The sequence below is a fragment of the Juglans microcarpa x Juglans regia genome, chromosome 2D (genome assembly GCF_004785595.1).
Source record: "Juglans microcarpa x Juglans regia isolate MS1-56 chromosome 2D, Jm3101_v1.0, whole genome shotgun sequence".
NCBI lineage: Eukaryota > Viridiplantae > Streptophyta > Magnoliopsida > Fagales > Juglandaceae > Juglans > Juglans microcarpa x Juglans regia.
In genome coordinates this window covers 16786333-16908828 of record NC_054596.1, presented here as the reverse complement: position 1 = coordinate 16908828, position 122496 = coordinate 16786333, and the positions used below count along the sequence as shown (strand labels likewise).

Sequence of the window (122496 nt, the reverse complement as noted above, 5' to 3'; positions counted from 1 at the left end):
GTCTTTCAAGTGTGGGTCGTGTAATTCGAAATAATTAAAGTGAGTTTGTATTTAGTTTTGTAAATTTTACAGGCCATAATTCTAATAATGCGGTGGAAGTGTCGGGTTTATTATATGGTTTACTTAATATTCGTACTTTGGGTATTCTGAAGGTGGAAAATGAAATGGATTATATGTTAATAATTAATTGGATATAAATAAAAAGATGTGGGCTGTAGTATTTGGAAGATTATTAGAATGAAATATTGCAATTTCTTGACGGGATTAATTTTATTATGAATCATTCTTATAGAGAGACCAATGCGGTAGCGGATGAATTGTCTCGTAGTGGAGCAAATGATCGTAATGAATTATGGTTTTCATTTTCATATTTATCTTTGGCTATTAAAGGTATTATTATATTGAAGAAGATAGGTTGTCCTTATATGAGGATTGTTCGTTCAAACTATAGATTTTTTTTTTTTATCTTTTGATTGTCATTATTTTTGATTTTTAGGCTTGGGTTCGGATTTGTTTGTTTATTTGATTCATCATGTGTAAAGTTGTTATCACAGTATTCTTCCGTCATAAATGAGGGTCTTTCTTAATAAATTTGGGTTAGGGCCACTCGTGGACATATAGTCTTGTCTCTTGAAAAAAATGCGGTGTTAAGGGACTTATTAAAAATAATTAAAAATATAAACATAAAAATATAGAGAGAATTAAGAGTTTCCTCTTAATTTAGTGTTTTCTAAAACTATTTTGTTTTGAATATATATTTTTAAATTTTTTTAATAAAGTACATGGCATCATTATGGTATCACTTCAAGGGAGTATGAGCGATATAAATTAGGAGGTATAGTTATATTACTCTATTTTTCTTTCGACAAAAATAGTCTGGTCCCAACTGTTTTTTCTTTTCTGTTAATGAGACCACTTGCGACTAGTTTAACTCGCCCCAAAAAATTGGTTGCAGATGGCCAATATTTTTATAACAGCCAAAGAGGTTCATTGCTCACGTTGGGATCCTATCTTTGCGATCTTATTTTCTTCAATAAATATATTTATAAGTTAGTGTGAATGACACACATTTTATAATCACATTATATATATAATTTAATTTATAATAAAATTTAAAAAATTTGAATCTTGTAAGTTAGTTCTCGTTTGGATAGTGAAAGTGTTTGATCATCTTATCTCATCATTACAATTTTCTCAAATTTTTACATAAATTATAATAAAAAATTTAACTTTTTCAAATCTCAAAATTATAATAATATTAAAAAATAATATTATAACAATATTTTATTCAACTTTCATCTCATCTCATCTCATCTCACTATCCAAATCACACCTAAATGTTACCACGTAAAGAATTAGATGGTGTGTCTTTCGCACCAACTTGCAAGTAGAGTGACTATATTTTTCTGCATTGTCATCATATAATAAAAGTTAGTCACGTATATTTTTCTCTTTAATTAAAAGATGTGTGTTTAAGTTAAAAGACCTAAATGCTAGTTTTAAGTAAAAAATAGTAATCGAGCAATAATATGGTACTATTTGTTGAGAGATGGCTTAATTCTTATTGAAAAAGCATCTCTATAGGTTGTTTGCTCGAGCGGTGTATTTGTTACTCAAGTGAAGTTTCAAACAGTGAGTTCGCTCATCAGTTACTCGACATTCAGCTCGAGATAGACACAACTCGTGAGTTCGCTCAACACCCACTTGACAATCAGCTCGAGCGGGATACCAACCCGAGAGTTCGTTTTACACCCTCTCAACAGTCAGCTCGAACGGGATGCGAACCCGAGAGTTCGCTTGACACCTGCTCAACAGTCAGCTCGAGCGGGATGCCAACTCGAGAGTTCGTTTTACACTCGCTCGATAGTCAGCTCGAGTGAGCGTCAGTCCTAATGCTCGCTTGAGTGAATGTTCATATTTAAGGGCTTCATGCCGTTTTAGTATAAATACATATTGTTCTCTTTGTATTTTACAATATTTTCACTTGGAGCAGCCATACACTTACAAAAGAGAAAGAGTTGTCCTCTTGTGAGAATCTCAAAAGTCTATTGGGTGTATTTGGAGCTTTGAGATTGAGGATTTTGGAGATTGATCTTTTGTACTTCACCTTTGTTGATAGTGAATTCATTGAAACCAATCCTGCTAGTGGACGCAGGTTCACATTGAGCCAAGCACTTAAACCTTGGTGTTCTGTGTGTGATTGTCGTATTTTCTTTTGTTTTCTTCTGTTGTTTCAGTTTAACTTAGCATTTAATAACTAGTTAATCCCAACAAACTCGTATTAGAGCGCCAAGCTCTGTGCGAGATCTTGAAGGATTGTTATGACAAAGTTTGGAGTAAAGAAACTCGACGGTCAGAACAGTTTCAATTTATGGGCATCAAGATGAAGGCTTTGCTGCGACAACAAGATTTTTCAAAGTTATTGGATAGGAATGTGTCTGATGATTCTCCAGCACCGTCAAGAGAAAAAGAAGAGAAAGCACGAGTGCTATTCTGTTGTCATTATCAGATGGAGTTTTGAGGGAGGTTGCTAATGAGGAAACCTATGTTAGTCTTTGGACTAAACTCGAGCGCCTGTATATGAAGAAATTGCTCACAAATCATTTGTATATGAAGCAACGATTATACACGCTCAAAATGAAGGAAGGTATTCGTATCTCTGAATACTTAGATGAATTTAATAAAATTATTACGAATTTGAGGAATATTGGCGTTAAACTTGAAGAAAAGGATTAAGCCTTAATTGTTTTGTGTTTGTGGTCCATATCGTTTGATAACTTTGTGAATTCAATGTTATATGGTAGAGATACTATTTCTTTGGCAGATGTGAAATCTGTTTTGAATTCTAAGAAATTGAGAACTAAATTAAATTTGAAGGGAACGGATAATCAAGTCAGTGGTTTGTTTGTTAAGAGTTCCTCTAGCAGGGGTAGATCCAATGAGAGGGGTTCATAGAAGAACATGGGTAAATTCAGGGGCAGTTCATAGTCAAAGTTCAACAAGAAAAATGTTAAATGTCATTACTATCATAAGTTTGGTTATTAGAAAAATGAGTGTTCTAAACTGAAGAACAAAGAGGAAGGCACTAGTTCCTCTAATGCCATTAGTGTTGCTGATGAAAAGTCTAACGGTTTAAATATTGTCTTAGCACTTAGCGGCTCCAATAGTTGCTTTGGTGACAAGTGGGTCATGGACTTAGCTTGAACTTTTCATATGTGTCCCAAGAGAGACTGGTTCACTACCTATGAGCCAGTCAACGGTGGTTCCGTTTGGATGAGGAATAATAATATGGCTTGTAAAATTGATGGGGTTGGTTCAGTTAGGATTAAGATGTTTGATAGAATTGTCAGGACACTGTCTAACGTCTGACACATCCCAAATTTGAAGAAAAATTTTATTTCTTTGGGCATTCTTGATTCTTTGCGTTTTCGGTATACCAATAAAGGTGGAGCTATTAGAGTCGGTAATGGCTCCATGATTGTAATGAAAGGAGATAAGACAGATGATCTTTATTTTTTCCAGGGCAATATAGTGACAGGTGCAGCTGCAGTGTCTGTTTCAGATTATCCAAACTCAGACGTTACCCATTTGTGGTACATGCATTTAGGTCCTATGAGTGAGAAAGGGATGGCTCTTTTGAGTAAGTAGTTTGTTGTGTGATCCTAAGATAAGGAAACTTGAATTTTGTGAATATTGTGTGTTTGAGAAATAGTGTAGAGTTCAATTTACTACAAAGGTTCATAAAACTAAAAGTATTATGAACTGTATTCATTCTGATCTTTGGGGTCCATCTTCTATTCCATTGAAAAATGAAGCTCAATATTTGCTTACTTTTATTGATGATTACTCAAGAAAGGTTTGGGTTTATTTTTTTAAACAAAAAAGCAATGTATTTGCTAACTTTAAAAAGTGGAAGACTTTGATTGAAAATCAGACAGGTAAGAAGGTAAAGTGACTTTGAACTGATAATGGTATGGAATTTTGTGGACGTAAGTTTGATAAATTTTGTGAAGATAAAGGTATTGTCAGGCACTGCACAGTTACTCCATAGCAAAATGGAATGGCTGAATGGATGAATATGACTCTCTTGGAGAGAGCCCACAGTATGCCTTCGAATGCCGAGTCAACACAGTTTGCTATTCAGTTAACCGCTCTCTAGCCATAATTATTGGTTTGAAACTCCAAATGAGGTATGGCCTAGGCCTGCACACCGTCCAACCCGTATTGGGTTTGGCCCCGACTTGACCCGTCCGCATACTATGTTCACAACAACCCGACCCGTAATAGTCGAGTCGGGTCGAAAACGAATCCGCTCAGCATTCACACAACACCACTACACTCTTGACTAATTAGAGCTCAGACAAACAAAAAAGGATTGAAAATATACTAAATCACTTTATTTGTTGCTAGTCACTTGAGTTTTTGGGGGAAGATAGGAGATTTGGAACATGGGAAATGGCGAGCGGAGGAGGGAGGTGGTGAAGAACTCTGTTGCTGAATGTCTTATTTTACAAGTCAAAGTTCCTGAAATGGATCTATGTTCTTCCCAAGGGTGGGCCTGGCAAAGGCAAAGCTGCCCTACCTACAGACGCAACAGCCATGGAAGGTTGGCTTATGCTCACTATTTTCAGCCTCGGTCTCGATTCCCTGATCATCGACAGCGCATAAACCCAGCAACGTTGATCTTGTCGTCGAGGATTTGTTGCCGATGAAAGCAAATTGAGACCATCCATTCTCGACGGCATCATTAACCAGTGATGGATGATCAACCCAACTAAACAGAGGTTTCACCGAAACCCCTCGTGCGAAAACATACTAATTCCCTCTTCTTTTGACATCTGAGTATTGAGGTTGATGATGAAAACTTGCTATTTGTTGAACTCTTGCAGAACTCCCAACTGTTGCTCGAAAGCTTGGAGCTTTTGGTGCAAAATCTTTACATTCTATGAAACAAAAACACCGCCAAACTAGAAGAATCAAATGAAACGTAACAACTCCAACGGACGAGGCCGCCACTATAACCAGTGTCAAAAGCTTCTTTTCATTTTCAGAAATGGATCGCTGTGATAGGGATTTTCGTCTGAACACTCAAGAATGTTAAGAGTCGGTCTGCCCTGTCATTTATCGGGTTCAACCCGACACCGAAGCAAAACCGTATTTTGCCGGATGGATCTAATCGGGTCAGACAGGTTGCTCGGTCTAACGGGTTTTTTGCACAGCCCTAGTATGGCCTGGTACTTTTGCTGATTATTCAAATTTGAAATTTTTTTATTGTCCTGCATATTTTTATGTTAATGATGGAAAACTTAAGTTAAGGGCAAAGAATGACATATTCATTGGTAGGGGTGTAATCCGGTTGGTCCGGACAGGAGAAATCGACCGGACCGGACCGAAAAAATGCATGGTCCGGCCCGGTCCAATAAATAGGAAAATTTCGGTCTTCGGTCCGGTCCCGAAGACCGAAATTTAAATATGTTATTAATATTTGTTAATATTCTATAAATTTAACAATATTTTTTATATATTTTCATCTAATCTATCACTATTAACAATATTAAATTTTAAATATGTTACCAACACTTGTTACTATTCTATGATTTAACTAATATATAATATCAATTAGTTAATTATATAGTAATTATATAAATTAATAATGTAATTTTCATCTAATTTATTATCATTGATCATATAAAATATTTTTTTTATTGAGTTTGTTACATAATCCACATTAATAAATCACTTAATTTAATTTAGTATTTTCAATAAATTTTTTTAATTAATTGATTTAAAAAATAAAAAAAGAAAAAAAAATTAGGTCGAATCGATAACTATCGGTCCGGTACGGTCCCTATGGATATTCGGTCCGGTCCGGTCCGGCGATGAACCAAAAATATTCGGTCCATTGCCGGACCGGATCGATCTGATTACACCCCTATTCATTGGATATGCCAGTGGGGTGAAAACATTCAGGTTGTGGTGTACTGATCCTAAATCACCAAAGTTTGTAATTAGTAGAGATGTTGTATGTGATGAACAATTCATGCTTCCAAGAAAGGAGTTTAATGTGTCTACTGGTGAAGAGTAGGATATTGGCAAGAAGATGGAATTTTATGTTAAGGCTTCACAAGAGGTGCCAAGTGGCACCCAAGATCATGTTACTATTGACGAGCATGATTCTGATTCTGATAGTGGTGCACAAGGTGAGCAAGACTATAATATAACTACTAGTAGACAGAGAAGGCAGATTAGGCCACCTCAGATATATGCTTATGCGAACATGGTGATCTATGCACTTGCTACAACATAGAACATTGGTGATCATGAGCCTTCCAGTTAAGATGAAGATTGTTGGTTGAAATAGGTCTTCAAGAAAAATGAGGAATACAGGGTGTTGCAAATGTAAGGTACACGACATGCTTAATTGTAAAGGGTTACAATCAGAGAGAATGTGTGAACTTCAATAAAGTTTTCTCTCTGGTTGTGAAACACATCTCAATCATACTTGCTATGATGGCATTGTGTAACTTAGAGCTACAACAACTTGATGTTAAAGCAGAGTTCCTGCATGATGAGCTTGAAGAAACCATTTACATGCATCAACTAGAGGAGTTCATTGTTGAAGGTAGAGAAGATCGTGTATACAAATTGAAGAAATCATTGTATGGCTTGAAGCAGTCTTCAAGGCAATCGTATAGGCGTTTTGATTCTTTTATGATTGATTATGGTTATTTGAGGGATAACTATGATATTAGGTAGTTATCTGATAGGTCTTTCATTTTTTTGCTACTTTATGTTGATGATATGCTTATTGTTGCTAAATGCATGTATGGTGTTAGCTTGTTGAAAACCCAACTCAATAATGAGGTTGAAATGAAAGATTTAGGTGCTGCATAAAAGATTTTGGGGATGGAGATCCAATAAGATAGAAAAATTGAAAAGTTGTACTTGTCCCAAGAAAAGTATATTGAGAAAGTTATTGAGAGATTTGGAATGTCTAATTCTAAATCAATAAGTACACTACTTGCTACATATTTTAAACTTTTAGTATCACTATCTCCTCATACAGATGAGGTGGAACAGTTCATGGCTAGTGTTCCATGTTCCAATGCAGTAGACAATATTATGTATGCAATTGTTTGTACTTGTCCAGATATTTCACAGGCAGTGAGTATTGTTAGCAGGTACATGGCTAATCCGGTTAAGATTCATTAGTAGACTGTGAAATGAATACTCAGGTATTTGAAAGCGACTTCGAATTTTGGCTTGGTATTTGATAGAGAACTGATTTCAGTTCTAGGGTTGTTGATTATGTTGATTCTGATTATACTAGGAACTTAGCTAAGAGAAGATCATTGACAGGGTATGTTTTCACTTTGTGTGGTTCTGCTATTAGTTAGAAAGTAACACTACAATCTACTGTTGCTTTCTCAACTACAGAAGTAGAATATATGGCAGCAACAGAGGCTGTGAAGGAAGCCATTTGATTAAAGTGACTGATTAGTGATTTGAGACTACAACAAGATGGAATTTTAGTATTTTGTGACAGCCAGAGTGCAATACATTTGATTAAAAAATCAAATGTATTGTGAGAGAACCAAACACATTTATGTCAGGTATCATTTTCTTTGGGAGGTTGTTACAAAGGCTATGATAGAAATTCAGAAGATTGTTACTACTGAGAATCTAGAAGATATGATGACAAAGCCAGTTCCAGTGTACAAGTTCAAACTCTGTTTGGACTTAATTGGTGTTCGGGGTCAGTGATTCCCTTAGGGGATTTGGTGGAGGGGGTCAACTCTTTGGTTAATGGATTTTGTTTATGCTTTACGGAATTCAAGGCAAGGAAAAGATTTGTTGAGAGATGGTTTGCTTCTTGTTGAAAAAGCACCTCTACAGGTTGTTCGCTCTAGCGGTGTCTCTGCCGCTTAAGCAAAGTTTCAGACAGTGAGTTCGCTCATCTGTTGCTCGACATTCAGCTCGAGTTAAATACAACCCGTGAGTTCGCTGGACACCCGCTCAACAGTCATGTCGAGCGGGATGCCAACCCAAGAGTTCGCTTAACATCCACTCAACAGTCAGCTCGAGCGAGATGCCAACCCGAGAGTTCGCTCGACACTTACTTGATAGTCAGCTCGAGTGAGCATCAACCCTAATATTCGTTCGAGCACCGCTCGACACTTTCGCTTGAGCGAATGTTCGTATTTCAGGGCTCTGCGCCATTTCAATATAAATACATACTAATATCTTTGTATTTTATGATTTTTTTCACTTGGAGCAGCTGTATACTTATAGAAGAGAGAGAGTTGTCCTCTCGGGAGAATCTCAAAAGTCTATTGGATGTATTGGGGGTTTGGATTTGAGGATTTTGGTGATTGATCTCTTGTACTCAACCTATGTTGATAGTGAATTCATTAAGACCGATCCCGCTAGTGGACGTATGTTCATATTAAGCCGAACCACTTAAATCTTGATGTTTTGTGTGTGATTATCGTATTTACTTTTATTTGCTTCCGTTATTTCCCTTTAACTTAGCCTTTGATATCCAGTTAATCCCAACACTAATATCAATTTAAGAATTTAATTTTAAATAAAATTATTGCTTTAATTAGATTTATTATTGTTCATTTAATAAGCTTCGCTTAATTGCACACATTATTTAACTTTGTTTAATAATAACAATAATACAATCTGTGGGATGGTGTGGCTTTATAGAAATAATTTTCATTAATAATAATAAATGGGATAGCAGAAGATGTGGTGGCTTCATGAGAGTAAGGTTTATGCTTTTAAAAATTATGTTGTATAGAAATATATAGATTAGTCAAGTTAGTCCATCATTTATGACCTTAGCATATAGAAGTTAAAAGATGAAAAATGATAGTATGCTTCATAGTTTTGCCCTCTTATTTTGACCGTCTATGTATTTAATTTTTTAAATTTTTTTTCTTAACGGTTAATGAATTGATTATTAGTGTATTGATATATTTTTTTTAAATATTTAAAGATGTTTAAAAAATGTGATAAATCAAAAAATCAAAAATCAAAAAGTGCAATTTGCACAAAAGGGCACAACCAGCTGTCATCACTTGACGGCATAGTAGCAGTGTCCTTAAAAGATTAAGGCAGAGAAATTCTGAACTTTTATTATTTGTATCACTGTATGATCTTAAAAGTATTACAAAACAATGAAGGTAAACATGGGGATGATGCACCTACTTCATCCAAACATATATAATGATGAGAGAGAGAGAGAGAGAGAGAGCTTGGTGTACAAAATCAAATGCTATATATATATATATATATATATATATATATATTTTTTTTTTTTTTTTTCATTTGATATAATTCTTTTAATAAGAAGCAAGCAAAGGTGAGGTATGATTCTGGTCCTCAGATTCCAACAACTTAGCCAAAACTCCAACCAGCGGTGCTGTATTATATGTGCAGGCCTCAGTCTGCATATAATTGTTTCTTTGGTCCACAAAATTATCATGGGAATCTGGTCCTCCAACCAGGGCCCCAATCAGAACACTGGGGTTAGGCTCCTGCCGACTGAACCAGTGGTCATAACCTTGGGTGCACCCTATGAACCCCTTGTTCTCTCTGTATGACACGATCGAGGCCCCCCTGTGGTGCACTCTTGTGGGGTAGTTCGAGCCATACCCCACCAAATAGCTCATGTTCATTGGGTTAGAGCCCAGAATGTAGTCAATCTGTGACTTTGCAAAGCTCAGGATTTCTGCATGATCCACCGTTTTGCCATGGCATTTGAGCTTTTGGTTTGAGTTTTGGAGCAAGTCGGAGTATACTGTGAGAAGGAAAGCTGCTGTTGAAACGTATTGCATGTTGTTCCATTGCCTGATGAACAAGAGCCCCCCCGGGGTGCGCTCCACGTTGCTGTCATTGTTCTTGTTCAGGCATGCACATATGTAGAACTCGGCTTTTGATCGGTATTGTTCGAGTATGTGAGCATGCACTTTGTGCTTTTCTTCCTCCATAAGCAACTGCAAAGGGTTTTGACCCAAGACAAAATGTATAATTGTTGTTATTACAAAATGAATTAACCCACAATTATGTTCTTTAAATGATAGTTAAATTGGCTGAGAAAATGATCATATTGGCTTAGAATTCGGCCTTATAATACGAAGAGAAATGATGTTTTTTTCCCTTAATTTTACAATCCACACTACTCAAAATGTGCCGCCATATCAATCTATGTGATTAAAAATGATAAAATTAATTAAGGACAAAGAGTAACAATGCGGATACAAATGAATATCAAATTTGAACTTCCGCATGAAAACATCTTAAAAGAGGAAACAAGGGAAAGAAAGTATAGTATACTCATTGTACTAATTTAACACTTAGGTATGGTTTCATCTCATCTCACTCTGTACAGAGAAACCAATTCTTATCTAAACGGTTATCGTATGTTGATTTGAAAATGGTTTTTGATATCTTTGCAAGACGACAAATTTTCAAATAGTAACTTTTCATAAGACCAGTAGAGTTGAAAGAAAAACGTTCAAATTGTTTTTTCAAATCAACAAAACGACAAAAACATAATTCATGCCTTTAGCTTTTTCAATAAATAAATATATTTATAAATAAAATAAAATCATTACAAATACTATGCAATCATTTGTGGGATCCTCATCTATCTCATCTCCAACAACTTAAAACCATTTTATATCACTTCCAATGTAGACACAAAATTTTCAAAAACCATCTCAACTCATCTTAACTTACAAATCTCATTACAATCACAAATCATCTAAACTCATCCATTAATCTAAACGGAGTCTTAATAGAATTCGATCTGGATTCAAACTTAAGATTGTTTACTTTTATATAGTGTAAAGGTAACATATTATCAGCAATTAAGAATAATCACTTAATCCAAAATTTTAACAGTAGGTTTGGTTCATATCTTCATTAGAAGCCTAAGAAAAACCCATATTCAGATTGTTGGTCCATTGGTACGTGTGACTGGCTGGTCTGGTTCAAAACCAGGCATGTGCACCATTTGTGGCTCTACACTAAAACAAGGAACTTGTGAAACATCCATAAATGAAAGAACTGCATCCACTCACTAGGTTTAAGCAAGTGAGCCATACTGAAATATCAGGCCCCACTTGAAAGAAAGCCCAGACAAAAACCAATAAGATCGTCAGTTATACACGATGCATGACTGACAGGTCTCTTACTTCCGGATGGAAAACGATTATTTTTAAGTCTTGCTGAAACTTACACACCAGATTGGTACTCTGCTACCAATGCCAATACAAAAATGCTACTCTCACCCAAAGTTGGGTGTGCCTCGATAATTTTTTTTTTTTTAGTGATTAATAAATTATTTTTTAATAATATTATGAATTATTTTAAAAAAATATTTAAGAAAATTATAAAAAATTTGCTCTTATCAGACCCGTCCCATGCTACACTGCTCATGTCAATAATATCAAGGACTGGTTTGATGTTGGTTTTGATTCAACATAATTATTACATTGATAAATAATTTTTATAAAAATAAATTTATAAATTGATATATTTATTTAATACGATAGATCTACTATATAATAAAAATAATTTTAAAATCTAATATATTACATCAATTCATATAAGTTTTTATAAAATTTTGTGTGATTAAAGTATCTTGACGTAAAAGACATGAGAGTTGAGAGTTTTCTTACCTTGTGAAATGCATATCATCTAAATGCTTCACTTAATTAAGTGTGCTATAACATTGGAATGGGATAACCTTGTTTGGTGCACATTTTTACAACCATGTGTTTTGTGAGAAGTGGCACTGATTTTACTCGGGAGCCACGTGTAAAGCAGTTTCATGGCAAAGCATCAGCTCCACATGGTTTTGTGCTCCAGATTACCCTTTACTTTTCTTTTTCTTTTCTTTCAGTTTCTCTCTCGTTTTTTACCCTATTGATGATACCTTAATTAGGGCTTACTTCATCCACTACCTCCTCTATAAAGTAAAGAAAGTAACATTTAATGCTATTAAATTATTATTTCATATTTGAATCTAAGGAAAAGCAAAATCGCAAAAAAGATCAGAGAGTGTAGGATTACGAGATCCAAATCTAGTCCACTCAATTGAAAAAAAAAAAAAAATACTAAGAATATTATGTATCAACTACTATTTATTCATACATTTCATATTTATAATTTTTTTATAAAGTGTAAGGATATTTTTCATACGATGTAGAAGTATTTTTCATAAAATGTAATGTGTGTGACGATAAATAATAACTAATAAAAAATATTTTTCAAGAGGTATTTATTAACCCAACAGTAATTGATCAGTGTGAAGCACGAAAATCAGCATGCACCAAACAAATTAAGGTAAAATTTCAAGATTTGGACGTGAGAGATATTGACAGAGTGAGTGAGACAAGGAGGGGAGAGGGGGGATTTTACCTGGGAGGCAATAACTTGGAGACCAGCATATTTAACGTCCCAGCTGAACTCTGTAATGGCCCATCCAGTGCCACCAAAGCTATGACCATTGTCAACAACGTACTTCAAATACTCTTCATTGTCGGTGGCCTTGTACAACCACAAAGCTCCCCACAACAACTCATCCTTGTACCCACTCACCGACGCGTAGTAGCTCTTCACTACTCCCAAGCTCTCATCGTACTTTCCTCTATACTTGTCTCCAAACTCAAACAACTGCAACATCCTCCAAACACATATTCATAACACTATATAATATAACTTCACACATATAATTCCTCTATAATTGTACCCCTGTTGACCATTAAAAAGGTATATTATTTTTGGTATAGAACTAATCCTACCATAATTAGAGCACAACCCCCACAAGATCTCTGTATTCAAAAAGGAGATTTTGGTGTACCTGTTGGGCGTGGAGTAAGAGCAGGTGTGAGAAATGTGGGTTTGTTCTCTTGAATACTATCGATGCTGCTGCCATGGCTGCTGCTGTCTCGCCGGCGAGATCCGACCCAGGATTGTTCTCGTCGATCTTGTACGCTTGCCTTGATGTCGTCATGTCCTCTGAGCGTTGCCAGCAATAATGGTCAGTGTCACCATCACCCACCTGCATGTGGGATATATATGATGTCATGAATTTGGAACAGCTTCAATTTCATCATAATAATGGTCGACGTGTACTTATATGCGTACCTCTGCCCATAATACATTAGGATTAGTGTGTGCTTTGATGAAATAATCCGTTCCCCACTTAATGGCTTCCATGGCATGCTCCAACTCGCCGGCGACTGCAATCTGTTGCCGGTATTCGATGACACCCCAGGAGAGCATTGTCACGGTGAATGCCATTGGTAGCCCAAACTTTACGTGGTCACCTGCATCGTAATATCCTCCTACTAAGTCCACCTAAACAAAAGTAAAACAATAAAAATCAAATACCACATTTCAATCTCTGTAGCATAATACAAAACTAACTTAAAAGGCAGAAATTGAATGCAGCAATTTTGGAAAATTGGGGTTCGAGAACTTACTCCTTGTTCTAGGCCATCAGTGAGGCCAGAATGATCGCGCCAAGTGACCCTTTGGTTGTATGGTAGCCGCCCGGAACGTTGAGCTTCGAAGTAGAGCAGGCTCTTTCTGAGAGCATCTGCATAATCTAATGCTCGAGCACCGGCAGAAATGGCAAAGACGGATAGTAGAAGACACCAACTTTGTGCAAATCTGGGAGTTTTTGGAGCTCCACAATGGTATAGCTTTTTCTTATCCTCCTGCTCCATAGTCCCTTCCCTCCTAAAGAGCTTCTTAGGAGTGAAGGGAGTAGGAAAAGTGGCCTCTATCTCACCGCTATATATATGCGTGTGCGTGTGTGTATTTACTTTGAAAAACTTACTTGTCTAATAAGATCTCTTATGCCTGTGAATTTCACACACGAGAATGTGGAACTCTTTCCCTCAGTACTTTTTGTCCCACACCAGCGCCATTTTGGCACCGGACCACGGTTTCAACATGTTTGCTGTGCTGTATAAATGAAAAACAGTGTACTGGACTGTGGCGGATGGCTCTCTCCAACCATGATCCCTAAACCGACAAATGTAAACTAAAAAGTAACCCAAATGCCAATGATTTTTTCAAGGTTACTTTGATCAGAGAATTAGATATGGAAGGGTTTAAAAAAATGGGCATGATCCGTTGCTGTCAAAGATTAGGCGATGCCGGCCGGGACATACATAGCTTACAGCTAAGAAGTTTCTCTAACTAATTTTGGGTACGTCTTGGAAGATCAGGACCTGCGGCCAAGTTGTCTCCATTTATAATGCTTCATGGCAGCAGATAATGCTTCATGGCAGCAGACAATCTGCTGCAGATTGTCTAATTTCTTTCACGTAAACCATTCTGTGTCTTTATGCAGAGGTTAGATTGAGGTTTAAGGGGGACTCTTGGACCTTTGGTTAAGGTATCAAATCCAAGATGTCGGTCGTATTCAAGAAACTATGTTGACAGCCGCCAGCTCGTTCTAATTAGTACAACATTCGAGCAATGGAAGGGAAGAATTGAAAGGAAAAAAAAAAATGCACGACCAGATCGAGACTGATAGCAGAGTTCGTTTTTGCTGCCTTGGCCACCATTTGCTTATCTAATCTATTCTGGTTCCGATCTCGGAAATCCCGACTACGTACATGAGGGACCAAACGCCTTGGATTCGGAAATGAAATGAAGAAAAATCCGTGCAAAGTCTGATCAATCAAAATAAATATTCGAAGATCATAATTCCATTCGAGTGAAAACAACAATATACACGTTATTTGAGGACACTTGTTATTATTGTGGCGTTTCATTAGTATTATCGATAGCATGTAGATGAAATGACATTTTTTAACACATTTTTTAAACTTTAGGGAGTTTTTAAATGACAAAAAAAAAAAATTCCAAATATGGAATGGGTATTTACCCTCCCAAGTAGGGCTGGGCATCTAGAGTTAGAATATCCAATTCCAACTTTGACTGGAGCAGATTTCAATTCTAATTGAAGTTGTCGGAGTTGGAGTTGGAATCGAAACATCGAAACCTACTCGGAGTTAGATTTTTTTTTCTAATTTTCTTATCACTTTTTCGACATTCAACCAACATCTAAAGATTCCAAACAACAATCAACAACATCCAACAATTTCCATCAACATCCAAATCCTCGCAATTGAAAAAGTTCACATATGCACTCCTGCCCTTGCCTTTGTCAAGCTTTGCAAGTTGGTTGAAAAAACAACTAGGAGAAAATAGATAAAGGAACAAACGAAGGAAGAGAAAATGTCGTAGGGTTTGAAAGGAATAGATGAATATATAAGAAGCTAAACGACTTCGTTTTAAGTGTTTCTTTAAAAGAAATAAAAAAAAAAATTGCGAAACAATCTCGTATGCCATGGGAATGGGGGGTTCGAACACCAGTTGGCATCTTTGCAAAACTTTGCCTCGTTAAGTCACTCAACTCTCTTTTAGTTACATTACAATATTAAATGCTTTAAGTACATATATCAAAGTCGGAGTTTGGATGTCGGAGCCTATATTTCGACCAATATTTTTTGGAGTAACTCTGATTTTAAACTTCGATTTTTTTAACTCTGTCGGAATCGAAGCAAACATTGGCCAAAATCTGAGCTACTGGAAGTTTTACATATCCCTAAACCCAAGACCTATATATATATATATAAAAGAGGATATCATTAATCTAAATAAAAACAAAAACTTAAAAAAATTTATAAGAAGTATTAAGTACAAATAGATTTTATAAAAATAAACTCACAAACAAATATAACTTAATATAATATGTTGGATTTACTTTATAATAAAAATAACTTACTACGTCGATATCAGTTTATGAATTTATTTTTATAAAATTTATTTACTGTTAAAACATTTCTCAAATCTTATTCATCGCTGATCTTGGAAAAAAAAAACATAATTTAATACATTATGAATTGGCCTACCCTCACGATTAAAAGAAATAAAAAAACCTCATGATAATTCTCAATTTCTCCTTTAGCAATCAACCCAAGATTGGTATTGTTGCCATAATCATGGTCTCGGATTAGTAAAAAGCAATGCAATTATGGCACAGCGGTTACGTTGAAAATTTCAAAAGTTTTTACCATCCGTCTACCTAAAAGTAGATCGTATTCTTTTGAAGTGAGCTGTGTAGTTCAGCCTCCTCGAATTCATATTGCCTTAAGTGATTTGTCGTTGATATTTCAGACAATAATATAATCCACTAAACCAAAGTTCAATTTCTATTTCATATTAACTTAGAAATTCTACTTTTTTAAAAACTAAAATATCATAATCAACCTTAACCCTAAATACTTTATCTTATTTTCCAATATATAATACACTTGTTGAGTTGCAGTTGATTGATACCTTAACCCCACATACAATATATGAATTTTGAGATAGTAGTACATACATTGTCGGTGTAACCACCACGTGTGAGGAATTGAGTCCATGGATTCTCCACGAGTTGATGTTCCTCAAAGCTCTAACAGAGCTTTAAAGTTTAGAGAATATGGAAGAAGAATAAATGAATAAAATAGACTATATACTGATATGAATATTTATTAGTATTTAATATTATGTAAAAAAATTGTTACGAAATTTATATTTAATATATATTATAGTATCCATATTACTTATTTATAACTCTTTGACAAATAATTTGTAATGTCTTAAAATATGTAAGTTTTGTGCACTCTATTTATAAAAGTTGATAAATCTAAAATTCACATGAAAGTTTTGTACACGCTGGTGGCTGTAGAGCTTCCGTTGGTTATATTATCATTTTTTTTTTTTTTTTGCTTTTTCTTACATGTATTTTTTAACTCTTTTATATTATTAAAAAATACTTCCTTAATTATTAAATAAAAAAAATTAAAAAATAAAATAAAAAATCACAACGATAACTCCAAACAGTAAGAATAAGTTGTAAGAGTAACATTTTTCAAAAATAAAACATACTTTTTAATAGTGGGTTCCAATTTTTCAAATGAAGTCCACGTGACTTGCACGCTGCAATGACTATATCTAACATTACTTTAATTATTTTATTCAAGATTTTGAAATTCGAACATTAATATTCAAAAAAATCATTATACAAAGTGGAAGTCATTCACCCAGAAGACAAACATGAAATTCAAAAATCTATTCTTTTGATTGAAGTTTGTTATTGAATATTACATAACCTTTTTGAGTCTTTAATCTTGCTCTAAGCATAATCAGTGGCAAGAGTTGGACACTTGGACCAAGCTCTTTTTATGAATTAATTAATAATGAGACAGAAGACACGATATTGTCGGTAGGTAATTTCTGTAAATAATGATATTAAGTCAACTCTAAAGGACTCATGATTGTAAGACACTGGTCCTGCATGACCCTAAAACATTATTATAAATTGATGTTAACATTAGCTATCAAATCTCATAAATCGCATAAATCTGTTAATCTTACGCTACCTTCTGAATTAATATGAAGTTCGTATTAATATTATGGACTGTATCAAAGTATCTCCCAGTTTTATAATATTTGATGTATTCTCAGAAGATATTTGTTACGAAGGAAACATGTTTTATGGTTCTTAGAAAAATGAAAAACATATCAGAAGTGTAAAGTAATTTAAAAAACATTATACGGGCCCACACTCGATTGGGATCTTTTTTTTTTTTTTTTTGGTTCAGATTTATAACCGTTAATTCTATGTGTTGCATGTATGCGGATCTGAAATTTCAAATTTACACATCGAGCAGAAATAGAATTATCTCCGCCATATCTGAAAATAGAATTGCACACCGACTGAATGAGAGAAGAGTCTTATCGGAGAAACGAGATTGTTGGCCCCGTCGGTGCCCCCTTAAGCATGGTAAGACGATGAGGCGCCATCTTCACTCCAAGGTCCCGACCCATTGGGAAGCCAAAGGGCGAAGGCACTAGAAGCGCATGGGATGCACGTCGGGAGGGGTTCTTCTATGTCGAGACCGTGAGAGGCCCTTGCTCCCAACCGTGAGGAAAGACTACCACTCGTAGAGTCAGCTAACTGATAGACATCACTTGAGTGAATAGGAACTCTCGAGTAGTCAGGTCTGGATATTCCTCTCTAACGGATTCCAGGACCAAACTCCACGCCATGCAGCATAACGTCAAGATCTTCCAAGCGTTAGGGTACACCTGAGCTGGGGCCATGCCTAAAAAACCCAGTACATTGCGAACTAGGAGCAGAAGGGAAGCATAACTCCCTGCATGGACATCTCGAAGTATAAAGCCACCATCTCGGCGCAGTCCTTGGAGTCGACGACCCCATTGCCTAGAGTTGAAACCTTGAAGATCATTGACTCTGAGATATCGTACGTATAGTGAAGCGCATCAAGGGTTGCGCAATCAACAACCGTGGACCACCCGTGTCCATCGTAGGAAGAAGAATTGTAATGGGAGGTGCTCTTGGAAGCCATCACAGACGAATTTGGAAAGGGGCAAGAGCATAAACACGAAAACAATGGGAGAGTAAGAGTGCCAGGAGATGCTTAGGAAAAACAAGAAAAATGATTAGGAGAATGGAAGAGGGAGAAAGGGCGACGACAGGAGCGTTGCCAAGATCTAAAAATTGAATTTGTAGATGGAGTGAGTATAGACTATAGAGCTTAAGAATGTGTTTGGCAAGTGAAGTAGTCTTGTACTATTTTTTTTATTATTCATAAATAATTTATTACTATTTATAAATTATTTATTATTTTTTTATTACTATTATTTATAGGTTATATGAATCAACAACATCCAAACTTAGCCTAAAATAACAATTTAGAAAGATGGCATGGGGTGATCTCGGAAGGAGCCGTCATTGGAACAGCTGAATTCATACTATTTTTAAATGGTAAATATATATAGATTAATTATTAGTTTAAAATGATTAATACATATAACGTGAGCCAAACTATTTAAAAGATTAAAATATTTAAAAATAAAGAAAAAACACAAAAAAGTATAAGTTATTAAATCATCATAAATCTAAATAATATTACAAAAAACTATTTTTAATATTAAAAAGATAAAAGCTATTAAAAAAATAAGAAAAATAATTTTTACAAATCATAAATATAAAAATTTCATATAAATCATCGTAAAGAAAAAATTAATCTTTATTAGTGACACTTATTTTTAACAAAAACATTTATATAAAAATTATTTATTTTATTACTGGCGCGGCCACAGGAGACAGACTCATAACGCTGCCCAGTCAACATATTGGCCCGTGGAGTCTGTCTAATCCTTCCGGAAAGTCTCTAACGTGTAAGATTTTTGAAAATCTATCCCATTATATCCGATGTGGATCCTACTGCTGACCCACCACGTTCAGCCACGTGGATGGCCCACCATGTTCCTCCACGTGGCTTACTTTTTTCGTTTCTTCTCGATGATGGTGATCATCTCAACTCCTCGATTCTAGACAACTCCCCCCCCCCCCCCCCCCCCCCAACCACCTCGCCGTGACCCGATGTGGGTGGCTACTGTGAATCCGGTGGGTCCGGCTCCGGCAATAATAAACACTCGCCGAAACCCGAAACTTCTCGTTTCACTTCCCGCATCATTATCTTGTCGTTTCGACTGTCGTTTTCGGGTTGGGAAGTTAAACGTTCCGGCGGCAAAAAAGCAGCCCAAAGACTTGGAAACTTGGGAACCAGGTCATCCCACTTACCTCATACAATCTGTTCATTTATGATTAATTTAATATCATATTTACTAATTTTGCATTAATTATTTGGATATGTAGATATTCCAGAGAGTGAAAAGCTCTCAGTAAGTGAAAAGAACGGTGAAGGTTCTGATTTTGGATGGCTACCTGCTTTTCCTCACGTGTTGATCGCTTCCATGTCCAATTTCCTATTTGGGTATCACATAGGGTCAGTCTCTTTTGCTCTCTTCCCTCTTTTTTTTTTTTTTTTGGGGGGGGGGGGGGGGGGGGGGGGGGGGGGGGGGGGGGTGCGGGGGGCGAACTTGCTGTTTGTTTTTTTCGTTTTCAATTTTGTGATTGAATGAAACACTCAACTCCGTCAAGCAAAATGATTGTTTCCTTCAGCACCTCTTCTGCACATCACTTGTGCACGTTAATTTTGAGTTAAAAGTTAATAGATGAAACAAGTGGACGTGATATTGTCTATAAAAGAGAAGTGCGCAGAAATTGAGCGAATCACACCATCTTTGCTTTCCTATTGGTTAGTGTCCCCAACCTTGTTTACTTGGAAATATATACATAGCATGGAAGAAATTATGTTATTGTTCTTTCAATTTTATTTTATTGACAGCCATCTATTTAAAAAATATTTTTGTAATTTATGAACTTCCATTTAGTTAAGTTCAAACAAAAAATTATATCATTGTGTTCTCCACTTATGTTCAATTGGTGGGAGATAACATATTTTCGATTTGCTTAGGAATAATGATAACAATAGTAGTAAGAAAAATGATATTATCTTTTCTTTTCTTTTTTTAATCGATAATTCTCACAAGCATCGTACAACAATATCAAATGAATACAGTCTTTTCCCTTCCTGAAAAACAGTATCTAAGATAATGAAATACTAAACTATATTAATATTGACACTTGAGAGCATTTTTATTACGTTTCTGGGGAACACAATTGATCATAGCTGCTTACGGTTTAGATAAACAATTAAATTCAATCAACTTAGACTGCATGTTTCCCAATGTTTGAATTGTTATCAACAGAAACTTTGGAAAAGCAGTGGATAAACTATATGGAGATATAACGTGTGTTTTGCAGAGTAATGAATGGTCCTATTGTTTCTATCGCACGAGAGCTTGGTTTTGAGGGAAACTCAATCCTTGAGGGTCTTGTGGTTAGTATATTTATTGCCGGTGCCTTTATTGGAAGCATAAGCTCTGGTTCGTTGGTTGATAAACTTGGTTGTCGACGCACTTTTCAAATTGACACAATACCCTTGATTCTTGGTGCGATATTAAGGTAATATACACCACTACAGGACCCAATTTGGTCGTCTGATTTTTAGCCAGGGAATGCCAAGGTTTGGCTGTGAACCTCTAGATAAAGCATACAAGTCTATTTTTATTGTGAATTCTTTTTGAAGCTTCTATGATGGGTTTAATTGAAATAGGTTCTCCTGATTTATTGCCATATATATGCTGGATCACATGCTATGGCTTTCTAAAGCTCATTATATCCAATTATGAGTTTGGTTTTTAACTTTTCTTAGTGGTCTATGAACTCTGCAACACAACGTCAATTAGGAAGACAAATCAATTTGCTTGTAGAAACATGTACCTAGTGAGACAGATTAGACAAAGAATCCAAGTTTATTTCCTTCTTGCTTCTTTCACTCTCTTCTCTTTTCATCATTTACACATTGTCTTGTTAAGTTTTTAACATATTTGAGTTTGCGAGATTGTTCTCATTGCAAAAATGTAATTTGAAGCTTGTTTCTCTTAAGAATATGCTGACAAACCCTGGGTAAAAGGAAGGTGCCTCCTCTCTAAGGACAGTGCTGTTTCTAGTATGCCTCAATCAATATTTATTGGGATAATCTAAACCCACTTTGCTCTAATTGGTTTGTTATTATAATTGCTGTTGTTCTAATTTCATTGAATTTTCTAGAGAAATTTCCCATCAATGTCTTCATGCCTTCACTGAAATAACACTCTTTTCAACCTTCTGTTTACCTTCTTTTCAACAAGTATATGCTGGAACTTCACTGTATCACGGGTACTTGTTGACTATGTTATTAACTATTCACGTTTGTTTCCCCCTTTTCATTTTCTTATATGCATTTCATGATCTCTCCATAACAATCTGGCAATATTGAGTTTCAAACATGTAGTGCTGAGCATGACATAATTTACATACGTGCATATAACACCCAATATATCCTTGAATTTTCAAAGCTTCGTTTTGACTTTACCACTACAATCAACTTTTAATTTCCAACTCTTTTACCTATCAGAAAAAGATTGTGACTCTTTTACATTTGTTACAGTGCACAAGCCCACTCCGTGGATGAAATACTTTGGGGAAGATTTCTTGTTGGGCTTGGTATAGGCGTGAACACAGTTCTTGTTCCAATTTATATATCTGAGGTGCCACTGTATATTAATTATGCTGTATCTTCTAGGTTCATTTGTTCCAAACGCAGTTTCTAGTAATTTTGAACTTAATCATGATTATAATGGGTTTCCTTTTAAAATTAGGCAGCTGGACAAGGTCTGGCATAAGAGAACTTCAATATTTTTTCTCTAGATATGATGGGTTGCCTTATATTGAGCATTTATTATTCAGTATATATTAGAAAAAGTACGGGAAAGCAACTTATGATTGACATGGTTGGAAACAATGAGATGAAGTGACCAGCTCCAAAATGCTTTAAAAGTGAGTTCCTGGATTCTGTATAACGTGTTTTAACAGTGCCTTTGATACAAATAATATCTTAAATAATAGGTTGATAGAAGCTTTGAGGACTGCGAGATGACAATGGATGGATTGAAACCTTGTTCCTTTGGGCAGGGGCAGTAGATTTTAATGGGCTTAATGTCCATGAATATATTATTTTGGTTGTAAATTCTAGTTAGGTATATCTTATATATACGTCATGTGTACTTGGGTATGCCTATTCTTGATTACCCATAAAAAAAGTAATAGGCTCTGCACACCTTGAGAGTTTTCTGGAGGGTTGTGACTTTATCCTATATAATGTTCAATCACAAAGTTAATATTAGGATGGACTTTTTTTCTTTCTTGTCACAGTATCATACTTTTGTGTGCTCATTGCATCTTTTGCGGATGTGGACTTGCCTATTTTTAAATGGCAGCAATAGTTAATTCTTTTTGCTCATCCCTTTTTGTCTGTATTTGTCGTAGGTTGCTCCAACAAAATATAGAGGTTCACTAGGAGCCTTGTGTCAAATTGGCACCTGCCTTGGGATTATTTCGTCACTGTTCCTGGCAATTCCCTCTGACAATGATCCACATTGGTGAGGTTCTGATACATTTTGTTTTGGGGAAATTCTTAATTGTCTTGTTATAAACTTACTTGCATATGTTGACATTTTTCTCTTAGCTGAGAATATTTAAAGAACAAAATCGGGGGTTTTGAAAAGTTTCAGGAACTGCTAGGATTTTCCAGACCTTGTACTTGGGATTCTGAATCCATATACCAGTGTCATCTTTATCAGTTTATCATGTATGTGAATGCTTTTTCACCAGTTATTTCTTACCCTGCATATAAAGGCATGCCTTTTGTCAGATCATGGTTTGTATGTCATTTAAAAGAAAGCAGAAAGTAAGAATTTTTTAATGAAGATCTCCTAAACTAGGCATATTCTCTTGTATACTTTCTGCGTACTTGGGCTATGCCTATTTTATATTGATAAAATATCTTCTTACTTATCAAAAAATAATAATTTTTTATTGAAGAGTCCGTAGATGACTTTTTAAAGCATAGAATTTTTGTCTTTGGGGAACCTTGGGATAAACTTCAATAATATACCTTTCAGGTGGAGGATGATGCTCTACATTGCAAGTGTCCCTGGATTTATTCTTACACTTGGCATGCAGTTTGCTGTAGACAGCCCCCGCTGGCTTTGTAAAGTAGGACTCTGTCGTTCATTTATTCACAATCTTGTGTTTATTTCTCATTGGGCTTCTCTCAGTACTGCCTTGTGTTGTATATGAAGGCTGGGAAATTGGATGATGCTAAATCAGTTATACGTGACCTTTGGGGGGCATCTGAAGTTGAGAAAGCAGTTAAAGAATTTCTGTCAGTCAGCAAAAATGATGGAAGTGACTTGAACGGCAGATGGTTTGAACTCCTGGAAGAGCCACACTCTAGAGGTTGTAGCAAGGTGGTTTTTGGACATGAAAGGAATTTTAAAGTCGTGCATCAAAATTGGCCATTTAAATTATTTTAATTGAGGGTCAAGTTGTGAGAAATATAAGCACATTTAAATATTTGGTACACTGCCTAGCTTGTTATGAGAATTTTGTTTTTTTCCTTTTAATTTGAAAGTGGCATTGTATCCTAGCATTACGTTATATCCCAAATGAATCCTCATTTATGGAAGACTCATCTTGTCTGGCTGCAGTTGCATTTATTGGAGGTGCTCTATTTGTACTTCAGCAGTTTGCAGGCATAAATGGGGTTCTTTATTTTTCATCATTGACCTTTCAAGATGTTGGAGTTACAAATGGTGCTTTAGCAAGCTCGGTTGTTGGATTAACCAACCTTGCAGGTTGAGATCTAATCTGCATCTACTTGTCTCTGCATTTAGAATAAAAATCTAATTAGGACAGCTTCTCATTCTTTTTAATCTGCTGATCATCTCCAGGTGCACTCACTGCTTTATACTTGATCGATAAGCAAGGAAGACGGAAGCTCTTGATTGGAAGCTACTTAGGGATGGTTCGTTTGCATAAAACACTTATTCAAGAAATTAGTCTAATAACTTTGGGGGGGGTGGCGGTTACTTACATCTTTCAGAGATGAGAAAGATTTTATGTTTTCCTGAGATCTGAAAATTGTCACAGAAAATTATTCATGTTTGGAATTCTCCATAGTTGTATCAAAGTTATCAAATTTCTATGATAGTTACTTGGCTACAAGTGCGTTGTTTCCATGCAGGCAGTTTCCATGTTTCTTGTAGTCTACGCAATCAATTTTCCATTAGATGAATCACTCAGTCACAACTTATCAATACTGGGAACTGTACTGTAAGTATTTGCTTACTTTGCAACCTTTAAGACTAAGGCAAACCTTTTTACCGATGAAAAAAAAAAAAGGTTAAGGCAAATAAAATGCAGAGGATGGTACTCCAATTTTATTAAACTCTCACTTTTGACAGAGAAATATCATGATTACCAAACTTATGCTCATTCTCTGATTACTTTTGCTCTTCCACCAAACTTATGCACCTTCATGGGGCCAGCTTCAGTCACCAAACTCTTCTTGCTCTTCTTCTGTCTAATTGACACTGAATGTTTTTTCCGTTATCTAGAAAATACTCGGAGTAGACATTCATGGATTTTTTTTTTTTTTAATTTATTTTTTTTTTTTATTTTTATTTTTTTTTTTTGCGTCTGTTCCTTCTTTAGGTACATATTTACCTTTGCAATTGGAGCTGGCCCAGTGACTGGTCTCATTATACCGGAGCTAAGCAGCACTAGGATGCGTGGGAAGATAATGGGATTCAGTTTTACATCTCATTGGGTAGGCATTAGAAGTTAGAACAAGTGTTATCCACTTTTTTATTTCCTTGAGAACTGCATGGTCATCCAACAGTGTCAGTTGTGATCATTTTGATTCATGCTAATTGTGTTTTAAAATGTTTGTATGTTACTTATCAAAAAAAAAAAAAATGTTTGTATGTTAAAATTTGTTTCACTTATCTGCTTCATGATGGTTCTCACGAATTCTGGACAGGTTTTAACATGTTTCATGCGTATTTTTTTTTTTATCAGGTTTGCAATTTCTTGGTGGGTCTTTTCTTCCTTGACCTGGTGGAGAAATTTGGAGTTGCTCCAGTTTATGCTAGCTTTGGCGGATTTTCCTTGTTAGCAGCAATATTTGCCAAATATTTCATAGTCGAAACTAAAGGGCGTTCTCTCGAGGAAATTGAAATGTCATTGAACCCCAATTTCCAGGCTAGAGACAAATGAACAACTTTCGGACCCAAGAGAACTACAAGGCTAAACGTGTCATGCAGTTAACTGCAGTGATGGTTTTGCTTGGAAGATCCCTGGTATTCTGTGACGAGAATTTCCAGGTGGCAGTCAAGACTGCATGTAAGCAATTTTTTTTTTGTTTTTTTTTTGTTTTTTTAAATTTACCCATCATCATTCACATGCTTGAATATCAAGTAAACAGAAGACAAAATTTTGCATCCCTGTTTCCATTGTTGTTCTTGACAACCACTATTGTTATGATGCCCGTGGCCTGTTTACCTAATTGTTACAAGATAAGTAGTGAAAAGAGATTAACCTACACAATCCTTAGCGTCAGCATCCTTTTCACAAATATATGGTACCGAATTGCTTTCTGAACATGGGAAAATCTTAGTTGCTTCTTAGCATTAACCCTGGCTTTCATCTTTAACGCTTGCAAAATATCCCATTCACAAAGAATGATGGTCAAGATTTTGTGACCTATGGCCTGTTCTTTGGGTTTGGTAGTTGATGTGGTTGAATAGGATGGTTGAATGTATTAAATCTTTATAAAAAGCATCAAGGGAAACATTTCAATTTCCAGTGAAGATGCAGATTTTCACTCAATACAATGATGGAGCACTTAATATCGCCGTGGATATTCACAATCACATACGTTCAAGGCATTTGTGGTGGAAATGCAAAATTTTGGGATAAGAGAGTGCAAATAAACTGGAAAAGAAATGCTTGATTTCAGTAAGAAGCAAAGACACACGAAAAGTAGCCTCCACTTTTACAATTTCAATTCATATCAATCCAGTTGACACTACCCACATGAACATCTGTCAGTAGCCACTCTTCCATATCCTGACTCGAGTTTTTTAAATTCTCCTTTCAGAAGGCATAGAACTCGAACATATCCTCCTTTCAAAGTATGCTTGGAATCTCGAAGAAGTGGTCCACTTCTTCAAGTCCCATAGGCTCTTAGGTAGGAATGTTGAATTTCTTTATTCAAGATGACTCCACATCATACTCTCTCATTACCCATATCTTTAATTTCCCATAGCTGCAATAAACTGCAGCAGAAAGACAACCTCTTAGAGCCACCAGATGATAATCACAACCCTTTAATGGTGTTGGGACCTCCTGAAATTTGTCACCTACCAAGTCAAATGAGATGATGTTTTTCCCTGAGTGATCTCTGCATAGCCAAGTGACCCAGTGAAGTCTTTCATCAACCAATACCTGTGATGGCCACTGATAAAGTTGGTAATCTTCATAAAAAGCACAAGGAAACTCAGTTTCCGGTGATGTAGCACTGGTAGAATTTCACAAATACAATCTATATGAGTCTATGACTTCAGATCACATGTAGATGTTTACAACCACATACCTTCGGGGCTTTGGTGATGGAAATCCGAAACCATGGTGAAGAGGCGGAAATTATCTGAAAAATAAATGCTTGATTTCATCATGAGTTAAGCAGCCTCACCAGGAAAGAAGCATCTATTTTTTCCATTGTGGTGCTTCATGCATCAGTGAAGGTATCAATCCACTTAAGGCTACCCATATGCACAATTCTTTGATACCACGTTGGGATTCCCTGAAACATTAGGTCTTTAAACTCTCCTCCTTTTGGGTCATAAGATACCAGAGCTCTGCTTTCATATTCCAACAAGATCTCACCATTCTTCAGAAGGCATAAAACTCGAACAAATTCTCCTTTCTCAATTATCTTTGAATTCTTGTAGAATTGGTCTGCTGGCTCTTCTTCAAGTCCCACAGGCACGTAGGCTCTTATGTTGAACTTCTTGACCCAAGACCCCTCCACATCATACTCTGTCATTACCCATATCTCCAATTTGCAATAGTTAAAATAAACTGCAGTAGAAAGACATCCTCCTAGAACAACCAGATGATAATCATACACCTTTAAAGTTGTACTTGGGACCTCCCGAAATCGCTCGTCTTCCAAGTCAAACAAGATGATCTTGCTCCCTCGGTGGTGTCTGTGTGGCCAAGTCACCCAATGGAGTCTTCCATTAACGAAGACCTGTGATGGCCACTGATAAAGGTGGTAACCTGCCTTTCCTAAACTTCTCCAGGCGGAGCTACCCATAGTGAGAATTTGAACCTCTGAATCTCTTATAGCACTGAATCCAAAGGCTGCACATGCTTTCCTATAGTAAACTATCTTAAGCACCTTGTATTCTTTGGTTGTGGAATTGAACCCGAATCCGAAAACCACCCGTTGATTTTGATACTGTGCAGACTTGGGCAGATGTTGGTTGGTAGTTACCGGTAAAAGGATTGTATACGCAGAGTGTATCATTCTGTAACGAATCGGATAGGCATAGCAAGCCATTAGATGAGCCTAGCACATTAAACTCAGGCATTGCCTCCTCCGAAGGCACGTGAAACCTTTTCACCTTTTCGTCCTCGTGGTTGCAAGCAGGAAAGTCAACAAAGTAAAGCTGGTCTCTGGTGGTACAATCACTGTGGAATATGAGGCATGGACTGTTCTCATCCATGCATGTGCTATGCTTATTAACAACATCGAGATCTTGTGCTATCATGCGCCAACCTCTGCATACGACTTGAACTGAACCAAAGATGATATGGGAAGCCTTGAAAGTATATAAAAGATGAGGTCATGTGGGAGACTTTCCAGTTGGCTTGATAGTTGTTGATCTCCTTCTGGGTTGCTCCTCTTTCTTTCAACCTGATCTATGATCTCCGAGTTTGAGTCCATGACTAGGGTAAGGTTTACAGGGCAAAAAATACACATCAAAAGTTGTTAAAGGGAGAAGGCCGGCAGAAGAAGAACATGCAAGATTAAAATAGTAAACTTTGATAAGATCATCAAATTAATATCTAAATTGATAGAAACCTCAAGAAAGTTTGGCGTGAGAGACAAATTAAGTGGTCTCTTTTCGTCACAATTCAATGCATCGTATTGATTATAAATGTTTCCTTGTTAAAAAATTTGCAGAGCAAGTGTAAAGATTACCTCATGCATGTACAGTGACATATTCGCTAACTAATTTTATTTTGTGCCGTATTGAGTAGGTCCAACTACGGTTGCCTTTCGGTGAATTACATACGGTGATTTTAGCTTCCTCTCTCTCGTAAACTCTCTCTCTCTCTCTCTCTCTCTCTCAAAAAGTTGAGATCTGATTTTCGTAAGAGGAGGAACTCCCCTCCTTTCTCCATCTACCCACTTTGTCTATTAAGCTAGTTCTCTTTTCTCAGTTTATTTTGTTTCCTTCAAGGCGGAAAAAGACATATCTATAGTTTTTCGACAATTTTCGAGAGACACGCGTAGCACAAGAAAACTCACAGGCCGCAAATCGTTTAGAGGATAGTGGCGGTTTTGCAAAAATCACCACGTGTGCTCCTCACGTGCCACCACTTCTGGCAGCTTGTCTCACCACACGTGTCGCATCACCAGAATCGCCACCATCAGATCTTTCAGATCTGACTTTCATGGTTAAAAAAAGACTAGCGTGTTGCCTTCACCCGCCGTCATAGATTCTAAAGTCTACTGGAGTTGGTCCAAACTGTAATATATTTTTTTCGCATCTATCTTACTGTTTTCTTTATTATTTTCTTTATTGTTTAGTAAAAAAAAATGAGTTCGTTTCTTGGACGATTGTGTGTAAAGGTTGAGTCCTCTCTTTCTATGAAGGTGAGGTTGAGTCTCTGTTTAGACAGAGTGCTGTCTCTTGGACTTTTTCTGTTGAGAGTATCAACGGTAGTGAAGACTAGATTAGTCACAAAAGGAAATAATTTACTGATAGAGCTCCAAATTCATTAATTGGTTTATGAGGTAATAGTTGATATGGCGATATCTCTGCATGTATTCAGTTATGGATGTAAATTTCTCTGATAAATGAATGATGATAGTTTCCCTTCAAAAAAAAATAGTTGCCTTTTCAGTCTATTAGGAGAGGGAGAGAGAGGTGAAGAAACAGAGAAAGGAAGACAAAATGTAAGGGAGTTAAAATGGATTTTAAATATTTGCTTGTAAGGAAAAAAAAAAAAAGAATAGATTATGTTTATAAGCTAATTTCTTTAACTAATCTTTATTTCTTTTAAATAGGAATTTTGATAGAAATAAGTAAATAGAAAGTTCATATAATTAGGTTGTTAGTATAACTAACATCAAAGCACCACTGAGGGTGGTGGCTCAATGGTCCATGAGTTTGGCAGTGGGTACTAGGTCCTAGGGTTAGGCTATGGCTCAACTCCGACTTGTAGGGAGCGCCTGCAGTTCTCACCGTCTAGGCCCCTCCTGTCTGGTGCCCTAGTGGGTTGGATGCTACTATGGTCACGGTCTGGTAGGAAAACCATTTCTGGTCGACCCTCCAACCCTTTTATTGCCAAGGAAAAAAAAAAAAACTAACATCAAAGCAAAACTATTTGTCCAATAAACCAGAAAAGAGTTTATACAATAATTATGTCAAACAACTTTTTTCACAAATATAGGTACAATATTCTGAGGGGTATACCACTCGACAGAGAGCCATGGAATGTTTGAAAATGGTATTTAAGCTCGATAATGAACCAGAATAAGTCAAGGACTGTAATCAAAACGCGATATATAGTAGAATAAAAAAATCAGGTTCATCTTGTTTCCAGAGAATTTGGTGCTTCATGCATCAGAGAAGGTATCAATCAATCCAATTAAGGCAGCCCGCATGCACAATTGTCCGATACCACTTTGGTATTCCCTGAAACATTAGGTCTTTAAACTCTCCACTTTTTGGGTCATAAGATACTAGAACTCTACTTTCATATTCCATTAAGATCTCACCAGTCTTCAGAAGGCATAAAACTCGGGGCCAGCTCCATGCCGACATATGCCCCCAGATCCCTCCATGCCGACGTATTCTTGAATTATTGAAGATTTGACTTGTTAAGTCTTCCTCAAGTCCCTTAGGCATGTGGGCTCTTATGTTTAATTTCTTAATCCAAGACTCCTCCACATCATACTCTCTCATTACCCATATCTCCAATGTGCCAGAGTTCAAATAAACTGCAGCAGAAAGACATCCTCCCAGAACCACTAGCTCATAAGTACCCTTCAAAGGTGTACTTGGGACCTCCCGGAATTGCTCATCTGTCAAGTCAAACGAGATGATCTCCATCCTTCGGAGATCTGGCAGAGTGACCCAATGCAGTCTTCCATTAACCAACGCCTGTGATAACGACTGATTAGAAAAGTAGCGGCCCCTTGCCTTTCCCAAACTTCTCCAGGTGGAGCTACCCAAAGTGAAAATTTGAACATCTGAATCCGTTATATATGCTGATGCATCGGGCCGATATTGGTAGAATGTACCATCTCTCCTGTAGTACACTAACTTAATCATCTTGTATTACATCACCTCTTGATTTGGATACTGCGTAGGCTAGTTTGTTAAACGTACGTAGTTCCTGATAAAAGGATTGCATACGTAGAGTGCTGCATCATTCTGATGTAATGAAGCAGATAAGCATAATAAACCATTAGATGAGCCTAGCACATCAAACTTACGCAGTGCCTTCCGGGAAGGCACTCGGAACCTTTTAACCTTCTCCTCCCCATGGCTGCAAGCAGGAAAGTCTACAAAGTAAAGCCGTTCTCTAGTGGTACAATCACTGGGGAATATGAGGCATGGATTGTTCTCTGCATCCATGCATGTGCTATGCATATTAACAAGATCAGGATCTTGTGCTAACATGCGCCAACCTCTGCATACGGACTTGAGCCGAACCAAAGATGATACGGGAAGCCTTGAAAGTATGCAAAGGACGAGGTGGCGCGGGAGACTTTGAAGTTGGCTTAAGGGTTGTTGATCTCCTTCTGGGTTGCTCCTCTTTCTTTCAACCTCTATCAACTCCAAGTCTGAGTCCATGACTACGTGATCAAGGTTACAAGGCAAAACATACACAAATTAAGTTCTTAAAGGAAGAAGGCCGGCAGAAGAAGAACATGCAAGATTAAAATAGAAAACTTTGATAAGATCATCAAATTGATATATATAATAATTTAACGGAAACCACAAGAAAGTTTTTGCGTGATCATGAGAACCAAAGACAAAGTGGTATCTTTTTAATTATGTCGTATAGCAGTGTTTTTTTGTCACATGCATGTCAATGCATTAATTAATTGATAATACTGATGAATGTCTAAGATGCTTTGTAAAAAAAAATTAATTACCCGATGCATTGACATATTCGCTTATTAACAAAATTTATTCCGTTCTTTGGCTAAAGTGTTGGGCGCTAAACTTTGGCCAAACTTTGGTCCATTTACATATAGTCTCGAATTGGGGACTCTATCTAAGAGTGTACAAAATTCGGTCAAGACCTAAAAAACTGACCAGACGGACCAAACCGAATAATATTGGAGAGGTCGGTCTCGGTTCCGAAAATTGTGGACTGAAGAAGTTCGGTCCGTTCTCAAGGTCTATAAATTTTGAACCAGACCGGACCGAGCCCCTACATATATTTTTTAAAATTATTTTTAATAATTTAATATATTATTTTTATATAGTAATTATATAAATTAATGATGTAATTTTTATTTAATTTATTATCATTGATCATATAAAATATTAAATAATATATGCTATCAATTAATAATAAATCATAAATCATGTGATAATTTATGTCATTATATGTAAATAGTTAATACATCATACATTCATACATATTTTTTTTTTCCAAGAAAGAGTTAGGGTCACCTGTCCAAAAGTGACCCATTTCCAAATTTATTAATAACCCTCACTTGTGGCGAAGGAAAATCGTGGTTACAAATCAAGCATCTGGGATACAAATGAAAACCCAGCATGCAGAAAGAAACCAAGTCAGAATAAATAAAAAAAACCATGGAAAACAAAATAAAACCACAAACAAAAAAAACACGAAACTAACTAAAACAAAACAAAGGCAACCCGGAGTAGTCCATGCGGATAAGACCACGCAGTGCTCGGGGAGTCTCCGTCAAGTGAGAGACAACCAAATCACTACCAGAAGCCCCATGTTTGGCTAACCAATCTGCAACTTTATTTTCCTCACAAAAAACATGATGAATCGAGCAAGTCATAGAGTTCATAATGTCCATAATTTCCTCCCAGAAATCCTCCAAGTACCACACCTCACATCTTTTGCTCCTCCACCAGGAAATAACAATCATAGAATCAAGTTCAATATCTATATAATTGAAAGATAAGGATTTACAAACTTGGAGCCCATGAAGAAGAGCTAAAAGTTCTGCCTGATTATTAGAACACTAATCAAGCTTACTAAATTGGCTTTTAAATTGAAGAACACGAAGGTTGCCTTGCGTGAATGGAATAAACAGATTTTCAGTCATACTAATATGCATATTAATTCTCTTGAGCAGCAAAACTTCAGCAAAATTGGGATGAATCTACGGAGAGGGATCTTATGGCCTCTTCTGCGGAATTGGATAATTGGCTCCGTCGTGAAGATACTAGATTGGCTCAAATGTCTAAGTTAAAATGGCATATGGATGGTGATCGTAACACAAAGTTTTTAGATAATTTTTTTAAATACTTAAGTTGCAAGCTAACATGAATAATCTATGTATAATGAAATTATTTGATATTCATTAACCATATATAAAATGTATGATATTATTAACAATTATGCATACTAAAGAGTAAAATCTAAGTTAGTAAGTAGTAACTATCAAAATCATAAATATAATTATAGTTAAATATATTTTTTTAATGAGTTAGATATATAATTCACATTAATAATTCACTTCATTTTAATTTTAGTAATTTAAATAATTTTTTATTAATTTATTTGTAAAAAAAAAAAGAATAGACTGGACCCGATAGCTACCGGTCTGGTCTAGTCCCAATGGGTATTCAGTCTGGTCTGGTCCAAGAAAATGATGGATTGAAAATTTCAGTCCATCACCCTCCCGGACTGAGCTAGAGCGATTTACACCCCTAACTCTGCCCCACACTCCTAGACAATATTATCATTTGCCTTTTGTTTGAATGATAATAATGCCCTTGCCCCTAATTCAATATAGCCTGAGATTATCTGAAATTGCAATTCGCACATTTGAAATCTCGGTCAAAATTTCCCTCGCTCCTCTCTTAAATCTTTGGCCATCGTCGACTTGATCTTCTACTCCACCACCATCGACTACCGACCATGTAATAAGGATTCAAAAAAAAATTATTTTTTAAAGGAAATGTCTGAAAATAAAAGTCAGCTCTAGTGCTCCAAGAGGTTGTTGTGGCGCGTGCAGTACACGCGCCACTCAAGGAGGAAAATCGTCGGTCAATCTTGGAGGTTCCAGACTCACAGACCCCAGAGGCGCAGTGCGTGGCGTCGGCAAAGGGCCTCCCGGTGGCGCGTGGGACCCACTCGCTGAACGTCTCCGAGAACTTTAGGCCGCACGTGTGAGCTACTCGCCGCTCTGTTTGGCGCCGCATTCAGTGGTCTTGAAGATCAATGGTTGGTCAACGCCATGGAGGGGCGCGTGTTAGTCTATGGTCATGGGAAAGTACTAGATCTGCGATTCTCCTTTATTTAGCCTAAAAAACACAAAAATCGAAGCACTACAGAGGGGAAGAGAATGGGGAAAGAGGGAGGGAGGGGGAAATGAGCCGAAGCTCCCCCCGCTCGGGTCGGATCTGTAGTGAAGGTTTAGAGAGAGTTGGGGTTCGAGAGAGAGCCCGCCCATCATGCCTTTGGGCTTTGGTAGCGACCACTCAAGTAATTTGATATTGGTTTGCACTACAACCATCGATTTTGGGTCTCGACTTAGTTTTGATTAGTGTAATTCATTTTTTTATGCATTTTTCTATATTTTTTTAATAACCTTCAATGTTTTAAAAAAAAAAAAACCACAACATTATTAAAAAATATTTTCTTAATCACTTAGTAAAAAAATAAAAAATGCATCAGAAGATTTTCTCTAGGCACAGAGCATTTCTTTTTGATATTTTGTACTAATGATCTTTGACTATTATTAGAAATTGTCTTGAACAATTGTCGAATAATTAAGCCGGTTTTTTTAACGCTTAAACAGTAAAATATTATGTTCAAACTGTACCTTTTTTTTAAAAACTTTTTTCTTCTAAAGGAATTTTGCATTTTTTTTTTACGAGAATTGTAAAACACACTTAGAGCATTCTCAATGGATTTTTTTATCATATTTTTTAAAATACATTACTAAAACTCACTTTTTTTATTTTACATATTGACTTTTACAATATGTCATCCATCAGTTTATCTATTTTTTCTCTATATCATTTAAATATTTTTTTATTCTTTTTAAATATTTCATTTCTATCAATAAATTTACAATATCAATATATTTTTTTATGCTTGCAATTTATTTTTCTATACAATGTAAAATAACTCAATCCTATACATGTAAAACAAAAATATATATAAGCGAAATAAAATTAAAAATAAAATCAAAATATGAAAAATTTGGCTTAAAAATATTTCCAAGATACTTTTTAGAAGAAAATGAAATATATGTGTTTTAAATTATGAACAATAAAAATAATTTGCTTACATGATAAAATAAGTAAAAGAAAATGATGGAGTAAATGAAATATCAATAAAAAAATATATATAGGTTGAACAATACCCACTACATGTAGTGAGTTACTGTAACTAATTGTATTTTACAATTCATTTTACATAATCGGATGGAATTTTTAGAGCAATTTTTTAAATAATTTACATTTTTTGTTTAATACAAAAGCTATTGAGGGTGCTCTAGGCCAACTTTTTATAGTTCATTGTCTTTGGGAATCTCTCAGTGTGCCCCCGAAGCCAAAATCTCTCTCTCCAACTGAAAGTTCTTTCATCGCCTCACCCAAGAGCCTCCTTCGTTCTCTGAGAGGAGGGGGCTTGGAGCTTCGGCTCCACCCGCCTCCTCCCCTTACCAGCTCCAGTTTAGCTTTGTTTCTTCCTGTTTTGTTTTTTATTTTTAACCCATTAGCACCAAAACATGTTGATCTGTTACTTTCCGCCATCAGCCTCTCCAGACGCCAATCTACCAGAAGACGAAAGAAATATGTCCAATAGTACGGCGCGTACATCTCATATGCGGCATGTGCGTACGTCCAATGATCCTAAAGAACATTCAAATGCATTTTGCACAATAAGCCATTACCGACGAACGTTTGTACAGTTTTCTAAAATGTTCAAAATTTACTCCAACACGTTCGAATGTAGCGGTAAATGTTTGAAATTACTCAAAGAAAGTTAGAATAATGTGACTCGAGAGTAGCTGAACATTGCTCGGCTTTTGTGTCAATTTTTTAAAGAGAAGTGTTTCAATTATAAAAAGATTTTATAAAAATAATCTCCTAAAATGAGTACTTTTGTATATTCATTATATTTATTTTATAGTAAAAATAACTATACAATTTGGTGTACCATATCGAGCCATATCAATTTGTGAATTTACTTTTGTAAAAATCATTTATGTTTAAAGCATTTCTCTTTTTTAAAACCATTAATTATGATACAACCGGTGGATTTGTTTTTTGGGTGTTGTTACTCAACCTTATGATTTTGCCTCCTCAAAGTAACCACTAGAGCAATTGCACTTTTTTTTCAAACATTTTTTAAATATCTTTAAACATTTAAAAACAAAAAAACAAAAATTCACTAGTATTCACTTCCATAACCTTTAAAAAAAATAAAATAAAATAAGATACTGAGCGGGCAAAATCATGTGACTAAATAGTATTATCCTTATTTTGTAATGCCCTGATTTTTAAGCTTAATGTCTAACTCAGAAGAAGAGAGATCTAGATCAACTTATGATGCAATTCTTATATGGAACATCTTTCTCACAAAGATTAAATTAAGCTGGTACGTACCATGCATATTGTGAGGGATAGGGGTATTGTAAGCAACTGTTACTGCTTCTTAGCATTAACATTACTTTCATCTGTTAATCCCATGGAAAGATGCTCAAATCTTTGGAGGACTAGCTTCAATACGATTATCAAACCTTTTAATCTTCATAAAGAGCATAATTAAGGAGTTTTCAGTTTCCAGAGATGTAAATCAATATTTTAACAAAAATTCAATTGAATTCCAAATTGGAGGCTTTGGTTATGGAGATCCAAAACAATATGAAGAGGATGTGGAAATGAAGAGAGAAGAAACAAACTCACCAAGAAAGAAGTATGCACTTTTTCCATTGTCGCGCTTCATGCATCAGTACTGATCAAGGAAGTCTCAATCCAGGTAAGGCTACCCACATGCACAATTGTCTGATACCACTTCGGCATTCCCTGAAATATTACATCTTTAAACTCTCCGCTTTTGGGGTCATAAGATACCAGAGCTCTATTTTTATATTCCAATAAGATGTCACCGTTCTTCAGAAGGCATAAAACTCGAATATATCCTCCTTTCCAGATTATCTTTGAATTCTTGAAGAACTGGTTTGCTGGGTCTTCTTTAAGTCCCTTAGGCATGTGGGCTCTTATGTCGAACTTCTTGATCCAAGACTCCTCCACACCATACTCTGCCATTACCCATATCTCCAATTTGCAATAGTTAAAATAAACTGCAGCAGAAAGACATTCTCCTAGAACCACCAGATGATAATTAAACCCCATTAAAGGTGTACTTGGGACCTCCAGAAATTGCTCCTCTGCCAAGTCAAACGAGATGATCTTGATCCCACGGTGGTATCTACGTGGCCAAGTCACCCAATGGAGTCTTCCATTAACCAAGACCTGTGAATGCCACTGATAAAGGTGGTGGCGGTAACCTACCTTTCCCAAACTTCTCCAAGTGGAGCTTCCCAGAGTGAAGATTTGAACTTCTGAATCCAACTCAACATAGACTCTAAGGGGACGCAAGTAGTCTTTATCAGTTTTCATGTAGTAAACTATCTTAAGCACCTTATATTCCTTGGCTGTGGGATGAAACCCGAATCCATAAACCACCTGTTGATTCGGAAACTGCGTAGACTTTGGCAAATCTTGGTAGTTTCCAGTAAAAGGATTGTATACGCAGATTGCATCGTTCTGTAACGAATCGGATAGGCATAGCAAACCATTAGATGAGCCTAGCACATCAAACTCAGGCATTGCCTCCCAGAAAGGCACATGGAACCTTTTCACCTTCTCCTCGGACTCGTGGTTGCAAGCTGGGAATTCTACAAAGTGAAGTTGGTTTCTGACGGTACAATCGCTGTGGAATATGAGGCATGGATTGTTGATCCCATCCATGCATGATCTATACTTGTTAACAAGATCGGGATCTCGTGTTAACATGCGCCAACCTGTGCATACTGACTTGAGTTGAACGAAAGATGATACCGGAAGCCTCGAAAGTATGCAAAGGATGAGATCGCGAGGGAGACTTTCCAGTACTTGGCTTGATAGTTCTGCTCCTAGGTTGCTTCTCTTTCTTTCAACCTCTATGATCTCCGAGTCTGAGTCCATGACTAGGGAAGGTTTACAAGGCAAAACATACACTCAAGAGTTCTTAAAGGAAGAAGGCCTGCAACATTAAAATAGTAAACTTTGATTTAATCAAATGAATATCTAAATTGACGAAAACTACAAGAGACTTTTTGCGTGAGAGCCAAAGTGGAATAGTTTTATAGGAATAAAGTATTGAAAGGGAAAATGACAAAAAAAATGTAATGAGATAAATTATGTTTGATGACAATGAATTAATTGCCCTCTTGACAGTGACCTACCTAAAGACAAATGTAGTCTTCGTGTTTGATACAATGTCTCACTAACGGTGAGAACATGTAATGGGGGATAACAATTTCTGTACAGATTTTACTGTTACAAATGGGGAAAATCAAGGACTATGGACTGGAACGAAATAAAATGATTTCCTAGAAAATTAGTCATGGTTTCCATAGTTGTTTGCAAGAGTTGCCATATGTGATTTTGTAGCCATTGGAGGATTTGTGTGTGTCTCGGCTTCTTAATGTGTTGTAGCCATTGGGTCTGAAGTTTCCTTTTGTGCTATTACTCTCTAATAAATATTTAAATTATTTTTTTGTAGGTATAATAATATTTTTAAAATTATTATGTTTTTAAGAATAATATAATTTCTTGTCAAAATTCGCCTTTTCAAACGGTAATATTTTGTAACTGTTAATTTTTAAAAATTAGTAAGAAATTGAAATATATAGTTAAATTCGGAATAAAAATCTAAAAATATATAATTATTAGGAAATTGAAATCGTATATAGCAGTATATTTGTCAATAAAGAATAGTTAAATTTTTAATAAAAATGATTTTATTTAATATTATTGAAAGATATAGAATTTTTATGTACCTCACATTAACAAAAAAAGAATGATTTTTATGATATGATTTATAGTTTTGAAGAAAGACTAGGAATAAAAAATATAACTAAATAAATATAAATTCAAAATTAAAAAAAATGAAAAGAAAATTATAATCTTAAAATTAAAAGTTATTTTAGGGAATAGGATGTAGCTCACATTTGTTCACTTTCATGTTTTTTTCCTAAAATTTGTTTAAGGATAAGTTACAGGGAGGCGGATGGACCGATGGTGATGCTCTAAATTGCTGGATTACTTAATAACTATCCCTGGACAAGATCCACTGTAGAATTTGAAAAAAAAAAAAAAAAATCCACTGTACAAATATAGAGGCATTAATATCCGCAGGATCGTAATTCGAAACCGTTTAAATTCGTCCCCAAATGAGCTATAGATCGTTCGTTCGATCACCATCAAACCCCTTCTACCGGTGGATCCCACAGAAGCCGTCGCCATGTGGGACACACCGACTTGACCGTTTACGAGTCACTTTCCAACGACCACTGTTTCTCCTCCCCGTCTTTACTTCTTCTCGCAAACACCGTACGGAAGCTAAAGAGGGTTTTTGGATGCCCTGGACTTTGACTTAGAATGGCGTCCGCTGAGGCCGGAGACCGAGATCATGCCGTGGTTGAGCTCATCGTCCGCGACGAAACAGCGTCCGAAGCTGATGCTGCCGCGGCAGTTGTCTCCGAGGAGATAACCCCTCTCTTGAATCAGGTCGAGAAGCCCAAGATTAACATATTCAGTGTCTCTAATCCCCGTAGAAAACCTAGGGTAATACCCTAATTCAATTTCTATATATTTTCGTGCAATTTCATTTGAAAATTTGGTTGTCGGATTTATTTTTTTTTTTTTTGTAGTGGAACCTCGTTCGAATTTGATTGCTGAGTGGGCTTCGCTTTTGTTTTTAAAATTATTAAATAACAGGGAAATATGGTTAATTTTATGCGTTGAGGCTGTGTTTGGTTGCTGTCGAAATTGAGGGAAATATGGTTGAAGTGTTACACTTTAGGCTGTTTGGATTTGAATTTTTATGTTGTGTTGGATAATGTTAGCTTCAGTCAGCCTTGTGACTGAGTAAGGTTGAAGTGATTTTTCAACGAAAACATTGAAAACGGAATGTATCAGTGCTCAAAATCTTCGAATGCATGTCTGCTAAAAAAACCAATGAAGCATATAGTTCTGGGTTTGAAAAAACAAAGGGGTTAGCTTCTATCCGCTACGATTGCATGTATGTTTGAGGAATGTATTATTCTTCAATGAGGTTTGAATAAATATGTTTCTGAGGTATGAAAGTGTCATTTAGTCTACTAAAGTGAGCTATTATAAGTTTCGCACCAGTGCTTAATCACGTGCTTAGTCTTGCAAGTACAACTTTGAGGAGAAGATAAAATATAGGTGAGCATATAGGTGAGCATGAAGGTTTTTTGGTTTATTTTGATGTTTTTAATGGTGTAGCATAGTGCTCTCTTTTCTTAGAATTCGGTGCATAAAATTTGAATTAATGTACCTGCTATGTCAAAACTTTTCAGGAGCAAGTGACAAGATTTCCTGAAGCAGAGACAGCTCCGCTAACTCAATTTGTATTGTGGGTGTGGAGTGGATCCAGATACTCTGGTCTCTTGTGTATGGCCATATCGTCTATCGTCTATTTTTTCATGGAAGTTCTTGCTAATGTTTTCTCTGGTCAGTAAATTATTTCCTTGTTTGTGACTATGTGCAAGTCTCAAGGCATATGATGTACACTTCTCTTTACTTTGTATGTTACGATGTGCACGTACATTCACACTTTACATTTGCAGCATAAGTCCTACTATTGGCAAACTATGTTTGTTTAACTGCTGATTAATTTCATTCCTCTTTTATAATGGCAGTGCAACCAATTCCTTTATTTGAGACGGCTTTTACTAGATGTACAATTGTCATGGTTCTATCATATTTTTGGCTGAGAAAGAATGGGTATTCATTACTTGGATCGACGCATGTTAGGAAACTTTTGATTTTAAGAGCCCTTATGGGATATCTTTCACTGATGAGTTATGTTTATTGGTAAGTGGAACTGAAATGCTATTCTCTCTCTTATGATTTATTGCATGTTTCTACTACTGGTCCTTGTAACGCATCTGAATATTTCTTCTCCAGTGGGAACATTTATGTGAATCTTTCTGCAGTTGTAAGGCATTTAAGTGAGATCAAGATAACATAGGTTTCTCCAATAAGTTAACTTTCCTACAAGATGCATATTAGATTAACCACCTGGATTAAACACGATTGCATTATGTAGCTTCAGATAAGAGCATTTGCCAGTACCATATTCTGCATGCAGGCGCATAAGCTAATTGTTACAAATGGATAGTGAATTCATAACTTTGTATGATCTTTTTTTCTTTCCTTTTCTTTTCTTGTTTTTATTTATTTTTCTTTGGCAGCCCCAGGAGGCAAACCTGAGAAAGGTATACCCCACTGACCCTTAGAGGTCTACACACCACCCACAGGCCACAGTAGTATGAATATAGTGGGATTCAAACCCATGAATTTTTTGAGGATAATTTACCACTTATCTATCTACTGCAGTGGTACTGCTTTGTATGAACTTGTTGGAACATAACTATGTTCAGAAGATAAAGATAAAGTGTATGGCACCTTACAAAGAGTTGAGCAATGTTAATAAAGTGCCATCAGCATGAATTTCTTCGATATCTAACATTAATAAATCTATCAGCTTGAATTGATGTAAAAGAAAGTTGTGCAATGTTTGGTAATGTTGCACTATAATCTACTATCAGTACACACTATTACTTTGCTGCTGCATTCTAACTCTTTCAGCTTGCTTATGCTTTATATTCGCTTATCCCTTGACCTATACCTGATATACTAACTAGTAAAAGCTTTGTCAGTGAATTGTTATTTGTGGTAACCACAATGACCAGAAGTTGGTTTATTTCTTGTTTCAGCATTCAAAGGTTACCTTTGTCTCAGGCAATTGTATTAAGTTTTACCACACCAATTATAGCATCAATCGCAGCTAGAATAATTTTGCACGAGAAGTTGAAAATTGCTGACATCGGAGGTATTGTTAGTTTGTAATTTTATCAAGTTCCTGTCTCTTAATTCTCCCTCCATCAAAGTAATATGTTTAGACGTGCAATTATGCCCTCCACAATGTGTACTTCCTTCATGTTTATGTTATGGAACAATAAGCACCTTAAGCATCTGCTGACTTAAAGTTGGACATGGTTCATCTTGTTTAGGGCCCCAAATAGTTTGGGAAACAATTTGCTGAAGGGTTTGGCAAGAAGCCTAAGAAGTAGTAATGAGCCAATCTAGCTGCAAATGTTTTGTATTATACTTCTTTTATAGCAAACTAGATAGGTTTTATCTCTTGTATACTTCGTTGTGTACTTGGGCTTTGCTTATTCCTATTAATACTACCGTTTACTTATCAAAAAAAAAAAAAGTTTTGTATTATATAGGATGAAACTACTTTTGTCCTAAATTTATGTTGATTTCAGTTTCCAGTCTTAGTAAAGAACTTGAACTAGCTTGTGTCACAGGTGTTTGCTTTGTTAACTATCATGCCATTTTCCAGGTCTTTCCTGCAGTTTCTTTGGCGTGCTCTTCATTTTCCGTCAGCTACTTACAACAAAAGGTACAGAAGTGAGTTAAAGTGATCTTCTATATGTGATGCAAAATGTGGTTGTTTTATTGTTATGGTAAAGAACGTAATCAAGATTGCTTAACAAAAATGTAGAGAACATAGTCAAGATTGAATTGCTCTTCGGCTATTATTTTCATTTTTTCTGTTTTTATTCAATGTTATATGCCTTTTTTGGTTGCTGCTATGCTAAATCTCATCTTTTCCTTTCTGCAAGATGCTTGTTCTTGCATCTTCTGTGCCGTATTCCCATAGCTAAGAGAATATCTTGCTTTGATATTTATTCACTTTTGTAGTGGTAAAGTCAAAACCTATTCTTGTATGAGCAAATTACAGTATATATTGATAAGTTATAGACGTAATTTGCAAACCAATATACTATAGTAGAGTGATATATAAGTGTGAACCCCATTTTCCAGCATGTGGTATTGAAATCTTCTTTGATGTTTTGAATTTTCCCATCTCATGTTTGAAGAACTAAAGGTCAACTTGTTGTATTAATGTTCTTAGTATATATTTATATCTTTCATTATCATCCTTTTGGTTGCTTTGTTTAGATTTCCTTGAATAATATAAATCCTGTTTTTCTCTCTATTTTTTTTCAATAAAAGGGGGTGTTTTTCATTGTTTTTTCGGTTCTACTATTTTATTGATGTTTAATTTATATAAGAAGAGGGGACGGGTTATTGGACCACATCTTTAACAATGACTGCAAATAGTGTTGGTTGTGTGCCTTTTTCAGGTGGGTTAGTTAAAGCTGGGGAAGCAAGCAATACATATCTTAGTGGCAGTCACCATATATACGTGGTCTTAGTTGGTTTGTTTTCATCAATAACTGGTGGAATCAGCTATTCCCTCATAAGGGCTGGAGCAAAGGCATCTGATCAGCCAGTGTAAGATCGAGTCACTTGCATCATCTTTACCCACCAGTTTGAAATGTAATCTACTTCATTTATTTCCCATCAAACTACTGAAGCTCAAAGAAAGTCAATGCTATTCTGCTCCTCACACTTGATATAGCTTTCCATTTCACTCAGTAACCATGTGCAATGGAAGTTAAAATAGCTTTTACTTGATTCTGTAGTAAACTTGAGGACTACAAAAACTGAAAATAAGCTCATAACTAATTAAATTAATCAACCGGACCAAGATATACGAGTGCTGTCACACTATGATTTCAGAAAAGGAAGATTTTGTGTAATGTGATCGCCTTAGTAAGTTGCTTGCTCTTTTTCAGGGTTACAGTTTTTTCGTTTGTCACATTGGCTGCCCCTGCTGCTGGATTATGTACATTTGCATTTGAGGTAAGTCCATGACATCGTGAGAAATACTGTTAAAGAGATGATTCTAATGTGTGAAGGTTTCATGCATCTCCAAGATTTTCTGTAGATAGAATGTGTATACCTGAAATATGATCGATATCTCTAAATTATAGAATGTAAGATATTCGGCGGCCCTGAAACCCTGGTTCAACTTACATGTCATCCTTTTGTTGTATCAACATGCGATTGTAGCCATTCACTTCAGAGATAATTAAGTAAGAACTTTCAACTGATACTAACTGGAGATCTCGAATAGTAGGGTGAAGTATAACATTCATCGTCATATCGATGGCTTAAATTAGGGGTGTGGGTTGATGCTGGCCGCATTGGGGTGGCCAAAACGTACAGGGTCAGTAAGAATCCTGCAACCAATCTTGAACTGGCCTCCTAGAGCAGAACCGAGCTAAACCAATTGGGGTCAATTGGATTTGGTTCAGCACATGGGAGACGATTATAAAAAACTTTAATTTGAACAAAATGAGAGAGAGAGAGAGAGCTCTGACCTTGATGGGATGGCTGTGCCGGTCAAAAAAAGGAGGGCAGCAGTCCATGTCTTCCCACCAAGCAGCCAAATGCTCAGTAGTGTCAGTGACCAAACCGTATGGGTTTATAGGCACCGGGGAGTTGGTAAGTTCTGGCAGGTCAGCATTTGTTCTGCTCAGTGCTTGTTTCAATTTGTAGTTCTCATTTTGATTTTTTGATTAGCAAGTTACTCGTGCACTCATTACAAAAAAGTATGTTACCCGTGCACTTAGTGGGTCTTGAACTCACAACTTCACCAGTCGCTCTAGTGAATCAGAAGTGGTGCCACTGTGCTAGAGTTTATTTGCTTAGATTTGTGGCGTACTAGCCCTTGGTATTTATGCTGCATGGATTTATGGTCATTATCTGTTATTAATCTGAGTATCCTTCATTCTAAGAGGAGCTAAAAGCTTTTAGATATTGTGAATGTAAACCTGTGCCAGAGTCAATTACAGATAAAGGCACTATTAATTTAGCTTGATTGTGCTCAACTTCTTTTGTCAGAAAATGATCAGAGGTATCTTTTCTGTGTTTGGTGTTGTCTTTCTGGGTGTTCTGTTAACAGTTTTTTTTTCTTGCATGATGCAGGACTTTGTGCTGCCAGGTTTTTATTCCCTTTTACTCATGCTGGTACTCAGTCTTCTGGCCTTTTTAGCAGAGGTGCTGTTCTGAACTATTATGATGCAAGAGTTATATCACTGAAGCATAGGTATCTGTGGTCTGACCATGCTCCTGCAGCATACGGGCTCTGAAATTTTGTATTCAATTGCAGGTATTTTTAGCACGCGGACTTCAGCTTGAAAAAACCAGCAAAGCTGCAAATATACTGTACATAGAGGTACCATTCCTTTCTTGCCCCTTCCCCAGAGGGCACCCACTTCAACTTAAGTCAATGCAAATTTATGAGGAACAGCACTCCTTCTGGTGACAATTGCTTTATATATTTAACTTCTCCCCTTATCTTGGAACGGGGATGGTTATAATCTGTGAACACAGACCATGTGCAATCAAATAAAATTGTATGAACTTTTTTACATTGAGGAACTTTTAGGAAAGGATTGGGAAACATAGAAAGAATCATAGTACTTTTAAGAATAAAAGGAAATAAACAACCTCTCATCTTGTTAGTTACGTTGATGCTTTTATTGCTTTTTCAGGCTGCCCTGTCACAATTATGGGACATAGGTTACTCAAGAACAGCTCCATCTTTTGGGCGACTTGTTGGATGTTTACTCATTTTTATTTCAGTGTGTTGCACATTGTATGTTGGACCCGATAAAGAGATGGAGTGATAGATGCCATATTCTCAAATTGTTTGAAGGCACGCACCCCATTTGGTGCACCATTCTTTGTTGTTATCTTCCTAGTTTATAAGTGTACTTAGTTGCTTTTATTTTCACTGGCTTCAGCCTATATAGGATCTTTGTTGTTTGAAGGAATCGCCATGTATGCTTCTCAATCAGTAGATTACTCGAGGCGAAAGGGTAATCAACGGCACCGTTCAGGAGTCGTTCTTATTCCTTACCATTGCTTGCTCATCTCACTAATATAAACACCAAGTCTTTTTGTTACTATCCTGGTTCGATTATAATCTCCTGGAATATATGACTTGGTTTCAATCTTTATAAAGGGATTTAAGTTATATAATTGCAAGTCAGAGAAATCAGGAGATAAAAAACACCAAAAAGTTTAAAATTATAACCCTTTTTGGGGAACGCAATGAAGAATCTCCAAGGAGTTACATTACATAGCCTGGTGGTGGTGGAGGCAAAGGCCGAAAATGATATGTCCTTTTTAATTCTTCAATGGAGAGAGGGTGACAACTCGATGCCAAAAAGCAGTACATGTAGCCTAATGGTCTGTAAACCTCTGGCTCCTCCAACCTGACTTTATTCCATCAATAATCAATGCCCATTTCTATGTTATATTTGCAGGTTACTCTCCAAATCTGGCTAATAAATTAAGAAAATGCCTGAATTCACACGTGCAATTTAAAGAGAGGAGAGTATCTGTTTCCATGTACAGCTTGGGTGGTCCTAGTTTGTGCTATTAGTTCATTAATACACGGCATTTATTCCCAAAAGTAATTGCTTCGTACAAAGCCATTTTTATGAGGGGCCGCTGGGAGGTTCTGGATAAAACCATAATTGTCACCATCAGCGTTACAGGGTCTTTGAGTAATGAAAAAATATAAAAATTCTATATATTTTTTTACATATTTTATTAATATGATTGATTGCATCATTTTTATTTTAATATAAAATAATTATTTTAATCAATCACATTAATAAAGTACACAAAAAATACGTAAAAGTGATTAAGTCATAAAAAAATTTATTTTTAAGTTCATGTGTAAGGCACACTAAGTATTTATAAAATATAAATTAATTTGAAAGATAAATTTTAAAATTTGATTTTAAAATTTAAATCTTACAAATTATCATTCAAGTGATATGAATAATATACCATATAAGTAACTTGAAAATAGAATAATTCTTCCGTAATAGAAAATGGATTTTTAAAAAAGAGAAATTGACTTATCCGGATTGAGCAATGTTTGAATTTGCTCCGGCAAAAAATCATCGGAGGTATTCAAGATTCGTCACAGTATTCAAGATTCGTTACAGTGAATGAGAAGTGAGCAATGTATTTATAATTTTTTGTGCAAGATCTATTCTATCAATATTTTAAAATATTTTATAAGTTTTAAATTTTAAATTTTATAATTTTTAATATATCAATACACGTTTTATTATGTAAATAAAAATTATAAGTACAAACAGCATTTTATATATATATATATATAAAAGAAATAGATTATTAATATAATATATTACAAGGACGATATCACATTAATACAATATATATGAATAATTTAGTATATAAATACTGTTAAATCAAATTTTAATTGAACATATAAAAGTGTACAATTCTTGAAAAATCAGTTATTTGGGAACTACTAAATTTCCAAGTCCCAGAGATTTGTTTAGTAGAAACACTGGTTTATTCCCAATTCCTCTATTTTTATATTTTATTATTATTATTATTATTATTATTGTTTTATATCTCAGATGTGGGTCCAAGAGGGAATAGATGGATTCTGTAGAGAAAGAGAAAGTATAAGATTCTTCATACTGTGACAATGAGGTTTGAAAATGATGAGAGAAAAAAGAAAGAGATAAAAATGGTTGCTGAGGAGTCTGTTGACTCTGTTCTGTTTTCCATAGGGATCGGACTTGTGGGGATGAGGTTCAGCCGAAATGCTCTGTATGCAGACGCACGTGCACCAAATCTCTCTTTTCTCACTTTGGTCCCTATCTTTTCACTCCTTTTTTTTTACTCTATTGCCCTTTTCTCTCATGCAAGAAACTCAGAAGCTCTAATTTCTTTTTAAGATAAAGTGTTATATACGCAAATAATTATAAAACTAAACTGTGATTTCGTTAAATCTAGTTTACGATAAAAATAAAAATTAATATATTATATTAAATTATATTAAATTTATTTAAAGTATTTCTATTTTTTTTTATCCAACTTGGCCAATACATATTCTTTACCTTCCTATCAAATAATATTACATACAGTTATAGAATGTATAAACGCTGCATAATTATTTTAAAAAAGAATCAAATTTATTATTAAAAAAATTAATTTTTTTTCTTGTAAATTTCATATTTATTTTATTATTTTTTTAAAAAAAATTAATATTACTTCTCTATTCTTTGCCTCCCTATCTCACACAAGTGTTGATAGAAGCCAAAGGCTTCGTTTGTTTCGTAAACTCATCTCAACTTATCATTATAATTTTTTTAAATTTCAATACAAAATATAATAAATCATTTAACTTTTTCAAATTTTAAAATAATAATAATATTAAAAAATAATATTCTAATAATATTTTATTATCTCAACTCAATTTAACATTTAAATACAGTTAAAGTTAATGTGATATCATATGTGACCCTGACATTGCAATTCAATGCCGATCAAATAAATACCAATGCAGACTACCCATGCACACAGCACAGTACAGCACAAACAGTGACAAAAACTCCTTTCTTTGTCTGACTCTTTGTTATCACTTTGGACTCTTTAATGACATTAATATCTAAAGTAGTAAAATAGATATAACGAACCCATAATAAAATAAAATAATATAAATTTTTTAATTATAAAATAGATATAAGGTGTCCAAAATAATATAAAGTTGATAGGAGAGGAGGATGGTGGGATTGTAAAATCTATTTATGGATTTAAATGGGGGGAAAATCGTCGGTGGAGCCAGTCCTTTTGATTTGTACCACAAAAACACTGTTAATGTGACAACATTGTTCTATGTTTTGAGTACTAAAGTTGTCAGGTTGATACGCTTCGAAATTCCAATGTCTCTTATGATTTGGCAACAAATTAATTAACGAATTATTGTTATAATTATTATATCCCTACACTTTAAATTGTCCTTTGGAATAAATCATCTGCGGGACACCACACGTTTGAAGTAATGAGGTGATACAATAGTATTAAACAAGGAGAATAATAGTATTCCTTGTTTAATATATATATATATATATATAAATATTTTATATATATATATGGTAATGATACGGCACTATTTGACTTATTGACTCTTTTGACCCAAAAAAAAAAGAAAAAATTATATTTATCATTCTAACTCTCATTATTCTCTCATCATCTCATGATGTAGTATTAGATGATAAGTTTACATTAGATGATAAGTTTAATAAATAATTTTTAATCATTTAATATCACATCAGAGGATGATAGAAGTTGAGATGATTAGTAGTATTATTAAAAAAAAAAATATCACCACAATGGCTTACGTTGTAAATATAACAAGAAAAGAGGGTACTTAATTGAGGATTCGAAACACACTAAAAAAAACTGGCTCATGGAATCGACGAGAGTCTATTTGCTTTGCATATTTTCCTTTTGTGTTTTGCTGCTTTTATTGTTCGCTTTATATCTGTGTACTTCTGCTTTTCTGCTTGCTGCTGCTGCTGCTGCTTCTTCTTCTTCTTCTTCTTCGTTTATCTTTGCTTTCGCATGTGAGTTTGTTCAAGCTCTTTTCAGAACCTTCAACAATGGCAGCAAACATTATTCACCCTCCCATGGAACAACTCCAAGACCTTGAGTACTGTATAGACTCTAACCCTCCGTGGGGTATGCTCTCTCTCTCTCTCTCTCTCTCTCTCTCTGTATGTCAATATTTTTTTTATTGGTGTCTTTTTTTTTCCTTCTTTTTTTTTTTTTTTTTTTTTTTTTTTTTTTTTGTCAAGGCACTGTGAGAGTGAAATGGGCTTGTTGCTCTTCATTGATCAGCAAATAAGTTTCAATGTCTCTTTCCACTTTTCTTCTGTTTTCTAGCTTAAGGTTTTTGCTGAGATATTCTGTGGAAGAGAAATGGACATCTGGGTCTAGAAGTAGTGCGGTTTTGCTATACTAGTGGCTGACAGTACCGTGGGGATCACCTGTATCTCTGCAAATAGATATCGAGGGACTGTGGTATTCAAACTTTATCCCATTGAAGGAGAATATACAAAGAGTCATATACACACATTATACATACGCATATATATATATATATATATCTATCAAAATCCTAAAAGCAAAATTTTGTGTTGGTTTGAGCTTGATGGTAAATACCTAGCTGTTGATAGAGATTTTTTTTCTTTTTTCTCTGGATGAATGTTGACTTGGTGAGAGACATTGGGAAGACCATGCTTTAGCTTTTATCATCGAGGATTGATGAAAAAAATTTGAAATTTGAACGCTTATGATATTGACTAGTACGGCTCTTTTTTTTTTCTGTTTTTAAAGAAGTTCTGGGAAACGTTAAGGCAAGAAGAATAAATGAAAATCTTTGAAATGTAACAGTGAGTTGGGATTCAAGCAGATATTGTGACACTCAAGCGTTTTGTGTTCTATGTACCTTTCATAGGACTTCGCAAATATTAAACATGAGTCCTTCTACTCATCATCCCTACACTACACACCACACATGATTTTTTTATTTTTTTTACTTTTTTCCCTTACCAAATGTGTGGAGTATGGATGATGAATAGAATAATTCCTTTAGTTTAGCAAGAATCAAACAAAAATAAAAATCAAGTGTGGTGTGTGGTGTAGAGATGATGAGTAGAATTTTTCATTAAACATAGTGTCCATAGTCATTGCGGGTCCACAACTTTCCAAATAAAGGACCTAATGGCATGTTATGATATAAAATAAATAATAAAATTTACCTCTTCCTATTAGCTTAGAACAAGTGGTAATTTCACATGATATTAGAGCAAAGGTCTTTAGTTCGAACCCTGACTCTACACTCTATCCCATTTAATTAAATATTTCATGTTTTGGGTCATCTATTGAAGAGGAGTTTAGCCCACACGTGAGAGGGAGTGTTAAGATATAAAATAAATAATAAAATCTATCTCTTCTCATCAGCTTAAGCTTTTGGGACAAGTGGTGATTTCACAAACATAATTAGTAATGTATACTCTTTTACCATTCAGAGCAAAGGTTCTGCTCTTGATTGTGGGATTGCTGACAAGATTAACTCATAGGGGTGGCATTTGTGACGAGCAAAGGTTTTGCTCACTTGTGGGTTGCTGACAAGAAAACCTATAGGTTTGCAGTCGTAACGTCTCATAATTTGATCTCCAGTAACTGATTTCATATGCTTTGAATGATCTCAAAGATTTTTTGACATATACATTAAGCTGAAAATGTAGTTTAGCCATGCACATGTTTGTGATCATGCCATTGATATGGTTGCATTACATTTTCAGTCACAGAAGGATCGTTGTGCCATCGATATTATGTAATGTCCCGGATTGCATGATTGTAGAAAGGTGGAGAATGAGATCCATATTGCTCGGGAGGGAGAAGTTCAAGTCGTTTATAATGGTTCTTAGATGCTCCATTTGTAACATTGAGTAATCTTTTTGGAGTATGGGCCAAACAATATGGATAATATCCATATTAGTAAAAATAAGATAGATTTAAGAAATAGGAAGAACTTTCAAATTTAGGATTTTCTCTGACTAAGGCAGTCTCATTTTACTTTGAATGCTTTACCGACATTGCTCGATAGCTTAGGTATGTGGATTAGGAGATAGGCTTTCAGCTGGATATTGAGCACCGCAAATGTGTTTTTTTTTATTGGCACCGGGTGTCAAGAAATAGTCCCGGCTAATCCTAGGGGTGCACGAGCCCTCAACAATGAGTTTTCCGCAAGTGCACTGCAAAAAAATAGGTGATAAATACTCGTTTGCTCCCAAGTCCAACTGCTCTACAGTCTATAAAAAAGCTATACAGGCATTCAGTTTTTTTTTTTTTTTTTATCGGTAATCAAGAAGTTTTATTCATAAGAATAGGCAAAGCCCAAGTATACAGGCATTCAATTAACAGTCTCTACAGGCATTCAGTTATTAGTGCCTAATGATCTACTCCAGTTGGTGTTCAATATTGGTGTTATAATATAATAATCCTTCAAAAATTGTGCCTGCTGTAGGTTTTCCTTTTGAAACCGAGCTAGAAAACTTAGCTTCATGATTCACTATACTTGAGGATCTGCCTTAATTATAAGTTGACATTCTACGCAAATATGATCCCATGGGACTTAGAACAGCACTAATTTTTTACTTCAAAATCGAAATGTGAAATCTGTTATTCTCTCTTTAGGCAAGTTCAGATTGATTTTTATTCTTAAATCTTTTTTTCTTTTTTTTTTCTTTTTTGCAGCTGAAACCATCTTATTAGCATTTCAAAACTACATTCTAATGCTGGGCACAAGTGTTATGATCCCCACAATGCTCGTCCCTGCAATGGGTGGAAGTGATGTAAGTTGGTTTTCTTATAAACCACCTATACTACCTCAGTTAAGTTTCATGACCATGTTCATCTATGTTCAATTGATGTAGAAGGATTCTATACAGGCAGGTTATTATTTTTCCTGATTTACTTGAACTATGAAGGAAACTTAGGACCCACTAATTGTTGGGTCCCACTGGTAATTATATGTTAAAACGCTGCTTATAATGTTTTTTTAAGAGACCATTATTTTTCTTCCCTTTTCTCAAAGTTTACTATAGACTACACACTTGTAACAAGGTATGGTTGAATTTTGGCCTAAAGAAATTGGTAGCATTATTTAAGTATGGTAAATCAGGAGTTCTTTTATCTAATCCTTCGTTTTTTTTTTTTGTTTTTTTTTTTTTCCCTTTAACAATTTTCTTGCTCACAACCAGGGGAGAAAGCACGAGTTATACAGACTCTCCTCTTTGTGGCTGGCATTAACACACTTCTGCAAGCACTCTTTGGAACTCGGTTGCCAGCAGTTGTTGGAGGCTCCTTTGCTTATGTCATTCCCATAGCTTACATAGTAAGCGACTCCCAATTGCAACGGATTAGTGATCCTCATGAAGTAAGTCATCCAGTCTTCCCCTTCTCTGTATTAGCAGGTTGTTTGGAGATCACATTAAATGTTTCAGAGTTTATTCTATAGCATTCAGATAAACTAAATTGATTGAAGAAGAATTTCAATGTTGATAAAGCTGGAGGTTTATTATTGTCTTCCAACCTGGACCATCAGTAAGAAACCACTCTGGAATGGCCAGAGTTCTACTTTTTGTTGGACCTACTTCTTAAGGACATGCCTAGGCAGATTGTTTGTAAGAATGTAAGCTTCCTAGTACAAGTAGAAGAAAGGTTTTTCCATGATTTACCGAGACTGGCCTTTGAGAGGAAGAGGAAACATGGAGTTTCATTGCAAGCGTACTTTGCTCAATGGAGTCGCCACTTAAATGACATAAGTCATGTTAAAATGCATTATATGGGAGAGATTATTATAATTGCAAATGAGCAGGCATGATGCTATTCTTAAATCTTACTTTTAACACTATGAAAGGAATGAAATGATTTTATTTAACTGTGGTGTCCAAAATTCCCATAAATCCATAAGAGATCCCTCTCTGAAAGTCTGACTTTATTCCATTCTCAGAAATTTTACATATTAACTGTTTTATTTGGTAGGGTATTGAAAGAGATCTTCCCATGTGGTTTGCAGAGATTTATACAAACTATGCGAGCTATCCAAGGAGCTCTAATTGTAGCCTCGAGCATACAAATAGTCTTGGGTTACAGCCAACTTTGGGGCCTCTTTTCACGGTAAGAAGATAGCCCTCAAAATTGTGATGAACTCATTAAACTACTCGCTCATAAGTATTTTACTTACTATATTGTAAGAGTTTTCTTTACAGATTCTTCAGTCCTCTTGGTATGGCACCTGTGGTTGCATTGGTTGGCTTAGGATTGTTTCAACGAGGATTTCCTGCGGTACGTATTGCTATGAGAAGGCCTTTAGGGTATTCAGTGGGTTCAGCCTCAAAGAGGAGTTTGCATTCAATGTAATAAGCAATTCTTGGGGCCAAAGTTCACTTCAAGATGATTGCAAGTACTAACCTCCAAGGCTCTATATTATAGTTTATCACAGATCATGTCATCCTTTCAGGAACTTCGGAACTAGAATTTTAAATCTTAGGTCTACCTTTTCATGAAGTATTATGCGATGTGTCAACTGGGACATATATCAACGCCAAAATCACTGAATCATAATCTGCTGAAAATTGAACTTCATTCCCCTTCATTGCTTAATGAGCACCATGCTCCTCTTATATGATTGTGCTCACTGTACCGGATGGAAAGCTAAATCTTCTTCTTTTTCATTACTGTTTCACCCTTTCTTTTATATTTATGTAACTAATTGCTGGAAGATCCTTTTCAGTTGGGCAATTGTGTGGAAATTGGTATACCAATGCTGTTGTTGATCATTGGATTGTCACTAGTAAGCACTTTAGTGTAATTCTTGGTTAATTCATTGCTATCTTGATAATTTCTTTCCTTCATTTTAGAATGGGTTGTATGATTTGCAGTATCTAAAGCATGTGAGGCCATTCAGAGATGTCCCTATTTTTGAACGATTCCCAGTGTTGGTATGCGTCACGATCATTTGGATCTATTCCCTTGTCTTGACTGCCAGTGGGGCTTATCAAGACAAGTCCCTTAGAACTCAAAGTAGTTGCCGCACGGACAGAGCTAATCTTATATCTACTGCCCCTTGGTAGTGTCAAAAACCAACTCTGGTTTCTCTCAAGTCATGCTATGTTCTTTTTTTTCCTCTGGTTTTGAAATTTATTGTGATTGTAGGTTCAAGCTCCCATACCCTCTGCAGTGGGGTCCACCAACATTTTCAGCTGGTCATTCGTTTGCTATGATGTCTGCGGTCCTTGTTTCAATGGTTGAGGTATGTATTTACTCATGCATGCCTAAATTGCTATCAAACTAATGGTCCACTATATCCCTTCCTAGGAAGGGACTAATTATGTAATCAGTTCTTTTGGTTGTCTTCTTTGTTATGTGGCTCAACACGTCCAGTTTCATTAGTTACCTTTTTCTAACTTGTATATTCAATGGCAGTCAACTGGTGCATACAAGGCAACATCTAGGTTGGCAATTGCTACTCCTCCTCCTGCTTATGTATTGAGCCGTGGCATTGGTTGGCAAGTAAGCTGTTTTGACACATCTGTGACACCTTGTTGTGGATGCACTTCTCCCTGAGTTGGATTCTTATCATTCAAGATATTCAAGTAGATTTTCTTCATTGGGTCACCCATCTTCTTATACAACACATTTTAAATTGCACACATCAGGCACAGTTTTCATGGTCACATGTAGCTTTGGATGTTCAGTTTATTAAGTTGAATTTTATTCAGTTCCACCATTTCATTTCTTTGAGAGGGCTGAATAGTTTTGGTTTCTTATTTTTGGCAGGGAATAGGAATCTTGCTTGATGGTCTGTTTGGAACGGGCACTGGTTCTACTGTTTCTGTGTAAGACACTCCTAGATGAGCCTTAGTTGCTGGCTTGTGTTATGTTCCTTTGTGTACGCATATAATTTGACAGGAATCATGATCGCTTTTTCAGGGAAAATGCTGGGCTCCTTGGATTAACTCGGGTTGGAAGTCGCAGAGTAGTTGAAATTTCTGCTGGCTTCATGATATTCTTCTCTACCCTAGGTTGGTATTATCCTTTTGAACAAAGCAATTTGGGCATGGTTGAATGGAAAGCACTTCCTGATTGTTTGCTCTTTCAATTCATCGGCACATAAGGGCTTTTGTTTTGAGAACTCACATTATACATGCCAAGTGGTGAAAATTCATTTTCCACTTATCTGTTCAGACTAGAATTGAAAATTTTCAGTTTTTTTTTCATTTCTAAGATTAGTTGGGACTTTGTTCTGAGATAACCGGTGCCAAAAACAGAAGTCTTTCTCATTTCCTCCCTCTTATCAATAATAAATTCTTCTTTTTGAGCTCACATAATTCTCTAGTTGTCAGCTTTTAATGTTTCCCAATAGCCATCGAGAAAATTTTCTGAATGGTTCATTTGCTCCTTCGTGTTTGCAGGAAAATTTGGAGCTGTGTTTGCATCTATACCCTTCCCAATATTTGCTGCATTGTACTGTGTTCTCTTTGGGCTTGTGGGTATGTCATTGGTAAACTCAGTTTTCTACTTTTGGATCGTCAGTGTCTTCACAATAGTTTGTTTCTTTGTATTTCAGCTTCGGTTGGATTATCATTTCTTCAATTCACAAACATGAATTGCATGAGAAATCTCATCATTACTGGGCTTTCACTGTTCCTTGGGATATCTGTCCCTCAGTTTTTCAATGAATATTGGAATCCTTCACGACATGGTCTGGTTCATACAAACGCTGGATGGGTGAGTAAATTCTCAACATAAACTAATAGCCTAGTGATTATTATCTAAAAGGAAAATGATTTATACAGTCAGAGTCAAGAGTGTACAAATCTCGCATACTCCTTTTAAAAAGAAACCCACATGAAAAAATCAAACTTTTAATTGGCTACTAGAGATTATCGTTATGATTGTGAAACATGACCTCATTGCAGTTCAATGCATTTATCAATACGGTATTCTCGTCTCCTCCAACGGTGGGTTTGATAGTGGCAGTGTTTCTGGACAACACGTTAGAAGTAGACAAGTCAAAGACAGATAGAGGAATGACATGGTGGGGGAAGTTCAGAAGCTTTAGAGGTGATAACAGAAATGAAGAGTTCTACACTTTGCCATTCAATCTCAATAGGTTTTTCCCACCAACTTAGCCAATGTTCAGAGAGAGCCAGCAAGCAAATCGAGCTAATTAATTAATTGATGCCTGCTGCACTGCACTGCACTGCACTGCACCGCAATTAATTTAACATGATTTTTGTGCCTTTTGTAACTCCAAGATCATCATGACAAATGTCTTGGCAAATTCTAGCTATCACAGTATTTTTGTGGGCCAAATCTCGTAAAATGGTCCGGATTTGAATTTCTGTTCATCATTTGATCCATGCTTAGATGCAATAAGAAGGGAAATTGGTTCTCTCTCTCTTTTTGGGTTTGAGTTGATTGTCTAATTTCAGCATTTATCCACACCATCTATAACATTCAAATGATACAATTTGATTTGTAACATTCTAGTTTTAAAAATTCAAATCAAATTATGTTATATAAGTATTTTAATTGAAATGCTACCCAAAGTAAAGTTAGTAAAATCTCTAAGACTATTATTCCATTCAAAAATGTATATTTCATATTAAATTTGATAGCCTCGTCCGAGAATTCCCCAAACTGATTCGGAGGAAAGCCAAGCCCAATAGACAGACGAACTTAATGATTAGCCCACCAAATTTAACCATAACATTCGAAGAATTAATTATCAAAAATAAATTACCCAAAATCTTTTTTTTTTTTTTTAAAGGATTAAAAAAAAAGGATTAACATATTTTCCTGGGTTTTCTTCAAAAGAAAAAATTGTGGCTTTCAAAAATCTTAGCAATTACGAGTGTTTGAAAAAATACAAAAAATATTAAAAAAAAAAAAGGCAAATACAATATATATATATATATATATATGTATATACACACAATGCCAGGAGACTGAAAATGGTGCCCCCATTGTACCATGTGTGCAATTGTATTTTTTTTTCAAACATTTTAAAAGAGAAATAAATAAATTAACTAATAGTCATTTCCGTAACCATTAAAAAAAAATATAGAACTGATCAAATTAGAGGTGCTACCCACCCATGCGAGGGTGGGCTAACCCTTCCCCCCACCTCGCCCCCGCACCCCACCATAGGAAGGTAGGAGTGGACACCTCATCTGCCCCACCCCCCGCCCACTCCAATAGTACCCATGGCCCACTAGGCCTAAAAACTGTTTTGAGTCTAAAAGTGAAAAAAAAAATACATTTCTTAAACCGAATTGTCACATAATTTAAATTGTAAATTTAAATTTGTAAACCTAACCATAATTTAAAAACTAATAACATAGTTTTTAAATTATTGGTGCATATGATGTGTTATTGCAGCATAGTATGACATTTATATAGAATACCAGAGTAATAAAAGAATCTCACTTAAGCAATGTGGAAATCAGTATTCATACACACTAATCACATTAGTGAATCTCACATTACTTAAATAAGAATCTTGTATTACTTTAATCTCCTATATAAAGGAGGAGGCGGAGGCAATGATTCAAAAAACTAATACCATAAATTTATATAAATATGTAATTCCTAGCGAGAGATGGGAGTAGGGCAAGGCCCCACTGGGTCAGCCTGCTCCCACCCCAATTGGGATTTCTCCTTATGGGCAGGGTTGCACACTTTGTCCAGGCGAGGGCGAGGCCAAATGGCAGGGTACAAGCCCTCACTGCCCTCCCTTAGATCAAATTGGGAACACCGCGTTCAGTCCCCTACCATTTTACAATATATATATATATATAGGGGTCAACGACGGCCCACACCTCGCTACCCCGGTGGGGCAAGCAACCCCTCCCTCCCATGCAAGGGCGAGGGCCCCCTTCGCCTCCCACTCCGCCTACTTATATATATTTATGAGAATTTTAATTACAAAGAAATTATACAAAATAACTCACAAATTGATATGGTTTGATATAATACGTCAAATTGTAAAGTTACTTTTATTATAAAATAGATTTAACGAATCAAATGAGCCACATTAGTTTATAAATTTATTTGTCTCTTTGTATATGTAGCACTTGTCTATATTTATAAATATATGTTATTAGTTTTACCATATAAAATATAGTATTTTTGGTCGTCCAAGAATAATTTTTACGCAACATTATAAACTTACACAAAGTATTTGTGTAATTTATATTTTGTAGTGCATATTTTGTATAAATTAGTGTGGCCAAATGTGATATTTATATAAGATGTCACACAATACAAATATCTCACTTAGGTAATGTGAAACTATTGTATTGTATTAACCTACTATATAAAAGTCACATTACATCACACTATAGCTTCTACAAAACATGTACTAGAGAATTTAAAAATTATGTTATTATTTTTTAAATTATGATAATATTTACAAGTTTAAATTTATAATTTAGATTAAAAAACATTAGTCTTTTTTTTTTTTAATAAGTAAAAACATTAGTCACTTTTAGGTCCATGAATAATTTTGGTTCAGTGTGGAGGCAAGGCAGATGACGGATGGTAAAAACCAACACCCCACTCCTGCAGGATGGTGAAAACACGCAGCCCGCCCCTGCAGGATTGTGATAACCCGCACCCCGCCGGGCTGGATGTGGGAAAGGGGCTACCCCTGCATGGGCTGATAGCATCCTTTTATATATATATATATATATATATGAAAAATGATTTCCACAACATTTTACACACATAAATTCTAAATGAGAAATAGTTTTAAAAAATAACTTATAATAGTAGCATCACTTTACAAAAATATTCTAATATTAAAATATTATTATAAAATATATTATATAATTATCATTATTATATATATGTATATAGAAAAATACTTAATTTCTCCCTCATTTTGCCCTAATCTTGACCTATATACGAAAAATTATTTACACAATATTTTACGTGTTCTAAATGAGAAATATTTTTTGGAAAATAACTTATAATAGTAGCATCACTTTACAAAAATATTTTAATCTTAAAATATTATTATGAAATATATTGTATAATGTTATGTGAGCATTATTATTAGGAATGGCAATATATGACACGACCTATTAACCCAACACGAACACGATACGATAAAAGCGGGTTAAGATTTATCCTTAACGGGTTCGAATCAAAACGGATTGACCCGTTAAACCACGATAGCTTAACGGGTTAATAACAGGTCAACCCGTTTTGACTCGTTATAACCCGTTATGACCTGTTAAAAAAGTTTAAGTTACAATTATACTTTTATACCTAAGAAATAAAATTGTTGAGATATTAATTTCGATATTTTTATTGTTTGGATTGTAATTTTGGAGTTGTAATTAATTTTATATTTTTTTTATAAATATTGTAATTTTAACATTTATATAAAATTATACTAAACGTAATTAGATTAAACAGATTAATTTTGAGTTTATTCAACTCATTTACATAAACAGGTCAAAACAGGTTGACACGACACGACCCGTTATGTTAATGGATCGTGTTAGGATTTGAGATTTTGATACGATAAATTTAACTGGTCATATTAGAGTTTACCTGTATAGTATAATATACATATCTTGACACGACACGAACACGATCCGTTAATACGATTTGACACCCCTAATTATTATTCTATATATATAGAAAAAAATGTTTATTTTGCTTTATTTACTCCCTCATTTTGCTCCCAATTTTGCTACACAACCTCCATCACATTCCACACTATATATTTTTTAAAATTTTTTAATTTTTTTTAATTTTTTTTGAGTTTATTATTTTTAAATTATTTCAAATTTTCTATTCATTATTCATATAATAAATATTTGATAAAAGAAAAAAATAATAATAATTTAAAAAAAATATGAAGTGTGGTGAAGTATAGAGTGTCAAGAAGTTGTGAAGATTTATTCTTTTGCCCCTAACCTTGACCACTTATGCATTCTAATTTTTTTTCGTAATAATTAAGAAAGTAACTACTATTTTATGTATTTTTAAAAAATATTTAAAAATGTTTTAAAAATATTTAAAAGAAAAATAAATAAAAGTACAATTGCCCTAAATACACACAACGGTAAATACTGAACGACCAAAGAACATCATCCATATCTTATATATAATAAGTGTCAATAAGCAGGTGTCATCCATATCTTTTTTCCAATTTTATCCTCAATTTTCAATTCATTTTACTAGCATGTCCTTCACTTTTCTTACGTTCTGCTTTCCACTTTTTTTAATTTTTATTTTATCACCGCTTGGACCACCGCTTGCACCGAATGCTTTAAAGTATAAAATCGAATTTCTTTTGCCTCTTCCTATAAAAACGTCGATCCTTTTGGTTTCAAGTTCTTATTTTTTGCACCACCGCTTGCACCGAATGTTTAGAGTATAAGATCAATTTATTTTTTCCGCTTCATGTGAAAACAATGATTTTATCAAATTGTGATTTCCTTTTTGTTTCCCACCGCTTCCGCAACTCTTATAGGATTCTATTTTTTTTCCATCGTTTTCTGGTTTCCGCAGCTTCTGTAGATTTCTATTCCAGTTGTTATCTATAATTTTTTTTTTTTATCACCGTCTGCACCGAGTGAATTTAAGAATAAAATCTAAATAAATTTTTTTATCACTACCTGCACCGAGTGGATTTAAGAATAAAATCAAGTCTTTTTTACCGCTTCCTATAAAAGCCTCGATCTTCAAATTTTGATTTCCTTTTGTTTTCCACCGCTTCCGAAGCTCTCCACCACTTTCAAAGATATTATCGGATTCTATTTTTAATCTGTTTTTCACCGCTTTCACCGCTTGCGACTTAGTATAAAAGTGATTGTCATCCTTCAATTCCTCCAAATTTGGTTCTCTGCTTGTCAATCTCTGCAAAGCGTGGTATGCTTTCTTCTACTTCTTCTTGCCAGTTAAATATTTTTAGTCTGAATAATCTTCTCCCTCTGCTCTGTGAAACCGCTATGTTATTCTGCTGCTAGGCCGGAGACCTTGACATTGGCCATGCGGCCCCCAACGATGCCGTCACGCTCAAAGAATCTGATAGAGAGGGGATTGACCATAGAGAATAACGAATAAAAATGAAATCCAATACTTCACTTCGTATATGGAGGACGAGATGGGTGGAGAGGCAGACGATGAGTCTCCTAACTCCGCTAGAGAGTTTGAACCCATGTGATGGCCAACAATGCGGTTTGTGGAAGCTGGAGGTTGGGGAGAGCAGAAGAGGAGCAGGGAATGATCTGGACCCTCCACTCTCACAATGGAAACGTACTGGACACTTACATAGAGTTTTTACCTTCTGTGTGTTTCTGACGCTGCAAATGTGGGTGGTTGGTCTAGGTTTACTAATGGGTCTTCCAATTTGCTTTCATAAGAGGTTCTGAGTTCGGACGGTTCGATAAGGGTACGTTTTAGTTTCTTATGGCTATGGATTAAGGTTACTGTGTTGTGTGTCAAAGTCAATAATAGTAGACAAAGACGAGGGGCATTTTGTAAAGATGGATTTAGGTCATACATCACACTGTGAGGCTGTGACTCCACTACAGCGAGCGAAATTTTTTCTAGAAACAATAAAAAGTGATCCTATTTAGGAATTCGAGGATCTCAAGACATGTGAATGTACGCTTGTAGACCAGTTTGCCCCGTGGCTAAAAGAGGTCACGTTTTGCTGGAATAGAGTGTATTGATCATGCGTGGAGTATTTGTTTTTTGATGGTTTACTTTAATGATGACTTGAACTTGAATTGGATAGCAAGTCAAATCAAAGATTTTAAATTTTTTGAACTCGCATGTAAGATGCATGTAAATAAGAATTTTTAATGGATTTACTTTGTTGAATATAAATATGTAAGGAGAGAGTTTTGTTAATGCAGGATTGAGAGTTGAGATGAGAATTTTATATTTTATTTAAAAATTTATTTTGTTTGATTTATAAATTTATTTTAATTTATTATTATAATTTTTTTAAATTTTAATATAAAATATAATAAATAATTTAGTTTTTTTAAATCTTAAAATAATAATATTATTAAAAAATAATATTCTGATAATATTTTATCATCTCAATTCAACTCAATTTAGTTCAACATCTAAATACAACCTAAAATATTATGTCTTAATATTATTATTGTTTTGAAATTTAAAAAAGTTAAATTGAAATTTGAAAAAGTTGAATTGTTTATTATATTTTGTATGAGGATTTGAAAAATGTGTAACAATGAGATGAGATGAGTTCAACACCTCGTTTGTATTCAAAACTCACCTCAATTCATCTCATCTCATCATTATAATTTTCTCAAATTTTCACATAAAATACAATAAATAATTCAACTTTTATTCTACTATTCATAAACCATCTCAATCTATTTTGTATTTTGTCTTGTGCTCCAAACTAGCCTGAGATAAAATTTTATAAAAACTAATTGGAAGAGAAAAAGAGTTAAGAAAAAATTATAAAATTAAAATATTTTTAGAATATAATTTTAGAATACAATTTTTGTTTTGATATTCAAATAAGTGAATTGTTTTTTTACTTTTTATTTAAAATTTATTATTTTAAAAATTTTATATTTTAATTATGTTTGAAAACGAAATGAAATAAGATACAATGAGATAATATAAAAATTTTGAAATGAAATTTATTTTCAAGTAGACATTTATTTGAAAATAAGTAAGGGGATGAACAGTTTTCTCATCAATTACACCTCTTTTTTTTTTTTTTTTAAGATTCTCTCTTCCTTTTACTCTTTTGCCGATTAAGGTGAGGTTGAATATTGTGATTTTTTTTTTTTTTTTTTGAGATAGGTTGAATTTTAAATTGAGATAAAAGTTAAAAGTTAAATAAAATATTATTTTTTAATATTAATATTATTTTAAAATTTTAAAAATTTATTATATTTTTTATAAAAATTTAAAAAAATTATAATGATCTAATGAAATTAATTGCAACAAATTGTGTTTTGAGATTAGTTGCAACAAAACAACTGAATATGAAAAAATGAGAATGTTTTATGTTATAGTTGCAAAAAAATAGAGACTTAACAATTAAGGTGAACTGTATTTAGAAATGAATGATAATAGCACATCAACTCTAATAGTCACTTTTGGATCTGCAATCATTAATATTTTGTAAATAGTATATATGATATTTTTTATGAACAATAAGAAAATTTAAAATATAGTTAAAACTATTACATTTCATAATTATATATATTAATCTATTTTTTATTATTACATATTTTTACAGAAATTTCTTATTTTTAAAAATACTTTTTTATATTTATGCAATTAGGCACTGCCCTTTACTAGTGTATATATATATATATATAAAAGACGATACTACTATAGTGCTCAGTATGTACAGCTAGGCGTGCCCCTAGTCCATTTATACTTTTTTAATTTTTTTCTTTTTCTTTCAAATATTTTTTAAACATCTTTAAATTTTTTTAAAAAATACATCAATTTAGTAAGAATTAATCTACCTATCAACTATTATTCACTATCCCACATCTTATACTTTATAAAAAATAATTACAATTATATAAATATAAATAGTAACTAATATATAACAAAACTCATATATTAATAATCACTTTCTTAACTATTAAAAAAATAAAATACAAAAGCAGTGAAATTAAGATACAAACTCAAGCAGACGATATGTCATTTTTCTATATATAAGAACATTATTCGTAAGAAGCCTCAGACAGAGCCAGTCAAAATTTTGACATCAAAATAAATTCAGCCGGTAATTCCAACTAAAAATAGACAAATCATCATCGGCTTCATAAGAACATAACTATTACTAATAAAAACTGAAATTTTAATATATATATATATTTACATATATTAAAGAAATAATTTATACAAATTACAAATAGGCACACAAGTCTTTATAAAAAAAATAGAGTCTACTCTAAAGAAGTGTAAAAAAAATTATTTTTTATTAATAAAATCTATTTTTCTACAAATAAATTGAATGAAACTTGTCTATTTCTAACTTATATCTATCGTTTATATATATATAAATAAACATATTGAGAAAAATGTAATCGTATAAATCGGCTCCATAGACCAACGGTATCAGATCCACAGATTCCTATCAGCATACGAAACATGGAATCACTCTCGGTCCAATCATAGCATCGCCGGTCACCGCCATTTACAGCTACCGGCGACGTGGCATCGGACCCTAAATAAGTAAAAATAAAAATAAAGCATAAATTAAATGGACCCTTCAGAGACCCGTTTCAAATCAAACACACACACAGAGTGAGGGAGGACCGCACGATCCCGACCGATGAGCGACGCCATACAACGCCGTACCGAAGAGGAAACGGGTATGATGTACCGTCACCGGTGGATGGGAAGCATGGAGTTTTCCCCAAGCTGTGTGCTGATTAAAGTGTCATACGGCACTTCCTATCAATTTCGGGAATTCTTCCTCATCGGGAAAAAAAAATAAGTTTTTCGAACTAAGATTAAAACGTATCTGAAAACCCTAGAAGCCCCAATCACAACACGATTGCTAAATTTTGGCCACCGGATATGATGATACCTGATACCAGCCGCTTGAAGAAGAGGTGAGCGAGAGATGGAGTGAGGAAAGGCCAATAGAGGAGAGGGCATTATATAGCGAAGACAACCACAATAAAAAAAACCCTAGTTTCTTTTATTTTTAGACGAACCCTAGTTCCTCACTAGCGGCGCACGAGAGCTTATTTTTTTGGGCCGATTGCCTTGAGCTTTTAGACGTTACGGGGCCCAATTGAATGGGAACCAAAACAATTGTCACGCACCCAATTATGAGCGAGTACTATTATAACCTCAAATTATTAAAAATATATATATAGAAATTAACATAATTTTATATAATATGTTAGATTTAATTTATAATTTATAATTTATAATAAAATTAACTTTATAATATAACCTATCATATCAAGTCACTTACGTTTATAAATTTATTTTTATGAAATCTTTTTTATGGCTAAAACATTTTTATCCTTTAAATAGTGGTTGATGTCAACAAATTGCATATTTTTTAATCTATCATAGTTATAAAACAAAAAAAAAGTGTGGGGTTCACAAAAAAATACAAATTCTCTCAAACTAACGTAGCGTGATATGGTATGTTAAATATATTCTATAACAAATCATAACAATATTACGTATTACATCAAACTATATCAGCTTGTGAGAGAATTTTGCAATTGGACATTTCAATGTGATAGCATATCATTAAAATGTTATTCTTTTAATTCTGAGTTCTAGTATAATTTGAATTTCAAGTTTTGAATAAAAATAGGATTATCTTCTAGGTTAGAGGAAAATTTTCTAACTTGATGGATAAATGTAACAAATGTATATTAAGCATTCTAGATGCCTTTTATATTAAAAAAAAAAAATTCTTTAAAAAGTTCTAATATTTTCCTTAAAGATATAAGAAGTAAATGTTTATTGATGATATTAAAAAACATCATGTCATCCTCATTTAGATTTGTCAAACCTAATTTGGGCGAAATTTTGTTCTTGTCATAATCACCATTTATTCTTAGAAACAGTTGTAAGAAAAGTAGTAAATTTTATGACTCTTTCAATGTGGCCTCCTTGATAACCCATTTCAAAGATATTAAGCCAATATTTCGCTGGTTTCAGTATTTAATAATTTCACATTATATCCATGCAAAATGTTAAAATGTTAAGATATTTTATGTAACACCCTAAACGTAAGTCTCTGATTTAGGAAAGTTAGAGGATTGCATTAGAATTAGTTTCTATTTTTAAAAAGTAAAATTTAGATTAAACTCAACATATTAGTCCAAGCTCACTGAGCCCAAGCCCAAAAAGGCCAAGAGGGCAAACAAGCTCAAGCACTATGCCCATAGAAGCCATCAAGGTTAGGGCAAAAACTTACTTCAATCGCAACTCTTAAACAAATCACATCTTTTAACCTAGTAAAAAACGATAGGTCGACCAGGACTCCAAGTCCCATTCAAATGTCTAAATAGGTCACAACTCTAGAAGTTTCATTCCTCTTAGACTTGATATCCCGAAAATCCCATACATGAAACATAGCAGGTATGATGTTTAACCGTTAAGAAATTTTATATTGTTGCCTAAATTATTATAGGTTAAATTTAAGAATTTGAAGACACACGATTAACTCAAATTGCACAAAAATCGAGGTTAAGTGACTATGATCGTGTTCTTCTACACATCACTTTTATGAAAAATTGTAAAATTTCTTTTGCAAAAGTATATGTAGTAAATGTTTTAAAAAAAGAATATATACGTGTAAGTCTTTCATTGATAACCCATTTTTATGAACCCTTTTGTTGAGTGCCCTTGTCCTGCCCCCGCATGAGCAAGAGGATAGTTTGGGAACCCGTACCCCGATATTGCCCCTGTCCTGACACCAAGGGACAGATTGACCCCCACAATTGTCCACCCCACCTTGCCCACCACCCATACACAGCGAAAAAGTTCAAAAAAACTTACAAATGCCAAAAAATTCAAAACAATCGAATATCCACAACAAAATGCAAATCCATAACAAATTGGAAAACAAAAAAAAAAAAAAATCCAAAACATAACAGATCTAACTTCAAGCAAACTATACAAAGAAGCACCCTTCGTGGTCGTGGTTCCACAGCCATTCAACTTCGTGCTTCAAGAAGGAGAAGAAGAAAAAGTGGAGAAGGAGCCGAGGAGGAGTAGGAGAGGAGAGAGAGAGAGAGAGACGGGGGGAGGCAGAAGATTAGGTTTTAAGTAAACCTAATCCTAAACGACGTTGTTTTGGGAATAACTCTTCAAAACGACGTCGTTTTATTAAAGAAAATTATTTTTTTTAACATATATGTCTGTGTGTATATATATTTTATATATATATAATAATCTATATTTATATATTTGATCTCGGGCTAGAGGATGAGGTAAAACCCCAGGCGGGCTTGGGCCCAGCCCAAGCCTCGCCCTCGGCTCCTAGCTCCGTGCGGGCACACCCCCTGTTTGGGGACAAAGGCCTTTGCCCCAACAAGGCAAGTGCCGAACGTGGTGGGGGTGGGGTAGAGGTCGGAGATGCCTCACCGCCTATCCCTACTATTTATGATGAAGGATGTTATATAATTTTTTTAACTGCATGACTGATGTGTGACTGAATACTATATAGTGCGACTATTTATTTAAAAGAATGTAAGGTAATGCAAGGTTAATGTAAATAAAAGAAAATTAAATAATATGATTGATGTGTTTGATGAGATTAATGAACTGACCATATTAGGTTGAGGACGATACCATGAGGTTGGGACAGATGAAAACGTATGGATGCATCACTAGCGGTGCACTTTGTCATTCTTAAGATTTGGTTCTTATCTGCTAACTACGAAAAGAACCATTGATTGCAAGGGTCGCTAACCCTAACAATTGGAGTTAAAAGTACATAAACGACCACTAAGAATGAGGTTAAAGTAACAAAATAAATTTAATGGTTAAGGTTGAGAAAATAACTTTTTTATTTTCTATATATTCTGAGGTAAACTTTTATGCATGCATAAAGGTAATATTTCTCAAGAATGTTAATGTTAGCTGAAATCTTATGTTTATATTATGATTGCGTGATGTGATTCTTACTTAATATTCAACTCATTTTAATTATTTTTAATGACCCAAATGAAAAAGGTTTTGAGGATGTTGCGAGAAGGAAGCTATCCAAGAGGGCAACGTTGACAATGAGACTTGATGCTTGAGAAAGAATCTTGACCTTGTCTTTACATATATTCGATTTATGTTTTCGCAATGCGTGTCGCAAGATAAATTATTTTCTTTTAATTAAGTGTTATTAAATAAATATTTATTTAGAGAGATTTATAATAATGAAGCATTTTGTGAAAATTTATTATTTATGGAATCTTTTATACCTGTAGTAAAAATTGTATGTTTTAAAGTTAGTGACATCCAGTTCTTCTAACTTTACAAACTTGAGAGGGACGAGGAGTTACGTTTTAATTTAAATATTTGACTTATTAGTTGGCATATAAGTGGGGAACACATCCTCCAACCACTATTATAACTTGAGGTAATTTGCTAGACAAAATTTAAGTTTTAAGTTTTTGAATTTTTCTATCTAAAATTTGGCAGCTTATAAGTGAACTACGGACAAGAGAAAATGTGTTTCAATTGTTTTTAAATTGCAAAGCTTACAAAAAAAAAAATTCATGTTATATTTTTTGATAAGTTCAAGCGAGTTCTTTTTTAAGAGATAGTTGATGTGTTTTGATGTAATAGATCTTATATTTAATTTATATTAAAAAATACTTTAGGAATATTTTTACTTGTAAGTTGTTGGTACGGAAAATATATCTTCTATATTATTAATATGACATAATTTAATTTGTAAATGTTTTAAAATTTTCTTCGGTCATATAAAAAATAAGCCAGCAATCCAAGCAACTCGAGTTATGTTTGGGCCCGGCCTGACCCGGCCCACTTCCCAAGATAATACAAACCAACCCGACCCGACCCTACCTGAGTCGGGTCAACTCATTTCTTCTCAAAGTCTGAAGCAACCATTCGTGACTATCAAACTAATCATTTTCAACTCCAACCCACTCGGAAAGTATCACACTTGAACTCCAACCCACTCAAAAGCAAAACCTCCATAACCAATATCTAAGTCTAAAAAGGTAAAACCCATGATCCTCTTCCGTTTCTTCATTATGGCCATGGCTTTGGCTTTAGTCCTACCCTCCCCGACCCTTTCCCAACAAAACAATTCTGATTCGTGCCCTCTCAACTTCGACGTCCTCCAACGGCTCATCCAAAACTCCAACCGCCCTAAAGTGGACCCTGCCACCGAGTGCCAATACATCCGCCAGGGCCTCCAACTCATCCAGTTCCGTTACCTCCAAGGCTTCCAAACCAATTGGATCACCAGCTACAAGCCTGCAACCAGTCCCTTAAGAATAGCTCCCCTTGCGCCTCCTGCACCAGTAGCCTCTCCACCCTTTAGGCCTAGTACCTGATCAAACCCTCCAACGGCATCTCTGACTGCACCGCATACCCCTCGATTTGCACGGCTGCATTCGCCAATCTTTACGCTCGATTTTACATCCTCAAGCTTCAAAAGTAATCGGCGGAAGGTAATCTTAGACTCTTGGTTGTCTTGATTGCTTGCGGTGTTGGGACTTTGCTCCTAATTGGTGGGGGTTGGTTTTAGGGCTATGCAGAAAAGAAGAAGAATACGATGAATAAGATGAAGGAGAATTGTGTGAAATAAAATAAATAGTTGGATCGTTTTGACGAATAACCCGACCTGCAAACTAGATCAAACCGTGTTTTCGGGCGAGTCGGGTCGAGTTCTACACTTAAAAAAAAAAAAAAATGATGTATTCTCTTACGGATAGAATTTTTCAAACTTAATAACATATCTCATCAATGACACGAATGAATCAATTTTATATGATTACTTTCGGTTGAATGATTTCAAAGTAAATTGCTGTCCCAATTTTCAATTTTCTCTTCACTTCTTGCCGTTCTTGGTCAGGCCGCGTTCGGTTGTCCAGGAAAATGTCGATGGGGACTGACACCACCTGGGTTGGAAAGAAGCCTCTCAGGCGCATCGGAGGCATGTCCGATGCTCTCTCCATCGCTGCCGATCTCGGTTTCTCTGTCTCCCCTCCTCCTACACAGGTAGAAAACCCCCACCCACCTTATCTCTGTTTGTATATACCCGTGTAATGTACGTCCAATTTTGCATTTAGTCTCGCTTTTCGTAATTCTGATCTCGACCCATTTTGCTTCTATGTGCGATAATTCGATTTGCATTGTACCCTCAATTTTGTATTCTCTTTCATTTTGAATCTCAGCGTGAAAAACCAAGTTACAAATTGATCGCTAGTGTGGAAGCAAGTAGCGTGGTGTAAGTTGTGGCAGCAAGTTCTTTGAAATGCAAATTAGTAATGAAGCGATTTGGTTATTTATTTAGGGCTTAGATCGAAGACAGAAGATTGTTTATTTTGTATCCAATACATTATTCATTGCCCATATATGAAATTCAAATTATAAACTAATATGCTATATTATATTTTTTCTTCGGTGGTAAGGTCTACATGCTGTGGTTTTGGTGAGGTTTTGAGTGATCTGGAGTGACCGGTGGTGGTCTACAACCGCTAAGGCATTGAAGGCTTTTTATTTTGTTGCTCGTTCTTTTATTGTCTTCAAGTACAAAACAGCAACTTGGTACTCAAAATTCTTAAGTGGACAAGGCAAAGGATTCTCGTAGGTAGTTCCTAATATTAATGATTTTATCACTGTTACACTCCATGTGTTTAATGGGGATGAAGAGAAGATGGGGATATTATGTTCACGGATCTATATGAGTATGTATGCAGGGACGAATCTAGAATTGAAGCTTAGCAGGGGCAAATTGAATTAAATACTTTTGGGGGGCCAGTTTTAATAAAATAATTGTAGATGCTTAAAAAAGATGCCTCTTTTTCCAATATTTACATGTTACAAAGTAACACTCATCATTTGGTAAATAACAATGTTGAAGCGTTGGAATTGTGATTGAGCTTGCCATTTTTTTCTTTTGGGTAGGAAGAACTCCAGAACTTATCCACTACAACTGGTGAGAAGGGTGATGACTTGATAAGGGTCTTAAGAGATCTTACCACTGTACAGAGAAGAATAGCAGATCTGCAGGTGGAACTTCAAGGTCGAAAGGTGAGTTATCCTGGTCTCAATTATTACCCGTTTCAATTTATTTTGTGCGTGAAGGTTACTTCTGTAGCATAAGGAAATGAAGTTACAATATATAGTTTTGGGGGTAGGCTATACTTTACCTCCTCAAACTATCACCAAATTATCAAAGTTTTCACTTTGCCCCTAGATCAAAATATACATTGCAATTTACCCCCATTAAAATCTAGTTGTTATATGGACGAAAAATAGGTAAAGTGGTACAATCTTGACAGTTGGATCTTAAAGGAGGGGGCAATTTTCAAGATAATAGTAATTTTGGGGGCAAAATGATTACTTCAACAGTTTGGTGGTCATATTGCAAAATGAATAGCAGTTTGGGGGGCTAAAGTGTAACTTCCCCTCGTTTTGGGTTTCATTTTCAAATATCGCAACCACAATTTGCATGCAAAACTTGTGTAATTAGCTTGGTTTGCAAATTTTTAGGATGATAAAAATGTGGCACATTTGACGCATGTGAGCGAGATGGAAAAGAAGATTGAGACTTTGGCAAGGATTACCACTATACTGAAAGATGTCATACAGAATAAGGTAATTTTTTTGCTTTCAATTTTTTCATCATTATCTTCTTGATATGTATAAGCTGAAATGATGTATATTCTTCATGCCAAACCTCCTTGTGTTTCTCATTGAAAATCTTCAGCTCCTTCTGTTTCTCGTTGAAAATCTTCAGCTCCTTTTGTTTCTCGTTGAAAATCTTCATGTCCAATCTTCTATACATGTGAATGCATATGCAGACTATGAGCCAAGCATGCAAATGCTTGTGCATGTGCACACAAAAATGAAACTGTGCATCTATTTGCATTCTTTCTCTTAAATATGTTTTTGTAATAAGTTGGTTAATTTCAGGGCTGATTTATTTGGTTAACTAGCTTTTGGTTTCATTAAAAGTGGTGACTACTACAATTCTCTGCAATTATTCCTCTTTCCCTTTCCTTCTTTCCATGGGCGGGCATGGGATTGAGGACTAACTGTTGTGCATTCAATTGCTACAGACTAGATCAATGATTTCATCCCTATCTCGTGATGATATCAATGACTTAGAGTAAAATTGACCTGTCGTTGACCATTTAAACTACTACACGATGTGTTCAACTTCCATGAACAAACAGCAGCTGCTATGCTGACAATAACCCAGAAATATTTTTGGGTTGCTTCAAGAATAATTCTTATAAGGCCTATACGAGGCATCTATCCTACCTATTCAAAAAAATATGAGCATCTATCCTTGGGATTATTTGTACTAAATGACTATAGCCAAGATAATGAAATTGCAGTGAGGACCATAGTTTGAGAAATGATATTGCAAGTTAAATTTTTTCCTGAAAATCATTTCTCTTGCAACCTGAAATAGAATATCTCAGCATTGCTGCCAATGAAAGCGCTGGCTGAATTTTCAAGAAAATGCTTATGTTTTTCTGGTTGAATTATAGTGGGCACAAGAAATTATTTAAATTTCCTCAGCATACCATATATGTGCCACGTTAAACATATGGGTTCATTGAACCTGTCATTTCATGTTTCAATCTTAAATATTGGCAGGATCGCATCATAGCTCGTCTTCAACAGCCATACTCACTAGATTGCATCCCAGTGGAAGCAGAATATCAGGTTGGTCTAAGGAATTTCATCTCTCTCTCTCTGTAACACCCTGTCCCCACGGTTAATAATACAGTCACTTTTAAAAATTCTCGGGAACTGGAGTGCTACTATTGAACCTTGACTTAAAAATATTTTCTTTTATTATAAAGGAAGTGTCAGGTACAAATATTCTTTATAATAAATAGAGTCATTTTGAATTAAAATATTGAGATCATAAAAGAGAGTGCACGAAAGCATTTATTAAAATTTCTCAAAGCCCGTACCACAAAAATCATAACTTAAAATCTTTGTACATAATCTAGGTCACTGTCACGCCTCCCTGGACTAAGTCTCGTCATGCGATTCTATCGTCATAATTATTCTAACTTGGGGTGGTTAAAAAACATAAAAATAAACTAAAATGAGTCGATGACTCAGTAAGAAACTCATTATAACGTAAACATACTTAACATAAGATTTTTCATAAAATATTTCATGTTAAGAACTTACTGATTCTTATGCTATGCATAGCTGATTTATCTGAATTAACTGACTGATATGACTTATCTAGCTGGCCAACACACTTAACCATGTCTGCAAGGTTGTGCGCTAACTTCCCCTGCTGCAACAAAGGAAGCCGATTGTGTAGTACTCTAGCGTATTGCGGTGGACCACGCTTGAGTCCATGGCTTGCATGCCCATCTTGAAACTGCATTGGTACCATGCATCTGAATGACCATCTGATTAACTGTTCAGAGTTTATCTTACACTTGATCTTATGAAAGCTTACGTGTTTTATGCAACGTGAAATGCATAATACATACATAACTATAATATATGGAATGAAATATGATGAATGACGTGCTTGCAAATATCATGACATGAGTGACGCATAAACACTGGCTTCGAAGGAATTGGCTTTAATAATAATATATATAACTAACTAACGTATGTTAATTCTAATTTATGATCAAACTACTTACCTTGCAGTATTACTTCCTAAAATTTCCGACGCAAAATCTATCATGGTGCTGGACTAGGAGGTTTATTGTTTTTTTCCAAATAACACGTGGAAAAGAGATATTTATAGAGAGATTTGGGAGATGGTGACAACCAATTTGAGTTTGACTCGGTTAAAGAGTTTTAACGTGAAAATGACTTGTAGAGTTGTATCCCTATTGGAAAAGGATGCCAACGAGTTCAAGTTCGACTCAGTCATGATCGTTTAAGAAGAAAATTTGAATTTAAAAACATGATCTAGTAGTTCATTCAATATAAGATTGACAATGATGAAGACTACGTAGGGGACTTCAATCAGTGATATTTTAAATTAAAATAAATTTCTAAATGTCGATCTTTAAATTCTTAAAGGAATCTAACTCGTTCAATAAATAATAAATGAGATTTAACCTAGTTATTGAGTCTAATTAAAACTCTTAATTAACCTCAATAATTTATTACTCGTGGGCTTATCCAATATGGCCCATTAAATATAATTTAGGCCCAATAAAAATTATTAATATCTCGACCTTAGAATTATTGGGCCGGGTCATTACACTCTCTCTCTCTCAACCCATTTTTTGACCCATTCTATTCCTCATTCACTTACCATCTTGTGACTAGTCTGGTTTACATACTAACAGCTTTTGGTAAAAGAGAATTAGGCACAGGTGCAAGGCATGTAGTTGGACTGCCAATGTTAGAATACAAAATGGTGACTTTTATCACCTAATACCTTCCCTGAGGTGGGGACTTATCTAATGAGAATAATAGCATGTATTTCTAGAATGACAGCATAAATTTCTGGCTTGATTAGTGCCTTATGCATGATGGCGGCCCCGTTACCTGCAGTAAACTCTCTGCACTCTCAAAACACTCAATTATGAGGAAAAGAATTAGATAGGATAGATTCTACGAATCCTACGGCTCCCACAATTTGAAGAGAAGGGATGAGAGATTGAAGAGTTCTTTCTTCATCCTTGCTGTTCTATTAGTAGCATGAGTTGAATCTACTAATGCTGTACCAATTTCTACATAGGATTTCTATGCATAAAAAAGAGTGGCTCAAATTATAGTGTAGATTCAATACTGTAAGTCCAGTTTTAACTCCAGTGTGGTCAAAACTGGAGATTATCCAATACTTAGAAGGCTATTGAACAGTTTTAGTATTTTTTCTGTCATGTGAAATAGACTGTATTTCTAATGCTTAGGGCATCTTTCTCATGGGCTTCTGCAGAAACAATTCTCCGAATTACTGATGAAGGCTGCTAGCGATTACAGTGCCTTGACAACATCAGTTGCAGATTTTCAATGGAGTCAGAACTTTAAGGAGCCTCCTTCAGTATGGGGGGTAAGCTTATAACGGCATTTAATTTGTTTCTAAACAAGTTCAGAGTGCATAATATGGCAGATTTTTTGTTCTATTCTTAGCTCTGGACCGCATTCCATGGTTATTATGTTCACATTTTTCTTTTGAATTAAATGCCCATGATGTATAGACTGAAATTCACCTAACATGAGTTTTGTTTAGATGAAATATGAGATAGCACGGGATTATTTGGCTCTAGTAAAACCGCATGCATGTTAGCTTTTGAACGCATGATGTATATTTTACTCAATTACAATTTAGTTCGGTCAAAATATTAAAGGTTAGTGGAGGCAACAGATTGTTGAGAAATCAAGATTTTTCTTTCATTCCTTTTTCTCCAAAGTCAACTATGAACTTTTTGACAAGTTACATTTTTTTTTATATGTAATATCCACTATGAACTCGAGGCATAAGATGTTCTAATCAATAATAATATTGTATCTGTTTCCTGAAATCCTAAAGATCTCATAATACCAAACTTAAATTATGTTGTAGTTTATTGGGTCAGATCGATTTGTTCCCAAGCGTTCTGATAACTGCACCAATGACAAATATTCTTGAAGGGTAGATTTGGTGTAAAATGTGATAGTCATCTTCTTCTACTGATGCAGGAAATGCTTCGGCCAATTCCGGTTGCTTTAGCATCATGCACCCGATTTTTTGAGGCCATGTCTGCCATGAGAGAATCATTTGCAACACTAGAACATCTGAGAGTGGGTCCAGGCAATTCCTCTTTGCCTGCAACACCAGCCAGGGATGCCTCCCAAAGAGTGCCCGGGGACTCTGACTGTGTGACTCCACCACCTTGGAGAAATGAACCAAGCTTTGATGACTTAGCTACTAGAAGCCTAAGGAGACAAGAAATTGGGCGACAAGAAGCAGAAGATGAAAACAGTGAGGTATCTGATTTTAATCAGGTTGATGGCACTACTCAGAGGAGATTGTCGTGGCCACCTGCAATTAAAAAGAGTGGAATTTAGTCCCATAAGGTGGGTAACATTGTATGTAGCATGATAATATATGTTCCATCCAGCACATATTCTGTCTTTAATATATCCATTTGCAATGAAAAATGTAACAGCAATACCATTCACCATGGAAAAAAAAAAAGTCCATTCATTTGTGCAGTGTTACTTAATATTGTTTTCTCTGCTATTTTGAAATGACATGTACTTCTTTGCATTACTACTTGTAAAATTTTTATTTCACTTCAAATTTAAAATACAAGTGATAGTCATGTCATTTTTCTTCAACAAGTAGGGTCGTGAGTGGTTATATATATATATATATATATATATATATAGTATTTTTTAAAATTATAAATTGCTGACATGACAGGTGTGTTTAAGACGGCATCTCAGTTGGTAACATTTGAGGCCAGCCTTAAATATGAACATCGAACAAGCGTGCAAATTGCAATAATGGTTATGTATGCTTTATCTACGTGGGTTTCATGTTTTAGCCGCGTGTCGTTAATGAAATGTCTTAAGTTGAACCTTTTTGGACCACTCCATATTAGAAATAATTTAGCCACAAAGTGATTAAACAAAAATAATCTTACAAACTGACATAGTTTGATGCGATTCGTCAGATTGTAAAGTTACTTTTATTAAGAAGTAGATCTAACGGATCAGATGAAATCATATCAATTTGTAATATTATTTTTGTATAATTTTTTTTGTGGATGTGGTAGTCCTCCTCCATATTATTGTCCTCTAGAACATGCCTCATCAACATCAAATTCAATTCCCTATTCTTTTCTTCGCACATTTTTGGGCCTCAAAAGGAGCAATAAGCAGTAAAAGTAAGGTCCACCACTACCTTATATAGGAAAAAAAATGAAAATTGATTTGAACATCTTAAAGCTATGGTTGGGTTGAAATATAATAAATTTTATTATAAATAATATATAAAATAATTATAAGTGTACCATTACTCTTGAGTTAAATATACACGAACACTTATAAGTAAAAAATGTTCAAATTAAAAAATTGTAAATTTGTTAAAAAAAAAAAAGGTTACTACTGGTGTTACTCTTTGTTATAGTTCCCTTGTATTGCCATGTACCTATTATTCTTGTATTAAAATTTACGAATAATATTTTATGGTTGAGAGTAATCAAGTTGTGTAAGATATGAGTAAAAAATGCTCAAAAAATAAATAAATAAATTGTAGATTCTAAATTGCTCCCCTTGGCATTCCCACGTTTCTTTTTCTTTTATAATGAGCCCGCCCACGTTTCACCCATTTGAATGGTGCATTCTTTTCACATCCGAAAGAGTGGGATAATGCATTACAAAGAAGAAAAGACGCGACCATCTAGAAAAGCTCCTCCTTTCTAGAAAAAAAAACTCGGTTTACCACCCTCCTCTCTGTTCCTTTTATAATATCATTCTGTGTATATACTTTTATAGTAGTATTTTTTTTCCTCTCCTTTCCATGGGTTTGATTTTGGTTAGATTTACCACACTTCAGTGACTGCCTGTTGACACATGCCCCACCACGCAACTCTTTCAGTCGCTGATCTACCAGAATGAAGTGGAACAACAGTGAAATTCTCAGCACGTGACCCTCACGCACGGTTGGTTCCACGCGTGGCCTTAAGGCGCCGCTATGCCTTGATGAATCTGTCAGGTACACGTACTGCACCAGTAGATTCCCCACTTCATCTCACAATCACCGATGCGTGGTCTTCATGCGCCACCATAGACGCACGTGAAGAAAGTTGGTCTACTGCAGTCCAGTCCATCTGATGCTGGTTTTCCTACTATGTTTCCGTTTTTCCAAACTAATGATATTGAGGAAGGGAATATAAGTCTCTCAAAGAAATATCTCAAGACAATAAACCGCAGTGCACATTCAGCTTCCACTGCCTTCAGCGGTGGCTCCACAATTTGCGTAGCTATGTTAATTGTAAAAATCGTCTTTTAGGACGACGCCCTCTTTGTAAGACATGGATGGGAGGACCAAATATTTGGTCTTAAGACCCATTTTTTTTTTCTTTTTTCTTCACTTTTGCACTGTAATTGTTGTAATGGGATATTTGTTGGAAACCCCACCCCCTCCTCATATATCTTGTTTTCCTTTTATTGATTGATGATTTGCCTGCTTAGAAGAAAAAATGCATTAGAAAGAAACTTGTTTCAATTGGATTATCAACTCATCTCATCTCATCATTACAACCTTTTTTAAATTTTAACACAAAATATAATAAACAGTTCAATTTTTTCAAATCTCAAAATAATAATAATATTAAAAAATAATATTCTAATATATTTTATCATTTTAATTCAACTCAACTCAATTTAACATCTAAATACAACTTAATTATATCTTGTGGTTTCGTAATGGCCCTAATGCCAGTCGCCCCCTCAAAATAGTCAGATTCTGCTTTTCTATAAATAATATATATATATATATATATATATATTAATATATATTATGGAAGATATGAAAATCGGCTTTTTAGGTTATCATATCGTTACACAGCCTAAAAGTCTGAATTCAAAAAAGGCAAATAATATTTGCACTTTTAGGACGTATAAATTCTGTATATTTTCTTTAAAAAGAATGATAAATATGAAATTTATATAAAAAATTATTTTTTTAATAATAGGCAATACATTTTTTTCAAATAAAATGTACAAAATTTATACACTCTAAAACTATATATAACATTATTAAAAAAAGACCATAAATTGAAAATATTGGTGTTCCTCACTAGCACTATCAAGATAAGTAATAAAATTGGCCACCGTAATATAAAATGAAATGTGTTAAATATGAAGTGATTTTATAAAAATAAATTTAAAAATTGATGTGCTATGTCATATTGTAAAATTATTTTTATTATAAAATAAATTTAATATATCATATAAAATTATATTAATTTAAATTTATTTTTATAAAATCTCCTTATACCTTTAACATTGTCTAACATAAAACTATGTTAATTGTCCTTCACTTTTATCTTATTTTGTTTAAAATCCCCTCTGGTTGGCCAATGGATTGACATGTAGTGAAGGGTTGAAGAAATCTTAAACATTTAGAGCGGATCAGTGGTTAGCAATTTAATTTGAAAACTTGTACTTTATCTCATAATCAGGAGATCTCATTAAAGCATTAAATCGGCCTGGTCACATCAATTGTAGGTATACGATTCTAGAGCATGTAAGAAGTAAAATCAATGACTTTTGCAGTGCTTTTGAGGTTTAAGACTGTGGGTAACTATAATATTTGAAAAGTAATGCCTCGTTTGATTATTCACTTCAAATAAAATTAGATAAGATATTTTATTAAAAGTTAAATAAAATATTATTATAATATTATTTTTATTTTAAAATTTAAAAAAATTAAATTATTTATTATATTTCATATAAAAGTTTAAAAAAATTATAATAATTATATAAAATAAGATAAAATAAAATAATTTGATTTTATATAATCAAACCAGTTAAAATGAAAAGAAACAGGAAAAGTTTAATTATTATATCTAGGCCTATAGTCTAAATGATTATATTTAATTATGTTATTTATAAGTAATAAAAAAGAAGAAGATTTAGAGCATCCTAATCTATAATCTACATGAATCTCACATTCTTGCCTTCTGAGCTAAGGAATGAACCTTCAAGTTTCAAAACCTATCCCACATCACAATCAATATTCGACAGCCCAACCTCCCACGCTCATAAATACTTGGCGAGCCTTATAGACAAGATATTTATTAATAATCCAACATACAGCAGGTGGTGGTTGGAGACTCCTGCAATGGGCTTAAAGTATTCATATTTAAGAGCTAAATAGTTTAAAAAAAAGAACACAGACACATAGGAAGGAGAATATGGGATTAAAGAAAAAAAAAATAGGTACAAGCATAAAGGTGATAGCCTAATTGATACCAGCAGAACATAAGTTGAAACTACTTGTAATAATAAAGTTTAACTTTAGGACTATGGGATAGACTTTGAACCAATTGAATATTTTGGAGGTGTTGTTGTGATAGACTCGCCCTTAGAACAATAGTTATGACTTAAACTGGACATTTCACAAGGAGAAGAGATTCTTATGGGCACGTCCAAAGAAGATTGTTACGTTGGTCGTCCTACCTTTCCTTATTCTTAAGAAAAAAGAAAAAGATGGGATTGCACAAGTTATGGATGAGTTATCACGGTTGAAGAAGATATCCTACACCACAACTGATCGAAATGCAAAGATCCAAGTACATCGACTCTAGGCATTGTATTTTTAGATATTTTTAAATTTTCATTTTTAAATATTATTTAAATATAAAATTCTTTTCAACTTTAAATTTTTAAAATTTTCATCTAATTATTATATAATCATTATCCAAATACAAAACTCAATACCACTTTCCTAAACTTTTAAAAAAAACACAAAAAATAATATAATTTTCTAAAATTTCAAAACAAAAGTTATATTTAAAAATTATATTCAAATAATTTTTTAACTTTATAATTTTTTTATTCAACATTCCCTCTCTAATTTTTCAAAATCTAATAAAATATCATAATTTCAAACCAATTCACTGCTACTTAAGTACCGTTTGAATAATAAGTTTTTTTTTAATAGAATGTTTAACTAGTAAGTTGAGATAAAATGAGTTAGAATGAAAGAGTTGAATAAAATATTATTAAAATATTATTTTTTAATAATATTATTATTTTAAAATTTAAAAAATAATTATTATTTATTATATTTTATGTAAAAAATTAAAATAAATTAAAATAATAAAATGTGATAAACGGTTATTATATCCAAACAAGTCGGTTCATCTTAAAAAAGCGTCAAGATAGGTAAGGCATGTGTGGACATAGGCAGGTAGACACTAGAGGGATGCGGGTGGGTGGATTTGGCGATGGGTAGCACGTGAGTTACACGTATTCATATTTTTGAATGAATAATGTCAGAGAGAAGTTATTATAGTAATGTATATTTTATACTCACTGTATAACTACTTCTAATTGATTGTTCCCAATACTCATTTAAAGAGATGTGTGGTTTAGATGATGCCATATCATGTGTACAAAATAGATGTTTCTAATAGTAACTTTTATCTATATTTATTCTTTTTGAATCGCTATAAATAATTTTGAAAAATGATATTTAGGTGTTGGTTGACGATGGGTTGAGATGAAATGAGTTGAACTTAAAGTTATAAGTTAAATAAAATATTGTTAAAATATTACTTTGTAATATCATTATTATTTTGAGATTTGAAAAAATTAAATTATTTATTATATTTTGTGTAAAAATTTAAAAAATTTATAATAATAAGATGAAATACTTCTTGTATTCAAACAGGATCTCATAAATTTATTCTTTTAAATGGGTGTTTTATTTATTTTTTAATAGTTAAGAAAGTAATGAAATATATTTTCTTTATTTTTTAAAAATATTTAAAAAAAAAATGCAATTGTTCTATTCATAAGTTTGAGGGGAAAGATCTACTGGAGTAGCAGCACCCAATAATTTTATCATTTTACTTTTTTATGTTTTTTGAAACTTGGAAAAACTTTTTTTTAAAAACAACTTGTTCATTGATAAAATTGTGTTAAGACACGGCAGATTACACGTTGGTGTCTCCTCCAACTCGATTACACGCTCAGTCACTGTCAAAGCATTTCTCCCCAGCAAACGTGTAATTAAATTGCCTTCTCCGTTAAACCATTTAATTTATATACTACATATCATTTAATTTAAAAACAAAAGATTCCGAAATTATTTTTGCCTCTAACATTACTCTTTGGATCTAACAGAACTTTGATAGTCTGGATTAATATCGAACTGCCACATTCATATGTACTTTTAAGATGTGTTTATATGTTAAATTAAATTGAGTTGAGTTGAGATGATAAAATATTATTAAAATATTATTTTTTAATATTATTATAATTTTAAAATTAAAAAAAAATTAAATTATTTATTATATTTTATATTAAATTTAAAAAAATTATAATAATAAATTAAAATAGATTGAGGTGGATTATCCAAACATACCGTTAGAAAATACAGAAAATCATTGTCATCCTAGCTTTTTCTTTTTTTTTTTTTTTTTTTTTCATTACTACATGCATGCAGCCCATTTCCCTGACAGGCTGACACCATGACTGATGACACAGCCCACTTGCCTCCCATACAGCAATGATAAGTCATGATGGCAGCTTGAACCCTATGCATGTCCACGATTCATAAAAGTAAACGAAACCTTAGTTCATACATTTTCACTTGTTTGGTAAACGATTTTTCTAGATTTTTACTTTTCCTAAATTATTTCTTGTGTTTTTAAATTTTATAATTCTATGTTTAAATTCAACGATCCTTAAAATTTCGTTAGAGGTTCTCACATGATGTTTATGAGTTTCTGTCCCTTTGTGATAAAACGAACATGCATGTATTCTGAATGGTTTATAGTCAGTTCCACACTAATTTAAAAAGTGAAAATGTTTAAAAATTTCTTTTTAAAATCAACAGATCATTTAAAAAAGCTATATTTTTTAAAAAAGAAAATCCTGGAATAATTAAAAATTAAAAATTAAAAAATTAAAACAAAAAAAATATATTATAAAATAATAACAAAAGTATACTAGAAGATTGAGATCTTAAAGAAAAGACCTAAAAACGGAAAACCAAATTTTATAAAAAAAGTTACAGAAAAAATGGAAAAAAATAGTAATTAGAAACATTAAAAAAGAATAAAATTTTCAGGAAGAAAAAAAAGGAAAAAAAGAGTGCACTTCCACGCAGGGAGGAGCTCCCTTCACACTCGCTTTGTAGAGGAGGGGAAGCTCCCCAACCCATCTCATGCCGGGGTTGGTACTAGAAGGAGAGAGAGTAGCGGGTAACCTCTTCTGGTGGTTGCTATGGCTTTTTTTTTTTTTTTTTTTGATAAATAAATAAATAAATTTTAGTGAATGCATTATAAATAACTCACTAAAATTTTTTAAGGTTTCAATAAATTTAACAAATCAATCTTTAAAGGCTGGTTTGGTTACACAATCAAACTATCTTATTTCATCTCATTTCATATAATCATTACAATTTTTTTAAACTTTCAGATATAATATAATAAACAACTCAACTTTTTAAATTTTAAAATAAAAAAATATTAAAAAAATATTGTTATACAATATTTTTTTTAACTTTCAATAAAATATTTCATCTAAACTGCGTAACTAAATAAGGTCTAAATAAAAGGTGCAAATTAAAAAAAAAATAGTTTTAGATATATATATCGAGTGGTTAGTTTTGATAGTTTTGGGTGTGATCGGAAATTATTATGAGCATTTGAGGTGCAAAACGAGTATAAACGGAAAAACATAAAAATTAAAATAGTATTTAATTTTTCTAGGGACAGTCAGACCGTGCAAACGGTGGGCAGTCCGCTATGCCACGTCAGCCGTTACATTGGAAAAAAAAAAAAAAAAAAAGAAAGAAGAAAAGAGAGATGAAATGCGAGGAGGAGAAATCTGAAAAGAGATATTGCGTGGGCTTGTTCTTCAAGCAGACGAAATACGTGATACCCATCTTGCGTGCATGTGGTCTGTGGCTTGTTCTTCAAACAGAGATTCAAAGCTTGTTCACATTATGCTTTGGCTTTGTGTGTTTCTGTGTGGCGTCTTCTTCGTGTTTTCTTCACATTGTGCATTGAAACAAAGTGGAGAAAAACTGGATATGGAAGTCTTCTTTGTCTTCGAAGCCGTCTATTTTCAAATTTGGTAGATCTCTCCTTGCCGGAACAGTTGGTGGAAATTGGTAAGAGCTTAGTGTGGGTCTTCTTCTTCTTCGTATGGGTCTTATCCGTGGGCATCTTCATCCAAGGTTTATTGGTAAGATGTCTACATATCATTGTGTAAAAGAAATCTTTGTTAGCTGTTATTAGAAGGAAAAATCAATTTTTTTGTTATCTTCCATCACACTACTTAAAATTATATAAAATTTAATTAAAAATTTAAAATAAAGTGTAATATTTTTATAGCATTGAAGTGACGAATGAGACGAGTTAGAAGGTGAATCTATGATTAATGTTGTCTTCTTTACGATTATTCTATGTTAGCTTTTATGCTACTTTCGATCTTCTTAAGTTGCTTGTCTGCCACAAGCTAACGTACAGGTCAGTGGTATTAACTTGTGGGATGCACAAGGGTGATTTCTAGCAATACTGTGGGGGCTGATATTGATTTCAGTCTCTCCTAATTGGAATAACTCATAAATTCAATACTTCACAAAGATTTCATCATTTGAGCAAGGTTTTGCATGACTATATGCCCATGATCACACAAGGAAAAGATAGCCATTAGCATGATTTTCCAATCAAGAGGGTTTAATATGATTGTAATCATTGACATACACTTGTTTTATTTTGAATTGCTGCTTGTTTTGAAGAAGTAATTGTTAAATACATTAGACTTATATTTGGCTAATTTATGTTATTTATCACTAGACTGTTCTAGATAGCTCAGCTTTTGACATTAGTGGAACCCAACTCCGAAAAACAGAGTTTGAGAGTCAACAAAGTGCAATATTTCTAATATTTTTATACTTTAATACTAGTATCGACATCACGGTTAATATTTGCATATTATTTCTTGCAGATGCAATTTAGATTGGATAGATCACAACAAGTGCAACTTGGGTTGGATGGATCACAACCGATGTAATTCCTTGGGATGGACAAAATTTTTGCATACTGAATATAGTTCCTTGGGATTGTATGCATTTTTTTGTATTGAATATAATTCCTTGGGATTGAATGTATTTTTGTGTATTGAATGTATTTCAGGGAATTTTTATGTATTGAATGTTATTGTTGTGTATTGAATGTATTTCAAGAAATTCTCAAGGAATTTTTCTAAATTTTTATGAATCTTTATGAATTTTTATTGGTACATTTATGATAATATTTTTCTTTGGATGACTGGTTGTAATGTCATTCTAGATTTGCATATCCAGATTTGTCTTTGAATAAGTGCATATCAACTTTTGAGTTGGTGATGAACTCTCAGATGGAGACTTCTATTTTTTCTCGTATCTCTCTAGTGAAGTGTGAACAAATTATTAGGATGACATTTTCTCCCAACAGGAGGGGGTAGCACCATCATGAAACACTTGCCTTCCATTGAATGAGTGATTGGTTTTGCAAGTATCAAAATAAACAAAATTAAAAGTAATTTCTCCTTGTCACCTTTTTTTTTTTTTGTATGGATTCTGTTTGCAGTATTTCAAATCTCATACATCCTAAAAGAATCATAGAATCCTATGAAATAAGATTTGATGACTCAATTCTACTCAGTTAGAATTCAAGACATCATACACATATTGGATAAGTCAAAACTGATGAAGAGGGAAATAGAATTGGACCTAGATAGAATAAAGCACCAAAGATACTATATATTTGCAAAATTAATAGTATCTGAAATTCATAATCTGAACACCATTTTACAATCTGAAATACACAATCTGAACACTATTTTATAATCTGAAATACACAACAATCAAAAAGCACCAACTCCTTCAAAACCTCCTCATTAGCATTGGATAGCATCCTCTCTCTCTTCTCGATCTCATCTGCTCTCTTATGGAGCTTAATCTTCATTTTTTTCGATATCGCCAAGTATCTTTTCGAGCTCTTTTTTCTTCCTTAACAGTTCATTTTTTCTTTCTTGAAAATCCAACTCTATGTATTGATTACTATCCGCCCACTTGAAATACTTGCAATATGGTAAATCCTGATCAGTTTAGACATATATAAAAAATGTTAAATGTACATACTATTAATCATTTGTATTAAACTTTTTCATTTGTATGAGCTACAAGAAATACTTACTCTGCAACAAACAACCATGTAAATCACACAATTACTAATCATTCTAGTGTCACTAGATACAATCACACAATTAGTAGTTATTCTCCCTAACCCATCGAGTAAGATTGCAAAATTGAAAAAATATTTTTATTAAGAATAGCATAGTAAACAAAAGCATGCACCTAGCTTTGCACTATTCATATAGGCCTTTTCTGGTTCAGCCACCCCACTCGAGTACACCTAAATCAAACAAAACCAATACATTTTTTTGGAGAAAATTCATCCATATGTTCCTCAAGAGTCAAGCAATAAGTGAAATGCATCCACATTGGCTAATATTAATCACAAGAAAACAATAAATTCAGGAGCTACTGAGTGTTGTGCAGCTAATTTAGACAGATTCTTAATTGAATCACTACTGGCGTGCACATACCCAAGGGATTCTGTAACACTCCATTCCCGTAGGATAGAGATATGACCAACATTTAAAACATAATGTCCGGTAAAGAGATTCATATCCTGAATTACCTCATTTATTGAAATTCTTCAAAACGTTAAAACTGAATTGAACATGATTGTTTTGGAAACTGAACGAAATATAAAGAAACATAAACTAATCCTATGCATGACATAAAAGAAATCTAATTTTGGTGATAAAATCACTTATTCATTCCTAAGTCTTGGTACTAGATCTATTCCTGGCCATCCAGCTCTTCATCATCATAGACATCATCTGCGAGAATCAGACATGGAAGAAAACAAGAAACACACAAAAATAATGAGTTGAATACTCAGTAAGTAGTACATCGTATCGTAAAATATAGTCCTTGCCTAACATACAATTCACTTCTAGGATACCCTTCAGAACGTATATACAACTTCATGAATTTCAATCAAATACGCAACATGATCTTCTGGAAGACTTTACATACATATATCATCACAGATTTACATGGCACACATTTTCATTATTAACATAAGCGGAAGCATATATAATCAAAACATGCCATTGTGAATGCATAACGTCCTAGTTATCTTGTATTAACATGAAGTGAAACACGCTTGTGTTCGTGTTTCCACTTATCTGGCATAACATGGAGTGAAACACGCTTGAGTCCGTGTTTCACTTAACTTGCATAACATGAAGTGAAACACGCTTGAATCCGTGTTTCACTTAACTTGCATAACATGGAGTAAAACACGCTTGAATCCGTATTTCACTGAACTTGTATAACATGGAGTGAAACACGCTTGAATCCGTGTTTCACTTAACTTGCATAACATGGAGTGAAACACGCTTGAATCTGTGTTTCACTTAACTTGCATAACATGGAGTGAAACACGCTTGAGTCCGTGTTTCACTAAACTTGCATATCATGAAATGAAACATGCTTGAGTCCGCGTTTCATTTAACTTGAATATCATGGAGTGAAACACGCTTGAGTCCGTGTTCACTAAACTTGTGGTTAACCACGCTTGAGTCCGTGGTACTGTTACATTTCTTATCTTTCTTAATGCATGAGATTTGCTTCATGAACATCTCTAACATGGCATAATCTTGTATATGGTATAGCGTAACATGACATGGCATGGCATATTCTTGTACATGGCATATTCTTGTATGATTTAGCATGGCATATCTTTGTACATGGCATATTCTTGTATGATTTAGCATGGCATAGTATAACGTGATATTACATAACATGCTATGAATGTTTTATGACGTTCCAAGGCATACATGATCCAGGTACTACTTGAACATGGCATACATGGTTCAAGTATTACACAAACATGGCATATATATAACCTAAGCATTTCATGAACATGGCTTGCATAATCTGACTATTACATGGCATACTTGACTTTGAACTACTACTTCAACATTTCATGGCTTTCATGTGAATTTAGTAACATTAAATCAATCAACAATAAATTCATTCGCTCAAGTATAATCTCATATTTCATCAAGATCGAAAAGTAAACTAACCTTGACTTGCCTCTTAGTGTAGCGTAGTTAACAATCATAAGCACATCACATTTTTTTATACATAATAATAATATTCACATTACGCATTTATTAATATGATCATACTATTTACCTCTTAGCGCTGCTTCCTGATTTCCAACTTGTAGCGCGTTACCTAAACGAGATTCTAGACGTTAATAACTTCCTAGCAAAACGCGTCGTAATACTCTACGTAATTAAATACGTATAGAAATTTAACTACTAATAGACTCCAACAAATGCTTTGAAATCATTTAAAAATCTTTTATAAAAATTGTGTCTAAATGCTAATAATTGTTCAATTAGATAAAGCCCATGTAAAGGTAATGTATTTATGAAAATATACTAGCCTTCTTTAAAATTGTAAACCAGTTTCTGTCGACCCAGAGATTAACCACTTAAAGAAAATACTATCGGACTGACTTAAGGCCTTAAGAAGTAGAGGCTCAGGAAATTACACCCTCACAGGTCAAAAGGGCATGCATGGAATTACAGAATTAATGGGGGCTTTTTGGGAAACTGAAGCACACGGAATAAAACAAGAAGAAAGAAAGAAAAAGAAAGAAGAAAGAAAAGAAAAGAGAAAGAAAATAAAATAAAATAAAAGAAGAAGTAAAACAAAGGCTTACGGGAGAGAAAGCTGTGCGATGCTCACCGAGGGAGAGCAGAGTGCGTCGGTGGCTCTAGGTGGCTAGAAGTGACATAGGGAGGGAGAGAGAGAGAAACAGTGAGAGTTTAGAGAGAGATGGGTTTGAAACTCAAACAACCGAAAGGGAGGAAGGTGGAGCGCGACGGCAGGGGCTTACCTGAGGGGGTGGGTTCAACGGGGTTGAGTTGGCCGGGATTTTCTGGCGCCGTGGTTAGGGCTCCGACGTCCCGGGGTGGTCGACGATGGTTGGGCAGAGGTATGGTTTATGCGGGAATGTTGTTTCTCTTGATATATCAACGTGTGAATCACAGAGGCTTGAGAGTCTTTTATAGGCGATGGGAGGAAGCAACGTGAAGAGATTGGCTGAAATTTGAAATTGCCTAGACTTTAGGAACCTATTCTCACGTGGATACCGTTTCTGAGAGAGTTTGAAAAGTTTGACTTGGAGTTGCTCATACTCTGGAAACCGAAACTAGCACGGGGACTAAGTGGATAGAATATTCGAAGTTTTAAAAGGAAAGGAATCACTAAATCGATCTATCTGTTATCACAAAATCTAAAATAAATAAATAAATATAAAGAAAATAAAATACCAATAAATAAGTAAATAAAATACTAGTTTTAAACCCTAAATTTAGACCCGTATGTTACAGATTCTCCATTACAGGTCCCAATTACTAGTCATTCTAGTGTCACTAGATACAATCACTCAATTAGTAGTTATTCTCCCTAACCCATCAAGTAAGATTGCAAAACTGGAAAAAAGTTGTAATGTTCTTCAATAAAATACAAAAAGACTATGCTTGAAATAATATAGATTAAAATACAGAAATACTCTCAAGTGAAATTGAAATAATAATCTGAGAAATACAAAAATATTCTAAGATTGAAGCCTTCCACCAGGACAGGGGTGACTAATCAGAGAAATATAGAAATAGCTCTCATCAAGCTTGAAATCCAAATAAAGAACAACTAACTTCAAAACAAAAAAACAACCCATTAATTTCTGCTAGTTAACAAAAAAGAAAAAAGAATAATACATACTTGAAGCTTAACCTTCTTTTGGAATTGAATATTAACCAGATGAGGTTGTGCGCCATCTGATCTGAAATGCAAAAATATAAAAATAAGCGCAATGGTTAGGTTTTCAAAGATAGATAGAGGAAGAAATGGGAGAGATTGGTTTTGGGGGGTGTGGGTGTAATTTAATTACTGCAACAGGTCTCAAGGTTGTCGTCGCAGAGAGAAAAGACACCATTGCTGGGCTTGCAAGAGCTGACACTCCAGGCTGCCTTCTTCCCCATTTCTCTAAGGCCATCTTCCACTATTAGCACTGGATTCCCCACCTGTAACTTTCCTTTCATCTTCTCCTTCCAATGACTCCGTCGCCATAACCTAACTCTTATTTTTTTAAAATTTGTTTTGTCGAAAGAGGTGGAGGAGAGAACGTTCGGAGGGAGGGAAAAGGGAGGATAAGACTGAGGGAGGGAGCTGGTCTTTGAAGAGTGCTGGGGGAGGGAGCGATTCGGAGGGAATGATTCGGAGGGAGGGAGAATGGGAGATCTCCTTGACCTGAACCAAAACGATGTGTTTTATCCAAAACGATCCGTTTCTTTTTCCACCTAAGCACCGCTTGCGACGTGGTTACGCATGCGGCTTGTATCTATAATTTTTCTATTTTTTAGGCAAATTTTTCATTTTATTAGTCGGTATGGTTTTGTTTTTAAAATTCAAATAATCACAATCATTGAAAATGTCATAATAAATTTGAAAGTAACAACACGACACTTGTACAGTTAGCGAACACTCGATTTGAAAAACTTCCATCTTCATGAAAATATTTCATTTCATCTCATCTCATTATTATAATTTTTTAAAAATTTCACATAAAATATAATAAGCAATTCAACTTTTTCAAATCTAAAAACAATAATAATATTAAAAAATAATATTTTAACAATATTTTATTCAACTTTTAACTTTCATCTAAAATCATATCATCTCATCTCACTATTCAATCCTCACCTAAATATTGAAGAATTCACTTGTCCTATTTGGTCAGGGGAGCTCCCTTCTCTCTCATTTTATTTATTTATTTTTATCTCCCATCTTTCTCCCCTTTTTTATGTATTTCTTTACATATATTTGTTTCTAGTAGGTCCATAAATATCCTAGGTTTGGATAGTGAGAAGTGTTGAGAAGTATTGAGAAGAGTTATAAATAGTAGTGAAAAAGTAATAATAGAATATTGAATAGTAGTAAAAAGTATATGAAAAGTAATAATAAAATAATAAATAATAGTTGAGTATTATGAGAAGAATAATCCTATTCTTAGTCCGGTTTTGAAATCATACACTATACGCTTATGATGTGGCAAACCCGGTTTACTCCCCTTTGTGAGTCCCAAATTGCCCTATGAGAAATCTCTCATCCCTCTACCTTGTGATTCGTTCAGCTTCTACCCATCTAAGAAATCCCCTCTCCCCTTGAGTCCTAGTTGCCCATCCCCTTGACGAAGAGTTCATCAAGTTTAAGAGGAAAAATTATTTTTTTTCAAAAAAAATATTTCAACTTCACGGACACACGAGTTCTAAAAGTCCATGAAGGATGAAGAGATTGAAAATAATATCTCAATCAAATGGAAATTTATGGTATTTGTCATAAATGATCCATTATACTCTCAATGTTGTTTCTCCTCTTGTTTATATCTTATTTATTTATTTTTCTCTTGAGTGTTGCTCACCTATGAGAACAAAGATAATGATCAAGACAATGAAGAACTATGGAGCAATTTGGCGAGAGAAAACTTGTGTGAGTTGAGCGCGACCCCAGACGATCATTTTCATCGGTCGGTAATCCTCTTCGGTTGTTTGTTTAGAGAGAGAGATTGCCATAGAGAGAGAGAGTACTGAAAAGAGAGTACCTATGCTGTTTGTTTTTTGCTTTTCTCTTTGGTAACTGTGACAGACAAAGTGTAGAGTTTGTGAAGCTAGAAACCGAATAGAAGAAGAAAATATTTTGTGAAATATTTTGTTTTTTTCCTAATTTCTATTGTATTCAAGATTTATTTGGATACTTTAACATTTTTTTTTTTCTTTTTAGATGTTATGATTACATGGGTTCTTTGAATTTCTGGAGCTTTCTAGTTTCATGAAATTATTCTTTTGAGTTCGGCTGAGTTAGGGAGGTAAAGGGGATTCGGCTAGATTAGGGAGGGAGTAGTCAAACAAATCGTATTGAAATAAATATAAAAATATAAAAAGCCAGCTCAATTGGTATGTGGTATTGGAGACTTAGGCCTTGTTTGTTTTTAGAAAACATCTCATCATTACCTCATCATTACAACTTTTTCAAATTTTCATATAAAATAAAATAAACAATTCAACTTTTTTAAATTCTAAAATAAAAATAATATTAAAAAATATATTCTAATAATTTTTTATTTAATTTTTTAATTTTAATCTCATTTCATCTCATTTCATCTTAATTCTAAAAACAAACAAGCTCATAATGGCATAAGAGTATAACTACCCGGGAAGTATGTTCTTACTTTTCTTAAACGACAAAATTGAGACAATAAAAGTGGAGTTCTCATACACCAAAAGTTGACTTTCGTGATAAATGTTCAACCTTGGGGGTAGCAACCAATTCATCCATTTGTACAATTAATGCAAACCACGTTTGACTATTCCCTCAGCCAAGGTGATCAGTTTCAACTTACGGTGCATTGAATCATTGTTTTTTTTTTAACATCCTCTCTTTCCTAGCATTGCAATCACTATAATAAGTTTTTTGCATGGGACACTCTTCGGCCATTCAATTTTTTTAAATTTCACAATAAAATTAATATTAAAAAAAATTATTTTAATAATATTTTATTCAACTTTTAATTTTAATCTCATCTCATCTAATTTGTCTTTACATTTCTTGAATTTATAGCGAAAATAATTAGAAAAATGGATCCATGTTAGCAAAAGTTTTAAAGGAGGAATGCCTTCAAGAACCCGGAAACAAGTTATGACTTTATAGAATTTCAAACTCCTTCTTCTTTTCTTTACATAAAAAAAATACAAAAAGGACGATAGTCCCTAAAAGGACGATAGTACCTAAATAAGTAGCTTACAAATATCATCTCTTTCTACCTTAATTATATATGGGACCACAACACTTCTTATTAAAGGCAATCCTCCTTCGCCAACTTTTAGGATTTTAAACATTGATGCTTTGTTTGGAAGATTAATTTAATTTATCTTAATTTAAATTAATTAATTATGAAATCTATTCTTTTTTTAATTTCTTATAAGTTAAACTTATTTTACATAATATTATTATTTACAATTCAACTCAACTAATCTTAAGATTCAAACGCAATCTAAATTGTGATGGACATATATAAAAATATAAGTTCTATAATATTTATGAAATCTCTGTGATTGTAACAATGCACTAGTGATTTTTATGTGAATCTCTTAAATAATATTAATAACTCGTTTTTTTTTTATATTTATTTATTCTTTCTCGGACCAAAAATTCGTAGAGCTCAAAGAATATTCTCATGTCATTTCGGAAACGAGAAGAAATTCTCATCCAACTAATAAGAAAAAAATAAAATAAATTATTTTAAAAATTTAAAAAATTAAATTAAGATTTTAAAAAGTTAAATTGTTTATTATTTTATATAAAAATTTAAAAAAATTATGTAATGATGAGATCAACATTTTGTGAATTGGGATTATGGTTTTGTTTGGATCATCAATCCATTTCAATTTATCATTATAATTTTTTTAAATTTTAATATAAAATATAATAAATAATTTAATTTTTTTAAATTTTAAAATAATAATAATATTAAAAAATAATATTTTATTATTTTAACTTACTTTATCATAAGAGGCAGAGTACGTAGAATCCACGAGACGGATGTTAACTTTATATGGAACGACACGTCAAAATTGAATGGAATCATGGATAGCATCTGATCTCTAAAAGGGCGAATGTCGCGGTTATAGCCCAGTGTACGTTTCCTTTGCCTTTTCCAACCTCTCCTTCCCAGAAATCTCTCCATCTCTCTTATCTGTGTCCCTGTCGACGATCGTGGCGGGAAGGTACTTGATACCGATTATCTTGATTTTACACTTATACCCCCCCCCTGGTTCTCATTTGACGCGTCTAAACTCGAACTTATCCACCTCCTCGATGGCAAACGTCTTCCAACCCAACCAACTGGAAATTCATCACAGATCCGAAACAGAGAGAAAGAGAGAGAGAACAGACACAAAAGCATTTCTCTTCTATTATTAATTATATTATAATTTGAATCTGATTCGTGGCAGTCGCAGTAAAAAGAGAGAACAACTATTTATCGAGTTTTGCGGATGAATGAATTCGCCTTTATAAATACCGCACCGAACCCCCTCTCTCTCTCTCTCTCTCCTCTCAATATATATATATATAGAAGGTCTCTACCCGTCCGGTTGTTTTGCTGCGCCTGTCTGCTCCTTCTTGTCCGTTGGATTTCTCTGCCGCCGTCCATTTTTCCACCCTGGACTCCCTCTCTCTTATGAAGTTCCTTTGCGATCTCTCCCTCTCCCACTCCATCTTTGTCATTCTCGTTTCTCCTCCTTCCTTCTCATGGATTCGAGGTCCTCTCTCTATTTTTCTGTGTGGTGTGTATATATATGTGCGTGAGTTTTTTGTAAATATGTTTAACGTGGTGAATTCTGTATATAATGGTGTCAAGCAGTGAACTCTTCTGAATTGGTTGGGAAATTCGGCGTACAGAGTCTTGTTGATGGGGAATGGTGATGATGGGCAATGCTTTTTCCCCCTCACAAGTTTGCAAATTGGGTAAGCTTTCTCTCTTTTCTTCTTTTTCTCTTCCCTTAAATTCTTTTTCATATTTGCATGATTGGTTAAAATTTTCAAACTCGATGCATGTTTTCTGTGACCTTCTTTGATTTCACTCGATATAGTTTGGAATCACCTTTTTCTTGTTTCTTTTTGGAATTTGGGGTATATGAGTGAAGATTGGTTTAGAAGAACGAGTACATTTTCAAACTTTTTTTTATGTGATTTTTAATGTTTCTTTGCTCATTAGTTAGTCCTTCCTTTTCTCAGATTTGTAGTGTCTAATTTGATTCTGGCTTTAGTTAAGGAGTTGAATATGGTTGAACATTTGCTGAAGTTGGTTAACATTAAATTCATTTAGAGCTTTTCGATTGGGGTTGATGCAAAATCAAGTGAATCGTACGAGACAAATTACAAACATTTAACTTTCTGCTGGAGAGTATCCGTGTAATGGTCTTTTAGGGATCGGACAAAATTAGTAAAATATTGGCGATAATTTTGTTCATTGGCCAACTATCTGATATAGTGGTGGTGCTAACTTTGAAGGGTACCTTCTTGTTTGGTTGAATCGTTACTAATATGATGCATCTTGTGATTGCAGTGACTTGCAGTCTTATCTGTCAGATCTTAGCCTTTTCCTGGCTAGTGAAAGCAAGAAGTTGTATATCTTGGTGGACAATCGACCATGGTTGAGAGACCTAGGCTCAAGACGAGCCCAGTTATGGCAATTGATGGTTACCAAGGTTGTTAAGAGTATCTTTTTGTGTTTGAATTATCTTGCTTTACTCATTTTAAAGATTTTTTTCTTAATTCAGTCAAGGTTATCTCCTTTTGCAAACACGAAAGCACGGAGGGAGAGAAAGGTAGAAAAGGAGTCTTGTTGCGGATCGAACACTAGAAAATCAGACAAGCTCCAGAAATGGTTCTCATTGGTTGATGCGGCAACGTTGTCCCATAAGAGGGTTCTGCTACCTGTAAAAAAACTTCGTGATTCTTCTCTTTTTAGCACTGAGTTGCATAGTACCTTGTATGGCTTTATTGTATTTGAAGTTTCATGGAGCAATGTTCGAGGCATCAACTACTTGAATGAGCTTCAGGTACTATTCTTTCTACATGCTCCATATTCTTTATTCAATTATTTGAATGTCATTTGTGTTCCATGGTTCTGATGTCACGTGCAGACTGATACATGTCTGGCTATAGAGGCCAAAGTTATGCAAAGATGGGAATTTGATACTATAGCTCAAGCTGCAAGCTCTATATCTTCATGGTTCTTGGGGACGCCCTCTGAAAAGAAACTCTTGAAAGAGTATCTTGATTCTGCCATAGGTACTCTTTTGCCATCATACTTTCTGATCTGCATTAGAAGAAAATGGATGTTTTATGATTTAAGAGATGCACCTGAGTGTTGTTCTTCCTCAGTGATATGATGTTAGACTGAGACATTTGGATTTTAGGTATCAGACATGGCGTTGTGTGTTCTGCTTTAACTTTTTATCTGCACATGTGGGGGTTTGTTTGTTCTGCTCTTTGCTTTGTGTCTGTGCATGTTTGGAAACAAGCAGCAATTTCCATATTTAAAGTCAATTTTGGGACTTATAAATTTGTTTCAATATGCTCTTTCTTATTTTGTTCGGCAAGCATTTGATGCATAAGGTGGCCTTATGGATGCCTCTTGCCCTGTGAAGTATGTACATGGAAACAAGCGACAATTTCCATGTTGATAGGACAGTTTAATTTAATGTTATTGTTGTTAATTGATGGGGTAAAATAACCTAGCCAAAGATTTGCTTCTTGTACCACATGGAGCTGCAGATTTCCTTGTGCACTAAGATATGTGTGGTGTATCTTGAATTTTCGCGTTTCAAAACATTATGAGGCCATGGTTGTTCTATATTTTAGAAGCAAATCAGAATGAACACATCTGGACTGGTGTTCACTATATAACAATAGGTTATCTGCATCAGATGTTGTTATGCAATAGTGATAAACAGCTGCTGGCATATAACTTTAAGGACATGGCTCCTTTATATGTATTTCACTCTTTTTTTTTTTTTTTGTGGTTTTTGAGGGGTGAGGTGCCAAAGAAACATTTTGTAAACCTTGTCATTAAAATGCTTGTATAATTATTTGTCTTAATAGGCACTAAACGTCTTCATCTTGTTTGTTTTCTTTTCAGCATTCCATTGCTTGCCTTTCAACAATCTATATTGAAAGTTGTCTATATAAAGTATGTTTAAATATACATATATTTTACCCTTATCTGGTTTGACAAGTCTTAAATTGTTACAATATGCCACGTTGCTGGAACTATATTATGTCTATACTACTGACCCAAGTGAACTTTTAATAATGAGTTGAAGCTTTGCAGGAGAAGTATTTTATGACGCTGAAGAAAATTTCTCAAGAGGTATCCCTATTGATGATGATGAAATTGCCTGCACCGATGATCCATATGTTGAGGATAATTGTTTCCACCACCTTGGTGGCAATTTTAGTTTATATTCTGCTACTGATGAAAATACAAGTGCGTTTCACACGCCTCCTCCACCCACTGGGCCTTATAAGAGAAGAAAAGTAATGAAGTCCATTAGTACTGGAGTTGAAGATAATACATACTCTGAGAAAATACAAGGAGAAATTGACAACTCATTAGAAAACTCAGAAACTTGTTCCAGTGATTACGAAGATCCAGTTGAAGCTACCCATTACAGTGATGTCTTGATTTTGTTTCGGTTCAATGACCACGATCTCCCGTTTAAATTAGGGCAAATAATAATGTCTGATTTGCGGTTACTTACCTTGTTAGAGGCTGGGCTTCCATCCTGGGTTATTTTCCTTCAGTCATACCCAGGTTTTTGCCATCTTTATCGCCCATGGATGTGCCCTTTGGCAAGAGTCTTGTATGTTCTGATCTCAGTTGTCACTGTTCTCATAGGATTTTATGATTTATACAAAAATGTCCCAGTACTTAAGGCAACTGCTTTTCGTTTGTGTGGGCCTCTGTTGGATTGGATAGAGACTTGGGAGATGGTGTCAAGGATCAAGTACTTGGGAACAATGCTATTCCTACATAATTTTCAGAAGGCTGTTCAGTGGTTTCTTACAATTACACGTGCCGCCCGATCCTTCCTTTCAGTTTTTACCCAGCCACTGCTACAGCCACTTTTGGAAGTTTTTGGGTTTTTTATTCCAGTCTGGAATGAACTTATCAAAGTGGTGGAGAGCTTCTCTTCTGTCCTTTGGATAGTGATTGGGTCCTTTTTGGGTATAGTGGAGTATCTCTTTGAGATCTTACTATTGCCAATATGGTTTAGCCTCTCAGTTATCTGGAGCATTGGTAGGTCATCAGCTCTTTTGGATTACTCATCCTTGTAACTCTTAAGCGAGGTCATATGGTTAGCTTGATATGCTACTGATTGTGTATTTTCTTGTTTGCTCTATACTGCAGCAACATCCATTTTATATCCTATATTTTGGATCCTTTGGGAACTGGTCTATGCTCCAGTTCGCATGGTCCTTGCGTTAGCCAGTTTCGTGGTTTTTGTTTCTATTAGCATATATGAGATGCTTGGAGAAATATGGCAGTTTATTAGTAGCATCTTTCAGCTTGCTTCAGCTTCCGAGGCAACAGTGAGAACATATGAAGTTTCCATTTGGCGTTCGCTTTGGAATGATCTCTTTTCCCAGGTTGTAAGAAAGTATTGCATCTGATTATGTGCGAATAGGCAAGTAATTTCGCTAAGAAGACGTCTACTAACTATGATAATTTCCCTTTTGTTTTCAGGTCTTCCGAGCTCTAAGGAGTATATTAAATGGTTTTGTTGCCTTCTTCACAGCCTGCAACAGGCATCGTCTTAGGTATACTTAATTAGTTATTCTACTTTTGAATCACATAAGAATTACTTGTTTGATTTCAAACTCCTTCATATCCTATGATACACATATATGTATAGATTTTTGGCCAATTACAACATCTAGTTGGATGGTTACGTGGCTATGATCATGGCAGCTGAAATGTATGGTGTAAAACAATTGTTGTAATGAGTTTTATTTATTTATTTAAAGTTCAGAAACCAGATATTCTATATATGTTTATAGCATACTTGTTAGGAAATCTAAAGCTATAGGCAAAAATGTTGAAGTAATAAATAAACTAGGTGGTGGTTGTTCTGATATGATCAAATGGCTGAGGTACCTCAGGCCGTGGTTCCTGCCCAGGCTTCTCCAGCTACGTCTTTCCCCGTCCTGCCGGGTGACGGGAGGGTAGTCCAGACCCTTACGCGGGCCCAGGAGAGGTTTTTGCTGCACTTCTACAGAGCTCTCTTGAACTCTGCTCCCAGAGAGTCCACGGTTTGTGTATCACCGCCCACCTCCTTAGTCACTTTGGGTGAGGTTTGTGTTCATAATGTTATCAGTGAAAAGAACCTGTACATGGTCATGGAATTCTATGATAAGATCTGTACCAAGGCAGTCTACACTGCTTCTACAGAAAGATGAAGAGAAAAATTGTAGATTGACACAATTACGGGTAATGCTGATGGAATTGTTCAAAATTACTTTGCATGGATACAGTTTGACCAGTGAGACTACTTCCGACCGATGCTTCTGATTCAAATCTTTATAGTTTCCCTTCAAATTCTTGTACAAGTACTTTGGATTTTTGCACTTTCTTAAGGTCTTTACTGTGTTTGCCAGTTTTGGCTGAGGTTTCTAATGGACGCTCCTATAGCTCTTTTGTATTTGGGTTTGAGCTTTCAGAAACTTCATGGTGACCTGTTGCTGCTTAGAATAGTTGTATATAAGTTCTTTCATCAGGACAATCCCAAAGTTGTGCTGCTTTTTTGGAGATTGCAAATAACTGCTCTTGAAACTTTTAGTTTCTCTTGATCTTTAGATTGCAGCCACTTCTCTTGCTAATGACTGTTTTGACTTGTTGCTGTGCAGCATCTATAATCATATACAAGAGTTTATCCAGAGATTATTTGGTCAAAGCCATAGATCACGACGTACAGATTCAAGACATAGTAGACCTGCATCTAGGACTCAAAAGGCGGTAAGTAGTTGCATTGTGAAGATAATTGACTGCCACTTTCTTACAGAAGATTGTAGCAAACAAAGCAAGATGATTTGTTGCATGCTACTTTCTGTTTGTATGATATGCTCTATTGCTTTAATTAGAGGTCCACTTTCCCAATGAATCATTAGTTTCATGGTGTCAGATGTGCCAAATGAGGACAGTTGTTTTTTGTTTTGCACTAACATATTCTACACAAATCTATATACAATTGGTTGACTGCCAACTTATATACATATCCTTAAGCAGATTCGGTTGATTGTGGTTTTTGCAGTTAGAAGAAAGAAGGAAAGTTCACATTAAGTGAGGCCTCATCATATTTTTCTATTACACGGAAAAGTGGGTACCTCCGACAAGGGTGTCGATCTGTATTCGAAAAAAAAGAGAGCCACTGATAAAACTAATTACATTAAGCTAACTTAGAAGAAAATGGGGGAGGAACAAGCCATCCATTACGCTTGCTGACCGAGCTGACATGTTACTGAAGTATATGGTAGGAAGAGTTGATTCTTTTGTTCTTTGCAGTCTTGCTTTAACATTTTGGACTTTCCGATTCAAATATATTCTAGTTTTAGGTTTATACCCTTTGTATCTATATAGTCAGATTGGAGAATGTAAATAGTATGTATAGGTGGGCTTTGTATATTTCTATCGATTGTTGATGCAACTTTTCTCGCTCATAAAGTTTGTACGAGTTCTTTCTGTAAAATTTTCAATCTTTCACATTACATAGAAATTGAGAAATTATTTGAATTTAAAACAGAGCAATGCTCATATTTGAATGCCAAACAAGTTTTCAAACCTCAACCAAAGATGGAAGAGAAGCGAATCGGAAGATGAAACTACAACTTGCGCCCTTTCAGGACATAAAGGGCATTTAAACGGACCCGATCTAAGCAAAGATGAACCAAAACTAATATGCCATTGAAGTTTCAAATCCTGCCTGTGTTTCATTACTGCCAAAGCTTTTGGTGCGACAGCTACAGTTAGCAAGGTACACAGAGGTCTGCTACCGCTCACAAAACTTCTACAATTGAACTTCGCTAAAGAGCTTTGCTAACTAGCTTTCTTCACCATCTTCCATTTCCAGCCGAAGCAAGAAAAAAAAAATGTCAAATCCATTATACATGCATCACGTTAGGGGTGATCACCGACATAATTGGAGTCGGATTGGATTTGGATTTTTTTTTAACTTCATATTTAGTCTATTTTTGAAAAAGAATTTCTTGTGGGCTTTTAAATTTTAATTTTTTCAAAAATTAAAAACTAAAACTAAATCATTCATTTCTGATTTACTTCTATACTAATATCTAACTTATTTTTATACTAGATTTATATAATAGTATTTAATTATATGTTATCATACCATAATATTAGATGTTATTATATTATACTATAGTATTACATGTTATTATCTGAGTGAGGCTAGAGGCCGGTCGGGGTGAAAAAGTGGGATTTATACCTTCACAATGAAATTTTGGCACGTTTACATTCTAAGAAGGAAACAATGAAATCAACATCAGTTGAATAAATCTCACACAAACAAATCCCCCAATCGCTTTGGCTCTTTCTTCCCTGCCTTTTCATCATCATACAACTCTCATAAAGCTCAAATCTATTACCTTTCCGGATAATAAACAATCTGAGAAGCAAGATTTTGTATGATACCGACCCACCTTAATTCATGACTCTGTAAAGATGGAAAGCTACAGCAAGCTTTGGAGATTCTTGACAGGAGAGAGAACTTGAGAGATTGAGAGGAGAGAGAGAGAGAGCTTGAGGATCGAGAGAGAGAGAGAGAGAGAGAGATAGCGTGAGTAGAGAGAGAGCTTGAGATCGACTGAGGGGGAGAGAGTTTGAGGAGAGAGAGCTTGAGAGTAACTACCTCGGCAATAACAAAACAAAGTGCAACAAGCGCAAAAGCCTTCAATTAATACCCACCCAGCTCCTCGGCAAAATATTCAAATAAGGAATTAAGCCCCTAGTGCCTACATAGGATTCTTCACACACCTAAACAATAAAATCACTACACTGCCATGGCATGCACTCTGTAATCAACAGAACAAATAATACAGAGCAATCGATGGCGAACCAATAATATTCGTTGCGGGGAGAGCGCCTGAGGGGTGAGAAAAAGTGAGAGGAGAGAAGAGCACGAACAAGTAGAGACGTGATTCCCATCCTCTCATATTTATTTATGCAATTACACAACTTAGTCCAATGCCCATATGCTCATAGTGTTTTTGATCATGGTAGACACTTCGTCAATGCCAACTTCAAATCTATAAGAGCTATATTATATATATATATATATATATATATATATATATATATAACATTAGTAGTGGCCTAACTATTCTTTAGCAAAAATTTGATTATGAAATTCATTTTTTCTAATTTAGCTAGCCACTTTTCATCAATACCAAATAACAAACTCTCTAACTCTATCACTATTACATTAAAATATCTATTTCTGTTTTTTCATTTATTTAAATTCTAATGGTAATTAAAATATTTATTTCTTATTAAAAAAGAGAACATTAATTTTTTAACATTCATATTATCCTAATGGATATAATTTTCTAACAGTCATAAGTCATATTTTTCCCATGAATGAATTTGGCTTAAAACAAAAAATGGCACTGTCTCATAATTCTAGAATTTCCTGCCCATGATTTAATATGAATAAGAAGTGAGAGATTTATGAATTCAACTTCAATATGAAACATAAGGATCCTTTAAATTAGTTTGAAACCCAACTTTGACGAGCTCGAATGCAATAGGGGCATCTAAATATGCACAATAAGCAAAATCAACAACCGAAAAACCAACAAGCAAAAAACCGAAAATTATAGAAAACCAACAACCATAAAAAATCAGCAAAAACAGCAAAAAACTCCAAACAGCACGAAGCAGACAGAAAGAAAAATCATCGATGACGTGGGCTTATCGGAAGGTGTTCGGTGGCTGTTTCTATGGTTGTTCAATACTTCCAACTGGCTATGGCGGTCGACAATGGCCAAGTGTAGAAATGAAGATGTGTATTTTGCTAGAGCTCGTGTGAAATGGAGATGTGTATTTTGCCAAAGGCTTGCACCAAAATTCGTCTGAGCGGGAAGAATATTTAATGTAAAAATAATATATGACCAGCAATTTTGGCTACTAAAAAATTCTAATGTTAAATTGATTGAAGATTTAGAAAGTTTAATATGGGTGTATTTTGAATTAGCTAGCCTATTTTTGACTAAATTTTAACTATGCCTAATTCACTACATATGCCCTAAACAATGGAGTCCGAGACTGTAATTAGATGGTAGGTATTCACTGGGAAGTCGCAATGGGGCCTCAAAAGAGGGTAGTAACCAGTAATTATGACATCGTCATATGATAGCCCACTCAGGGAAGACAATAATACATATGATGACTGATCCACGTTAACAAATTTAAAGGAAATGTGCGTAATGGGCGGAGAGCCCAGCACTAGAAACCAAATTTAAAGGGCTAAGGCCATGTTTGGTCAATAGAACTTTTAAAAACCTTTCTGAAGTTTTAGGGAAAAATTAAAAAAAAAAATCGAGTTTTCATGGGTTTTGTGAAAATAAGCAATTTATTTAGTAGGTAAAAGTTAGGGTTGTACATAAACCGACCAAACTGGCCATAAAAAACGCGAACCGTTCAGTCGACTGGTAGTAAGAAATTGTTAAAACTGACGTCCGTCCGTTTGGTCCTGATTTGAACCTAGTACAAAATGTCGAATCGGTCAATATAATATATATATATATATATATATATATAACATTTATATTATTTGTATGTAAAATGATGTTGTTTCACTTAAGTGAGTGAAATGACGTCATTTTACATTCAAAGTTTAGAAAAAAATATATGAAACGTCATTATTTGGTTTAATACACTAAACGACATTGTTTAGATATAAGGTTTAATAACACCACCCCCTCCCCTCCTTTTCCTTCTTCCCGATTCATTTCAGAATTGTTTAGATATAGTGATAATAGTTTAGTATATATATATATATAAACATTATAGTATTACTACTATACATAATCAAGTACAAAAATAAATTAGAAACTAATATTGAAATAAGCTTAGTATAATAAGTTAATAATACATAATACTACTTTTCTAAAGTATAATAACATATAATTAGACACTAGAAAGTCTAGTATATAATTAAGTTTGAAATAAGTTAGATATTAGTATAATAACATGTAATTAGACACTACAGTATAAGTCTTGTATACAAATAAATTACACACTAGTATAGAAATAACTAATAAGTCTAGTATAGAAATAAGTTAGACACTAGAATAGAAAAAAGTCAAATATAATAAGTTAATAACACGTAATACTATAGTATAATAATATGTAGTTAGACAATAGAAAGAATATGTAATACTATAGTATGATAACATATAATTAGGCACTATAGTATAAGTATAATATAAAAATAAGCTAGATATTAATATATAAGTAACTCAATAGTGAATGATTAGTTTTATTTTTTAATTTTTGAAAAAACTAAAATGTGAAAGTCTATAAGAAATTCTGTTTTTAAAACTAGGCTAAATATGAAGCTAAAAAAAGCCAAAATCCAAATAGGCTTCGACAAGTCGGAGTCGGATCGAAGCCTACAGAAATCAGAATCAAAGTTTAGATTTGAACTCCGACTATGTCAGTGCTCATCCCTAGAATCTGGTAATGTTTTGATCATTCAATATTTCTTTGCTTTTATAAATTAATTTTTGTATTTTTTGTCATCCAAATTCACTAATATTTAATGTTTTAATCTTATTAATATTTCTTGATTTTCAGCCTTCAATTTTTAATAGTTGTGACGCATGATTGTGCTCCCAACTCTAACTAAAATTACAAATGACATTAAAATTAAAATGAAACTTGAATATTTAAAATAAGCTTTAAAAACTCAGCAAATTAGAAATTGAAAAAAAAGGCCCAAAAAAATATTGAATTAGGCAAAGAAAAAGGCCCAAAAGAGGGAGCCCAAACCAACCAAAATGGCGGATTTTCCCCATCTCCATCGGTCGGTTTCAACCTGTTTTCCTATATAAACTTCACTGGTCAATTAGTTTCGATTTTGGCTCAAGACTAAATCAACCAGCTTGTTGCTACTCGCACCCTTGAGACAAGGTTGTCCACTTCTCGCACCTCGCCCCTCCATGGGTGGAAGGGGGTTTTTGCCCTCTCGAATCCACCACTAACTCCTGGGGGTGGGGCTACCCGTCCGTGTCCCAGATTGTAGGGTTTGGACCATTGGTCCTTTCGCCCACCCAAGATGGTCACAATTGGGAAAAAAATTTAAAAAAAAAAGGGAGCAAATCCACAACAAAATACAACAAAAATCCACAACAAATCACAAACATAAAAAAAATTAAACTAGTAAAAAGGATGAGCAAACCCACGGCTGCAAGAGTGAGAGTCTAACAAGAAGAGGAGGAAGAGACGAGGACACGGGCCGCTCCACCGTGGGGATTGTGAGAGAGCGGAAAAGAGATTGTTGGGGAGGGGCAATTAGGTTTAGTTTAAACTTAAAATGACGTTGTTTTGGTAATGAATTTATATATGTGCGTGTGTGTGTATTATATACAAGTTTGGGTAGGGCTTAAGCCCAGTCGGTATTCTTCCTCCTTATCGGTAGGATCGGTATGTTTTCAATCATGAAATTCAGTTGGTTGGTTGGTTTGATTTTTGCCAAAAATCGAACCATCTAGATCGATTTTCACCACTGTTTTCAATTTCGTACCGTACTGGCAGGTACGGTCAAAATTTTTCGTACCGGCCGCTAGGCCAGTACAGGTACCCTATGTACCGGCCTCAATTTTGGCCTTCAAATTTTTTTTTTCATTTTTTCAAACTACAAGCTTATTTTTTGACCCCCAATTCAGACTAGGCTATTTATAATTTATATACATGTATTTATATATAATTTATTCATATGTAGACTATTATTTTAGAATATAATTTATATATATATATAATTTATTTATATATCGACTATCCTGAAACGGTACACGAAACGGTACCGGTATCGAAATATTTTGTTCCAGTGCCTTGACTGGTACGGCTTCCGGTACGGTATTTAAAACATTGGTTTTCACCCCTAGATATAGTTGTATGACAGGTCACGAGATCTGGAAGATCACCTAGAGTACTTCAAGGCACAAATGACCCTTCACGGGTTTACCAAGGAGGTCGCATGCCGGGCTTTCCCATTGACACTAAAAGACATAGCAAGAGGCTGGCTCGGAGCATTACAACCAGGATCGATTGATAGCTTCAAAGAATTGGCCGAGTAGTTCCTAACGCAATTTATAGCCAACAGGAGGCGAAGACGACCACAAAATACCTCCTGACTATCAAACAGAAAAAAGAAGCGAGCCTGAAAGCATAACTCACCCGGTTCAACAAAGAGCGATTAACCACCGATGATCAAGATCAGAAAATTACGCTTGCAGCCTTTCTGGGGGTGTATGGCCTTAAAGTCCATATATGGTAGAGCTAGCACAGAGGACTCCGTCAACACTAAGAGAATTCATGGATAGGGCCAATGACTTTGTTAATGCTGAAAACATACTATAAGCCCTAATTGCACCACGGAAAGCAAAGTTGAAAGAAGAAGGTACAGACCCTTGAAAGTTGAGTGAACAAAGAACTACGGAGAAAATTGGACAAGGTGAGCGCCCCCTCGAGAACGTGGTCCGAGATTCATCCACAACAACTTGAATACGCAGTTGGAGCATTGGTTGCCAGACCGAACAAAAGATAGCCTGGCAAAGAAAGGGCGACATTTTTGTACCAACCATCAAAATGACACCAACTGGACGGAGGACTGTTATACGTTGAAAAGAAAAGTTTGAGGAGTTACGAGGAAGTGGTGAATTGGAGTGTTTGGTCGCCGAACATTCGAAGCCCATGAAACAAGCACCTAGGCATAGAACAGAGCGAGATCGAAATACCTGACAAAGTAGGAGCCAAAAAATGCGGCGACCAACGAAGGGAGATGACCGAGATGCTCGTTGTAACAACCGAAACTATGGCGAGGTGCCCCTGGGCGAAATCGGTACTATAGCACTAGGGGAGGAACCTCTACATCCACCACAAAAGCGCACACTCACATGAAGAGATATAAAGAAGCATATACGACAGATAGACCACCCAAGCAGACGATGTGAAAGAGCATGGAGAGAGCATCTCTTTTGGTGAAGAGGACTGAGAATGGGTCCAGTACCCACATGACGATGCATTGGTAGTAATGTTATTAATCGCTAACAAACTACCAAGAGGATTTTGATCAGCAATGGAAGCTCAGCAGACATCCTCTTTTGGGATGCATTTGCCAAGATGGGCATTGATCTTTACAAACTACGACAATTGCCCACACCTTGAGCACAATAATCATACTGGTCACAGCCGGGAAGGGGTTGCAAACCACCACAGCTTCCTAGTGGTCTAGGCTCCTTCATCCTGCAACGCTATACTGGGGTGTCCATTCTTGAATAGCCTCAGAGTAGTCACCTCTACCTACCATTTGAAGATAAAATTCTCGACACAGGTGAGAGTAGGAAAGGTTCGAGGTGAGCAAACCCTAGCTCGGGAGTGTTATGTCCAAGAACTCAACTAGGGAGGAGTAGATGTAGGTACTGTGAAAAACTAGAGTAGGGGCGAAGTCCCTCTCCCACCATCGGTCTTTCTCGACCATGGCATAGAAATGCGAGATGAAGAAAACTTGCTGAAAGCATAAGCCAATGAACCACTGAAGCTAGTGACATTGCACCTAGGACGACCAAGGACTACAAAACAAATTGGGACCAAGCTCTAGCCTGAGGTTCGAAAGGCATTGAAACAACTTCTGGTCAAACATAAGGACGTATTTGCATGGAGCCACGAAGACATGCTGAGGATAAACAAACACGATCATTAAGCATCGACTTTGTGTTGATTCTGCCAGCAAGAAAGTTTGCTAGAAGAAGAGATCATTCAACACGAATAAGTATACGACCATAGCCGAAGAAGTCGACTGATTTCTCGCTGCGGGATTTGTCAGGGAAGCTCACTACTGTCCAATGTTGTACTTGTAAAAAAGTTTAATAGAAAATTGAGGATGTGTGTAGACTTCACTGACCTCAATAAGGCGTGCCCAAAGGACAATTCTCACTACCATGGATTGACTTAATTTTCAACTTTATAGTGGAATATCAGATGCTGAGTTTCATCGACGCCTACTCAGGGTACAATCAGATCCGAATGAACTCGGCAGACGGGGAAAACACCTCTTTATAACAGACCGAGGATTGTACTGCTACCAAGTCATACCCTTTGGGTTGAAAAACGCCCAGACAACATATCAAAGACTCTTAAATTGAATATTCAAAAAGCAGATTGGGCGAAGTATGGAGGTTTACGTTAATGATCTACTAGTTTAAAGCAAAGAGCCATCCCAACACTTGGAAGATTCGAAGGAAGCCTTTGTCGTGTTACGCAAGTACAAATTGAAATTGAACCCAGCCAAGTGTGCCTTTGGTTTCGACTTAGAAGAATTTCTGGAAAATGGGGCTTCATATCCATGTTCACCTTGATTTTCTCCGTATTGGTTTTTATCCCTCTCTCAAAGATTAACTGGCAGGGTGGCGGCATTGAATAGAATTGTGTTCAGATCCACAGACAAATGCCTACTATTTTTTAGGGTCTTGCGTGAAGTACACCCTCGGAGTGACAACTGGATTGAGCATTTTAAGCACTGAAGCAATGCCTATCCAGCCCGCCATTACTAACACAACCCGAGCAAGGGGACACACTCTATGTATATCTAGTGGTTTCACCCCATGCCATTTTGACGATTCTAGTCAAAGAAGGACTGGTTTAGAAGCTAGTATACTTACGAGCCACGCACTGCGCGATGCAAAGTCGAGATACCCTTAAATAGAGATGCTAGCCATTGCGTTGGTAATTGTTGTTAGGCAGTTGCAACTTAATTTCCAAGGTCACCCTATCAAGGTCCTGATAGAAGCTCCTCTAAAAAAGATACTACAGAAACCAGATGCCTCAAGACTCCTAGTGGGCTAGTAGATTGAGTTGAGCAAGTTTGACATTGATTACCTCCCGAGACACGCAACAAAAGGGCAGATTTTAGCAGACTTAATCATTGAATTTGCTGACTTTCCTGAAAAAGTGGCTACCACATCAGTTGGGAAGCCCTAGGTTTTTGTCGACGACTCATCCCGCTGCGCTGGCGGGGGAGTAGTGCTCCACATAATAAGTGACTTTGGGCATGAACACCATCACATGGCTAAACTTGCTTTTAAAACCACCAACAAGGAAGCCGAGTACGAAGCATTAGTAGTAGGACTATCGTTAGCTGAGACACGAGGAGCTAACGAGGTCGAGATAAAGGTGAACTCCCAAGTACTTGTTAATCAGGTATTGGGAATGTACATGACAAAAGGCAAAAAATTAAAAAAGTACATGTAGTTAGGATGGGAGAAGCATGATCGGTTTTTTTTTACTTCATCATCGAACAAATATCGAGAGAAAGTTACAGCATAGCGGACATACTAGCACAAACAACCTCAGGAATGGAGGAATCCTTCCTATCATGGGAAGTTGAAAGCAGAGTGATATAAGTCCCCGTTGTCAAGACCAAAGTCGCCGAGATGGGACTAGGAGAGCCAAAGTGAGCTCAATAAGTAGTGAAGTACCTAGATATTGGAGAGCTCCCAACAGAAAAGGAAGAGGCAAGGAAGATCAAAAGAAGAGCTGCACAGTTCACCAAGATTGACGAAATTCTCTACAAGCGGGGTTTGTCGACCCCCTTATTGAGGCGCGGCTCTCCTTTGGAAGCACAATACGTCATAGTAGAGATACATGAAAAAGTGTGCGGAATTCACTCTGGAGGAAGAGCTTTGGTGAGAAAGGTCGTAAGAGTAGGTTACTATTGGCCCTATGCCCTTAGTGACGAAGGCTCTTTTATCTCCACTAGATGGGCCCAACTATACTGTGGGAGATGTACAAATAATGGGCCCAACGAGTTTAAAAATTGAATGTGCACCATACACTCACTACCATGAGATAATACCACCCAATGCGATTGATATGGTAACTGTAGCTAGTCAAGGATATTTACCCTTGAGGAAACAACGAGATGTTTATCCTCAATACGCTAATTCTCTTCTTATTAAAGCATATTTCGAGAATTTTATAATCAAGACCTCGAGATTGGGGAAAGGGATTGAACTATTTTAATCAGCAATAATCTACTCTAATATAAAGGATCAATGTTAGCAGTCCAAAGTAATTTTTCTAATCCCTCATAGTAAGGCAAAACACACATTTTTTACTTAGTTATTAGAGGTGCACTAGTCACACCGGGTTACCCTCTTACCTTATCGCAGATCAGTGGTTGAGATTGGTTGCGGCCGAGCACGTCCAAAACAAGAAGTAATAAAAAAAATTAGTGAAAAATGCTAAAAGAAAAGTTCTAAAATGAAATTATAAATTCAAGTCTCGTTTAGTTATAAAGATGAAATAAAATTTAAAATTTAAATAAAAATACTATATTGTTATAATATAATTTTTTAATATAATTTTTATTTTAAAAATTTTAAAATATTAAATTATTTATTTTATTTTGTATAAAATTTTAAAAAATTTAATAATCAAAGCAGCCATTAGTGTTATGTTTACTCGGACGTTGGACAATATTCAACGCCTGGGCCCTACCCTATAATACCCTGACCCTGTGACCGTGTTTCGATCTCTGTTGTTGACTTACAGCTAAGAAGCAAGCAACAGCTCACTCCCTACAAAACACACGAGTCAATAGTAGTTCGATGGTGATGATGATGATGATCCCACCCTCCACGCATTCCTTTCTCTCTTTTTTTATTTTTATTTTTTTAAGTCTCACTTAGTCGTTGGCAACAGTACCGGAACGGTCGATTTCTGTGAGGGCCCCACGTGGGTACTCACACCATTGATCGAACGACCTCTAACGTCTCCTAGTATATCCACCGTCATTCTTGTGGGTCTCAGGGGGAGCTTCGAATCCAACGGTCGAGATACTCGAGATTTGTGCATGTAACAGACACTGATGTAATTTTACACAGCCACATATAGTGGGGTCTCAGCCTTATGGCTGACAAATGGGTCCCACCTCATTACCCCCTCGATCCCCTCAATTCCCCCCTTAACCACTGCGCTCTCTCTCACCCCCCCCCCCCCCCAAAATAAAAGATCCACACTCCGTCGCTCACTCTAACCCAGTAAACCTAGCGTTCTTTAGCGGCCTTCGTACTAACCCCGAGAACAGAGCTCCTTCTCTCATGCTCTGTTTGTCAGAGAACCACCGCATGGAGCGCCTTGCTTTGCTTTGCTTCCTCTTGCTCGTTTCCATTTTCACATTTTCAGGTTTCAAATTAGCTGCTTTCTCATTTCCCATTTGGTTCCCAGGAAAATATTATTATAAACAATGTTCTGTTTTTTTAGCATTTCCTTCGAAATGGCTTGCTTGGAAAAATGGCATCCTATATTTGCCAGTTTTTAAGCATTTCCTTCAAAATGGCTTTTTGTACATGGCATACATTTTTGCAGCTCTTTCTTTTTTCCTCACTGCTTCATTGCTTCGTTTTTCCGGACGAGTAAACAAATCCTTTTACATTTTCTTTCATTTTTTTTTCACCTTTTAACAGTTTCTGAGTAGTGTTTTGTTTTCTTAACGCGCATGTTTCTACATTTTGCAGATGCCGGTTCCATAGGAGTAAACTATGGCCGAATCGCCAACAACCTTCCCTCGGCAACAAAGGTGGTGGAGCTTCTCAAATCGCACGGTCTAGAGCGGGTCAAGGTCTTCGACACCGACCCCGCAGTTCTCAAAGCCTTATCCGGATCCGGAATCAAGGTGACCGTGGACCTTCCCAACGAGCAACTCTTTGCCGCGGCCAGAAGTAAGTCCTTTGCCGCCGCATGGGTCCAGAGAAACATTGCCGCCTACCATCCCTCCACCCAGATCGAAGCCATTGCCGTCGGAAACGAAGTTTTCGTGGACACACGTAATACGACTCGGTACCTCATACCCGCCATGAAAAACGTCCACGACGCTCTAGTTAAGCTCAACCTCAACAATGCCATCAAAGTCTCTTCCCCTATAGCCCTCAGCGCCCTCCAAAACTCTTATCCGTCTTCTGCTGGGTCGTTCAGACCCGAACTAGTCGAGTCCGTTTTCAAACCTATGTTGGACTTCCTCCGCCAAACCGGGTCATACCTTATGGTGAATGCGTACCCGTTCTTCGCCTACGAGTCAAACTCCGACGTCATCTCGTTGGACTACGCTCTGTTCCGTGAAAATCCGGGTGTTGTGGACGCCGGTAACGGATTACGGTACTTCAGCTTATTCGACGCTCAAATCGACGCCGTTTTTGCCGCCTTGTCTGCATTGAAGTACGACGACATCAAACTGGTCGTAACGGAGACAGGTTGGCCTTCCGACGGGGACGAGAACGAGATAGGCGCATCGATGCAGAACGCCGCTGCTTACAATGGAAACATGGTCCGTAGGATCCTGACTGGTGGAGGAACCCCGTTGAGACCCAAAGCGGATCTGACCGTCTATCTCTTTGCTCTGTTCAATGAGAACCAGAAAAACGGTCCCACTTCGGAGCGAAACTACGGGCTTTTCTACCCGAACGAGCAGAAAGTCTACGACATACCATTCACCGTGGAGGGGTTGAAGAATTACCACGACAACCGTTCACCGCTACCCGGCCAAGAACGAATGACGACCCCACCGGTGAGCGGCAGAACAGGAGGAGTGTCGACGAGTTCTGCGGGGAATACTTGGTGCGTGGCGAAGGGTGAAGTTGGGAAGGAGAAGCTGCAGGCGGCTCTAGATTTCGCTTGTGGCGAGGGTGGAGCGGACTGCCGGCCGATCCAGCCGGGTTCCACGTGTTACGATCCCAACACGCTTAACGCCCACGCCTCGTTCGCCTTCAACAGTTATTACCAGAGGAAGGGCCGTGCGGGTGGTTCTTGCTACTTTGGTGGCGCGGCGTACGTGGTCACGCAACCACCCAGTGCGTATTCTATCTATTTCTCTAATTATTACAGTTTTTTTATGCAATTAATATTATTATTTTCTTCAATATTTGCATTACAGAATGTCATTGTTAGGACTAGCTATTGCAGCGTGTTTAATTGGATAGTTAGATAATGGTATCTTGCTCGAGAAAGTATACGTTTTTTCAACTCCAACTTCAGGATTAATGTTCAAAATTGGTGCAAAAAGAGATATTTTGCTTGTAAATCCGGGATGCAGGTTACCGTGTCATCGTAATATGTCCTTTTACAGACGGTAAGGAGTGAGCTATGAAAGTCGTTCCTAAAGAGAGGAAGACAAGTCGAAAACTGTCAAAGATGTGTTTTTCCCTTGGTTTGTGATATCAAAATATCACTGAGCTTTCTTTCTCGTGGCTGGATTTTGCTTTTACTTTTCTACTTTTTACTCTGACTAAAGGGTATTTTGCGTGTGCGTTTTCTCTTCTCTTTGCAGGGTTTGGTAAATGTGAGTTCCCCACTGGATACTGAAGATGCGGAGTATTAGTGGTTGATATAGCAATTTTTATTTTTATTTTTATTTTGTTGAATTGTAGTTATGAATGTAGTTTTGTGGGTTTTAGATTATTTTGGGGGGGGTTTCTCTCTTGTACTTACTGTTGCCGGTTGTAGTATGTTGGTGCCCACTAGACATTAATTTAACTTTTGGACTATAAAATACATCTGTAATTAATTTCCACCTACTACTTTTCATAAGGTGTTTTGTTGTACTTGTTGTTATCCTCCCTCGTGTTCTTTTATCTGTTGTGTAGAAAGCCGCGTACGTTTTCCTTTCTTTGTTATTATTTCCTTGAATGTTGCTGAGAAAAGCTGGGAAAATAGAAGCACTCCCAGAAAAATCGGGTTGTTTTGTAGTGAATCTCTCTCGTACGTCCACAAAACAGGGATATAGGGGTAGTGGACGATTTCTAATACCTGAACGATCGAGTTTTGCAGTTTATCTTGAGGCTGAGAATTTCATCTCTCTTGGAAAAGGAAAGATATATATATATATATATATATATAGTGGAGTTGTATCTCCTTGGAAAAGGAAAGATATCTCAGCTATATACGATGGACATAATAAATAATATAGAGAAAAAGGCAGAAAATAAAATAGCATGATACCCATCTCTCTCATCTATCTATTTTGCTCTAATGGTGACAGACAATGAGACAACTACAAATGTGCACCACCGTCTACTCTTTCGGAGAGAAATATCATTTTAAGGCCTTGTTTTGGTTATGCAGTTCAATAAGATGAAATGAGATATTTTAAATAGTAATGAGATTTTTTGTAAAAGAAAATGTTTAGATAGTGAGATGACATGAGATAGTTTTAACTTTTTGGATATTTGATAAAGTAATGGATCCCACCAATTATTAAAAAATATTTGTAATTTATTGAGTGGAAAATATTATGAATCTATTAAAATTAAGTAATATCTATTATTAGTTTAAAAATTCATAAATATTTTGACTTTTCTAAAATATATTTTTTATAGTTGATCATGATTATTTCAATATTTTCAAATATGAACACATTTCTTTATTAAATGAAATTATTCTATTTATGAGTTATTTATTATACTATATTTTATAAAATTTGAAATATATTTTGCTAATTATATATTACAATAAAATAAAAAATTCTAATAGATAATTATATTTATTAAAAATGTGATAGTAGTACTGTAATGGTACTGTAGAAGTGGATGAAACTTTATAGCAGATCAATAGTAGCAATAGTTGAAAAATTAAAAATGATAAAATTTTATATTTTGTCGTTTAGATAGACAGATTAAGGTTGCGTTTAGATATTAAAGTGAGTTGAGTTGAGTTGAGTTAAGATGATAAAATATTATTTTTTAATAGTATTACTATTTTAAAATTTGAAAAAATTAAATTATTTATTATATTTTATATTAAAATTTAAAAAAATTATAATAATAAATTAAAATAAGTTAAAAAATGTTCAGAAACAAACGTATCCTAAATATAAAAGACAGCACAGATTCATCTGGGCATCGAAACCCGGTCCAAATGTGATGCTTACTGAGAATGACAATATTTAAAAAGATGGAAATATAATTAATAAGATTATACTTTTTTTTTTCTTTAAAAAATAGTACTTTTCTCAATCGAAATAGCCTTTGCTTTGCAACCCATATTATCGCAGCCGACCTAAATACCTCTCTCCTATCGGAAAGTGTTTGCGGCTGTACCATTGCAGCCGACCTGAATAATATATATAGAAAAAAGTAAAGTACTACCTCCATTCTCGAGAAATTATTTTCTGGGTTGCAACGCCTTGAATTTATTGATAATTGAGATGATTTACGCGTAATAAAATAAAAGTTAAATTATTTATTATATTTTATATAAAAATTTAAAAAAATTATTTTAAGATTTAAAAAAGTTGTATTGTTTATTATATTTTATATAAAAATTTAAAAAAATTATAATGATGAAATAAGATGAATTGAAATGAATTGAAATAGATTTTAAATATAAACGAACTTAGTCCTCACTCCTCATGGTCTCTAGACTCCAAAATCCTTATCTTTTGCCAACTTGGAAACGATGTTTCAACTTACATATGAACTGGAGCTTTTCTAGGTACATCAGAGCTGGTCCTAAAGGGGGGGGGGGGGGGGGGGGCATTGCTCACGTTGCGGCTTTGTGTACGGCATTTATGTCAAAAAATGCATGCGCTAACAGCGAAAGGTAAACTGTAGGCCATGCTTAGGTAGTTCTTAAAACTTTTTCATACAAATGCTGCTTCAAAAGGTTACATTGGATCCGGATTGATTGTCGCTTTTTATATTTTGGACAGTGAATGCAGAATCTCCCCCCCATCCATATCCATTCCACTATTTGGTAGTGTAATGAGATGCACTTTTTCTTCGTTGGTCTATAAAGAATTCATAACATGATTTGAATCTGTGATTTCCCAGAACCTAACAATTCTGAAGGAGGAGAGTGTGGAAAAAGACAGCCTATGAAAATATATATTCCATCCTCAAGCGAGACTGATTCATGACACACCCAAAAGCGAAACTATTTTTTTTGCATTTCTGCTGTAAAAGTTGATCCCATGTGCTATTGGGGCCACTTTCTCAATTACATCCATTGCAATATGTTTCTTGTGAAAAGTGAACAATTAAATTCCGAGAATCAATCTACTTATCAATGTTATTATTCTAATTCTCATTATCATCTGATCATCATTTCATGATGTAATATTAGATAATTAGAGATTATTTATTATATTTCACTTTTGAACCTATCATCTAATACCACATCATGAGATGATGAGAAAATAGATGATGAATAGATTTTGTTTTAAAGTCCCAATGTTATGTACCTCTTCTGCACTGAATAGAAAATTGTAAACATATGCCATTCAACAAGGGAGGAGTAGTAGTTGAGTTATAGGGAAAAGGATCATGGGTGCACTGAAAATCCATCGCCAACAAATTCCAAAACCCTTGTCTAAAGTCCCAACCACAGAACATTTCTAAATTATTTTTTGCAAAAATAAGAATATATAGTAAGATAGAGCAAAGAGACGAAACGAAACCAGCCGAAGTTAGACATGACATGAGAGAGATATATATATGTACAATGATATAGAGATAGGTGGTGCACCACCTCATCTCTGTCCAGAACTCTCAGCTCATGACTCAGCTGCAGAGCAGAGATTCTTCTTGCCTCCCCTTCCTTTGGCCGCTCTGCTGCAGAGTCACATGCTATAGTATTATTGTTTCTCACTGTTGTCTAGGAGTTTATTTTCACCAGTTATATTAGAAGAAATTGAAAGATAATATTTTTACTCTCCATCCTCTTTACCTGATAGAATTTGCTCTACGTGATAATAAGATTTTAAATTTGGGAAATATGTTCTTTACATAGAACTCGTTAGATCTTAATACATAAAGTCACATGGCCATGTACTCATCTATAACTCCCCGTATCCGGAGAGTTAGGGAATTAATTCCTGTCACTTATCAATAATATAGATATAACTAAAAATAATACAAGAAACAACTTTATAACACGTAAAACTCTTTTAATCGAAATATACGTTCCTCCACAAAGACATTCAAGAACTCCACCAAGTCTAATAAAATCATCAATATTCCAAAATACTGATAAAAAATGACAATTAATTTATTGAATAAAACTCTTCATTAATCTCTTGTACCATTTAGTACTTATTCCACTATGCTCAACTAATATCATCTATACTTCATATTCTTGATCCCAGTTGAACCATAAAAAATATTTAAAAAATATTGAAGGTAAGTGAATGAGTTATCAACAACTCAATAAGCAGTGAAGATGTAAACATGAACTAGTTATAGAATACCAAAATAACAGAGCAATAGTTCAAAAAAATATTTATTTACAATAGTACTATATATGTAGAAGTCATTTGACATAAGCATAACCGAACATCATCATAACAAAACATATTTCATATTTAACCCCTATGGTGTGGTTGTGTAAACTCTGACAACTAACATAGTAACAGAGACCACAGTTTTTCATCCGTGGTAGGGTCGGGACGGAAGCGTAAACAAAATGTCATGCTAGAGGATTTTCAGATGCAACATATGACCATATCATAATAGAAAACTGAACATATAAATATCATATGATCATATACAATTTTCAGATTTCACAATCTCTCCCTCTCTCTCTGTATGAGTTAGATGAGTTAGAATACTGTATGAGTTAGATGAGATGACATGCTTGATTTAGTGCATAGGCATTGGGGGAGAGAGAGAGAGAGAGAGAGAAAGAGAGAGAGAGATGAGTGTCTCATACAAGGTGCCATGCTCGCCTAGATGAGTTAGTCCAACACCTAGGTGAGCAAACACCTTGTATGAGACTTGATTTACATGTCCCAGAGTGAGGTGGAGATAAGTGTCTCGACCATGGCAGGAAAGTTAGAAAAATCACCTATTGTGAATGTGAGAATGAGAAACTGAAGAGGTTAGTGAACTCGGATGAGACAAGAGATGCCCGCTAGAGGTGTAACGGTTCTGGTTCGGTTTCGTTTTAGACTTATTTTAGAACCGAACATGTATACACCGGTTTTGAGATTTAAAGAACCGACACAATACAGGTTACATCCCTAAACCGATACTTCTGGTTTTACCAATTTTCAATTTCGTTTTTTTTTTTTTTTTTTTTTTTTTTTTTTTTGCAGTTTTATTTGTGTGTATATATATAATAGTATCATATAGTGATATAATATTTGATTATGTATGTTAGTGATAATATATTAATGATAATATGTTAGTGTCTAACTTATTTATATATTTGATTATATATGTTAGCGATAATATGCTTGGTTGCATATATGTTAGTAATAATATGATGGTTCCATATACCTTTTATATGAGTATATATAATCAAATGTATAGAAATGCATTTAACAAAAAGTATATATATTATAATTTATTATGTCACATTTATTCTCAATATATATATATATAGTTTATATTAATAAGATATGATCAAATGTTTATGTTTAAGATTAAAATTTTATGTTATATTTATTTTATTTTATAAAATTAAATTTTTTAATGATAATGTTATATCAAATGTTATATTAAGATTTATAAGATTAATTTTATATTATATCAAATGTTATATTAATTTTATGTTATTAGATTATTATGATACATGAGTAATAGGATTTTAAAATTTAATGTTATACTAGTTAGCAATTTAGCATATTTTTATCATAAAAAAATATTTTATATAACATAAAAAATTAATATATATATATATGAACCTATCCGATCTTGTTTGGATCGCTTTCGACTAATTTTGAAAAAAATAGAACCAATATCGGACCAAATCAGTTTATTGGTTTTTTTTCTTTCATCTCTAATGCCTTCCCAAGGCGAGGGAGGATTACTCTCCCCAAAACTGCATTGTTTCCTATATCTCTTATGATAAGAAACTAATTCTTCTTCGGATTTAAACATCATCCCCAACTTGGACTCCTCAATACTATCACCTCCATCAGTGTGAACTGGATTATGTGTCCCGAACTCATCATCATCTTTTCAACAGTATTACGCATAGATGGCATAGATGAAGTCTCGACCTCCCTAGAGTCAATTGTGGCCTCCTGAATTTCTTCCCCATAACTTGAGCTTGTTGAGTTTAAATCCATAAGAGGGCTAGTTGAAAAGTGAAATAGGGATACAAGATTTCCTTGCAATTTACAACAATAAAAATCCTTGTTTAAATCAATATAAGAATGGTGAAAAATAAGCACACTATTTAAACAACAAACTCATCACCGAACTAGTCCATGGAGATAGGTTGGCATCATGACGAGAAATAAAGGGTGGTAAACACGCATGTGGCATTGGTGCATGGCAGCCATGTATATAATTTGAGAAATTCGGATAAAATGGTCTTGGTATCACCTAACATATAACCCAATAAAGATAATGAGCCAAAGAACAAAACTAAATATAGACATTAATATAACGGTTAAGGCCCGGTTTGGATGCCTAGATGAGATACATCTCATTTGGGTTGTACGGCAAGTCTCATCTGCCTATCCATATGGCAAGTGAGTTGATTTTATTTCATCTCTGCATTTTCAACCTCCATTTGCATTTTGAAATTAATAACTGATATAAATAGTAAAAAGTTAAGTGAACAGTGCAAAAGCACTATTTTCTTTTTCGATTCCGGCAATCCTCTTTTTTTTTTTTTTTTTTTTTTTTTTTTTTTTTTTTTTTTCCATCCCATTTCGAGACCATTCTTTCTCCTTATATACGTCTCTTCCCCTATGCCGAAACCCACCATTTCAAAAGTAACGGGTAAAGCCAATGCATCCCCCACCGCAACAAACAACCCTCGTGCTTTCAATGTATTTATTAATGACATAGATGTGTAGTAATATCAGTGAAAAAATTAGGACAAAAAAATACATTCAAGTTTCTCAATAAATAGAATTTTATATTATAATATTCAATTTTATTGGAATACATAATTACGGCACAAATATTTCAATTTTCTAATAGATAGAACAATCAATAATTCATAATTAGAAGCATATATTTTCACAAAGAAATTGATATTTTTGGGAGTATTGAATAGTTCTTCATTTTGGGGTTTAAAAAGGAAATTCAAAACTAAAAAATTGGGAAAAAATATCTACCACACTTTTAATACATATAATTATCTATTATAATAATCAAAATTATTCTAATTTATAATTAGTAATTAAAATTTCTAATTTCCTATATATAGAAAAGTAAATAGATCATAATTAGAATAATATCTTTTAACAAAGAAATTTTAATTTTTTGTGAGAATATAGAGTAATTTCGGCCAACATTAAAAAAGATATTTTGGGATATAAATTTATTTATGGTATATTTCTCAATTAATCAAAAATATTAATTTTTATTAATATATTTATAAGTATTATCCAATAATTATGAAATGATTCTCAATCATTGGAGGGACCCACCCCTATATCAAATTTCAAAAAGTAAAAAATATCTTATCTCATCTCATTATCCAAATATATTTTTTTAGAAACCATCTCATCTCATTTTAACTCAAAAATCTTACTACTATTCAAAATATCTCATCTCATCTAAATTGTGTAACCAAATGAGACCTAATTGAACTTGAATTAATATTCTGAATGCCTGGGTTGTTGAATTGGTTGACAAATTTGTGGTAGGAAGTATTGAGAAATGTGGATAAAATGATCTTGGTATCACCTAAGATAAAAACCAATCATGATAATAAACAAAAACTTAAGTAACAAATATAGACATTAAATGAAACAGTAATACTGAATTCTAAATAATATTCCAAATACCTGGGTTGATGGATTTGTGGTAAGAGTTGTTATAAGAGATGCTTGCTCTTTCCCTTTTCCCATCTAGAGAATATTTATCAATATTTTAGAACAAAAAAAATTATCTTATGTTGTAATAGTTCAAGCAATATTAATTTAACCATAAATTGGTATAGTTATGTTTTTTTTAGAAGCTGTTGCTATCATACCATCGAAGGTGCTTTAATCTAAAATATCAACACATTTTATACCGATTTGAGCAAATAATATTGCCAATAGAAAAATTCCAACCATTCGCATTTTCTATTATCAGGCATGCAGTTGGAAGTATATTCAACATATTTGTGTTCTTTTCAGTTTTGACATTACCCTTACAGTACTGGTACTCGATGCTTGCACAGTTGCACCAGAAGTTGGGCTCCCACTTGGTAATTGAAGATAAGCTGCTAAGGATTTGGTATTCCAAGTCACTATATTAGTGTTAGATTCTAATTGATCAGTCAATAACATAAAAATAAGAGAATGAGCTAGCATGGCCACCCATGGATAAATCAACATACCAGCAGAAATTTGATGTGGATGCCAACAGTAGTGCGTGCAATGGTGGCAACAACCAGCTTCCCTGCATCAGGTTTTGCCTGTCAAAACAGAAGGATCTAAAAAATTTAGAATACTTCTCAATCAATGCTACGTTATCAGAAGCCATTACAAATTTCCCATCTACCAGTGACAATACTCAGAAAAATCCAACATGCTCTGCCTACATTTGCCAAAACACATTCTTGTGAAAAAAAGGCTTTAAATCATATATAAATAGAATTGAAGGCCTGGAAAATATGAGTAGCCATCACCTGATCTACTGCATCCCCATGCTCAAGCTCTATCAAAACTCCATCTGTGGATTGGTCTTTGTTTGCCTTCTTCTTTTCCTATATGATTTTTCTGAAGAAAACTTAACTTGGTCAAATATCTTTCCTTAGCAACCAAAAGAATCTCCGTATCAAACTACCATAGATAGCGTTGTAGCCAATCAGAACTAAATTCAAGTTACAAGATCCAAAAAACCAAGATATGACAAAGATAGCATGCAATTACTGGAACATCTACATATAGGAAACAATTTGAAGAAATAAAATGAAAAATTATAATGAAATGAAAAATTCAAACGAAACCAGCTTGGATTGAAGCACGAAAATCTTGCTCTTTTTAAGGAAATTCAAACCCTCTGCAGTATGTAAAGTTTCAATTGAACTGGTGTAACAAATCTTCTCTTGACTTGTCTCCTCCAAGATACAACAACCCAACTGATCATCGTATAACTTGAATAAACTCTGCACAAGATATTGAGCTCAAAGCTCCTCTAAAAACAACACATCTCTTTTGTCTAGAAACTCTCACAATCTCGACACTATCTTATTTTCTTTTTTTTCTCTCTATACGTAGCAAGCTGAAAGAATGATTTTTCTCTCTACAATGTCGAGCAACCCCAACCACCTTTATATAGAATTTTTTGAAAGGCAAAAGCTGAGTGCTGTGACTTAGTCCTCCAAATAATAAGAATTTGGCTTTATTATGGAACCTACTAGCAGAAGTTGCATTCCAAAATATACTCCTAGATTCTAGAAACTGAAGAGATACAAAACAGCTAATTTTTCATCCGTTACAGCCAGATTGACTAGGATTACAAGCATATGGGTTGATGGAGTCAAAGATATCGAACCTAGATTTCAACCTATTTCAAAGTTCAAAACTTGAATGCAAAAAACATATAAACAAATTAGACGGGTGAAAGACGAAAACTAATATTATCTATTAAAAAATATCAACATTCTC

At 34.8% G+C, this 122496-nt stretch overlaps 12 protein-coding genes and 3 non-coding genes across 21 annotated transcripts; 7 read left to right on the top strand and 8 right to left on the bottom strand.

Moving 5' to 3' along the window:
• Positions 1 to 6510: 6510 nt before the first annotated feature.
• Positions 6511 to 7929, top strand: LOC121249308. The gene is made up of 5 exons (XM_041148017.1): positions 6511 to 6752; positions 6837 to 6883; positions 7067 to 7181; positions 7292 to 7360; positions 7839 to 7929. Exons 1-5 carry the CDS (start codon positions 6511 to 6513, stop codon positions 7927 to 7929), a joined length of 564 nt encoding a protein of 187 aa, XP_041003951.1.
• Positions 7930 to 9117: 1188 nt separating this feature from the next.
• Positions 9118 to 14622, bottom strand: LOC121248609 (endoglucanase 11-like). The gene is made up of 6 exons (XM_041147125.1): positions 13503 to 14622; positions 13165 to 13377; positions 12878 to 13078; positions 12436 to 12690; positions 9323 to 10004; positions 9118 to 9289 (listed from the first exon to the last, which is right to left on the bottom strand). The coding sequence occupies exons 1-5, from the start codon at positions 13746 to 13748 to the stop codon at positions 9351 to 9353; spliced, it is 1569 nt and encodes a 522-aa protein (XP_041003059.1). The 5' UTR covers positions 13749 to 14622; the 3' UTR covers positions 9118 to 9289; positions 9323 to 9350.
• Positions 14623 to 19461: 4839 nt separating this feature from the next.
• LOC121248608 (probable plastidic glucose transporter 1) lies at positions 19462 to 25952 on the top strand. 3 transcript variants are annotated; one of them, XM_041147123.1, is made up of 12 exons: positions 19462 to 19682; positions 19772 to 19901; positions 20783 to 20983; positions 22011 to 22110; positions 22889 to 23001; positions 23524 to 23617; positions 23704 to 23860; positions 24112 to 24258; positions 24355 to 24428; positions 24648 to 24736; positions 25118 to 25232; positions 25484 to 25952. In XM_041147123.1, the coding sequence occupies exons 1-12, from the start codon at positions 19496 to 19498 to the stop codon at positions 25679 to 25681; spliced, it is 1605 nt and encodes a 534-aa protein (XP_041003057.1). In that variant the 5' UTR covers positions 19462 to 19495; the 3' UTR covers positions 25682 to 25952. The 3 variants fall into 3 exon arrangements, with proteins under 3 accessions (XP_041003057.1, XP_041003056.1, XP_041003058.1); XM_041147122.1 differs by having other exon boundaries at positions 24630 to 24736; XM_041147124.1 differs by lacking the exons at positions 19462 to 19682; positions 19772 to 19901 and adding exons at positions 20020 to 20213; positions 21632 to 21739 and having other exon boundaries at positions 24630 to 24736.
• Positions 25953 to 26394: 442 nt separating this feature from the next.
• LOC121248611 (F-box protein At3g07870-like) lies at positions 26395 to 28368 on the bottom strand. Of its 3 annotated transcripts, XR_005937483.1 has the most exons (3): positions 27353 to 28368; positions 27159 to 27269; positions 26395 to 26940 (listed from the first exon to the last, which is right to left on the bottom strand). XR_005937483.1 is itself a non-coding variant. In XM_041147127.1 (2 exons), the coding sequence occupies exons 1-2, from the start codon at positions 28029 to 28031 to the stop codon at positions 27229 to 27231; spliced, it is 720 nt and encodes a 239-aa protein (XP_041003061.1). In that variant the 5' UTR covers positions 28032 to 28367; the 3' UTR covers positions 26395 to 27228. The 3 variants fall into 3 exon arrangements, 2 of the variants coding, with proteins under 2 accessions (XP_041003061.1, XP_041003060.1); XM_041147127.1 differs by having other exon boundaries at positions 26395 to 27269; positions 27353 to 28367; XM_041147126.1 differs by having other exon boundaries at positions 27159 to 28359.
• A 1971-nt stretch (positions 28369 to 30339) lies between these two features.
• LOC121249307 (F-box protein At3g07870-like) lies at positions 30340 to 31038 on the bottom strand. Its single transcript, XM_041148016.1, has one exon. The coding sequence runs from the start codon at positions 31036 to 31038 to the stop codon at positions 30340 to 30342; it is 699 nt and encodes a 232-aa protein (XP_041003950.1).
• A 39-nt stretch (positions 31039 to 31077) lies between these two features.
• Positions 31078 to 31563, bottom strand: LOC121249306 (F-box protein At3g07870-like). Its single transcript, XM_041148015.1, has one exon. It carries the CDS (start codon positions 31561 to 31563, stop codon positions 31078 to 31080), a length of 486 nt encoding a protein of 161 aa, XP_041003949.1.
• A 5316-nt stretch (positions 31564 to 36879) lies between these two features.
• LOC121249305 (F-box protein At3g07870-like) lies at positions 36880 to 38127 on the bottom strand. The gene has a single exon (XM_041148014.1). It carries the CDS (start codon positions 38125 to 38127, stop codon positions 36880 to 36882), a length of 1248 nt encoding a protein of 415 aa, XP_041003948.1.
• A 1281-nt stretch (positions 38128 to 39408) lies between these two features.
• LOC121248607 lies at positions 39409 to 46070 on the top strand. 2 transcript variants are annotated; one of them, XM_041147121.1, is made up of 10 exons: positions 39409 to 39771; positions 40530 to 40623; positions 40872 to 41046; positions 41952 to 42067; positions 42587 to 42646; positions 43395 to 43545; positions 43890 to 43956; positions 45085 to 45156; positions 45269 to 45334; positions 45654 to 46070. In XM_041147121.1, the coding sequence occupies exons 1-10, from the start codon at positions 39586 to 39588 to the stop codon at positions 45786 to 45788; spliced, it is 1122 nt and encodes a 373-aa protein (XP_041003055.1). In that variant the 5' UTR covers positions 39409 to 39585; the 3' UTR covers positions 45789 to 46070. The 2 variants fall into 2 exon arrangements, with proteins under 2 accessions (XP_041003055.1, XP_041003054.1); XM_041147120.1 differs by having other exon boundaries at positions 39415 to 39771; positions 40530 to 40683.
• Positions 46071 to 49419: 3349 nt separating this feature from the next.
• LOC121248605 (nucleobase-ascorbate transporter 1-like) lies at positions 49420 to 56972 on the top strand. 2 transcript variants are annotated; one of them, XM_041147116.1, is made up of 14 exons: positions 49420 to 49677; positions 52261 to 52358; positions 52767 to 52942; positions 53551 to 53685; positions 53778 to 53924; positions 54302 to 54361; positions 54450 to 54637; positions 54724 to 54820; positions 54994 to 55080; positions 55348 to 55406; positions 55501 to 55592; positions 55983 to 56060; positions 56138 to 56298; positions 56490 to 56972. In XM_041147116.1, exons 4-14 carry the CDS (start codon positions 53572 to 53574, stop codon positions 56700 to 56702), a joined length of 1296 nt encoding a protein of 431 aa, XP_041003050.1. In that variant the 5' UTR covers positions 49420 to 49677; positions 52261 to 52358; positions 52767 to 52942; positions 53551 to 53571; the 3' UTR covers positions 56703 to 56972. The 2 variants fall into 2 exon arrangements, with proteins under 2 accessions (XP_041003050.1, XP_041003052.1); XM_041147118.1 differs by having other exon boundaries at positions 49421 to 49677; positions 52261 to 52356; positions 52764 to 52942; positions 53585 to 53685; positions 53778 to 53853.
• Positions 56973 to 64273: 7301 nt separating this feature from the next.
• Positions 64274 to 64365, bottom strand: LOC121251273. Its single transcript, XR_005937943.1, has one exon. It is a non-coding gene; the product is annotated as a small nucleolar RNA snoR77Y (small nucleolar RNA).
• Positions 64366 to 64623: 258 nt separating this feature from the next.
• LOC121251286 lies at positions 64624 to 64771 on the bottom strand. The gene has a single exon (XR_005937954.1). It is a non-coding gene; the product is annotated as a small nucleolar RNA snoR2/U65 (small nucleolar RNA).
• A 193-nt stretch (positions 64772 to 64964) lies between these two features.
• LOC121251288 lies at positions 64965 to 65033 on the bottom strand. Its single transcript, XR_005937956.1, has one exon. It is a non-coding gene; the product is annotated as a small nucleolar RNA U49 (small nucleolar RNA).
• Positions 65034 to 69961: 4928 nt separating this feature from the next.
• LOC121248606 (AUGMIN subunit 2-like) lies at positions 69962 to 76469 on the top strand. The gene is made up of 6 exons (XM_041147119.1): positions 69962 to 70269; positions 71179 to 71304; positions 71767 to 71871; positions 72883 to 72951; positions 75158 to 75271; positions 75901 to 76469. Exons 1-6 carry the CDS (start codon positions 70147 to 70149, stop codon positions 76267 to 76269), a joined length of 906 nt encoding a protein of 301 aa, XP_041003053.1. The 5' UTR covers positions 69962 to 70146; the 3' UTR covers positions 76270 to 76469.
• Positions 76470 to 93782: 17313 nt separating this feature from the next.
• LOC121248603 lies at positions 93783 to 100367 on the top strand. Its single transcript, XM_041147114.1, has 10 exons — positions 93783 to 94407; positions 94509 to 94612; positions 95214 to 95355; positions 95428 to 95709; positions 95794 to 95941; positions 96984 to 97952; positions 98064 to 98302; positions 98400 to 98473; positions 99560 to 99668; positions 99964 to 100367. Exons 2-10 carry the CDS (start codon positions 94557 to 94559, stop codon positions 99994 to 99996), a joined length of 2052 nt encoding a protein of 683 aa, XP_041003048.1. The 5' UTR covers positions 93783 to 94407; positions 94509 to 94556; the 3' UTR covers positions 99997 to 100367.
• A 10506-nt stretch (positions 100368 to 110873) lies between these two features.
• On the top strand, positions 110874 to 113548 carry LOC121248604 (glucan endo-1,3-beta-glucosidase). The gene is made up of 3 exons (XM_041147115.1): positions 110874 to 111131; positions 111464 to 112792; positions 113269 to 113548. Exons 1-3 carry the CDS (start codon positions 111047 to 111049, stop codon positions 113301 to 113303), a joined length of 1449 nt encoding a protein of 482 aa, XP_041003049.1. The 5' UTR covers positions 110874 to 111046; the 3' UTR covers positions 113304 to 113548.
• Positions 113549 to 122496: the final 8948 nt, after the last annotated feature.

Excerpts from the sequence above, each read along its gene's own strand:
- LOC121249308 (XM_041148017.1), top strand. The coding sequence starts at position 6,511 with ATGGCATTGTGTAACTTAGAGCTACAACAACTTGATGTTAAAGCAGAG. Across the intron at positions 6,884-7,066 it reads GGTTGAAATGAAAGATTTAG|ATGAGGTGGAACAGTTCATG; the intron begins GTGCTGCATAAA and ends CTCCTCATACAG. Across the intron at positions 7,361-7,838 it reads AAGAGAAGATCATTGACAGG|GCAAGGAAAAGATTTGTTGA; the intron begins GTATGTTTTCAC and ends ACGGAATTCAAG.
- LOC121248604 (XM_041147115.1), top strand. The coding sequence starts at position 111,047 with ATGCTCTGTTTGTCAGAGAACCACCGCATGGAGCGCCTTGCTTTGCTT. Across the intron at positions 111,132-111,463 it reads TTCCATTTTCACATTTTCAG|ATGCCGGTTCCATAGGAGTA; the intron begins GTTTCAAATTAG and ends TACATTTTGCAG. Across the intron at positions 112,793-113,268 it reads CGTGGTCACGCAACCACCCA|GGTTTGGTAAATGTGAGTTC; the intron begins GTGCGTATTCTA and ends TTCTCTTTGCAG.
- LOC121248603 (XM_041147114.1), top strand. The coding sequence starts at position 94,557 with ATGGGGAATGGTGATGATGGGCAATGCTTTTTCCCCCTCACAAGTTTG. Across the intron at positions 94,613-95,213 it reads CTCACAAGTTTGCAAATTGG|TGACTTGCAGTCTTATCTGT; the intron begins GTAAGCTTTCTC and ends TTGTGATTGCAG. Across the intron at positions 99,669-99,963 it reads CATCTAGGACTCAAAAGGCG|TTAGAAGAAAGAAGGAAAGT; the intron begins GTAAGTAGTTGC and ends TGGTTTTTGCAG.
- LOC121249307 (XM_041148016.1), bottom strand. The coding sequence starts at position 31,038 with ATGATTAAGTTAGTGTACTACAGGAGAGATGGTACATTCTACCAATAT.
- LOC121249306 (XM_041148015.1), bottom strand. The coding sequence starts at position 31,563 with ATGGACTCAGACTTGGAGTTGATAGAGGTTGAAAGAAAGAGGAGCAAC.
- LOC121248605 (XM_041147118.1), top strand. The coding sequence starts at position 49,599 with ATGGCAGCAAACATTATTCACCCTCCCATGGAACAACTCCAAGACCTT. Across the intron at positions 54,821-54,993 it reads TCCTTGTTTCAATGGTTGAG|TCAACTGGTGCATACAAGGC; the intron begins GTATGTATTTAC and ends ATTCAATGGCAG. Across the intron at positions 55,593-55,982 it reads GATATTCTTCTCTACCCTAG|GAAAATTTGGAGCTGTGTTT; the intron begins GTTGGTATTATC and ends TCGTGTTTGCAG.
- LOC121248611 (XM_041147126.1), bottom strand. The coding sequence starts at position 28,031 with ATGGCTTGCTATGCCTATCCGATTCGTTACAGAATGATACACTCTGCG.
- LOC121248607 (XM_041147120.1), top strand. The coding sequence starts at position 39,586 with ATGGCGTCCGCTGAGGCCGGAGACCGAGATCATGCCGTGGTTGAGCTC. Across the intron at positions 45,157-45,268 it reads TTCTGGCCTTTTTAGCAGAG|GTATTTTTAGCACGCGGACT; the intron begins GTGCTGTTCTGA and ends ATTCAATTGCAG. Across the intron at positions 45,335-45,653 it reads CAAATATACTGTACATAGAG|GCTGCCCTGTCACAATTATG; the intron begins GTACCATTCCTT and ends TTGCTTTTTCAG.
- LOC121248606 (XM_041147119.1), top strand. The coding sequence starts at position 70,147 with ATGTCGATGGGGACTGACACCACCTGGGTTGGAAAGAAGCCTCTCAGG. Across the intron at positions 70,270-71,178 it reads TCTCCCCTCCTCCTACACAG|GAAGAACTCCAGAACTTATC; the intron begins GTAGAAAACCCC and ends TCTTTTGGGTAG. Across the intron at positions 72,952-75,157 it reads CAGTGGAAGCAGAATATCAG|AAACAATTCTCCGAATTACT; the intron begins GTTGGTCTAAGG and ends GGGCTTCTGCAG.
- LOC121249305 (XM_041148014.1), bottom strand. The coding sequence starts at position 38,127 with ATGGACTCAGACTCGGAGATCATAGAGGTTGAAAGAAAGAGAAGCAAC.
- LOC121248609 (XM_041147125.1), bottom strand. The coding sequence starts at position 13,748 with ATGGAGCAGGAGGATAAGAAAAAGCTATACCATTGTGGAGCTCCAAAA. Across the intron at positions 13,378-13,502 it reads CTGATGGCCTAGAACAAGGA|GTGGACTTAGTAGGAGGATA; the intron begins GTAAGTTCTCGA and ends ACTTTTGTTTAG. Across the intron at positions 13,079-13,164 it reads CTAATGTATTATGGGCAGAG|GTGGGTGATGGTGACACTGA; the intron begins GTACGCATATAA and ends TCCCACATGCAG.
- LOC121248608 (XM_041147122.1), top strand. The coding sequence starts at position 19,496 with ATGTGGGTGGCTACTGTGAATCCGGTGGGTCCGGCTCCGGCAATAATA. Across the intron at positions 23,002-23,523 it reads TCTGACAATGATCCACATTG|GTGGAGGATGATGCTCTACA; the intron begins GTGAGGTTCTGA and ends TATACCTTTCAG. Across the intron at positions 23,618-23,703 it reads GCCCCCGCTGGCTTTGTAAA|GCTGGGAAATTGGATGATGC; the intron begins GTAGGACTCTGT and ends TTGTATATGAAG.